At 44.8% G+C, this 121,896-nt stretch overlaps 1 protein-coding gene, 1 long non-coding RNA gene and 1 pseudogene across 2 annotated transcripts; 2 read left to right on the top strand and 1 right to left on the bottom strand.

Moving 5' to 3' along the window:
• Positions 1–14,222: 14,222 nt before the first annotated feature.
• Enthd1 (ENTH domain containing 1) lies at positions 14,223–121,097 on the bottom strand. Its single transcript, XM_041672517.1, has 6 exons — positions 120,749–121,097; positions 97,363–97,605; positions 78,214–78,332; positions 70,650–70,773; positions 32,857–33,288; positions 14,223–14,815 (listed from the first exon to the last, which is right to left on the bottom strand). The coding sequence occupies exons 1-6, from the start codon at positions 121,095–121,097 to the stop codon at positions 14,223–14,225; spliced, it is 1,860 nt and encodes a 619-aa protein (XP_041528451.1).
• Positions 34,312–36,405, top strand: LOC121461137 (annotated as a pseudogene).
• Positions 89,097–102,756, top strand: LOC121461431. Its single transcript, XR_005976181.1, has 3 exons — positions 89,097–89,216; positions 101,913–102,095; positions 102,664–102,756. It is a non-coding gene; the product is annotated as an uncharacterized LOC121461431 (long non-coding RNA).
• Positions 121,098–121,896: the final 799 nt, after the last annotated feature.

A 121,896-nucleotide genomic window follows, 5' to 3' on the forward strand; every position in this document is an offset into this window, starting at 1 on the left:
CTGGGTTTTCTGGCTGATCAGGCTTCTCCAGGCTTAGGGTCAGTTGGCTTCTTTGTACAGCCTTATCTCCCTCTAGTTTATCCTCCGCTCATTGCCACCCCTGTGCTCTGCCCACCAGAGAAGCAGGCACATCGGAAAACCATGCCAATCTTTCTAGCCTGGGATTAAAGAATGAACCCTACCAGGGCTGATAAAACTGGAGTTCCAGAGCCTGCAAAATTGAGGCGGTCGGAATCCAGTGAGGAGCAGTCTCACAGGAGTGTCCTTTTGAAGTGGACTGCAATCTTGCCTGGCCACAGCCAGGGGTCGAGGAGTGATAACCCGCTCTCCCCACAAGCAGAGTGACACCTGCTCTGGTGTGTCTGTCCCTGCTGAATGCCGCTCCTTGGGACAGAGGCTCTCAGGCACAATGTGATTGATTTCTGGAGGACAGACACAAAGGCCTGCACACGGTGGAACCTGGAGACACTGTACCTGTCAATCAATTCTAGCCATGGCATTTGGCTTGCATCCTTTTCAAAGGAGGAGCCCGGCAGTTGGCTTGGTACCCCTCTGTGGCCTCTGAAAGCTCAGGCACTGAGCAGTGTTTTACCTTGTTAACTCAGTGAAGCACAGACCCAGCTGAGGAGAAACGGGCAGAGGAGCGTGATCTAAACAACAAGGTCAGGTCAGCAACAAATCCCAGGACCGTGCAAGGCGTGAGGGAGATTCCAGGACGGAGCGAGGGTTTCCCAGGTGTCTGCTGCATCCAGCCACGTACACATGATATCATTTGAGTCTCACGATTAGGAGGGGAAGCTGATGTAAGGACCTCCCAACGTTCAAAAAGAAAGGAAGGTTTAGAAAGAGTGAGTTCAGACTGAGGGTTAGAGTCAGGGATGGGTGGAGCCAGATTCAAATCTGCATTGGCCGATTCTATCTCCGGGGCTCCAGCTCTGCCTACACACAATGAAAAGGGATGGAAGAAGTTCTGCTAGAGTTCAGGACTGGAGAGAGCCAGGTGACGGCTTTTACGCAGGTGGGAACTGGGAACCACTATGGGTGGTTTCATTTCTATTGCGGTGACAGAATGCCCTGACCAAAAGTAGTTTACAGGAGATAGGGTTTATTTGGTCCATCACCGTGGGACGGTCAAGGCAGGAACTCAGACAGCTAGTCACGTTCCTTCCTCAGTGAGCTGGATAAGGCAGACTGGTGAGCTGCGTTTCTCCATAGTCTCAGATGCAGTTCTCACTTCAAGTTCCTGCCCCAACTTCCCCCAGTGACAGACTGATCTGGGAGCAGTGAGGTGAAATAAACCCTTTCATCTCCAACTTGGTTTTGGCCATGTTGTTTAACACAGCAACAGAAGGCACATTAGGACAGGTGCCGCTCACTTCCTGGTGAGTATTGCCTCCATTAAAGCAATCACGTTCTCTCCACCCCAGCCGTGCCCACCGGCAGACCTGATCGAGAAAACTGGAGCTGTGGGAAGAAGCTGAGCTGCGTTTCTAGACTTTTTCCATTGCAAAGTGTGCTGCCAATGGTCTGGAGTAGGGCCCTGGAGACAGTGTGCTGCCAATGGTCTGGAGTAGGGCCCTGGGGACAGTGTGCTGCCAATGGTCTGGAGTAGGGCCCTGGGGACAGTGTGCTGCCAATGGTCTGGAGTAGGGCCCTGGGGACAGTGTGGATTGAGCAGGGGACAGCTTCTGAGAGAAGCATGTCGGCACAGCTAACCCAAGAGCTTCCTTCCAAAGAGACCTTTGCAACCCTGGGGTGAGATGTTATCTCTCATCTCCACAGCAGGTTAAACAGCCTTGGGACTCTTTCTTCTCAAGCTGCATGCCATTGCTGTCCCTTATGGGGGACCATGACCTATGAGATATTTTCCTAGATAGAGCAATGACAATTCAGAAAGAAGTCGGTGCACTCAGTAGGAAAACGCGTTCAGTCCACAGACGCTTCTGAAATGGAGAAGCTGTCCCAAGGGCCACACTACGGGACTCTGGATGGATACTGTCTCTGTAAGACGCCTGTCCCTCCTGGACGAGCTGGTGCCAGAGACTTTGGCTTTATCCTTTCTGACAGTCACATGGAGACTGTGTTCCTCCGTAGTAGCCTTCAAGATGGGGAGGGCCCTGTGTTTCTGTCACAGTGTGGGTCCTGCGTACCCCCTGGAGATCCCAGTTGCTCACCCCCTGCCTTCAAGCCCTGCTACCTGTCTACTCGGAGCCAGATGGCTCCTTCCCTGAGGGATTCCGGATGGCAGCAGAGGCCGAATGCAGTGGTGTCATTTACTTGCTGTAACTAGAAACGGACAGAGCGGTGCCGCCTGCCTTGCCTGGATGTGCCCCCCCCCCCCACCCCCGTGAGAACGGCGGAAGCGGCGCCTCTCATCCCTCCCAGCCCTGGTTTATTTTCTGCGCTCTGTGAGTCCTCTCTCTCCTTTACGGCTGTGCTTTTCAAGCCGTGTCTTTGTTCTACACGTGCTTCCAGTTCGTCTCTGTGAGTTGCTTGGGATGTGAGGGGAAGGGATACAGGAGCGGCAGAATAAAAGGCAGCTTTGGAGTGGGTGGCCCTCCTTGGGACTCCTGTAGTTTGGGGGTGTGGAGGGAAAGCAAACACCCCTTTCAGCCGTGTAGAGCTGGGGAGCCAGCCTCTCGGGGGTCAGGCCTAAGGGCCACTGCTTTGTTTTCAGAAATAAGAAAGGACACACCGTGGCTTTGTGGAACTGGCTCCAAACCATTTTCCCTTTGCTCTGTTGGCTATTTCTGGGTTGTTCCGTGTGGTTTTTCAAGAGTTCATCATCACACGCTCAGGAGCAGAGACCCATCAGAGCGAGCCGGCGTTCTCTGCAGCTAGGGCGAGCCCTGCGCACAGGCCCCAATTAAAATCAAACTGTGTGTGTGTGGCTACATGACATTCCCGAGGCTTAATTAGGTGGAACAGAGAGAGGCTGGGCCAGCCCCTTCATTTCCGAGACCGCTCTTAAAGCACCCCCACGTCTGCCCAGGCATCTCTAATTTGGGTCTTGATAAGAAAGGGCCAAGGGAGGCGGTGGGGGTGCTGGGGTGAATGGGTGGGGACAGAAAGCTCCTTAGAACCGGAGGTGGGGGGACTGTGACTGAAGATCTTGAGGGTGTAGCAGGACGGCGTGGGAGGCCCTGCCTGCCAGCCCTGTTCAACGTGAGGCTTGGAGAGGCCGCACTGAAAGGCTGGCCAAGGTCAAGAGCTGGTCACGTGAGACCGTGAAAGCATCCTTCAGCTCTTCTTAACTTTGCCAGATGGACACGGGGACACCCACCCCTTCCTGGCATGACCGCCGAGGATAGTTGAAAGGACTCAGGGCTCTGCTGGTCATTCTCAATTGTCAGCGTGCTCACTAAGCAAGCACGCCAGAGCCCAACCTCAGCCAAGCCTCCCCCAGTCTCCAGTTTCAATTAATCAGTTACACTTGGTGTAAAAAGTCTCTCTCTTTACATTTCCTACGTCTTCCCAGCAGGCGAGTCTGGCTGCTGAGCGCTCAGATCACAAAGGTTCCGACCTAGTCAATAGTTATCCACTGATAAGATTCACAATGGATGACATTCCGGTAGTTAGGAGGTGATGGGAACTGTTGGGAGTGGGGTCTCCTGGAGGAAATAGGTCACTGGGGGGGCTACTTCTCGACCCAGGGACCTCCATCCACCATGATATTCTGTTTCACTGCACATAAAGCCAGAAACAAGTGTATGAAGTGACTGTGGATGGAAAATTCCGGAACACCTTCCCGCACTTACGTTGTTCCTCTCAGGGTGGAATTCTAGACCGCGGGCCTTGCAAGTTTCCCTCCCTCCTGGCGACGTCTTCCTGCCTCTCCTCTCTACTCCTGATGCTTCTGACTTGGCCTTGGCTGCTGGGGGAGGTCCAGAGTGTCACCTAGGATTCTGATCAGTGTCTTGGAAAGGTCTAGAGGTATTCAGGGAGTTAGAAGTGGGAGGGAGGGGATGCCAAGTGTGTACAAAAGAGAGGACAAAGGACCATGGAGGCAGGGAACAATCCGACTCTGTTGAGAGAAGAGGGGAGCCCACAGCCAGCTCTGGAGCTTCCATGCTGTGGCCAAAACCAGGGAGTGAGAGAGGTGGAGGAAGAGGACAAAGCCCTGATCTAATGCAGGTCAAGATACCTAATAGTAGCCATACCTTAAGTTAAATATCCTGTCAATAGCTTTGCAGGAGCAAGACTAGGTCTGAGCTCTCTGACCTTTAGTCAAGGTGAAGTGGATCCACTTCTGTGGGCTCCCACGTCACAGAAGCAATGTCCCAGTGCACATGTGGACCTGTATACACACACACACACACACACACACACACACACACACACACACACACACACTGTACTGTTCAAGAGTTTCCTAGCTGCTGTCTTTGCCCTTCCACTGTTCTTAATGACATCTAAAGGGTTCTTTTGAACCCTGTATCAGTTACTTTCCTCACTGATGTGCCAAAATAAATGGTGGAGGTTTGCTTTGGCCTGTGATTTCAGCTCATCACGGGAGGAGGCCTGGAGCATCTTGGTCTGAGATGGTGGTAATGTGGAGTGCTACCTGTCACATTGTGGTTGGCCAAGAAGCAAAGGGCTAGACCCGAATGGAGGTGGGACTAGACTTCAAAAGGCCTGCCCTTCCTGGCCTGTACCCACCAGCTCAACTCCATGTTCCAAATGTTCTGTAACCTTCAGACATAACATCACCATCTGGAAACAAGTGTTCCAGCACAGGGGCCCATGGGGACATTGCAGAGTCAACCCAAGTCAGAGCTGCTTCTCTGCTCAAGCTCCCATGAACCTCTTCCTCTTCAAAATGAGGCAGTAGTGTTCTCGTGGCCTCCAGGACTCCTGCTGGCCCCTGCTCCATCGTCTTTTCCACATACACCAGTGGTAGCCAGGACTTGGTGCCGGCTGAACCTGACACCAGGAAGGCATGTCCCAGAGGCTCTGCTGGGGGTCCCCATGCTTCCTTTAAGTCAAATCTTTGCCCAAATGTCATCAAACTGAAACCTTTGCTAGTCTTCCAGGGGAAGGAAATTCTCTGTGCCCCAATTTTGCTGATCTTTACAGTGCATGTGCTCCTGTCTAGACTGCAGCAGCTTTCATCTCCATTGTGGAACGCTTCTGCTCTTCCTACGATAACACAAGCTGCCCAGAGCAGGACTGGCACATCTATCTATTTATTAAGCATGCATGGTGTCTGTGTGTGTCTGTGTGGATGTGAGTGTGTACAGAGGCCAGAGGTCCATGTCAAGTGTCCTTCTCTATTGCTCTCCACCTTAATTTCCCTCTCAATGAACCTGGAGCTCACTGACTGGCCATTGAGCTTCCGATCCTGCCACTGGGATCCAAGCATGAGACATCACACTTGACATTCTACATGGCTGCTGGGGATTTGAACTTATGTCCTCATGCTTGAGTGACAAGCATTTTATCCACTGAGCCATCTCCCCAGCCCCTTGGTGGTGGTGTTTAAATGTATTTGCTGATGTGTGTTGTCCATCAACACCGACAGACAGGTCATATCTGTACATGTTCAGTACCTGCCCCATTTGTTCTTTTCTTTTGAGACAGAATCCCATTGTGTAGCCCTGTCTGGTTTTGAACTTACAGAGATCTGCCTTTGTCTACTTCCTGGATGCTAGGACTGAAGGTGGGAGCCACCATGCCTGGTACCACTTGTTCATTTTAAGGAGTTGAGATGCAAGCCTTTGATTCAAAGCTCCCTGAGACAGCATCCCCCGAGGCAGTTGTGACAGGTACACTTTCCCCTTTTCCAGGCCTGCTGTCATTCCACCTGTAACTGCATGGGGTTTCCCTTTGGGAAAGGACAGTTCTTCTTCCGCAGCCAGGTGTTAGGGATTGTGCTCTGGTCTTGCGCATACGCATTCCTCTCGGGCACCTTGCATTCCGCTTCTCTTCCTCTGAAGGTTCCCATTGTCCCAGCGCCAGTGTGATCTAGAAAAGGCACTTCCTGCCTCCTTCACAAAACTTACTAACTCCAGCTTCCCTGCATGGGACCGGTCCTGAGAGTTCAGAGCAGTTCTTTAGGAAGACCACACCTTTGAAAACAGCTTTCCCCCAAGTCTTCACCTCTGTGCTCATGCCTACTGATGGCGTTCTAAGTCTACTATGGCGATGACGGATCCAGGGACAGTCACTAGAAGATGCTTGTCATACCCACAGACCAGCTGAGCCTTCCCTCTGCTAATCATGGCTTTAACCACTTTGGGATGTGCTAAAAGCTTTTCAGCTAGTAAAGCGACTATTAGATACATGACCGTTAAGAGTATAATTTATTAGATTTCTGGCCATGTAATTAATTTGAGAACTTCAAGTGGATCCAATACATAATATATAATATGTAATATATAACACATAATATATAATCACATAAATATATCCAGTGCGTGTGTATAACCTAATGTCTTTGATTCCCCAGGGGATGTGTGTCACTTCTGATATTCCTGTCTTCCTGGTAGGCTGAGGTTGAGGGTCAGGGCTATCTCCTCCTCCAGGCTGTAGAGTTCAGGCTATAAAAGCTATAGGAGAGCCTAATTCAGTCCCCAGAACCGTGGAAAAGAAGCATGAGAATACTGGGGGTGGAAGGGTTTAACTGAGGACAGGACAGATGTGACGAGGGGCTGGGGGTGGGGAGTAACTGAAAGGAAGGAGGTGTGGAAAAGCCATATGGGGACTTACTCTCTTGGAACTAAATTTAAAAAAAATATGATTTATTAGAACATTTTTAAAGTCTGAAGGAAGACACACTTCAGTGTGTGTCTGGAAAAAACTGCTCTAAGAAGCCATGTATTATCAGCTTTCATTGTTCCAAAAGGTGCTACCCAGGCTGTTGGAAGAGAAAGGGCATCAATTATGTTACCCAGCTGTGACCCCTATGAACTATAATACCAGGCAAGTGTGTTCATTGGTGATAGAGGCACTTTGATTATAGGGATAACCTACTACTCTCTGATTGGATTTGAGACCTGTTCCATACGAATGGATCCATAACATTAACTGACCAAAAACCCAAGGATGGGGAAATCATAGGCCCCAGGGGGGAACTGAACAATGTTGTTTATCTAAATTGGTACACTGTCAAATTGCCTGCTGAATGTTTGTGTTTATACCCACAAATGCTACCCTCAGCCTTACCTAGAGAAGCCTCTCTGTAGTGAGCAAGTGTGAATGCCATGTGAATTATTACATCTTGGCTGTATGAGATGCCGAGAACAGGTGGCCAATGAGCGCTGATCTCTGAATAAGATAGTCTCACCATCTCCTGGAAAGCCCAGGGAGCTTCGCAAAGGTGGAGTGGGAAGAATGTAGGAGCCAGAGCTTAGAAGAAGGTTATTAAATGCCATCTCCTGGGCTAGACAGCCATTGCAACCAGGAACTCAGCAGCTGGGGTTGCCTGCACTGGGTCTGAACAGAGGGGCTGGTCAACAGTCATGCAGGCAAGGAGACCCTACAGCTCCCTGCTGAACTATTGTCTATTATAGGTTCTGGGGGTGGGCGATGTCTTAGTTACTTTTCTACTGATAAAACACCATGACCAAGGCAACCTATAGAAGGGAAAATTTACTTGGGCTCCGGGTTGTTGAGGGTTCGAGTCCATCACTGTGGAGCTTCAGGCATGGCAACAGAAGGGAGAAGGGGAAAGCTGAGAGATCAGTTTTTTCCACAAGCAGGAAGGAGGGAGAGAGGGAGGGAGGGAGAGAGAGGGGGAAGAGGGAGGGACAGAGACAGAGGGAAAGAGAGAGGGGGAGAGAGAGGAAGAGAGGGAGGTAGGGAGAGAGGGAGGTAGAGAGAGGGGAGAGAGAAGGGAGAGAGAGAGAGAGAGAGAGAGAGAGAGAGAGAGAGAGAGAGGAGAGGAGAGACCTGGAAGAAGTGTGGCTAGGCTATCAAATTTCAAATCCCGCTGCCAATAACAATAGGCCAGACCTCCTAACTCCTTCATATGTCATCACCAAGTGGGGACCAAGTGTTCAAATAATGAGCCTCTGGGAGACATTTCTCATTCAAACCACTACAGGGAGTCATTATCTTCAGTTGTGTACCCACTGATGACCCCAAGAGACTCCAATGATGTGCTCCTATCCAATGGTCACATAGACGGTCCTGGTTAAACTAAATGGGCCACAAGACAAAACTGAAAGTCATGAATCTGGGTAGGGATGGTGTGGGAGGGTTAACGGGAATAGGAGAGAGAGAAGAGGAGAGGGTATATGGAGAACAGGCAGGACGTATTATATATTTGTATAAAACTGTCAAATAACATCAGAGCTAGGTGTGACAGTGTGTACCTCGGGGAGGCAGGAGGATGCCTGGGGTTTACTGGCCAGAAATTCTATCTTAAAAAACAAGATGGAGGGTGTTCTGAGGAACATCTGGGGATGATCTTTGGCATATGTACATGTGCATATGTACACCCACCCCGACACACCCATGCATGCACAAACAGATAAATCTATAAGAAATGGTATAGGGAACACATGCTGAACTGCAGCAGCATCGAACACATAGATTGTGGTATTTTATAATGGAATTTTACTGTTTGAATAGCTGCAAATGCTGGCAGCCGTATTTCTGCAGTAATTACCATATCTTTGGGAACTTTCTGCACCATCAGTGAGAAAACAGAATTCGAAATTACCAAACAAAATCATGTTGAAAACCCAGCCTCTTCGGAACCAATTTACTCTTCCCGGGCCTGCCTGCTGATAAGAGGTGGCACATATGTCTGCCCTGACATCAATGCGCTTGGCCTCGTCAAATTCCGTGGTATTTGCAAGAAATAAAAACCTCTCAATTCCACACCTCTAAACCCATTTTATCACATCTCAGAATCCACTTTATTGAAAATACAGTACGACCTTGACAAGCGTACCCAGAATACTAAACACATTATGGAGTCTCCAAGACGTTCCCCATGATCCCTGGGTTTCTCAACTGAAGTCCCACAGAGGGACTCCTGGCCTTGGGCATAGCACAGTCACGGTGAGTTCATTTGGTGGGAAGGCACTCAGCAAGGACTCTGCAAACATTCAGAGCCATTTGTCAGTGAGAAGGGGTCTTAGGAACCCACTTGTCCCCGAGTTTCTGTGACATCTTCACTATGACCCCTTCACAGGTTACTTGGTCCTTTTCTGAGTGTGTAAAGGTCAAATCAACTTTGGTGTCACCAACAGTGCTGCCACCGTGAAAGTGCTCAAACTCCTGACCTTCCTATTGGTACATTCTCCATACAGGCTCGTATCATGTGTTGTGCCCACCCAGATAAAATGTCAGAAAGTTGTCTCCCCCACACCCTCTGCTTGTTGCCTTCCTGCTTCCATGTGGACTACAGGTCTTCCAGGTAACATTCCCAAACTCCCTCATGCTGCCTGTGCCCTGTGCCCTGTGCCAAGCCCTACCTCACCACTCTGTGCCTTGCAAGTCCACAGGTGCCATGCATTGTACGGCAACTACCAACTCTCCCATTTGCGTGGCCACAGAGCTGAAACTCTGACAGGGACTCATCCGTCTTGTTCGCTATTGTGTCCTGACGTCTGGCAAACTGCCTACGCCTAACGGTGCTTTATAAATATTTAAAGAATGAACACATGAGTAATTTGACAGTAAGCAAACTGTAAAATATGTTTATAACCGCTTTGTAATACCGTCCTCAGTTCAGACTAAAACAGTATGAGAATAACATCTCAAGTATTTTTAATATGAGATAATTGCAAAGTCAATCAGAATAGACCCTCTCTTGATTTAAGCCAAGTTTTTTCTACTGGTTTAATAGAGTTGTTGGCTAAATAGAAAATCACGTAAGTGCTTATTAATTATACGAATTAGCAAATGGTTGTAATAAATATATGAGCTATGTAGAACCTAGTTATGATCGGAAGTGTCAACATGCATGTAGTAAGCATGTGATAAGCGTGGAAACTTCACATAGAGGCGGTTTTTGTTGTAGTTAAATTCCAGTTACTTGTGGGGTCCCATGGTCAACATCCTGATGCAGCAGCAGCTTTTGGGGATATGAATGGGGAAGAGGGGAATGATGTGTCTTGGAAAGATTTTTTATTGTCTACTATTTTAAAAAATATTTATTTCATTTTTATTTTATGTGTATGAGTGTTTGCCTGCATGCATGTATGTGCACTGTGTGTTTGCAGTGCCTGCAGAGTCCAGGAGGGGGTGCCAGATCCTCTGAAGCTGAAGTTGTGGATGATCAAGTGGGTGCTGGGAACAAAATCTGGGTCCTCTGCAAGAGCAGCAAGTCCTTTTAACCACTGAGCCATCTCTCCAGCCCTATTCTCCCCCTCTTAACAGTATATAACTGAGAAGTGTTTGAGCTACCACAAATAGGAGCAGTGTCCTTACTAAAGTCTAATGGTGGAGCTCCCAGATGAAGAAAGCCAGGTTTTCTGATGACTTCTTGGCAACCTATTTTAATGTACAAAGAACTCGATGTGCTCAACATGTTTTTAGAGCATTTGTTTTAATAGCCCTGGAGTTTCATATTTCAGCTCCGAGGTTACTTCCATAAGTAAAATTTCTCCAAATTTCTCAGAATCTGTAATGTCCTATTACATTTGGGAAGAGACCTTGATGAATCTGGCAAACTCCTTCCAATCTTTAGAACTCAAACTGAGGACAGGTGTTATATCTGGTCTTCCTGAGTATTCCCAGGGTCTGGTAAACAGGTTCTTAAAGGCAACTCAGTGCCAGGCAAATGTTCACTCTTCCCTTTCCTTTGTGTGTGCTCATAGGGGTGTGCATGTATGTGTGTGTGCATGTGTGTGTGTGTGTGCGTGTGCGTTTGAGATTGGGTTTCATTATGGAGCAATGACTAGCCTGGAACTCACTTATGTAGACCAGGTCGGCCTCCATAATTTGAGATTCTCCTGCCTCGGTCTTCTAAGCACCGGGACTACTGGCCAGAAGCCACTCCTCCTTAAGGGAAGCTGTAGAGTCTAGCAACTTCCTGCTTCCACCGGATGACTGTCAGAGTGGGTAGTCTAGCGTGGCTGGTCCTTCCAATAAAGTGACACCCAGTAGGTATACAGTCAGGGTGGGAAATGACCATCCCCAGTGAGGAAGCTAAGTCTGAGATTAACCTGGGTGTTTCTGGAGACTTCAATTTGATTTACCCAACCAGTGTGATGGTGTCTTCTGACCCAGCAATTATACTCAGTGGTATAAGAGAATCTGCGATGGCTCGTTTTGTCAATTTGATTTAACCTAGAATCAGCTGGGAAGGGATTCTTGATGAGGGACTAATCAGGTTGGCTCAGAAGCAAGCCTTTGGGGGAGCCACCCTCATTATCTTAATTAATGTGGGAAGACCCAGCCTCAAAATTTCCTGGGTTTGGATCCCGGACTGGATAAGTGTAGAGAGAAGGTGAGCACATGCCTGCATTCTCTCTCTGCTCTTGTCTGGGATGTGACCAGCCACTTCAAATTCCTGCCTTGACTTCCCTACACTGATGGACTGGTATGAGCCAAAGAAACCTTTATCTCTTCATGTTAAAGCATTTCATCACAGTAGCAGAAAGGAAGCCATGACAAGACCTGAATCTTATGTTTACAAAGCATGGGCAGTGGCACCATTCACAGCAGCAAGAAAAGTGTAAGCAACACAAACCAGATGATTAATGGCCAGGCAACATGTGGTATCTACATCTGATACTTTATCATACAAATAAATGAGGTATTGACCTGGGTTCCGACGTGGATGAATGCCCAAATAGTGCTGTATGATGGAAATCACAGACTCTCATGTTTTATGATTCCTCCCTAAGCTGGGGATGCAGTGCAGCTGGCTGAGTAGATGCCTGTATGATTCTGTTGATATAAAATATCATTTATATGAAATATCATGGAGGTAGACAATACATTTTGGTTGCCAAGAATTTGGAAGAGTAGGTGTTGTGTGATGTTATTCCTGGGGAGACCTGAGGAAACATATGCTTACCTCAGACAAGTACCTAACAACAGACCGAACTAAGAATGCCACTAAAGTCTATCTCGGTGAACCATGAGTTTTATTGGATTACTTACAGAGGCAGACATGACTCAAAGGCAGCTGCATGACCAAGGCCCACTGCAGCATGAGTGACAACTCACAAAACTTGGACCTGGAATACACTGCACAGTCTGCCGGTAGCTTGTGTAGTCAGGGTGTCCTTTCCAACCGTCCCTGCTGGTCTGTGTCTGTTTCAGGCCACTCAGCATGTGACGTTTCAGGGACTTCCTGAGCTTAGTGAACTTCCTTGAGGATGGAAGGTTTTACTGCTCCCTAAAACATTCTGGGTGATAAGAAGCTTCCCTACAAGGTGAAGATTTACCTAGGAGGAAGCTGCTATGCAATAGAAGGGTGTTAGGGTTTGAACACCTGGTCCATGGTGGGGCCATTTGGGAAGGTTGGAACCTTCAGGAGGTGGAGCCTTGCTGAAGGAAGTGGGCCACTGGGGGTAAGGTGGGGGGTGCACCTTGAGGCTTTCTAGCTGGACTCCATTTCCTGTTTGCACTGACACAATGTGAATAGCCGTCCCACCACCCCCAAACTGAACCCCTTGAACCGTAAGCCAGAATAAGCCCTCCCTTTCCTTAAATGGCTTCTCTTCCAAAGAGTGTGGAAAGTGAAGGGCACAGGCAAGCAGAGCATCTGCCGCGAGCCCCGCATGGGGTTCGGCTGTGAGGAAAATGTTCTAGAAGTAGGTGATACCCGTTTAGCCTTGTTAAGTTGTAGCCCTTAAACGGCAAAATCTGTGTTTTTTTATTCAGATGTAAACCACGTATCTCAATGCTTTAAACTTCGTGGGATGCAGACATACTGGCTCATTAGCATATGTCCCAGTTAACTTGTTATTCTTACAGTAACGGCAAAAATGCTGTACTTGTTAGTGAGGAGATCTGCTTACTGCTCTTCTTAGTGAAGGAAAAGCTTGAAGATACCTGCAAGAGGGCCAGTGAGCTGGTTCAGTGGGGAGAGGGGCTTGCAGCCAAGCCTGACAATGCAAGTTCAATTCCTGGAACCCATATAGTGGGAGGAGATAAGTAAGTTGTCCTCTGACCTTTGCAAGCGCTATGCACACCCCCCATGCAAATAAATAAAAATGTAAAAAAATCTTCAAGAAGCATTTCATTAACAATGAAGAAAACTCTGAAGCAGAGTTTCCATGAGCCGTCTCCCCGGTCCCTTTAAAAGCCTCTTTTCCTGTGTCTGTGAGTGAGTGCACACCACAATGGGCACGGAGTGGTTGAAGGACAGTTCCAAGTTTCCCTTCCCCCCCTTTGAGGCACCCCACTGCTGGTACCCCTGCATTCCATAGTGAGATGGGAGGTAGAGAGGGGAGAGTCACCCAGAATCCTTCAGACCAGCTAACCTGGGCACTGCAGACCCTGCCTTAAACAAGGTGGCAGAGCACTGGCCTGGCGTGGGTGAGCCTCCGGGTTCAATGACAAAGTAAACTGTGCTGATCCAGCATGCATCTGGGTGGGAAGCACTGGTCTGTAATAGTCAAACGAGGTCACTCTTGTCTACAAAGTAAAGGTGGCAATTTTTTTTTTTTTGCTTGAAAAGTTAATGGAATTAGAAAAAGATACAGTGAGTTGAAAATATTGAATTTATTTATGAACTACAAGAGAAGGGAATGCACCTGAATTCTCTGAAAAAAAAATGAACATAAAAACATGTGCTCCACATCCTGCCTCCCTCCTCTTCACCCTGACCCTGTGGCAGCAGAGAGACTTCCGGTTCCTGATCTGTGGGACCTCAGCTTGAAAGAGTATGCGCAGGCAGAGGTCTGTGAGCAGCCCTGGGGGTGGGGCACCCAGGGTTTCTCCGGGCTCCCTTGCTTACTCAAAAGCCCTCCGACAGCTATTTGCACTTTAAAGGCTCTCACAACTCTCACTAAGGCTCACCCCTCTGGGGATAAGGTACTGAAATGCAAAAAAATGGGAGAAATACTCCCCAGTTTCAAAGCAACTACTATCTAAACCTGAAATGATCAAAAGTGACTTTCTCTTGAAAAAGAAAAAAAAAAAGCACAGCACCCAAATGACTTTGTTGGTTTGAAAGATGCGCTCATAAACTTGAAAATGAAAAATTAAGTCATTGCCTTTCTGTCCCCACAGCACTGGGGACCTCTGAAGTGTTGAACCTCCAGGTGTGTGGGCAGCAGAACCACTGTGCTCCAGAAAAATGGCTATGCTAGCTAGATAGGATCTGAGCTCCCCATGGAAGACTGGGGGTCCTGCAGAGTCTCGCTGGCTGCTTGGCTGCTGCCACTCAGGTTGCCTAGGTGATTGTTGATGACACCAAGTTCCTGGATCACCAGGCTCAGGTCCTCATGGAGTCTGAGCACAGCACCCCTCACCTCGCCTAGAAGCCCATGGAGAGAGCTCGCCTCGGGGGATTCCCTGGGCAAGCCTTCCCTTGTCTGAAAACTAGCCTGGGATAGGCTAACCGAGGGGAAGCAGGTTCTAGCTGGAGAGGAAAATGCTACCTGATTACTGCTAGGAGTGTGAGCTGGCTTCTCCGTAGCTGAGCCGGAGTTATCTTGGCCATTGGGGTATTCTTTGTCTTCTGAAGATGCTGTACCCCTGGGAGCAAAGGGGTGGCAAACCCTGGCTGCCTCATCTTTGTATGTGAAGGGGGCAGACGATGACTGTGGACGGGGCTGAATCAAGAAGGAAGGGCTGGTGAAAACCAGGGGAAAGTGATGGGCTGACTTCTCTGGATGGGCCGAGTCAGGAGACGACACAGACAAAGTAGAAAAAGAAGATGTGACCTCAGAGGCAGTGGAAACTAAAATAGAAGGAAGAGAGAGAGAGAGATTTATATAACATACAAGCAAGAGTAATGGCTACAATAATTGTGTCATGTAAACACCTATCTGGAAGGTCTCAATATAAACCAGTCTGAATTTTAAAAGTTTAAAAATTCACAAACCTGAAAAAACCCAAAGCCGGAAACAGACAAATCTACAGATGTATTATATACCAATAATGCCGTGGAAATGAACCTAAAATAGAATGATCAATATTCACCATGACATCTAAACCCTACCCAGCGTATTTTTACGCTACTGTAGGCCTCATCCCTGAGAGGAAGGTATTAAATCTTCTGCCTGCTGGGGTTTTATGTAGGCGTTTCAAGTAGGAAGGCCGAGAAAGTCCTAACTTAGCCTTTCACCTTTTCCCCCATACGGATATTATTATAACAGAATAAACTCCAGTGACTCCAGGATAATGAATCTTTTCCTCTCTGTGGTCAAACATAATTAAGACTAAGCCCAGCCCAGCTCAGATCCAGAGCACTGTAGCACGCGGACCCACTTTTCTTACCAAGGATCTGTAAGCGGCATAAAAACGTACTTGAAATCCATTTCATAAAATTAAAGACTTGAGAACAATTTCATTTCCTTTCATGTAAAAGCATACTAAATGTCTTCTATCTATTCCATTCTAGTTCCCCAAACTGTTATGAGTGTGTTCCTTAAGTGTTGCCTTTCCTGGGTGGAAACGGAAGAGGAGGGCACTGGGAGTTGGAGGGGGGAATGGGGGAGAGGGGCTGGGAGGGGAAGATGGGGGGGGGTGGAGGCTGCAGCTAGGATGTAAAATAAATAGATGAGTAAAAATAAAATAAGACAAAAGATAGCAGATGCTGGGGCTGGAGAGATGGCTCAGAGGTTAAGAGCCCTTGCTGCTCTTGCAGAGGACCTGGGTTCGGTCCCCAGCACCTACATGGCATCTCACAGTCATTAGTAACTTTGGTTCCAAGGTATCTGACACCCTCTTCTGACCTCTGTGGACACCAGGCATGCATGGGGTGCACATACATATATTGAGGCAACACACCTACACAAATAAAATAAATAAATCTTAAAAAAATAAAATGAAACAACTGGTGTTTTGTAAAAACGGCTCTTGGGTCACTGCACACTGCCCCTCCCATTAGAACTGACTGCATCATCGCATTTAAAATGATGAGGGAACTACAGTACTTTCCTTTACAGGGTCGCATGAAGCCCAGGATGGCCCCAAACTCACTATGGAGCAGAGGATGACCTTGAACTCGTGATCCTCTTGCCTCTGTTTCTCAAGTGCTAGGGTCACAAGTGTGTCACGACACTAGGTTCATGTGCTGGACAAAACCAAGAGCTTCATGAGTGCTCGGCGAGCCCTCTGTCCACTGAGCTAGACCCCCAGCCCTAAAGCATCTTATCCGACTGTTCCCCAAACTTCTTTGGACATAGGGCTTTTTTTTCCTCTTGGAATACCTACGTGGATTTATTTTTGGATATACGGCATAAACTGGTGAAATCTATCCTTGGGTGTGTGTGATGCGCTCTGAACTTGTTACTTTAAAGATTTACTCGGCCAGGCACACAGCAGGGAAGCTGAAGCCTGCCACTCAGCACTCGGGGATTTTGCTTTGTTGGTAGATTCTACTACATATTCATGTCCCTTCTGAACTAAACTGGAACTCATAAAAATGGTCAGGGCAGGTGGCCACTCTCTATTTTTTGCTCTAAGCTCTTCAGGGCCTATCTACAGTTCTCAGGGAAGGGTCCAGTCACAAAACTTGTTTTTGGATGCCAAGAGTATTCTCAGCTGATGTGGCAACAGGGATGGAAGGAAAGGGGGACTCAGCTGTGCATGGCCAAGGCCAGCCGAGCTCCCTGGGAGAATCTGGGTCAGGCTAATCCAGTCACTCTTTCCTGGCGCTGGGAGGGTGGTGCCATGCTAGTGGGCACGTGGATGATGAAAGCCACGTGTTCACATGCTCCATGTTGCATCCCAACTGTCGTCTGCTGCATCCTTCACCTCCTGGGCTGGCTCTCTGTTCTTCAGCCTCCATGTCCCCCTTTCTTATTTTGCTGTCATTTGTGAGTAGTGCAATCACCAGCGGGCCAAGGACAAGGAGGCCCGAGAGGCACTGGAATATGCATGTCTGAAAATGCTCTTTCTACCCTCAGGCTTAGAGATAGTTTTCATGAAGAATTCTAGGCAGAAAGTCTTTTCCTTTGGACTTTGAAAAATGTCTGAGAGTGTGTGTACACACACACACACACGTAAGAGCATCATGCTGCAGGCGGAAGTCAGAGGGCAATGTGGGACACTGGTTCTCACCTTTCCATCTTGTTTGAGGCAGATTCTCTTGTTTACAGCTGCGCACACCAGGCTAGCTGGCCTGAGAGAGTCTGGGATTCTCCCGTGTCTGTCCCCTATCTCTTCCTAGGAGCACGAAGACTGCAGTGCTCACTGCCACGCATGACCTATGTGAGTTCTGTGGATCCAAACACAGGTCTCCAGGAGAGCATGACACTTGCTGGACCACTGACTCTTGAAGGCCATCTTCCACCACCTTCTTATTTCCAGTATTTTAAGTGCTAAGTCACAGCCATTCTACTTTAAAAAAAAGATTTATTTACTTTCATTTTGGGTGTGGAGGTGGTTTACCTGTATGCTGGTCTATGTAACAGGTACATACCTGTTATCTGTGGAGCCCAGAAGAGAGCACTGATCCCTTGGAACTGCAGTTATGGTTGGTTGTGAGCCACCATGTGGGTGCTGGGAATTAAGCCCAGGCCCTTGGGAAGAGCAGCCATTGCCCTTAACTGATGAGTCCCTCTCCAGACCTGCTGTTCTAACTCTTACTCATGGCACAGAGCCTGCTGCACCTCTGAGGTATTAGCAGTTTTCCTCTTCATCCCCAGTACTCTGGAATCCTCGATGCTGTTCGCTGAAGCGGGGCTATCTTCATTGACTGAGGTTTGAATCAGGGAACTTGTTTCCTTCGGAATCAAATGTTTTCTCAAGGCTTCGATCAGGGAGCGTATGGCTCATGGTGTCTCTGCTCTCTCTCTGAACTCCTGGTTTGCACGTAAGAGTGTCTGAACTATCTTCTGACTCCTCGCTTTCTAATGTGTGCAGTGTGTGTGTGCACACACTCATGTGTATAGGTGCACGTGTGCCACAACAGTCATGTGGAGGTCAGAGGACATTCTTGGTTGTGGGTCCTCTCCTTCCACTGCAACACAGGGCCTCTTGCTGACGACCGTGTTCAGCCTGGCTGGTCTGTGAGCTTGCCAGGGTGTCCTTCTGCACCTCCCTCTCAATAGGACACACCAGGAGCACAGATGTGGGCTACCACATCCCCGTTCTGGGGCCCGAACTCCGGTCCTCAGGCTTGAGCAGCACTTTACTGAGCCTCTCTCCAGCCCTAATTTTCAAGTATGATTAGTGTGTGTGAGCGCAGCACAGCACACGTGTGGAGGTCAGAGGGCAATTGGCAGAATTGGTTCTCTCCTACTTTCACGTGGGTTCAGGGAATTGGCCTCTGGCTGTCAGGTTTGCTCGGTAAGCGTCTACCCGCTAAGCCACCTTATGAGTCCCCTTCCTACTTTCTCCTCCCCTTCTCTCTCTCTGACATTGTCTCTTTGCCCTACTTCTTGGAGGTTTCATCAGTCTTAGCTTGCAATCCTTCTGGTGAATTTCTTGTTTCTGCTGGCTGATTTTAATTTTGAAGAGGTTTTTTGTTATTCTCAGAAATTCTCCAGCCTGTTCTTGTTTTATAGACACGTCATATTTTCTTGTCTTTTGGAGAGTTTTTAAAGTGTTTTCTTCTCCCTTCACGGTGTAATGTCCTCCACTGTGTTCCCACACTGTTCCTTACGAGAGGCTCTTCCAGAAGGCTCCGGCTCCGTGTCTGCTTGAGGCTCAGAACAGAGGGTGAGAGCTGGCAGAAGCTTCAAACATGAGCACGAGGCGCCAACTCTGGGGCCCAGTGAAGAGTCGCCCCGGCGGGTTGTTTGACTGATGCGGCAGACGTCAGTGAAGCAGTTCCTCCTTCTGAGGCAGGTTAGCATCTCAGCACCGTCTCCTGTTTGCTGCCCGGAGAGGAAAGGGTTGGCTACCAGCCTTCCTGCAGCCATCAGGGGAAGGGTGCCCGCAGGCTCTGTTCACTCACTCCTGACAGCTGCTCTGGTTACAGTCCACACAAGCTGACCACTTTTTGGAGCTCTCATTTCAGAGACTCACCAAGTGCTCCTCCTGATTTCCAGGACCTCTCCCCACCCCCGGGAGTTATAGGGGTGGGTTATTCAAGGTAAACGGATCACTTCAAGGTGAAGTCCAAGGATAGAACTCATTTTTAATTTATTCTTTTTTTTTAAAAAAAAACTTTATTTAATTTTATGTATGAGTGTTCTGCATGTACACCTGTGTGCTGGACGAGGGCATCAGATCCCGTTGTAGATGGTCGTGAGCCACCATGTGGGTGCTGGGAATTGAACTCAGGACCTCTGGAAGAGCAGCCATTGCTCTTAACCACTGAGCCATCTCTCCAGCCCTTATTTTATTCTTTTATATGATGATGGTAGTGGTGTTTTTTGTTTGTTTGTATTTTTCTTAGAAAGAATCTCTATGTATCCCTGGCTGTCCTGGAAATCATTATGTACATCAGACTGGCCTCAAACTCAGATACCTACCTGCCTCTGTGCCCTGGGTGCTGGGACTATAGAACCCATTTTTAAAATAGCTGCTTCCTGGTTCGCTTTAGCACGTGCCTTGGTTTTACATGTGGTCTGCCCCCACACGATCATGCTTCCCAATGTGGCCATGACGGGTGGTGGACGCTTTAAGGCTTGGATCTGGTAGGAGGTCACAAGGTCATCGGGGATACTGCCCTTGGACAGGATTGTTGAATTTCTTACAGAACTCAGGTTAGTTCCTGTGAAAGTGACTTATTATAAAAACGCAAGCCTGACCCTCACATCCTTCTCTGGCTTCTTATCAGGTGACCTTTCTCTCACATGATGCTTTCACTCACCAGAGCTGAGCAGATGCTCTTAGACATTCAAAACTTTAAGCAGAGTAAATCTCCTTTTATTGACAAAGTATCTAGCCTCCAGTGTTGTGTTACAGTAACAGAACACTGACTAATACATCCCTCAATGTGGAATAGGTTTGATAACCTCATTTTAAACATGATGCAAAGGAATTCAGTGGCTAGAAATCTCTCCCAGATCAGAAAGTTACAAAGAGATGGGATGGGACTCAAATTCAAGAACCTCCTACGTCCCAGACTGTGAGCTCAGCAGGCACACTGCAGTCCACACCGCTCCGCTGTGCTGGAACGACTGCAGAAGTTCACTCTATTACAGAATTACGTTAACTTGTGGTTAAAATCATCAGGATGGTGAGGTGACATGGCAGCCATAGGAGCAGCTGACAGAGATACTGATCCTTACCCAGAGGATAATAAAGAAAGAAAGAAACTATATTTCATTATTTGAAGATTCCACTTCTCTTACTATGCATGAGTTAGAACTGTGGTCGGTATGTGGAAGTTATAGGAGAACCCAGTAAATAGCTCAGTAAATGAAAAAGGCTAGCATGGTTTGGAGGGGAAAGGTCCCCCAGGCTCACATTCTGAATGCTTACACCCCAGGTTGCAGTGCTATTTTAGAAGGTAGGGCATCTTTTGGAGGTGGGGCCTCACTAGGATAGGGTCCTGGGGGAGGGGAGGTGTTATCCCTGCCTGCTTCCTGTTTTACTATTTGTTGGTAGTCATAGATTGAGCCTCCTCCACAGGTCTGCACTCTGCCAATCCGCCCTGCCATGCTTCCCCCCCTCCATGGCTGAATCCTCGGAAACCGTGAGCCAGAATAAAGGTCTTCTCCCATGAGATGGTTCTGGCAGGTCTCGTGGTTGTGGCAATACAACAGTACCACTTGTTAACTTACTAATATTAATGGAGTTCCATACGAGCTGTGCATTCCCGAGGAAATGGCAGGCTTCCTGCCATTCAGGGAGCTTGCTACTGATTCCCTGTCAGAGGCCATGCATCCGATGGTAGAAAAATATGTTCTTGATGAAATTTGGAGATTCTGGAGCCCACAGTGTATTTACTGGAGAACCAAGGAACTGTTTCAGAAACAGTATTTGGCAGGAGGAGTGGAAGGGCCAGAGGTGGCAGACGACTCCAGGAAACAGTGTCTCTGGACACATGGACAGCTTTGCAAATATGAACCCACAGTGGCTGTGCCAGCCCAAGTCAGACCAGACCCCAGTGTGGGGAGGGGAGCTGGCATGAAGTCCCACCCCCAAGGGTAATTCTTAACTGCTGGGAGAGGGAGAGTCAGTTTTCTCTAAGAGTGGAGACCAATAAGTCAACCATGCCCCAGTGGAGGGTCACACAACACATTCAAGAATATTTGGGCAGCATAAACTGCCCTTGAGGAGGGCGGGGGTAGGGAAGTACACAAAATTAGGTGGGAAGGAAAGGGGGACTTAAGGTGAATATGGGCAAAAAGGGACTAGGAGACTTGGAGCCTGCAGCATTTAGAAAGAAGGTGCTCAGAGGAAACCCCCAAGGAGCCGAGAGGAAAATGAACTCAGGAATCAACTATTAGTGTGGAGCCATCCCCACACTAGGACATGGGTAGGTGCACACATACAGGAGGCCACTAAAGCCCCTCCCCCATACTTAGCAACAACATTGGGGACTTGCTAGAGTGTGGGTCTTGGGCCTTCCCGGGACCTGGTGAACCAGAGGCAAGGCTGGGTCCAGAAAAGCTGAGCTTCCAGGTTATAGGTGTTTCTAAAGTAGGAACCAGAAAATCTTCCCCTGGCCACCCTCCTTTGGCTCTGTGCCACCACTGCTGAGTGACAGCGTGGTGTGGGCTCCAGCTCTGATCTGCAGGCTCAGCGCTGAGAAAAGCCACTCGGCACTAATTGCTGCGCGCCAATTTCCTTTTGTTTCCAAACACTGTGCAGCTGCGCTGCACCCTTCAATCTGCTCCGGGGGCATCCTGCACTGCCCTTCTCTTCCCCTGTGCTGGCTCCCCGCAGAAGCGATGTGGGCATCCTGTTGGCACCGAGCCCCTTGGTGCGGGTACTACCGCAGTAAGATAGAGGAAGTAGCTGTGTTTTAAATGCTCGTCGTGTGGTACAGGCCAGTTGTCAGCTGCTCAAGGACAGCACTGACAAACTCATTCCAAACGCTGATGAGTTATCTTTAACATTTCTACTGCAAACGCAGAAGGCCTGCTAATTAAGATACAATAGCTTTCTATTTAAATCGCATTTAGAACTATGTGGCAAAGATGAAAAAGGTACATTTCCAGGGATATTGCAATCTTTCTCTGGTGTCCATGTGTTTTATCTGGAGCAGCAGACCCCCGGACGGCTAAACACAGATTTCTCACTTTCTCTCCCTAATTCATCTCTTTCAATGCTCCCAGATGACATACAGTGACTTCCAAATGAGCAACACACACAAACTAAAGTACTGTCACCCCTCCAATGTATCGTTTTATCTAAATGGTTGTAAAGGGCTTATTTAGAATGTTAAAAGTAGAAACAGCTAAAATGTCCACTGATGGCTGTGTCAGCAGCCTGCGTCTGCACCACGGAACACCATTTGGTCACGAAGAGGGACAGACTGACGCATGGCACAACTCTGAGAGTACGCTGGGAGGACGAAGCTGACAAGGGGTCTCATCCGGGATGAAATGTCCAGGAAAGGCAGAACTCAGGCAGAGAGGCTTAGTGGCAGCCAGCAGCGATGGAGAGGTTGGGTCTAGGGCTTGCCCAAGCAATGAAAGTACTGTGGAACTCTGGGAGGACGTAAAATGCACTGTGCATGCGGCTCATGCGTCAGTGGACGCGCACACGCTCCTTCTCAGCCGCTCTGTCTTACATCTGAGACCGGATCTCTCACTGAGCCTGAAGGGCACCAGCCAGCCTAGACTGGCTGGTCAGGGAGCCCAGACATCCCTGTCTCTGCTGCTCCAGGGCTGGGGTTATAAATGAATGTGGCCACACCTAGCTGTTTACACAGGCATGAGGGACTTGAACTCAGGTCCTTATGCCTGTGTAGCAAGCTCTTACCCACAGAATCATCTCCCTAGATCCACATTTCCTAGGTTTTTAAAGGGAAAATTTCAAATTTTTTGTTGGCTCTGAGGGTTTTTCCAGTGTTCCTAGTGTTGTAACCATTTAACATAGTTCCTCTTGTGGCAAACCCCCCCAACCATAAAATTATTTTGTTGCTCATTCATAACTGTAATTTTGCTTCAGTTATGAATTGTAATGTAAATATCTGATATGCAGGATATCTGATATTCTTCCCTTGGAGGGGTGGAGACCCAGAGGTTGGGAACCACTGGCTTCTACAGTTCACCGTCTGCTGTGCTGGTCTTGGAGGGTGGAGACCCAGAAGTTGGGAACCACTGGCTTTTACAGTTCATGTCTTCTGTGCTCGTCTGGTTATTTCGCCAGCAGAGATGAAGCAGCAAAGAACTGCACAGAACAGTTGTGGACCAAGGACAGAAACAGGCAGGGGCCAGAGCATGCACCGCTGCTGTTTCTCAGCAGGCTGTTCAGCTCTAAAAAGACGACACAGCAGGCAGCTGGGACCTGAGAGCAGGAGTGAATACTGCCTGTGGGGTCCTGGCACCTACAGTTCTCCGTCTGTCCCGTGTGATGAGGAAACAGATAATGATGGGAAACAACAGTCTGAGCTACAGATGGTAACAAAATCAAGTGGAGGAGAGGCAATGGGCTGCCACAGGGTCATTCTTCAGTATCAAAGGTCATAAGGAGCTGGCATTCAGGAGGGCGTTGAAGCACGGAGGTGGCCCCTCCACCCCATTTGAGGTCACGGAGACACACAGTGCAAGTGCTTCTGAACTCGCTCAGCTCGTTACTCCAGGGAGTTCATGATGTCGGATGAGGACTCTTTGTGTAAACACTTCTTGAAAGCGGAAGCTGAGAGCGTATGCATTCTCCATCATCCCCAGTGTCGGGCTATGGAGATCAGATGCCCACTTCAGTCTTGCACCTGCAACAAGTAGGTGCTCAGGATGGCCCCACTCTCAAGCTCTGGTTCCCAAAGTGCTTTACTTCGCACTCACACCCAGCCGTCCCGTCACTCCTAGGCATCCGCAGGACCTGTTGAGACTACGAGACCAGCGGCCCTTCTCTGCTCCCTCCACTATCAGCTGTCTCCTTTCTCGTCAGATTCCCGCCACCTTGCCATTCCCATGCCACGCCACTGTGACTTCTGTCTCATCTGCTGAACTGCACTCCTCTGCTGTAAGGACCGGATGTTAAGTACTGTGGTCACCAGCGCTGTGTGGCCTGGGTTATTGTTGTTCTCCTTGACTGCCACTGGGGTACAAAGGTTTCTGAAATCTGCCCGTAAGGCAGCCAGGCGGGCTGTGTGCCAGGTACGCTCTTCCTGCCACAGGCAGTGGCCAGAGGCTGTCTCCTGTTGGTCTCATCTTGACTCCATAAGAGTTACATCTCCTTCCTTCTCGTCCTGCACCCACGCCTAAGTTCTTCATGTCTGGTCCCTGCAGACCCTCCAGGCTACTCAGGAGTCTTTAGTCACTTTTCTGGTGCTGAGACAGCTCAAGAAGAGAAGGGTTCGTCTTGGCCCACAGTTCAGTGGCACACCGTGGTGGGGCAGGAGTGTGAGGCAGCTGCTCAGGCTGCATTTCTAGTCAGGAAGTAGAACAGAAGCAAGCTTTCCCCTTTGTAGTCATTCAGGAGCCACACCCACAAAATGGCGCTACTCACAATTAGGGTGGGTCTTTGCACTTCAGTTAACCCATTCTGGAGACTCTCTCACAGATATGCCCAGAGCTTTGTCTCCTGGTGATCCTAGATCCTGTCCAGTTGTGAGTCACTAATAACCACCACAGGTGCCGTCCCCCTGCAAGAAGCAACCGAGGCTGTGACTTGGGATGAGAGGTGCAGAGGCTTGCTGCTTCAAGACGGCAAGCAGCCCTGTGAAACAGCCTTTCTCCTCCAAAAAGGTTCTTCCCTTTATTTCTGGGTTCCAGACTCAGGTCCACTTTCCCAGGGTCATGCCCCACGAGGACCTCTGGTTACCTCCCTGCACTTCTGTGACCTCTAGCCGCCCTGGATCTCTGAGTGGGTGTGGGGAACTGAGCCGAGGTCCTCTGTAATGGCAGTACAGACTCTGAACTGCTGAGCCATCTCTCCAGCCCTGAAGTTCAAACTTCTTAATCTGCTCCTCAGGCTCCACATCCTCCATCTGGCTCCATGCTCCAGCATCCCCCTTCTATGTTTCTCATGGACCTGCTCCATTTCTGCCACTTCTAAGCTGGCTTTAGTTCACTAACAAAACACTAACAACTACGACGTGCACGGTACTGTGCCTGGTGCGGGGAGACAATCATAAACAGGGCAGGCAGGGTTGCTACTAATAGTCGAGGAGGAATGCGCTCAGCTATTAAGTCTACGTGTAGCTATTGTTTAGCGAAAACAACAGACGGCCTCGTGGAAGGCGGAGGAAAGATGAGTGAGAGTTTCTACACCCCAAGTTCACTCTAGGAAGGGTGGAGGGGGGGGATGCGGCAGGGAGGGGCGGGAGAGTGCCAGTGAGATCCTGGGAACTGTACCAGAGTGATAAAAAGAACCTGGGCTGCTGAAAGGAAGAAGCCAGGCTGCTCGAGGCTTGGAAGGCTGTTTGTTCTTTACAAGAAAATGGCGATCAATCCACAGCTGAGTGGCTGCTTTCTGAGGGATGAGTTGGAGCTCTCCAGAACCTCTGTGTTCAGTGACAGTATTTCACAGTGGGAATGCCTTTTCTGCGAGGAAGGTGTTGTCCTGGCTAGTTTTATGTCAACTTGATACATGGGAGAGTTATCTGAAAGGAGGGACCCTCAAGAAAATGCCTCCATAAATTCTGGCTGTAAGACATTTTCTTAATTAGTGATTCACAGGGGAGAAGCCAGCCCATTGTGGGTAGTGTCATCCCTGGGTTGGTGGTCCTAGGTTCTGTAAGAAAGCAGGCTGAGGAAGCCAGTAAGCAGCACTTCTCCAAGGCTTCTGCATCAGCTCCTGCTCTATTTGAGTTCCTGCTCTGACTTCCCACAGTGATGGAGTGTTACCTGAAAGTATAAACTGAAATAAACCCTTTCTTCCTCAGCTTGTTTTTGGTCATGGCGTTTCATCACCGCAACAGTAACCCCCACAGGCGTGTACCTGTTGCTGAGAAGGCATGAGAAGGACGCTGACAGAGAGACTCCGAGGTTAGCGATGGGCTAACACTCATGCATCTAAGTAGTGCAGCAGTGACTGTATGTGCTGAGTCCCAAGTTCCACTCGGAGGGCTTTGCTTCTGTGACCCCCACGCGGCAGAGCCATCCTCATCTGCCTCACAAACCAGGCACCTACATGCAGAGGCCAGGTACCTCTCCCGTTGCCACGCTGTGAGTGGCAGAGGAGCTGGGATCCTAAAACCCGCCTTTCTGACTCTAGAGCCTGTGCTGTCACAGGAACGCTGTTCAGCCAATTACGGGGCCCTAAGAAGGCTTCATGATGAGGTCTCCAGTCTCTCTCCAGCACGGGGAACTCCGCCATCACGTTCTGTCAGATTCACAGTGTTGCTTCTATTGGGTTGATATTGAGATAGCTCAGTGGGTCAGGCAGTTGCTGCCAAGCCTGATGAGCTGAGAATCATTCCTGGGACCCACACAGTGCAAGAAGAGAACAGACTCCTGCCATTGGCCCTCTGACCTCCAGACTTGAGCTGTGGCACACACACCCCTATACACACACACACACACACACACACACACACACACACACACACCAAATAAGTAAATAGATAAATGTATGCAATAACTTGGAAGTAGTAACCCACACAAACGTAATTTAGTGCTTAGTAACAGAAGTTTTAACAATTTGCAATAAGTGTAAAATCTATCAATGTCACATAAATTTATTATCTATCTCTCCATCTATCATCTACCTACCTACCCATCTCTCCCTTCTATTAACAAAATTGGAAAGAGAAATTAAGATCCAAATGAATTTTTAAAGAAATCAAATATAGATTACAGCTAAGAATGGGGTAAGAAACGGAGTAGGCTGATTAAGTACTGCAGTGTCGACTGGAGGGAAAGATTAACCTCGTTATTCTGCCAGTCATCCTGACTGACAGCCCAGGGATTCCCACCCAGGGCCAGACTCCAACAGCTGGAAACGTTCCCCACTATAAAATCAAGGCTCTTGTTCTCTCGAATATATGCACTATGGTGTCTTGCTTTATGATGCATCTTGAATAGTTCTGCTTTCAAGATTTAGGCTGTTTTACATACTTTACATTTCCCGTGGAGATTAATGTAAGGCTCAACTTGTCAATTTCCTATGGCCCCCTTCTGGGGCCGCACTGAGTCAACGGAACGACAGGGGAAAGCATCCTGAGCCGCATCCTGAGCCGCATCTCTATACTGAAGCGGTAGAGCCTCTCCACTGTCAGGCCCTCGGTGGTTCTCAGAAACCGTTCATAGGTCTCAGGGCAGGCTGTTTTAGTTCTTCTGAGATATGGTCTCGTGTATTCCAGGGTAGCCTCCATCCTGAACGTCTGATCTGTCTACACCCCCCCAAGGGCTGGGCTTGCAGCTATGTGCCCCCACGCCTGGCTTATGCAGGCCTCAGGATGGCACCCAGGGCTTCAGCGTCCTATATGCTAGTTGAGCACGCTACCAGCGGAGCCACATCCCAGTCCTCAGTGTGAGATTTTTTTCCCCCAAAGACAGGGTTTCTCTGTGTAGTCTTGGTTGTCCTGGAACTTACTCTGTAGACCAGACCTCAAACTCACAGAGATCTGTCTGCCTCTCCTGAGTGCTCAGACTAAATCCATGCGCCACCACTGCCCAGTTTTTTTAAATTAATTTTTTTAAAGATTTTATGCCTGTGTATGTATGTGCAGTGTGTGTGCACCGTATGTGTGTGTGTGAATTTCCTACATAAAGAATCATGTTATCACTGAACAAAGGCAATACTATGTTTTCCTTTCCAGTATCCACGTCTTCGATCTCTTCCTATGGTCTATTTTGCCCGGCTGGGCCCTCTAACCCACTGCTGAAGAAAACCGATTCAGAAGACACGCGCCCTGCTCCTTGCCGACGCAGTCTGGACGGCCCTCGCTCTTTCATCATTAATTATGTCTGCGGTGCAATTTTAAAAGACACTCGTTATCAGCTTGAGGGAAGCTCCTTTTTATTCCTAATTTGCTTACATTTTTTATAATCATAATTGAATGTAGAATTGTATCAATTTTCTACATGAATCAAGATAATTATATCATTTTAAATCTTATTCTATTAATGTGGTGGATCGCAGAGATTCATTTTCAAACATCAAGCCAACGCTACAGCTCTGGGAAGAATCCCACTGGGTTGTGGGACATTGTCACTTCTTGATCTTGCTGGATGTGATTTGCTAACATCTTATTAAGACTTTCTGCATCTGATGTTAATCCATGTTGCTCTCTAATTTACTTTTCTTGCACTGTATGTCAGACACGGGTAGCAGATTAGCCATCTTCATGAGATGATGGGGTAATGCCCTGGGAGTATTCGGAAAGAACAAGGAAGCCTGATGCTTTGCCTTCCTTACAATGTGCCAGCAAAACTCCATGGGATCGAGGCATTGTTTGTAAGATGGTCCTGGTAATATACTCAGGTATATATGTTTGTAAATGTATGCACTCCCATATTATATATACACACGCCCTTAACATAGGTATATATGCACATATTATAACATATACCTTTAACATGGGAACACACACGCACACAGATCTATCTATGACCTATGACAAGCACAAAGGTTATCTCAGGTCAGTTTCAGTCATTTACTAGCTTACCCATTTCAATCGAGGGCCAAACCCACTGATCACATAATAGTCTCTTATACTACTTTGATGTTGGTATTTATAGTGTCCGTAGCTATCCCATCTTTCTCTTCCCTGGTGAGGCAGGGACTTGAACCTGGGGCTCATGCAGGCAGAGCAGCGCCCTCCCACTGTCTTTCTTACAATCAGTCACTGTTGGAAATATTTCCTTATTTAACTTGTGGTTTCATCTTTGTCTTATAGGTTATCTAGAAGGGTACCAGTAAGGGCCCCAAATTTAGGGTTCTTCTGAGTATTTTACTAGCATTTTCTAACTTGATCCTCATGTGGCTGGTGAACAGACACTTAGTTTAAAAATGTATTGCTAGTTTTTATATTTGCAGATTAGATTATTCCTGTTAATTTATCTTCAGATTCCCTTACTTATCCTTCCTTCGTCTCCAGTCCACTGCTAAATACCTCCAGGGAAGTTGCCATTCCCGTTAGTTTTCCCCTCTGCAGTGTCCATTTTGTTCCTTTGTGGTATTGTCTTCAGAGACTGTCCTCTCTGTTCACTCATTGTGAATAATGAGGTCCTGGGGTATATTTTTTGTTGTTTGCTGAGTAGTATCCTTCTGTGTAGCCAAGGCTAGCCTCAAACTCACTATGTAGTGTAGACTAGCCTTGAACTCATCATCCTCTTGCCCTAGCTTCATGAGTGCTGCATACACAAGTGTTCACCATGTCAGGCCAACTTCTTGAATACATTTTTAGGGGTTTCTTCATGAACTCACGTGCTAACCACAATATGTTTGTCATCTAGCTGTCAGCTTCTAGCAACTTCTTCCATGTCTTCACTATGGGTCACAGCTTCTTATTAATTTCAAAGTCTGGCAACTTATTTATTTCTTCTTAATTATGTGTCTGTATGGGTTTATGCATGTGAGTGAAGGTATCTGTGAGGCCAAAGGGAGCACAGGAGCTGGAGCTGCAGGCTACTATGAGGTACCCAGTGCGGTTGCTGGAAACTGGCCTTGGATCCTCTGCACTGAGCCATATCTCCAGCTCCATGTTGGACATTTAATAAATATCGTAGTACATGTTGGTAGAGCCCCTTGATTCTGTGACAGTCCCCTGCAAATGCTGTAGCATATGTTTGTGGAGCCCCTTGATCCTGGTAGTCCCCTGAAGACTGGTTTCCATTCCTGTGGGCCTGACTCTTCCAACTGTCACCCATTCAGTGCACAGAAGCTGAAGGCTTTTTCCTTTGGTTTCCAGCACGGATTAGGGGGTCTCCCTACAAGTTTAGTTAGTGATCAGTCAAGGATTTGGGTAGAATTTATACACAATTTATATTGTGCACCCTTCTCAGTCTCCCTTGAGACTTCTGCCATCCCCCCCCCCCCATGTCTCTGTACAACTGTTCTTTGTTGCTCAACTGGGGATGTAAGACATCTGATCTAAGCTGCATGTGACCACGCACAGTTAACAACATCTATGAATCCTGCCCAACATAAACCATAAACTTAACATGAGAGGTTTTGAGGGTTTTGTTTGTTTGGTCTTGGCTTTGGGAGCTCGACCTTGGCTTTTACATGTACACTTTGCAGACAGCAGTGTCGCTTGAATGCCTGCTAGGCTGTGTAGATCAGAGTAGCCACGGGTCTTCATTTCAGGACGGTATTTTTTTTTTTTGAGCTTTAAAATGCCTACTTGACCTTTTCACAACACAGAGGGTAGCAGTCTAATGAAAGTCTATCTTCTATTTGAAAGTCCCTGCCTTATATGCCTGGTGACTCTAGATTCTAGACATCTGTGACTCTGTTCCTGTGGGCTTTCTGTGTACTTGTTCATTCCATCTTATACCTAGAAATTTTTGGTTAAATGCCTAAGTTTTTCTGTGAGAAATCATAGTAGCTTTTGCAAAAGGTCTGTTTTCTGGGTGCCAAATGGAGCCCGAGGCAGGCACTCTGTCTAGACTCTACACGGATGTTCTGCATATAAGGATGCTGCTGTTTTTGTCATGTCCTTCCCGTAGTGTGGCTGAATGACAGAGCCTGTCAGGTCCCCTGGCCCAGCCGAATGAGAGGAGCATCTTCATGGAATGCTCCCTCTTTTTTGACATCTTACGGGTATCAGAGGCTCTGCTTAGCGTGCTGGTGTCTCAGAAGCTCCCTGCTTTAGCTTTCTTTCTGAGAACATTCAGCTTTGCAGCATGCAGCTGCAGACAAAAAACTGTCTCCCTGTGGCTCCTCATCCTCTCACTGGAACCCCCAAACTCAACCTCCAAAGCCCAGCGAGACTGGGAACCCACTTCTGATCCAAGAAGGAGATGACTGAGATCAACTGGGACTTGTCAAAATACTCTTCTCCCTGGGGTCCAGATCCACTGTGTTTCTCCCTTGGTGGTCTTCTGATAACTTAAACCAGCTTCTAGTAATTTTTCAGCTTTAATATTATTGGAGGTGTGTCAGAAAATGCTCCAAGAATGGAGTCGTATGAGGAGACTTCTGAATGCTTGTGAGAAAACACCAAGAAAGCAAGATAAGAGTCTTATGACCTCAGTTTCTTCAAAACACAGAATTGTCCTTGGAATGCTTTTTCGTGCTCCTCCCAGGTGTAGCAGGTAGTTTACTTAGGATTACTTATTATTGCTTGCTGTTGCTTTCAAGTAAATGCCTCTATGGAAAAACATGTTTTTGCCACATGCTGCTTGTCCTTGTGATTGCCTACTTTACACGTGTGATTCTCTTTAGCCCTCAGAATATAATTTGCCTGTGCTCTAAATAAAGTAGCTACTGCAGAGGTTTTAGTCCACTTTACTCATCAGCTCTGTTCTCCAGGTCCCACTGCTTCTAGATTGGTAAAAAGAGGTGGTATTAGATGGTTGTCAACTTCATTATAACCATAGCAACTTCCCAGAGCACAGCCATGCCTAGAGGCCACCACAGCACAGCAGGAGGTGTCTTCCTTGGCAGGTAGTCTCAGCAAGAAAGTTAATTTGATGACAAAAAGAAGATTCATTTAAAAATGTACATTTATTTATCTATTATCCGTCCGTCTGTCCGTCCGTCCGTCCGTGTGTGTGTGTGTGTGTGTGTGTGCGCATGCATACTTGTGTCACAGTGTGCCAGAAAGTCAAAAGAAAGCGCGTAGTAGTAGATGCTCTCTTTCCAGTGTGTGGGTCCTGGGGATTGAACTCAGGCCATCAGGTTTGGTAGAAAGTGTCTTTACCTGCTGAGCCACCTTGGCAACCCTAAGATTCAGTTCTACTACCTTCAGGCTATTCAATACCGAAATGTTTTAAACAGAGTTATCTTTGAAACCCCTTTTTAAAAGAGGCTCTCTTACTATTTACTGCCTGAGACCAAGGTCAGTTCATTTACACCCCCCCCCCAACTGCCCCATTGTTCTTAATTCTATGTATTTTTACATGCTGGCTTCCATTACTTTTGTTTATATGCAGTTTTGATTTGCATTTGAGGCAGTTTAAGAGATTTATGTTGAAATCTTTGAACTCATACAAGTTGGTGAGCATTATTACCCAGAAGCACCTACAAAGTCACCACTTAGTTTTTTAAAAATTCATGTGCAAGCAAACTAGTCTTTTACTAATTAACTTTGAAAAGGAAAGCCTAATTGCATAATGCAAGATTTACTAGGTGACAGTCAACAGCCAGACTTGATTCTCTGTCGCAGTCTAAATAATACCGCAGCTCATTTCATTCTGCTTCGTTTCACACAGGGACTCATTATACAGCCCTGCTCACCTTGCCCTCAATCCTCTTCCTCGGTTGCTGCTATAGACAGAGAAAGGACATGGTTCCTTAACCCTTTGGTGCACATACGTTAGAGCCTTAGAGAATGCATACACAGCTGTGTATGTATATGTGTCTGCACACAGTCTCTTCATGAGTTACCTACATGTTTAACTGGAAGCTTCAGTGAATGTCAGTAACATCTAATTTGGTTTGCATAACAGTTATTCAGAATTGATGTTAATATATTCGATCAAGTACTTGCTTGAAGTGTCTGCTACTCATTTAATAAAAGGACACATGACCTCCCAAGAAGCCCTTCAGTGGTGGCTACATCCTGATAGGATTGAGGAAGAGTGAGTGGAGGAGACAAGGAAAGGACAGAAGGCAGAGAGGTCACAGAAGGCCTCTGCAGAACATTTTCACTAGCATTTTTGGCTTGTTTGGGGGTACACTCACCCCGCATGGCTAAGGGCTTGAGGCTCACATCTTCTTCCATCCAGCAGATTTTGGACTGCACAGGGGTCTGGACGTCCTCGCTGGCTCTGGTCTCCTTCTCTGGGCTGACAGTTTTGAACGAGGGTGAGACGTAGAGTGTCTCCACAGAGGACTGGTTGTGGAACATGAACTCTGCCTTGGACATCCTCAGACCCAGGCTGACAAACTCATCTTTACCAGACGGCCTACATGCCTGTGAAGGTGCCAGTGTTTCAAAGCTTTCTACAGCCATCTGCTTTTCCTGAGGAGTTTGTGGGGTACTTCCTGTGGTAGTATTTGTGATGGTTTCCTCCAATCTCTTGACTAAACCCATATTTGTCTGCATTGATGGTCTTTTTTCTGAGGGAATAGACATGGCATCTGTAAAATAGCAAGTAGCCCCAAATTAAAACTGAAACGTTCCATTTAAAATCCACTTTAATAAACAGGATCTTTCTTATTTGGTCTTCTGCTTTCCTACAAGGCTGGTGTGTTCTATTTCAAGTACCCCTGAGCTATAACTGATGCCTTAGTCATTTGGGGGCTGCTTCTCCCTCTCTCAGCAGCACTGAAACTCAAGGCACAGATTTCCAATAACTTCCCTTTAAATCTTTCTCCCTTCACCCACTCATCTGTCTCTGAGCTACTATATTGTCAGTACCTTCAAGCCTTCATCCTTTACATGATAAACTAGACAAAATATACATCATTCTATCCTTATGGAGCCCTTCATCTCTCCTGGAATGAAGGTTGTCTCTTCCCAGGAGGCACATTCAGAAACTCCTCAGGGGCAGCATCATTTTATTGAATCTTTTGTCTATGCAGAAGACAACACATTCTTTTACAGAATTGTTTTGATTGTTACTACAATGTAAACTTTCTGTTCATCTTGTCACTAAATAGCCACAAATACATCGAAGCACCAGGAGAGCCTGGAACAGAAGGGGCTGATGCATTGTAAGAAACCAAAACCTCAGGTGAACCTGGGTTGGGACCACTGCCTGAAACCACACATCTTGACTGAATTTCTAGATGGACTGGATCCCAACCCTCAGTATGAGGGACTGTTCTCAGATAGTTTCATCCTAACCTGGAAATGGACAGAAAAAATGTTTCTTAAGAGATTGGGTTCTTACAATTAGAATCACAACACAGTGAGAGGGGGTATGCTTACTCCCCAGCACTTCCACCAGGGAGGAGGTCACTGCCAGGCGATTAAAAACATCCCAAAGTACACTGTATGATCCTTCAGAGTGCACACATGCAGGCTCTCAGCACCTCCAGAGGTTGCAGAAAACTTCTGGTGTTTGTTTACCCAGGAGTAGAAAGTTCAAGAAACTTATATGAGTCGCTTTAGTGTCGTGGTGCAGCTAGTCTCGGTTTGTGTGTAGTCACTTAGCAAAGATGCCTGAAGAAATTCAGATCCAAGACCAACCAGTGGAGGAGGAAGAGGTTAGGACTTTTGCCTTTAAGGCAAAAAATTTCCAATTAACGTCCTTGATCATCAATAGTTTCTATTTGAATGAAGAAATCTTCCTGAGGGCGCTCATTTCAAATTCATTAGACCTTCTGGGTAAGATCAGAGACGAGAGTTTGACAGATCCTAGTAAACTACTCAGGGAAGGAGCTGCACATTAATCTCTTTACCAACAAACAAGATCAAACCAGCACTAGAACTGGAATGGCCAAGACTGACTTGATCAACAGCCTTGGCACTGCTGCCCAGACTGGCACCAAAGCCTTCATGGAGACCTTGCAGACTGGTGCAGATATCTCTGCGACTGGCCAGTCTGGTGTTGCTTTCCACTCTGTGTATTTGGTTGCAGAGAAAGTGACTGTGGTCACCAAGAATGATGATGAGCAGCGTGCCTGAGTCCTCAGCAGGGGCGTCTTTCTAGTGAAGACTGACTCAGGGAACCAAAGGTTTTCATCTGAATGAAAGAAGGCCGAGCTGAGTATTCGGAGGAAATGAGAATAAAGGAAGTTGGGAAGAAACATTCTCAGCTTATTGGCTACTCCATCACTCTCTCTGTGGAGAAGGAGACATGATAAGGAAGCCCGTGATGATGAGGCTGAAGAAAAACGAGATAAAGAGGAGGAGAAAGAAAAAGAAGAACAGGAGTCTGATGACAAGCCTGAAACAGAAGATATTGGTTCCCATGACAAAGAGAAGGACAGTAACAAGAAGGAGGTTTTAATGGAGCGCAAGGGTCAGGAAGAATTAAACAGCAGAGCCACTTGGCCCAGAGATCCTGAAGACATTGCTAATGGAGACTGCGGAGGGTCCCAAGAGCCTAACCAACAAGTGGGAAGGGAACTGGCAGCAAAGCGGTTTTTTATGTTGAAGGACAATTGGAATTCTGAGCTCTTCTTTTTGTCCCAAGATTTGCTCCTTTTGATCTGTTTGGAAACAGAAAGAAAAAAAAAAGAAAAAGAAGATTGAGTTGTACATACACTGAGTTTTCAGTATGGGTAACTGTGAGGAGTTAATCTCTGAGTATCTGAAGTTCACTAGAGGGGCGGCGGAGTCCAAGGCTCTCCCTCTAAGTATTTGCCACGAAATGTCACAGCAAAGCAGAAACTTGAAAGTTATCAGAAAAAAAAATTGGTCAAAAAATGCTTGAGCCACCCGCTGACCTGGAAGAAGATGCAGCGAACTACAGAAAGTTTTATGAATGCTTCTCAAAAAATATAAAGCTCGGAATTCATGAAGCCTCTCAAAATTAGAAGCAGCTTCCAGAGTGGCTGTGCTTCTGCACACCTGCTTCTGGGGATGAGGTGGCTCCTCTCAGGGAGGACGGCCCAGAGTGAATGAGAACCAGGAGCACATCCATTTTATCCCAGCTGAGACCAACAACCAAGTAGCTAACTCGGAACATCTCTGACAGCATGACTGAGCAGCAATCTGTACAACTGAGCCCATAGATGATACAGTGAAGGACTTCACAGCTGAAGGACCTGAGGGCGAGACTGTAGTGTCCGTTATCAAAGAAGGACTGGGACTTCCAGAAGATGAAGAGGAGAAAAGGAAGACAGCAAGAGAAAAACAATGTTTGAAAACTTTTACAAAATTATAAAAGACATCTTAAAGGGAAAGGTTGAAAGGTCAAAGCGATTGGTGAAACCCTCATGGAATCGCCACAGAACATATGGGTGGACAGCCACCCATGGAGAGAGCCATGTGAGCCCAAGCCCTCAGGGACAACTCAATGACAGGTTACATGGCAGCAGAGAAACCCGGAGATAAACCCTGACCACTCCAGTACTGAAACCTGCAGGCGAAAGGTAGAGACTGACAAGAACGGCAAGTGTGTGAAGGGTCAGGTCATCCTGTCTTCCGGCTTCAGTCTGGAAGATCCCCAGACACATGTTAACAGGATCCAAGGGGTGATCAAGCTTGGTCTAGGAACTGATGAAGAGGATCCCACCTCAGATGACACCAGTGCTGCTCTAGCTGGAGTAATGCCCCCCCCCACGAAGGAGATGGTTAACACATGACCCACAGAAGGAGCAGACTAAGCTTCACCTGAAGAACCACGTGCTCAATGTTTCCTTTATTCCTTCTGATAATACAGTTTCAAGGAGTTGGGCAAGATTTAAAGTATCTGTGCGGCATGAAAACTAAGGGGAAGATAAAATTGCTTTCTGATTCTTAGACTGTGGCACTGCAGGCTTGTTTCAGCAGGTTGGAAGAACATTTGTTGAATGACATAAGGTAAGCAATCTGAACTGTTTAAGCTGTCGAGCTGGATTCCTTAGTAGACCAAATCACCTGTCACTGAAATGTCCTGAGATAGAGCTTCATGTCTAAATGGGGGAAAAAACTGTTAAGATGCCTTAAGTATCAACTTCTAGAATCTACTTTTGAAAATTTTTTATCCCTGTAGTGAATTCTGCATGTACTAACTAATCTTAGTTAAGGACTAATCTAAGAGGTAAGAACTCAAGCTGAAACAACTTAATAAGAAGTCCCCATGAAAACCCTAAGCTCCTAGCGGTCTTGTAACTCAGCGAGGCTTGCGAATGAAAGTACCCAGTCACATCTTGCTTTAAAAGGTAAATACAGAATGTGTGTGTGTGTGTGTGTGTGTGTGGAGAGAGAGAGAGAGAGAGAGAGAGAGAGAGAGAGAGAGGGAGAGAGAAGAGGGTGAGAAAGAGGGGAATTTATTTTGCTTTACACCAGAAATCATGCTTTTTCTAGTTGTCACATCTTTTCATTTTTAATTTTTTATTTTTTGGGGTTTTAAGACAATGTGTGACTCTGTAGTTGAGGTTAGCCTGGAATTCAGGTCCTGTGCCTTGCTCTTGAGTCCTGGGATTCCAGCTTTCTACTGTGCTATCTTTGGAAACTCAACTCACGTACTGCTTCCTCTTCAAAGCCTGCCCTGACCCTTCTGTCTATCCCTTCTGTCTTATTATGGCCTCCATGACCAAAGACTGGAGCCTGACGAGCAGCCATAACACTTCATTAGGTCAAGCCTTGTCCCAGGGTGATACAGCCACCCTGAGCTTTCTCTGTGTCCCAATGGTGCCAGTCCTGAAGGATGTACTCAATCAATGTCTTTTCAATGGAAGGAAAAATCCAGACACAAGAACCAAAGAGAAAGTAATGCTTTTGTTTTTCTAAATTTAACATAGTTTAACAACTTAATAACAATAAGAGGAAACAGAAAATTGGTAGATGAAAATAACCTCTTCTGAAATATTACTAATTTGCATATGACCCAGTTATATTTAGTTGGTAAAAGGCTTTGTTAGAAGCACTAATATATCCTAGTAGGAAACTGAAATCTTGGTATTTCAGAATTCATGTGTATGTTACTATATTTGCTTTAAAGCACTCCTTAAAGGGAATTTTAGTTAAATATTTCTCTTGATTCTCCATTATATTTGAGAGAAATGTTTTGCTTTTTATGTAACGAAATTTACTTTAAAATTCAGTGATATGTAAAATAGGACAGCCCAGGATGACCACGGCTTCGCCACGAAAATATCCTAACAACACTCAACCCAAATATCAGCATTGTCACGGGTGAAGACTTGAGATGCCATGTTAATACAAAAGCTTACAACTGAAGACAAGCTTAAGAGTTCAATGAGATGGCAGGGTCTAGTGAGAGGCATTCAGTGAGGGGCTCATGATGCAAGCTCTGCCATTATGGGAGGTGGAGGCAGGAAAACCAAGAGTTCAGGGCTTAGCTACAGGGAGAGTTCAAGGTCAGACTGAGCTATGTGAAACCCTACAGCAAAGAACCTAAATAAATAAGTAAATATCTTAAAATTTAACAAGACAAGTTTGACTAAAGTCCCTCTATTTCTATCAGTCCTTTCCTGACAACCTGACAGTCTAGGAAGAATAAACTGCAAACTGGTTGCCTGGACTTTTATTAAAACTAGGTTGTTTTTTTTTTTTTTTTAAACTGTGTCAGGGATTAAATCAACCTATCTCCAGTCCTGATGACAGAGGCTGAGGATACAGCTCAGATGGTAGAATGCTTGGGAAAAATGATTTCAAATGCATAGCACATTTTATCTTAAAAAGAAAAATCTTTACTTGAACAGAAAATGAAGGCGTTCTGAAGGTTCTGGAACAAAGCTGCCTTGGGCTTCTCTGCTGTCAGCCCAGTTCCACACACTCCCCATTCTGTACAACATGCCAAACTAACTCTCTGTAATCACTACTTTAGTTATTTATAGTTTGTATGTGGAAGTCCCCTCCTATGCCAGTGACCAACTCTGCACTCCATGGGTTCTGAAGGCTCTCCACAGCTTACTTGCTACTTACCAGGAAATGACCCACAGCCAGGCTGGGCTGCATTCTCAGGCAGACCCAGGGCTCCTGATACCTGCATCTTGTCCACCAGGCAACATCTTCCTGCTTCACTTGTATAAATCCTACCAACCCCATAAGATCCATATCAATCAATTATAGCTTCTAGAAGCTATTTCCAATAGATAACACTCCACCCGAATCCATGCCTTTTCTGAAATGATAAAACATACTTCCACATGAACTCATTATTTGACTTAATTAGATACAATATAACACTGATCATATATGAAGTCCCTGCACGCTGACCTTACAGCCTACAGGATGCTTTTGCATAGGGAAGGAATGCACGTGTCTGCTAAATTTAACGAGTCCCTAATGTGCCTCTCCCTGACATCAGCTTTCTCTGCTGGTCCTGGGCACTAAAGCATGCTGTATGTGAAACCTAAAATCAAGAATGCTCAATTCAGCAGCTGTTGGGGCTGGGCTTCAGCTCAGCAGTCGAGTGTTTGCCTAGTATAAGCAAAGTTCTGTGTTTGATACTGAGTACCATAAAAATAATAAGGAAGGAACAGAGGAAAGTTAGGAGTGAGCAATGAAGGAGAGAAAGGGCTGGCTAACTGATAACTACTATTTACTCTGGGCTGTGTAAAGGCTCTGGAGAGAGAGTAATTAGGCCAATCATCTAGTAGTACCACTACAGTAAAAAGTCAGAGCAGAGGAGAAAGATGGAAAGTGTCTAAGTAAATGGAACTTCAGCAAAGAAAGAAGGCTGGAACCGGCATCCGTGTTGCATCATCAGGGCAGGCATGAGCCAATCAGCATTATTAGTTTTTAGTGTGTGGCAGAGAGAGGAGGCGCTCTAGAAGAAAGAAAGGAAAAATCCAGGGCTGTGGACCTCTTGACTGACAGGCAGGAGTTGGGAGGAAGGAAACAGAGTGTAGGACACTTTTGGAAGATTGTTACTTTGTCACCTTGATGGAACTTTGCGCTCCTGTTCCCCTGACAACCACCTTGTCTTCTTCTCCAGCCTCTTTTTCTCTGAAAGGAAGGCAATATATCCTCAACACTTCACTTTTCTGATCTATAATAAAGTATCCTTTACTGCCAGACTTCAGCTAGAACTAGGATGGTCTGTGTGCAGTCCATTCACACATTTTTAACCCTGGTCTCTGCTGAGTTCTGCTGCTCCTTTGGGGAGATCTGACCTCCTATTCTTGACCTCTACTTTTCCTCTATTGACATGGCCTTCAACTTCCCCAGCACTTGGGGTATTTTGGAAGCCTCCACCACAGTCCCTGAATCTTCCCATTTGCCCCCTTGGTCCACTCCACACAGCCTGCCAGAATGACTGGTCCTCAAACTACCTAACACAGTTTACGGCTCTGCATGAATTTACCCCTCTTGCCGTATCTCCATCACTACCCTTGTGAAACTTTGACCCAGCAATGCTTTCCTGTCTTCACCTTCCACACTCCTCCCAGTGCTAAGCCTCCACTCAGCTGTTCCTTCTTCCTGAAATTTTCTTTCTCTCCTTACATCTGGCCAAGGACTGCCACCTTCCGGGTTGGCGCCCCTCAAATGGGGCTATGTTTTGCTCATGGACAAGCCACAGCTTGCAGAATCCTTTCCCACTCTGACAAAGATGATTTTATTCTTCAAGACCCAATCTAATTTCTTGATGAAAAAATTTTAACCTTCCAAGTTAAAATGAATCTGTTTTCCTTACTCATTATTGCATAATGAATTCCATATGAATACTGACTTTTCTTTAGCCAATCTCATTATTTCAAATGTATCCCTTTACTTGACAAACACGTATTAAGTATGAGAATGTGTCCAGCAGTATCTTAAGCTCTTGGATCACAGCACTAAACAAATGTGTTGTTTCTAACTCAGTCTAATTTCTTGTCACCTCTAGTATAGTGACATCCTGCAGAGCACAAATCCTACTGAAGCTGTTCAGCCCACAGGCAACGGGCAGAGTATCTGATAGTCATTGCTGTCCCAAAGAACTGGACACTAAAATAAAGTCATCTGTAGAGCCAGAAGAAGGAAGAGAGGATATCCTGATGCAATCCTTTGAGACACAGGGCACTGAGATACCCAGAGGTCCAGGGGCTTATTCAGGGATCACACAGGATTCAAGGGCAGAGGAATAGACGCCAGACTCATGAGTTCAACATTCTTCTGCCTTGGGGAACCGAAGAAGGGACTAAGGAAGCTGGCAGATCCAGATGTACCCATAGGGTTGTTCTTTACTAACAAACCTATGCCCGGGATGTGTGTTTGTGTCTGCAATTGCCAAGTGACGCAGTCTTATCTCAGGCTTATGTTGTTCATTTGTGGGATGCAGGGCACGTGAGCAGAATGAAACTGGTCCATGTGTGTGAGCCTGCTTATTATCTCCTTGAGGAGGTTTTTGGGAAGATGGCTCCTAAACACATGAGGAAAAGAAGCGTTCACGGACATTTTTCTAAAGCTCTCAGGAGTGTGAGGACTCTGATGGGGTGTAACACTGGCGCTGCCTTTCTGAGTTGGAAGATAAATACATCGTTGCATACACGGCAAACACCAATGTGATTGTTCCAGAAGGCTTCCCAACCTTTTCCAAGAAAGAATTTCTGTGAATTCCACTGAAAGAGCAGGGAGGAGTTCTGAGTGAATTAATTTGGTTGGCTAGCTTTATCTGATTTCTCATTTTCTTTCCATTTAAATCTGAATGTCAGAGCTTTCTCTCAAGCATCTATCCAGCCGACTCCTCAACAGGAGGCTCAGTATTAAATCATGAGACGGCACCAGCTCGCCTTAGTCACCTGCCAATATACCTGATTAATGCAAAATGGGACCCTGGAAGGTGGGTTGTCCTAGGCTTGATAGCTATCCTTCAGGAAGCAGCATATTCTCTGTGGAAGAAAGCAGGCTGAGATTTCCACACAGACCAACATGAACACACCCGAGGCCAGAAAACAGCAAACAACCTCCAGGCCAAAGAGACCAGCCCACTCAGTGGGTCAGGAGTGGCCCAGCTAGTGCACAAGGGAACATTCTGACAGAGACTTCAGTTGGGTTCGGAGTGAAGAGACTTTGTCGACAGACAGGAACACCCCACATGACTCCTCTTTCTCATTTTTCAGCAATTCTGTGGGCTTGTTCTAGGGACTATAATTGTTGCGTGTTATTATGTATTTGTTATTATAAATCTAATAATGGGCGTTCTAGTCCAACAGAGCCGACACTGTGCTCCATTCTCCTGTGGGTCTGATGCATAGGATCCAATTACGGCTACAAAGGAGAGAGCTGGCAGACATGGCTGAAGATGGATGCCAAGATACAGCTTTCTGTAGTTTAAAAAGGCGTAACTGGAGGTTTTTTCCCTTTCAGTAATTAAGCTAATCAGAGGAAATAGGATGTGAAGATTATAATGAGGTCATTTTGCTAAGAGGCCACAGTTACAAATTATTAACATAGGAATGATTTAAATTGCTTACTAATATATTGGTTTAAAACAGGCAGGTCATTAGCCTAAAATGGATATTGAATATAAAAGTTAAATCATATGCATGACACAAAAAAAAATCGAGGTTTTTTTTCTTGTGGTGCACACACAAAATCCTAAATAATTATAAGTCTGAACAGCTACCAGTCCTTTAGGGTCTGTGCTAGGGTGGAATAGGTGCGTGATTGCATCCACTGTGCTGCAAACAAGCCAAGTGTGGAGAAGAAACACATTCAGAACTGCAGCCCCAAGATCCACAAATATGTGGACTGCTTCCTTCAGAATGAGTTGGCATGGTTGTTCCATTCTAACAGGAGGACAAAAAGAGGCCTACAGAAAAGGACTTTGAAAAGGCATCTTCAATAGAGCAGCTAACAGCTTTCACGCCATGAAAATGGGTTGTAATGAATGGATTATGAAATCGACACGGAGAGCTCATTACTAAGTTTTATGTCATAGCTAAGGTTCCACCAGTAGTACAAATCACACTTTCCTTCACTAGGCTGCAGCTTTAGAAAGGGAGAATGAATGCCTGCCCATCTCAGAAGCTGTGTCTCTAAGGCTCTGGGAGCTGACATCTGCCATGTAAAGGCCATCCTGTACGGTGAGCACGCACCAGGCTCTGGGAGATAAGCAGGGGCTCAAAGGCGTAAGTGGTGGTGACCCGCGGGTGTACAAGGACAATGACTCCAGAAGAGGAAAAAGTTAAACTCAACCTGGGAGGGGTTTAATTCTAGCCAGAATTCAAATATTTTAAACTGCAAAATATCTCAAACTGTGCCGGGCCCATGGGTCTCACTATCGGGTATGGAGAACTGTCATTAGGAGCCAGCCAGGGCAGAGAACTACAGCAGCTCTGGCCACGGCTCTGCCTGAAGTGATCAGAACCTGAGCAAGCCCTACCCTTGTAGACCTCAGGCATGGTGCAAGCCCGTGCCCACTGGTCCTCAGCAGGTGGTATCTGAGACGCAGAGGTAGGATACAGAAGAATAGCTTCCCAATATTTTCTCAAGCATGCACACCAATAATTAATTTTTTTACTTCAACAGCAGATCTTGGGTAGGTCCACAGCACAACAACCAGCCTTTAAATACCATTTACATTGTGAATGAAGAAGAAATGCTACTTCTTATGAAGCATGGTTGTGTATTTATTAAAAATAAGCCAACAAGATTCCCAATAAAACCAGCAACATTATCCCTAGATCATGTCCTTCTATGATCACCAGAGACTTCCAGAGACAATGCAGACCGGTCCCTTCCCCTAGACAGGAACTGTCCTTGATCTTACAGCTCTCTGCTCTGTTTCCGTTTTGTTGCATGGTCTGCAGCACTAGTCTGTGACTTATTTGTGTTTTGCTTACTCTGTCTCATCCCAGCACCCTCTACATGTTTTCATTCACGGAATATCACTTTTCGGATAGACTCTGTAATGAGGAGGCAAAAGCCAGGAAAGACTTCAGTCACTGGAATTGTTAAGCATGGAAATAAAATGCCAGATACACTGGTTAAGAAGAAAAAAATTTTCTGAGAGATGAGTGAAAAGTGAGGGATTATAAAACCCAAGCTAAGCAGATTTCATTAAAAAAAAAAAAACAACCCAAATATAGTATCTAAAATTCGTTCAAAACTGGAAGAAATGTTAATGAATCTGTGGGTGGCAGGAAATAGAGAGCTGGAAGATGACTGGAGTCAACAGGAGAGAAATCTAGCAGCAAGTCTGAGTCTGAGAGAGATGGCAGGCCGAGTGTGACGCTGGCATCACGGATTGGTGCCTGACTCCTCCAGCCTCATGGGCCTGGCCACTGCAGGCTGGCCTCTCTGAGATCCCTACATGCACCTGGGCCCTCACCACTGTTCCCTCCCTTCCCTCCTCATCCTCAGGTCTGTCTTGATCTCTTCTTGTCCCTGAGTTCTGCCCTGTGGGTGTCAGAACATAGAGAAAGCACAGAAGAGATGGTGCCTGTCCTTTCTCGCCTGGTCACTGTTTTTGTCCCTCTGCTAGAGGTGGCTGCTTTGGCTTTCATGGCCCTTTGGGGGCTCCTCCCCAAGTCTCCCTCTATTGGAGTGAATCTGAGAGTTCTTTAAGGGTTCCTTGCGAGTCTGCTAATTTCATCAGGGAGGAAATGATGTATTTGGCTTACACTTCTGCATCACAGTCCATCCCTGAGGGAAGTCAAAGCAGGAATTCCAGCTGAAACCTGAAGCAGGACCCAGGGAGGAAGACTGCTGACTGGCTCACTGTAGAGTCCCGCTCAGGGGACTTTCTTATAGGATGATGTCTATCTGCCCATGGTGGGCAGGGCCCGTCTACATCAATTAACAGTCAAGACAAGACCCCACAGACATGCCCACAGGTCAGTCTGATCCTGGCAACTCCTTAACTAATAGTTTCTTCTTAGGTGGCTCCAGGCTGTGTCAAGTTGGCAGTTAAAGCTCATGAAGCCGCCCTCTGCTATGGTTCCATTGCATGGGACTCCAGGCCTGAGACCTCTTCCTCCAACTCTCTGCAGTGTAACCGTTGAACCCCGACTTGTGCCTGAGCCTGGCTGGAGGAAGCACAGCACTGTAAATTCCTGGTGGTCAGCTGTCTGGAGCCTCGGGAGAGGTCAGCTCTTTGACTGGTCTTTCAGCTCTCATCCTCTCCCACACAATTCCGAACCCTCACTGCTGTCTTCAGGCACCTCCCTCAACCCAGCCTTTCCCACTTGCTTTTTAGCAGTTGATCTTCTGCCCCAAGCACCAGGGAAAGACAGACTTTAAACTGAGCACCCCTCATGCTAAGCAGCTGAGCCACACGCTGGCTATACTCAGCCCTTCAGCTCAGCCTGAAGGGTCAGGAACAATGCTCCCAGCTCACTCCTTGTCGGTGTCTGTCACCGAGACTCATCCTAGCCAGCATGTCTTCCTGTCTTCAGTCTTGTCTTAGGTGCTCCCTGGCTCAGGGAGGTGCTCGGCCCTCTCCATATTTATTAAGCTATGCTCAACATATGAGAACTGTGTATGTCTATGGTATATGATGTAATGTTTTGGTTTAGAGACATAATGTGAAGTTAAAGGAAGCGAATTAACAAACCTACCACCTCACATTCTAATCATTTTGGAAACATTTAAGATTTCCTCCCTTAGAAATCCTCAAGTATAGCACTGTTATTTATCCCGCTCCTCACTGTACAGTGGCCCTTCAGAGCCTATTTCTGGCCAAGATGTTATAACTTTTGACCAACATCTCCACACCCCAGGAAGCATCATTCTATTCTGCTTCTGAGTTCTGTTTTGGAAGATTCCACATGTGTGTGGAATCACGTAAGGTTTATTATATGGTGTCTGCCCTATCCTATGTAACTCAATGCCCTTCAGGTTCGGCCACACTATTTCAGGGGACAAGAGTCCTCTCTTCTGTGAAGCTGAGAGGATTCCATTGTGCGCAGGGGCTACACTTTCTGTATTCATTCCTCCACTGATGGACACTTTGGCTTTAAATACCTCCTAGGAGGGCCCCTTCTGCTGGTGTGCCTTATCTTCCTCTTGTGCCACTCGCCCAAACAAGTGGTAACATACGCACTTGCACTGAGTTCATGTCTTTCTGTGTTGTTTGATTCCTCACAACATGGCCCATTCCTCTCTGATGGAGCTGCCCTGGGGCGACTGTCCTGGCCTGTTCATTGCTGAAGCCAGTGGAAAATTTTCAGTCCTGTCTCAGGACATTTCCGTGGCATTTAAGATTGACGAGCCCCCTCTTCTTTCTGCTCCTTTCATTTCATACACTCATTCATTCAAATGATATTTATTAGGTGGCATGTCACACACTATTCTACGTACTAAAAATACGACAGTGCACAAAAAGATGAAGTCTGTACCCCCTTAGAGCTTATATTACATGGTGGGGGAGGGGAAATGAATAATTAAACAAGGATTTATATTTAGCAGGTCAGACAGTGATAAATCCTATGGAGGAAAATAAAACCATTCAGGGGCAGAGGCAGAGCCAGGGAATGAGCAGGCTGATGGGGACGATCAGAAGGGCCTTGGTGCTGGGGTGACACATGAGTGGCAAAGCAAATGAGGTAAGGAAAGCAATCATGAGCTCTAGAGAAGTCTGGAACGTTCCAGTGAGAGGGAAGGCCCTACAGATGCTTGCCACATTCCAGGGATATCAGTGGTCTGAGATGGCTGTGGCAGAGTGACCAAGAAGGAAAGAGGATAGAAGAAAGGGCACAGGGGAAGCCAAGTCAAAAGGAAAGAGAGGCTTCCACAGTAACCACAGGGACCTTGGTGGGACAGGAGCAGATGCCAGTGTTGGTGTGACTCTAATACATTTTGCACTTTGGAAGCAAGGGTGATATGAGATAACAAGAGTCACAGCTGACTCACAGGCTTGGACTTGACAACTTAATTGTAGGTGGCACCTTCCTCTTTAACCTCTGGTGTCTTTCTCTGTCCTCCAAGACAAGACCCAAGGTAGTCATGATTCCCCGCCCTCCACCCCACAGCTCACATGCTCTGACTCACCCTGGGGCACAGAGCAGTCCCATTCACCATGCCACTGAGGCTCACCACCACAGCTACCAGCCACCTTGCCCCTCACCTGCAGCTGGAGCCTGACTATAACATCTAGCGTGAGTCAGATTCCTAGCACTGGGGCCACCAACCCAAAGAACATCCCTCAAAGCCTCTTATAAGGCTAGGTCAGCCTATGACCATCTGCCCGATGAAATGAGTCTGGGATTATAATGAGGCTTGTGGTAGATGCCACCATTCTAGGCATCTCTTGGAGGAATGTCCTCTGAGACTTCTGGCATCCTTCTGAGTTATCTGCTCTGCAAATAGACCCAACATGACGACAATGACCTAAGGGGGAAGATGAGATCCAGCACCTTCTCAGGAAATCTTACCATGGCCTCCTCATTGGATTCCTCCTCTTCCACCACATTGTACCCCCTGTTATCTCTTTCTCTCTCTCTCTCCATCCACCCTCCCTTCCTCCCTTTGTGTGAAATCTCCATATAAAGACTTGATACCTCGGTGTCTAGTTTATTATTAGATCCTCAAGCAAAATCAGATAGGCTGAAAGGGTCCTGCTTTAACATCCTAACATACATATTAGGGTGTCTAAAGTTTGAATATGAACCCACCTTCTGAGTCTTCAGGGTCCTGAAACAGTTGCATGCTATGGTTACCTGACAGATTGGTTCTCATTCTAAAACCACAAATTAGGTGTTATAATTATTTTTCAACTGATAAATTTTCTTTTTAATTACCTTAAGCCTTTTGATCATGTGATTTACAGATGTATGTTGAGTGTCTTTCTAGCCTTTCTTCTGAGTAGCAGAGACATCACTAGCAAGCTTACACACACAGTTATACAGCCTGTCTCTCTTCCTTCTTCCTAAAACCAGGCAAGATGGTTTCTGCTCCAGGGAGGTACTTCCCCGAGTCTCCAAATGCTCCAGCAGGGTCTCCCCTCCAGAAAGATGCCTTTGCTCTTGTTGGTGTCCATGCTGGAGAATTCAGGGGTCTGGTCCTGGAGATCAGGCCCTATCTTGTTGGCCTTCTTTTCCCACAGTGCTTAGCGAATCTCTCCTTGCCCTTCTCAACACTACTCATTTCTGAAGTCACTTCCAGGCACACAGTGACCTCCTTACTCTGCTCTCTCAAACTCTCATTATTGTAAACAGTGTCTACACTTACCAACTCCTTATCAACTCCTAAGTTCACCACTGCATCCTGCATCTCAGATCTTCCTTTTGGAGTAATCCCCTCCTTCCTGAAATTCGGGGTGACACTGTCCTGAGGTCAATAGGTAACACAGTTTTGTTCATTTCAAAGTCTTCTCTTCGATCCTTAACCTACCCCTCACCAATGACTGCACGTTCTAGGAGAGCAGGGGTCTTCCTCTGTGCCCGGAAGACACCTGTGTCCCAGCCTCTATGGTGCTGCCGAGAAGTCTGCTCCTGGTCTAGCTGATTTCCACAGCTTCCACTTGCCTGTTGGGTCTCCGTCTCTTGTCTCCTGCACCCTGACGTGTGAGTTAGTGGTTTTCCCAATTATTATCGTCCTTGCTGCATATTGCACTTCCTATGTCTTTCACCAATTCTGGAAACATTACCGGCTGCCATCTTACAGTGTAGCCTCTCTCTGGGATTCTCTCCTTGGCTCTGCTGAGAAAAACACGTTTTTCATTGTGTCTACTTTCTCCCACTTCCTCAGCCTCCGCTACATGCTGGCTTCTTCCTGGTCCACAGGTAAATCTGCAGTTCTCACTTGGGTTCCATGCTAACATTGCATAACCTTCGCCAGCCTACCGAGTTTTCCCTTTTCCTTTCTGGAAGTTTCCCTTGGCTACTTTCAAATCTCTCTAGACGGCTCTCACTTACTGACTCCATTCTTTGTGTACATGTGTGTGTGGTACATGCACGTGAGCCGGTGTGAGCTCACCAATGCAGGTGCAGATGGAGGTCAGAGTTGATGCCAGGTGTCCTTTGTATTTTTTATTTCTCAGTGACTCAGAAGTGGGCCACGTTGGGTTGACTAGCTGGCCAGCAAATCCCCAGAATTGTCCTGTCTTACCCATTGCCTTTACCGTTCTCTGCCAGCACTGGGATTGCAGGCATGTGCCACTCACCCTCCTGGCTTTTACATGAGTGCTGGGGCTTCAAAGGCAGGTCTCACTGCCCACACACAAACACTTCCCCGCTGAGCCATCTCCCTAGCCCTTTGCTTCTATCTTTAAAAAACAAACAAAACAAAAACATCCTACACTGAGCTGCTTAGCATCCTACAAGAGGTAACCCATGTCCAGAGAGTCCCTGGAGGTGAACCCTTGGTCTGCCTTTGAAGACTCTCACTTACGTAGTCCTACTCCATTTTCTGGCTGGTGGTCACTGACTATGACATCAGGTTGGGCTCAAGCTAGTCTGTAAGTTCAAAAGCCCTGAGTTATCTTGGGAACTAAGCATATGGATCTACGTCCCCTTGGGTGCTCCAGTGTAAGGTAATTTGAGGTCTGGTGTCTGCCTTTGTTCCCGGCCCAAGGTGTAGTTCTCTGCCTGTGATGCTGGCTTAGGGGAACCTGTCTTTTGATTTATATCCATTTGCAGTTAATGCTTCAACCATGGTTCAGCTCTCGGGTGTGTCTTTCTTCTGGTTTACCCTTAGAATTTTTTTCCTTTAGCCCCTAAATGTGCATGAAGAATCTTTTCTCATCCAGGATCTTGCCTCGCTTTGTTCACCTGCTTGAACAGTGGGAAGACCAGTGGTGTCTGGTCCTCACTGTGAGGAGCCAGGAAGGCTCTGAAGAGTAAGATGATAGGCAGATGAAGGCTCAGGGAGGGAGGGCATGAAAAGAGACATCACAACAGTTCAGGGAGTGGCCAGGCTCCCCAGAGACAGGAAGATGGCATCGAAGATGTGGTCAGCAGAGAACTGAGAATTTATGGATAACTAAGCTTTCCAAGGTTACGGGGGAGGGGACTGGCAACCGGCATTAACTGTGACATACTCCTCTCTGAGTTTCTCTTTTCTAAGTTAAATGACTTGATCGCCGCCGGCCTAGAAGCGAGGCACCTTTCTGATCTGCACTCGCTCAAAGCAGCTGACCTTGGCAAGAGCCACAGTCAAGCTCTGCTGTGGCACCACCTTTGCCTACCAAGGTTTGTAATTACTGCAGCCCTCTGCTTGTCGCTTTTCTACACCACGTGCCCATCCAGCAATGCACAGGAATCTGCTGCAGAACTCTCTGGGGTTATCTAGAGATGCTCTGGAGAGCCACAGCATGCCACTGTATTACTTACACACTTTAGAGAGGAACAAACAAACAAAGCCCACATTTGTGTGAGCCTAGTCAACACTCTAAAGACGAGCTATGTATGTGGCTTAGTTCTTGGCCACAGTGATATGCTAAGTGTCTCCCGAAGGCCCAGATGTTAAAGGCATGTCCTTAAAGTGGAATCTCTAGGAGGTGGAGCCTAGTAGGTGACCCTCATTCCCTGGGGGCATGCTCTTGAAGGGGTCTGTGGGACTCACCCTCCTCTTCCTCTCATTTGCTTCCTGACCAAGAGGGTAAGACATTTCACTCCTCCATGTGACCCCACCATAATGTGCCATCTCACCACAGGCCCTGAAGCCACAGAGCCAACTGACCATGGACTGAAACTGCAAAGTTGTGATCCTAAGTAGCCCTTTCTCTCTGTGAGATCTGCAGGGTCTGGTACAGTGACGGAAGGCTGATTGGACTCTCTGCTGTGATCTTACTCTGCTATGAAGAAGACAGCAATACCACTATGAATAAGCCAAGGATCACATTTGCTAAAACTGCCAGCCTGAAAAAATGAAGCAATAGCTTGAACACCAACTGTAATCAGCAAGGACAGGGTCAACTACTAGAGGTTTTTCTCCCAGAATTTTATTAAAAGGCTAGGCATGTCTGGCGAGGGCCTGCATTCGGTGTAATGGAATGATCAGACTTCTTAAACAAATAGCAGACAGCCATCCAGGGAGCGGACAGTCCCATCCAGGAAACAGAGTTAGAATAAAGAGAACCTGACGACTGCCTTCCTTCTGGTCTGGTTGTTCCAGTGCCTCAATTCTAGTCAGTCCTCCCAGAGAAGAGTGGCCTCTTAGGGCTCCTGGCACAGCTAACACACTGTCCGCAGTTACCCACTTCCCCTGCTGCCTCCTCCTCCACAGTAAAGGGCACCATCATACTCTCCCTTCGCAAAGGCCACAAGGCAAGCTCATTTGTCATCCTTCTGACACCTGCTCATCAGGAAGTCCTGACAGTGCTCAGAACACAGCTCCAGCCCGCCCCCTTCTCCCACAGCCACTGCCTCTGTCCTACCTCAACTGCCAGGGTAGGCACAGGTGCTCCCCTGCTCCCTCCCGCTCCTGCTCTCCCACTACCTCACTCTCCCTCTGCACTCAGCAGCTGGTCCAACCCCACACACCTCACGGGCTGAGGATTAAATCTTGCCACACCACCCGCTTCCTGTGCTACATTGCAGCCACGTGGCTTCTCAAGGAAAAATTAACCTTCTCCACCTGGGCGTCCGTGCTTCCTCAGACAGTGCCTCCCAGGCCTCTCCACCCTTCCACCTCAGCTCCTGAGCTAGCTCGCTCTTCAAGGAAGCGCTCCAGTGCAAGCCATCGCTGATTTCCAAAGCTCTGGTCTGTTTTCCCCATCCCTCGGGCCACAGCTCTAAGTACTTTATTTGTCTATTGCCTGCTACCTCAGCCAGAACAGAAAGTCCTAGAGGACAGACAGGCCCACCACAGCACCGACACAAACACGGCAGGGGCCCAGTAACTATTTGTTGAGTTAAAATACAATTTCTTAATCTTTCCTTCTGGAACTTTATATCTGTTTTGCAACTGGCATCTAGTTGATAGCTATTCTAGTTTATGTTTACAGAAAGGCAACGCTCTCTGGGCTTTGCCTTTAATTTAGTATATTAGCCCGAGGAGAGCTCTTACCATATTGCCCATCGATAAATAGTATCTCAATTAGTAAGTCATGCGGCTTCGCTGAGTAGGATTTAATGAGCCTGAACACTCCTCTCCGAGTCCCAGTCTGTCTTAACTATCGGGTCATCTCAAGCTTCCATTTCTCTCTCTTCTCATCAGCTCTGTACATACCAGACACCCCAACAACACCTGGGTGTGTGTGCTAGGAACTGGGGGTACAAAGGCAGGAGAAGAATGAGCACATGTTACAAGGTGGCCTCTACCCCACAGTGCTACATTCTGCTGAATCCCTAAAGCAGTGTTTCTCAACCTGTGCGTCACCACCCCTTTTGAGGAGGGGGTCAAATTTTCACAGTGGTCAAATATCAGATTCTTACATTACAATACGTAACAGTAATAAAATTACAGTTATGAAGTAGCAATGTAATAATTCATGGCTGGAGTCACCACAACATGAGAACTGTATTAAAGGGTGCAGCATTAGGAAGGTTAAGAAGCATTGGATTCACAGAGCCCTCCCCCACGCACAATCATTTGTATGACATCACACTGCCCAAACAGAAGCATGATGGTAGAAGTCTTCAACTAACAACAAACAGGCTGAAGATTGGCGCTCAGCGAAGGAACACTTGCCTCGCATGTGCAAGGCTCTAGGTTCAACCCCAGCACTGCCACAACAAATGAACAAAACAAACACAAGCCAGCTTAGTAACGGAGAAGGCTCCGAGGAAGCAGACTGACTTGGCTTCTGCCAAGTGTTCCTAACACTAAGCTCCTAACCTATCTTGAGCTGTCCAGAGAAGTCAGGCAGCCTCAGTAGGAGTGGGTGGGGTACGGTAAGCCTATCCAGGGCAAGCCCAGGGAAGCCTCAGAGACTTGAGGACCTGGTCAACCAGCACCTTTCAGTCCATTAGCTAGTTCTCGGCGGGGATCATTCAGCAGTGCACGTAACTGGGAAATTCCTTCCCACGCTGCTTCATTCTGAGGGCAAATAGGATTTCTGCCTGTTTTCCAGGGAATACCTGGACAGTGAGCTGTGCCCACCCTGCTCACCTGACAGCAGAACAGGGCAGGGCAGTAGGGAAGAAATGTCACTGGTGGAAGGGAAGGGAGATGAAGGGACGGTGATATCTGAACCACTCAGAGTCTGCCGTGTGAGATGTAGGAGCAGCTCCGGCAGCTTCTGGGGTTGACAAGTTAGCTGAGGGGGTGGCATAAGTGACAGAGCCTCACGATGGGGGAAAGGGGAAAATGGACCTGCACAGCCTGCCTACCTACACCAGGTCAGTGGATACAGGCAGAGAGAGGCAATACTAGGGCAATGTCAGGAGTTTTGGCTCACCAGAGGCCACACTGAAGAAATGCTCAAACACCAAGGAGCAGGTACCCCCCCTCCGCAAAGCCACAGTGTCAAGCCTCCTTGGGGAGGTAGAGGGAGGTAGGGAGCCCCTAAACTGATCTGAGTTCAACATGGCTATAGATAAACTCCCAGAGTCGAGAAACCAAGGAGATTTAAGGTTATCTTGAAATACAGACAAACACAGCTATCTCTCTTGCATATTAACAGTCCCGCGTGAAAATCCCGCATGAAAACACCATGCCTACCGCTCAAGCGTGAACAAGACATGAGGGCCCGCCTCTGAGGGGCCCCCTGCCTCTGCTAACTCGCTATGGGGACTGTCCTGTCCCTCTGGCTGCTAGAGTGATGTTGTCCCTCCCTCACCTGCAGTCCTTCCAGCCCCGTTGACTTGAGTGACTGCCCAGCATCTGGAAACTGGTATGCTGGGGGTCGTGGGAGAGAGGGACACTGATGAGACATCTCTGGGCACCTGCCACTCAGAGACAGTTCCTGGGTTGCGATGGGACTGGAAGGAAGAGCTCAGTGGATGCTACCTGAGTCTGGCCAAGGCCCAGCACATAACCTCGCTGTGCTCCAGACACTCTCTCCAGCTCACTGTGTTTGTGCATCCCCTCCTGTCACACAGAACCTTAGCTAGCATAACAATCAGGTGTCAGCTGGGGATGGGGGAATTCTCAGGAGCTTTAAAAGGCAACTCTGCAGGCAATGAACCCAGCCGTGAACTCCAAGCACTTCACTGTGCGGCGCAGGCCACCTTCCTTTTAAAGCTGTGACAGATGTTCTTTGAAGATGCTTTTAAAGCATATGCAGAAAGCACAGGATGAAAACCCCAAGGATGGCTGCATTCTACTTAGGGGCATTTCAATGCCACTTACTCACCAGGAAGCATTTAAGGAAGTACTCACTATATGCTAAGCAAAGGGCATAGGTACAGTGTCTTGCTAAGCACGATGTGACCTAGCTCCCAGAATTACAGTCTAGTGTGAGGAAGCAGGGCCTGGTCCCTGGAGCTTGGGGAGGAACAGTAGCAAGCCGTGCCTTCTGCATGCCTGGGAAGGCTTCCTGGGAGGAGGTGCATCCTAGCTGAACCCAGACAAGTAGGAATCAGACAAATGAAGGGGAGTGGCAGGTAGTGACAAGGCCAGAGATTATACTGTCTGGGAAGCAGTGTCCAAGTTGGACCTCCACATAGAACAAGGAGGAAGGCAGTGACAGGTGACTCTCCCAGATGAGCAGAGGCCAGTGCAGGATGCATCCAGGAGCCTATCCCACTGTCTGCCTAACTCACTTAGCTGGACCTTTGCTTTGTAACGCAGGAAGCCTTCTTCCAGCACAAGCTCCAGGCTGTATCCTATCCCAGACTGAAGAACCCGAAAGGCTCCAGAGTGTGGGAAGTCCTCAGTGTGGCTTATCAGGACACGGAGCGTCCAAGCCATGCTGCCCAGGAATATCCAGATTTATGATTATTCTGGCCAACACCAAGGCCAAGATGATTATTCATTGTGTTCTGTCACTGTCTAGAGTGTCCCAGTTTGAACACTAAATATACGGCTCCTTTTTCTAGGGCCCTGCTCAACTCTCTGGCTTTGCCTGGCACCCCTCCTGCCATGCACTTAATCTTTAGGCCTCCCTAAGCTGCTTCCAGTTTCTCAGAGCTGCCAGCTCTCCCTGACCCCTGCCCTTCTGCTCTGGTCTCTCACCTACTATTCCCCTGCCTGAGGCGCTTTCTCCACCAAATCTTCACCCTGACCTTGGTCAGGTTATTTAAATCTTTTGTATGGATTTTCCTCATTAATCTCAGAAAACTGTTGTGCAGAGGAAAAGTAAAGACATTTCAGAGCCTACAGTAAGGCAACGCCTTGGCTGGCCTGTCTTTCAGCCTTCGTCCACCCTTCTAGTTCTAGCCTGGACAGCACCTCCTCCAGAAAGCCTCCCTGATCTCCCATCACAAGACTGGATGCCCTCCTGGCTACTACATGTGTCCCCTCCCATTCTGATGCCCGTTTGTCCACTATGATGACTGTCATCTCCCATTAGCCCCAAAGCTCCTGAAAAGCAAAGACCTTGTTTGTTTTTATTTGATTCTTTGATTGAGACAGGAACCTAACATGTAACACTGGCTGGCCTAGAACTTGCTATGTAGATCAGACCACCCTCCTGTTTCTGCTCCTCAAAGCTAGCTCACAGGTACACAGTGCCATCCAGCAGGGCTTTTGCTAATCACAGGCTATTTAGCAGGTGTACAATACCTGACACACAGCAGGTATTTGTAACTTTTGTGAGGTGGGTAATGTCCTCACTCTTGATAATGAACAGTCACGTGTTTCACTCAAATAAAGTCAGCTTGGGACCTACACACCTGGGAAAACATGGTCAGTTTGATAAAAAGCCTGTCAACTTAGTTTATATTAAACTTGATTCTCCCAATTGGAACTGTTACCGGGGCTTGTATGACATTTTTCTAGTGTACACATTCATCAAAGTGATCTAGGTTGGATCACTTCTTGGCCTAAAAGTTCCTAAGCACTTCAGAAGTCAGCATCATCCAGTGCTTCTTTAGCGGCTGAACACTACATACACGGTAATGAAAACTGCCATTCTAAAATAAATTTGTATTCTACATTCTCTGGTGATTTCACACATGAATGCGGGGTATTTGGATCATATCCACCCCTGCCAGTCCTCTATTTGAAGCAGTTACTGCCTTATCTTGTACTCATGTGGTTGGGCTTTTGTTCTGCCTGTTCACTCATTTCAATGAGAGCCTTTAATCAATTTATATTCATTTTGCAATATAAGTCAACCATTCTCATATTTTTGAAGTAGAAAGGAAAGAAAAGGTAAGTATTAAATGGGTTTAATTGGATTTCTTAATACCAACCACATTGCACAGTTACTATGTCAATAACTTCCCATATTTCTACCTGCAATGGTTTGAATAAAAATGGCCCCCATGAGTCCATGGGGAGTGGCACTATTAGGAGGCATGGCCTTGCTGGAGTAGGTGTGGTGTTGTTGAAGGAAGTGTGTCACTGGGGGAGGGCTGTGAAGTCTCAGATGCTCAGGCCTGGCCAATGTTGCTGTCACTTCCTGCTGCCTTCAGATCCAGATGTAGAACTCTCAGCTCCCTCTCCAGCATCATGTCTGCCTGCATGGTGCTGTGCTTCCTGCCATGATGATAATGGACTAACCCTCTGAGCTGTAAGCCAGCCCCAATTAAATGCTTTCCTTTATAAGAGTTGCCATGGTCATAGAGACAGAAACCCTAACTTCAGGTCATAATCCCAGGATGCTTTACTAGGTTCTGACGATTGGCATAATGGCACTTTCAGGGACGAGATGAAGGAACATAATAACTGTCCTCAAATAAAAGGCAATGGGAAATGCACTGGGTCTTGAGAAACACATGCATGCAAATTTCTTACAGCTGTTTGGAAAAGCAGCATACATACTCAGAGTTGCCTAAGAGCAGAGTCCAAACCTGGTGCTGTACTAGTGGCAGGTTCACAATGATACCTGAGGCCATGTGCTTTTAGATGGGCTCAAAAGCAATCAGTGTGTCAGACATTGAGGTGTGCTACCAAGAACACTCATGGGAGAGAGAAAGGTGCCACTAATGATAGGGAGGTGACTTTTGATTTGTGATATACAGGAAGGCCTCTCTGCCTCTGTAACATTGCAGTGGGAAGAAAGTGTAAGACTATGCTGTGTGAGTAGGAGTAGGTACACACACACACACACACACACACACACACACACACAGCCTTCCCCAGAGACACCAGGAGTCATTTACAGCTGTCCTAAAATCTTATTGTATACTGTCTTTGAAGGGACACTGATTTCTGAAGCCCCAATAGTCTTTTGTACACAAGGGGATTTATGGGTAGCTTAGGAACCTTAGTCTGGGATCCACCTCACCACAAGATCTGTTGCGTGGTCTCAGAACGTAGAGGGAACACACATGCTTCATAATGGACAGACCTCTATGGTGGTCAGAGAGAACAAGAAGAACCTGTAATTACATCATCCATGTTTCTGGTACAGTTGGAGAAATTAGTGCAGACATCAAAGATGTGAAAGTTGTAGTAGCGAGTCTTACATATTACAGTACAATGAGCTTATGCTGGGAAGCCAGTGGACGGGGAAAGGCTGCTGCTCACTGATTGGGTCGTGCTGCCCATTGGAGCTCCAGCTCAGTTCACACCAGAGCAGACCAACCCAGCCTTAGTGTTCAACGCTCAGCTGCTAGCCTCCTATTAAACACAATTATCAGCCTTCATGTGACAGAGACAATGATCATACTATTACTGTTTTGCCTCAGAGCCATGCCAACTCTGCTACCTTCTTTTCTTTGTTTGTTCAACACAAGGTCTCACTCCATATTCCATGCTGGCCTCGATCTCACAGCCGTTTACCTTGTCAACCTCCTGGGAACTAGGGTTATGGGGGCAGAGACACCATGCCAGTTTCTGCTGAGTCTTCTAAGGGCTGCACTTCCTTCCTTCCAATTCATAAAGCATCATGTTGGCCACTCCATTGATAGCATGATGTTACTCAGTGTGATGTTATTCAGTGTGTGCAGCCAGTAGCAGGTACTCCCGGAGCTATACGCACAGGGCCTGTCATGCCTGTGAAAGGTTTAGCGTATTCAGTGGTCTGGACAATGAGAAGACTGCTCTCCCCGAGTGAGAGACAAACTGAGCACCCTCTGTTGCCCAACACAAAGAAAGAATCACACCATCCACAGGCTGTCTGGGTTGTGGGTGGCATGGTGCACTGTTCTGCTGGCCACTGCCTGCTCTGAGTGAAGACCACAGCAAGGCGAGGCTCTGCAGCAAGTCTGGGCTACTAGACAAGCCACACTGATTGCTGACCTGTGGAGCCCAGTGGAACCAGTGGGACTGCAAGTGCTATCTGGAAGCTCTTCCTTCCCCGGTAGGAAATCAGAGTGCTAGCCTGTCTTGCACTGGGCCAAGGACATGCCTTGTGCCTTGATTACAATACACTTGAAAAACAACTCTTGGCTTGTAATGGGGCTCTGATAAGAGACTGACTACAGAACAACAAACAGCTGTGTCCCCTCACATTAGACTTTCATCCAAACTGCAGAGCGTAGAGATGAACACATACAGCAGCACCCCATTGTCAAGTTAGATTGGTTCACAGGACACAAGGTGAAGTCAGGTACTGAAAGCACCACAGGCAGGTGGCAAAGGTGCCATGCTACAGCTTCCATTCCTTCAGCTTACACCCACAGATTCACGGCGAGCTCCTCGCTACAGCTAAGGGAGGGACAAGGACAGGTCTCTAAGTAAGCCTGCAAAGCGCTGCTCAGAAGTGAAGGGGCTAAATTATAGCCCCGCTCAGAGTGCCCTGAGCATCAGTAGAGAGTCCTCTCCTTAGACAGAGCTGCAGACAGTACATCTTCATATGCTACAAGGGGAAAGGTAAGATGCCTAAGAGAAATCAACAGGAACTCATGAGCAGTGACTGCAGGGTCCTCACCAGGGGCTTGGGAAGAAGAAGGGAAGATTAGTGATAAGAAGGTAGGTAGACAGAACTCTGAAGACATGTACTTGAGGCGAATACATCAGAACTCTATGATGCCTGCCAGAATGCATCACTCTGGAGGAGGTACTCAGACATCAGTGAGGAAATTCTCTATTTAGTCAGAGGCAGTGGTCATTCAGTGGGCTACGGATGAGAAACAGGGATGTTATGACCTTGAATTGCCCAGCCGGTAAAGCTTCAACAACAGGAGCTTCCCTCATTGGGGTGACCATGAATGCTGACTGCCCAAACTGTTCAGGGTAGAGGATAACACTGCACCTCAAGAGAGGAAAGCAGTTATCACCTGGTGCCAGGGCTGATTCACCTGGACCCCTCCCGCTCCTTGACTGCTCTCCCTGTCTGCAGTCTTGAGGACAAACCACACTGTCAGCGCGTTTACAGGTCTTTCCATGCCTCTCACAGCACCCCATCTGCAGACTGCACAGCTCCATCCAGGAGATAGAAAGGAGCAAACACCTCCCAAGTCCTGTGCAGCAAAGTTTCAGTATCAAAACATAACAACAAGGATTTGAGAGAAGATCATCAGAACATCATTTGAAACACAAATGTTAAACTCCTGAACAAAACACTGGTATACCAAATCCATAGATGAGCAAAAAAGAGAATATACCAGGCCAATTGAGGTTTTCCCAAGGAATTCAAGGTTGTTTAAATATTTATAAATCAATAAGTTATAGAATGAATAGTCTAGAGGAAAGAAATCTGTAGGTGTCAATACAGATGCTAAGTGTAGAAAATTTGAAATGTGGTCTTGATAAACTGGTAATAAACTAGTGAGGGGGAACTGCAAAAGCCTGCAGTGCATACCTCCTATGAGCTGGGGTTGACATCAACCTCTTGTAGATATGGACAAGGTCTTAGAAGCCCCTGGCCATGCTGTTACCAGTAGTGTGTGAAGGAGGTAGAGCCAAACACAAAGGATATAGAGCTTGCGAGTGAAAATCTAAATCTGCCATTTTTCATAGATGATGTGGTTTTTAATATGAGAAACTCAGAAGAATCCGTACACCATTCAGTAAGGGGCTGGTTATAACAATCAATATACAAAAAAATTAATTCCACTCATCTGTACCATCAACAAACAGAAAACGAAATCTATCAAATGCAGCTTCTTAGAATAACCATGAAAACAAAGGCACGTCTCAAGACTTGAGGCAATTCCTGAGGCGGTAGCCATTGTAAATTGAAACTACAGCAAACTGACAACTCATTAATATGCCTAGCAGACCTGACATCCTGACACATAGTAGAGCACCAGGGAAAGACCCCGCCCCGCCGTGAGATCACAGGGCTCCCTGGGGATGCGGGGTCCCACTGCTGACCAGCACCACCGCAAATAAGTGGCAGATTGCTATCCCAGAAAGACAATTCCACATTGGAAACAAAGTTTTACACTTTCTTAAGTTGAAAAATCATAATTGCATCACCTTACATGGACAACACACGCATGTCAAGCACACAGGACCAAATCTAGTCAAAATTACAAGACACCTGTATGTAAAAAATACAAATGCAGTAGGTAAGAACTAAGTGAATGGAATGATTTGCTGTTGTAAAGTCCTCATTTTTCCAACTTGATTTAAAAATTCAATACTGTGTCAGTTAAAACTACAGTGGGATTTTTAAGGGGCTCGTCAAGCTTTTGTGCAGGAGAGCAGAAGAGTGGGACCAGGGCGAAGGAAAGTCCATAAAGAGCTGCTATAAACATAGTGTCACAAAAGCCGGTCATTGTCAAAGTGCATCCCCACCCCCATGGCTCCTCATAGCCCACGAGCACATCTGTGTGCACATGAACGATGCCGTAGAGCGTGAGGGACACTGCAGGTCGCTGGGGGAAAGGACAGACTTTCCAACTAATGATTCTTGGGCAGCTGTCCATTTATGGAGAAAAGAAGCTGAATTCCTACTTCAATCACACACCAGTTAATGATTTAACTGTGGAAAAAATTTTTAAAAATATCCTTTATAGAGTTATCTTTGTGCTTTCAGGACAAGGAAGACATTTCCCAAATTAGAGGAGACACAAAAGCACAGATCATAAAGAATAAAGTTCTTCCTCATTAAGATTCAGAACTTCTGCTTTGCAAACCCTCCATCTGAAGTGTAAAGAGCACCCGTGAGCTACAAAACCACACATGAGATGGTAGGCTCGGCCTCCCGCCCGGATCCAGACTCCTACAGATCAATTAGGAAACAGACAAACAACCAAGCAGAAAAATGGCCAAGAGAGATGTGTAGATGCCTTACACAAGAAAACACGGGTGAGTCAGACTGTGGAATGTTTCTACACACAAAAATATGCTTAATTTCATTAAAAAAAAACAACTTAGAACAAATGAGAGACTGGCAACTTTTCAAACATGACAAGAGCAGGGGCTGCTGGGGACTTGTAGCAACTACATCTTTGGAAAATAATCTGGCATGCTAGGTGATCTCAAGGAGCTAATATCTTACTGACAAATAATTGGCTTGGAGAACTTGTCCATGAAGTCCAGGAGTCTTGGGGCAATTTATGTGAGTTCATACAAGCCCAGTGTGTAATTAAAAACAAAACAGAAAACAAACAAGCAAACATGACACACAGTGCCAGTGACGGAGTGTACCTGTAAGGGAACACTATGCAGCAATGAAGAGGACGATGACCACACATGCAGATGAATCCTGAGGGCTAATACGAGGCGACAAAAAAAGAAATACCCAGGACAAAAGGCAAGAAGGAAGGAACAGAATGGAAGGCCTGGCCAGAATAGCTTTCTTATTTTATTTTTGCCATGGGCTGAAGTTACCAAAATCAGAACATGGAAATCAGAACCATCTGTTGACAGGATAAGTAAGTGAACTGGACAGAAAGAAACTCAGAATAAAGTGTTTTGAAATCTGCATCAAATCACAGAAACAGAAATAAAAGTCTGCTTTGTTAAAGTGGGGAGAAATGGTGCCACTTCACCATCATTTATATAATAGTTAAGTGCTGATGTCACCCCAAGAACATTAAGGGATTATTAAGGTGACATTGGTTCAGTCTTAACCACTGCACAGAGAGGGGACCAGAAAGAGTGGTTTAACTCTTACAACTACTAAAGGTTACAGAACAATTTCAGAACAAGATCAAGGAGCTGAGAAGATGGATCAGTGAGTAAATGCTTGGTATGCAAGCATGAAGATATGAGTTTAGATCCCAGTACCCACATAAAAGCCAGGTGTCCCCACATCTGTCTGTGACCATAGCATTGTAGGGTAAGACAGGTGTACTGCAAGGGCTCACTGGCCAGCAAGACGAGCCAAAACAGCAAGCTCCAAGTTAAATGAGAGACTTTGTCTTAAAAAAAAAAATAAGGTAGAGAACATGGAGGAATACACCCAATGTGGACATCTGGACTCTTTGTGTGCATGCACAGACAAGTGCATACGAGCATGTTGAGTGTGTGTACACAGACACAGGATGAGTGAAACGGGCTAGTCCACAGCACTGCTAGATAATTGTCTGGACAAGCTGCTGTCTACAAACCGCTCACAAACCCTTGAAATGAAGACGGACTACATAACTCAAGCCATGAAAATATAATGGGGTGAACATATCCTATAAACATGGGGAAAACTGTCTTGTAGTGTGTATATTTAGTATTGTGTATGTGTGTAGTGTGTTGATGTTGAGCTCCTGTCCTCGTGTGTGGAGACTTAAGGTTGATATCTAGTCTTTCCTCAATCTCTTGCCTTCTTTACTTCTATGTTTTTGTGTAAATTTTTAAGTTTAAAAATACAAATGGATGTGAGCATCCTGGCATGTATGTGGAGCTCAGAGGACAACCTGTGTGAGTCTATTCTCTCCTTCTACCATATGGATTCCAGGATCAAACTCCAGGCTGTCAGGCTTGGCAGTAAGCACCTTTACCAGTCTAGGCTGGGTGCCCAATGAGCATTAAGGATCCATCTATCTAAACCCCCTTTCCCTAAGGCTAGGATTATAAGTAATCTATAAGTAATTTCTATTAAGTAATTTAATTTTTGAAATATAACTGTATTTCTTCCTTCCCTCCAAACTGCCGTGTACCATCACCCTACCCCTATTCTCTTTCTAACTCATGGCCTTTTTCTTTCATTGTTTCTCTCTCTCTCTCTCTCTCTCTCTCCCTCCCTCCCTCCCTCCCTCCCCCCCTCCTCCTCCCTCCCTCCCTCTCTCTCTCTCTCTCTCTCTCTCTCTCTCTCTCTCTCTCTGTGTGTGTGTGTGTTCCTAAATACACAATTACTACCTGCTCAGTCTGTATAACGTTACTTGGTATTGGATAGCCGGATAGCCAGTTGGTGTGCTCTTTAACTTTAGTGAAGACTGTGTCTCCTGCTCTAGGCATTCCTTAGTTACTTAGTCTAGGGCTGAGGCCTTATAAGCTTTCTGGCTTCCATATTAGCATGGCTATTGGTATTGTCCATGTTCGAGTCCTGTTTAGGCAGCCATGTTGGTGAGACTTCATTGGTGTAGTTTCTGACATTTTTAGGAGACATAATTTCCCAGCAAACCCCCTGCTCCTCTGTTGTTTTCTTTGTTTGTTTGTGTTTTTTGAGAAAGGGTTTCTCTGTGTAGCTTTGGAGCCTGTCTTGGCACTAGCTCTTGTAGACCAGGCTGGCCTCGAACTCGTGGATATCTGCCTGCCTCTGCCTCCTGAGTGCTGAGATTAAAGGCATGCGTCACCACCACCTGGCTGCTCCTCTGGCTCTTAACAATCTTTCTGACCCTTCTTCTGTTATGATCCCTGAGTCTTAGGTGCAGGAGTTATGTTGTAGTTAGTACTGGGCTTCACAACTCTGCATTTTGATTGGTTGTGGTTTTCTGCAATGGTCTCCCTCAGTTGCAAAGAGAAGTTTCCTTGATGAGGGGTGAGAACACACTTAACTGTAGGTATGAAGATAAATATTTCTAATTTAGTGAGGAATTATGCTGTTCTAGTAAAATGGCAGTTGTAGGTTCTCCTCCAAGATCCATGACTTCAGTAGCCTTAGGAAGTTGGCTAAGTTTCTAGATCCAGGCACAATTTTCTTTTGGTTGAGTGGGCCTTAAGCCCAGGAGGAGAGCAACTGGTTATTGGCAAGACACGCATGCCACTTCTACACCCTTAGTATTGTTCCATGCCGGCTGTTGATGGTTCACAGGCGTCATAGCTGGGCACACTGCTGATTATTTCTCTCCTTTGGAAGATGCACGGCACCTTCTGATGCCATGAAAGTCAGGGCAGAGGCTTTCGGATCAGATCCAGGTGAGGTTCTCTGGACCCTATGTCCAAAATGCATGGCAACTTCAGCAACAGGGATTTACCTTCTACCTCTGCGGGCAATCAAGGGCAGCAGCAATAGGTTGTATGTTTTGGGATTCTCTTGGACAGCCCTAACCAACAACTCGAAAGAGGGCTTCTCATGCCTTGTTGGAGTTCTTGTTAGATAATCTACTCTATGCCAGGCTCTGGGGATCTGAACTCAGGTCTTTGTGTGTGTGTGTGTGTGTGTGTGTGTGTGTGTGTGTGTGAAACACATACTGGCTATGAAAGAAAAAAATAAGATAGAAAACATAAAACTTCTTTGAACACATCACTGAGAGTTGAAAGACAAGCCACAGCCTTGCTGTGTAATTTGCAACACAAATTACAGACATAAATTTTATGTGCATATATATGTAATGCTACAAAATCAATTCAATGAACAACAAACAATACACATGACAAATGGGTTAATTATATAAATAGGCAAGCCACAGAGGAGGAAATAAAAACACCCAATCAATATGTGGAAGTATTCCAATTATACCAGCTATGTAATGCAACTTTCTTACAAGTGATAAAAATGTAAGGCTTGAAAATCTCAAGTGCTAGTGAGGGTGTGAAGGATGGGCTCGTGTGTACTGCAAGCTCGGATTGGCACTGATCTTTGAGGAGCTAACATAGCAATAATGAAAATGGGCAGACAATACAGCGTAGGAAAGCATCTCTAAAACCTCCCTGAAGAACACTCACATATGTATACAAGGTTATTCGCCAAAGCCATAATTATGAGTGAAAAATATAAAACAGCAAAATGCCCACTATCAGGGGAATAATATATATACCCAGATATTATAGAAGATTAAGAAAAACCTCTGGATAGTGACCAACATGGAAGGACAATCAAAGAGTATTCTTGTTTGTCTTTTTAAGATTTATTCTTATATATTTTAAGTGTGTGTGTATACTGAACTCTGATCTTCTAAAAGAATAGCAGTGCTCTGAACAATGAACATTTTTTTCACCACTCCCCCACCAAAAAGGTATTTTTTTTATTGATATTTATTGAGCTCTACATTTTTCTCTGCTCCCCTTCCTGCTTCTCCCCTCCCCACTTCAATCCTCCCCAAGGTCCCCACGCTCCCAATTTACTCAGGCGATCTTGTCTTTTTCTACTTTCTATTTCCCATGTAGATTAGATCTATGTAAGACTCCCTTAGTGTCCGTATTGTTGTCTAAGTTCTCTGGGATTGTGGTTTGTAGGCTGGCTTTCTTTGCTTTATGTTTAAAAACCACATATGAGTGAGTACATGTGATAATTGTCTTTTTGTGTCTGGGTTACCTCACTCAAAATATTATTTTCTAGTTCCATCCATTTTCCTGCAAAATTCAAGCTGTCATTATTTTTTCTGCTGTGTAGTACTCCATTGTGTAAATGTACCACATTTTTCTTATCCATTCTTCGATCAAGGGGCATTTGGGTTGTTTTCAGGTTCTGGCTATGACAAACAAAGCTTCTATGAATGTGGTTGAGCACATGCCCTTGTGGCATGATTGAGCATCCTATGGATATATACCCAAAAGTGGTGTTACTGGGTCTTGCCAAAGTGGTATTCTTACATGCCACATAGTTTCAGAAAAACTAAGAATAATGTTCTAAAACAAAATAAAGCTAGCTGCATATAATTCAAAATATATATGTATAAATACACAGAGAATGGTCTAGAAACATCCCACCAATTTGTTAACTGCTTACCCTTTGGAGCTAGATGACTATGCTGGATAAAGATGGTCAGGATGCAGAGTGGTTTTATTTCCAATGGTTAAATGTCTTTAATGAGTATATCAATTTATTAGCTAGGCAGTTATAAAGCAAGTATAATTTATACCATAAATTTAAACCACAAATTTAAGAATCCTATAATAGAGGTATTAGGAAAGTCATGTGAGACCATACTGAAAGGAGAAATTAGTTAGCACACAGAAGGATTTTATAACAGTCATGACATTTTCTCTGGGCCTTGCTATTTGAATAGGATTTTGTCAAATATTTATAATGTGATAGAAAGCTGACAGACATTTTCCAAACACGCAAACGGGCACATAAATGTATATGCCAACGTGCATTCTACCCAATTTTTTTTCTTTCAGTGTTGTATGAAATCCATGTATCCATGGAGAGGTAGAGGTCTTCTCTCCTGTCTGTTGAGCTTGGGCAGGATTTTGCAACTGCCCGGATGAACAGAACATAATGGTAGCACAATGGTGTGGCTTCTGGGATCGATTATTCAGCTTCTACTGGGCAGAATATGCTCACCCTGGGAACCCGGTCACCATGCTGTGAGGAAGCTCTCGCTAGCCCACGTGGAAAGACCACTTAAATGGGCTCATGTGGAGAGGAACTGAGGCCCCCAGTGGATAGCCAGCAGCAATGGCCAGACACATGAGGGAGCCAGCCTTCAGAAGATTCCTGTCCTGGCCTTTGAGCTCCTCAGCTGAGGCTCTGACATCTATCTATCATGGAAGAGGCAAGCCATTCCCACTGTGCCTTGTCCTAGTTCCTGACCCAGAGAATCCATGAACATAATAAATGGTATTTACACCACAGAACTTAGACCAGCATGTCACCCTGGAACAAAGATGGTCTAAAGAAAAGGGACTACACACGGAATGTCGCAGAGTCCTGAGAGTACTGACTGTTTGGAGTAAAGGGATCAGAAAGATAAGCTGGGATCAAACTATGGAAATTTCATATGACAATATGAAAAAATTAGATTTATCTCACTGGCAGCAGAGAGTTGTTGACAGTTGTGAAGCTGGGAAGTGAAATGCTAGGATCTGCATTTTAGCAAGCCAGGGAAAGGCTGGAGAAAAGAAAGGCTTAAAAATAGGAAAAGGATCTAGGGAGATGGCTCAGTAGATAAAGTGCTTGTTGCACAGAAAAGCAGAGTAGGCGTGGAGCCTGACCACAACCCTAGCACTCAGGAGACAAAGACAGGATTCCAGGACAAGCAGGCTAAAGAAACTAGTAGGAATTGGTGAGCTCTGGATTCAGTGAGAGAGCCTGACTCAGTAAACAAAGTGGAAAGCCACTGGGAATGACACCTGGCATTAACATCAAGTCTCTTCTATATATGGCATGTGCATACACTTGCACATACACATCCATACATGAACACACACACCCCACATACTCACATATTAAAAATAACAAGAAGAGCCCCTCTGGCTTAGATGGGTTCTGGCTAAGAAAAACAGTAGAGGCATTCCCTTGTGTAGCATGTTCTGTGGCTTCTCATCTTTAGGGTGGCCTCTGAAGCTATACTCAACTTCACTTGTGTTAAAGTGTTAGAGGGAAAAAATATATTCATACAAAACCCCATATCTGCAGAACCAAAAGCAACCAAAGTGTCTTATAGTGGCAAATCAATGATCTTATTCTATACTCAGGAGAAAGGAGGGATCCTGCCATGAGGAGAACTTTCCGTCAGGTAAGAACCTCAAAGAAGCCAATCTAAAGTAGGTGCTTATGCATGATTCCAGTGCTGCGGCATTCTAAGAAAGGAAACACTACGCAGACAGTAAAAAGGTCAGTGGCTGACAGGACTGAGGGAGGCAGGGGTGAACAGTGGAGCACAGAGGGAGCGTGGGGCAAGGCTACATTGTATGGTGATAGTGGATGTATGCCATGCTAGTTAAGCTCACAGAATGTCCCGCACCAAGAGTGAACTGGGACAAAGCTACAGACTTAGAATGACCATCGTATCAACGCAAGTCTGACTGTAAAAAACGTGGCGAGCGACAAGCTGGATGTGTTTTGCACAGGAGCAGAGACATGCTGCACTTTCCACTGAGTTCTGCTGTGAATCTAAAACTGCTCTCAAAAAGAAAGTCTATATTTGAAATGCTAGGAGGCAGAAATGTTAGACGATGTTAGAATACAAGAAAGTTTTCCTACTGCTCTGCCTTCAAGCTTTCAGACTTCGGCTGCCTGCTGTAAAGGATGTCACAGGAACACTAAGCAAGGCAGATGTGGTGGCATTCACCTTCAATCCCAGAACCCAGGCAGCAGAGACAGGTGGATCTGAGAGTTATTTCCATGACAGCCTGGTCTACGTGGTGAATTATAGGCCAGCCAAAGCTATACAATGAGACACTGTCTCAAAAATTAATTAATTAAAATTTAAATGTCAAGCAAACTGTCCCTGGATTATAGCCATTTATAGCAATTACCTGTGCAAATGCCATCCCACACACGTATTACCACAACCTCAAGTTTTGTTGCATTTATTATAATATTCCTTAACTTCTCATAAGCATTTAGAAGGAACCATTTATGAAGGTGCCCTTGTGCTTGTAAGGAAAGTGAGCCCACACTAACACACTGGGGGCCATGAGGAGCCACCTCTGTGAGACAGGACAGGACGATTGAGAGCCAGAAAAGCAGAGAGACAAGGTGAAGGGTACTGAGGACATCTAATGAAAGCTTTTGGGTCCAGTCCCAAGACACTCTAGCCCAAGGCCCTCTCAGGATTTACAGAGGAAGTAACAGCCAGCGAAGATCTGAGGGCAAATGAACAAACTCACACATGGTTTTGTTTTTTGTTTTAATCAGCCTTTTAATTCTTCTGCTTCTTTTCTAATACTCCTCTCCTACTTCTAACTTCTCCTCGATTCTTCCTCTAGATTTTTTTCCTCTGGCTTCAAAATTCTTTTCCCCCAGGAACCTTGATGCAATAAAGAAATTACAAGGGGGGGTTGGAGAGATGGCACAGAGGGTAAGAGCACTGATTGCTCTTCCAGAGGTTCTGAGTTCAATTCCCACCAACCACATGGTAGCTCACAACCATCTGTAATGGGATCTGGCATCGTCTCTGGTGCAAGTGTATATATAATAAATAAATAATTTTTTTTAAGAAAAGAAATTACAGGGGCTACTTCTCATTGGTCATAAGCACATTCCTAGGGTAAGTGATAAGGAGTTGAGCCATTGCCATGGCAACACAAGGGTTTCAAGGTTTCAGCAGTAAAACTGTAACCAGATTTGGGCTGGGGGGCACAGTGCCCAATAGCAAACTTTGAGACACGGGTCTACTGTTAGCAGACTGGCAAGTGAAGAACTGGCATGCTTTTCTTAGGGTGCTTTGTATAGCAACCTAGGTTGGACATCTGTGACTCCGACCTTGTGCACAGCTGTAAGGTTTTAAACTTATGATCTATTTACAAAAAGCCTCTAGTCTAGCTTGAACTTGCTTTGAGGTGAAAGTGAGCTGTGTACAGTTAGCCTAAGCAAAAGAACAAGGCAGGCTTTTAAATGTCCACAGCCCTTGTGGGACAAATAGATCTAGTTATAAAGCATGTCCCAGCATATATTCTATACACCAAAATTATGTAACTAAATGAAAAGCCATCTTCCTAAACATCCACAGATATATGTGCCCATAGATTGAGATGCAATCATGAGATTACATATACACATCACATGAAAATGCATGGTAGTAGGGAGATATCATAGCTGTTATTACACAAGGGAAATTACAGAAGAAAGCAACAGTTTTCAGAGTCAGTGGTCTGCAAGCCTTGCTGATAGGGTACCCATCAGGGAATACTTCCTCTGCTGGGTTGACATCTGAATTATCAATTGCTATATGATGTAATTGTGTCACAATAGCTCGTGATAAATGCTCCTGATAGATGTCTCATTCATATCTTGGTGAAGGATGGTCTACCCTACTTGCTGAGCAAACCTAGAGGAAAGCCTATTGCAGCCAGGATGCAGTGTGGTGTAGAGTGTGCACTTAGCATGTATGCCATGAGGCCTGGGCTCCATCTTCAGTCCAAACTGGGACTTCATGTAGAGCAGGGACTGGAGGGAACGGTTCAACCAGAGCCAGAACACAGGGTCCTGACAGCAGCAGAGCCTAGATGAGACCCAATATTGTCATTTATTGGAGGTGACTTTGGTGTCATTTTGTGTATTTATACTGTGCCCTTTCCTCCAGGTTTTTTGAGACAGGGTCTTACACTGCAGTCCAGGTTGGCATGGATGTGGCTGGCTTTAAGTTTGTGGCAATCCTTCTGTCTCACCATGCTGAGTGGCGGGATTGCAAATGTGAGCCACCACACCCAGATCTATACTGTGCCCTTTTCTAATGTCAATTATTCACAAGATGATTAAGTAAGCTGTGGCAATGAGGCTGGCTGTGCATTATGCTTATGCACATTTTCATTTAATGCCTGTTTTAGAAGGCGCTCCCTCATTAAACGTCATCAAAAATAAATTACACTAAAAACATACTAAAATTGGGCTGGAGAGATGGCTCAAGAGTTAAGAGCACTGGCTGCTCTTACAGAGGACACAGGCTCAATACCCAGCACCCACTTGGTGGCTCACAGCTGTCTATAATGCCAGTTCCAGAGGATTTGCTACCCTCTTCTGACCTCCATGGCACAAAGGCACACATGTGGAACACAGACAAATATGCATGCAAAATACTCATACATATTAAAAAGTAATAAAAATAAATCTTTTTTAAGAACAGAAAATTAGTTCTGCTCTCTAAAGCTTTCGAAAAAGTTCAAGGTTTACAGTTAATTTTTAGACAAAATGAAAAAGAAATGAAAGAAACAAAAGTCAGTGAAGCAAGTGACTGACAAACTGGGAGCCTAAGGCCATGGCTGGATAGATTTATCATACAGTCCTGTCCCGATTACCAGCAACAAACCAAGTCAATTGTTGCTATATTTCAAAATCAAATCTTATATTTGTGCAGACTTCCCTTCTAGCACATCTTACACGTGTTTCTGGAGAAACTTCTGTCCATAACCAAATTACCTGCATCCCAGAGGTTGCAGACTTCCGCTTCCCCTTCTGACATCCAGGAAGTAGGAGAGGTGATGGGAGGAGGTATTGCAGGCAAAAGTTGCTTAGGATACTCGTCATGCAATAATGTTAGGTCCTGACACAAACAAGAAAGAATACATGCATTGAAAACCACAACAAAGAGATGGTTCAGCCATTAAGGAAAGGCTGGAGCTGAGTTCCAGCATGTGCATCCAACAGTTTGCAACTGCCTGTCGCTCCAGCTCCAGGAGATCTGATGCCTCTGGCTTTGGAAGGCTCTGCACTCACGTGCACATACCCAGACATATGATCAAAAGAAAATCGGGTGTGTTGGCTAGTTTTATGTCAACTTGATACAAGTTATAGTCACTGGAGAGGAGGGAGCCTCAATTGAGAACATGCTTCCATAAGATCAGGCTGTAGGCAACTCTGTGGGGCATTTTTAAAATCAGTGATTGATGGGGGAGGGCCCAGCCCATTGTGTGTGGAGCCATCCCTGGGCTGGTGGGTCCTGTCATCTCCTCCCCCACTCCCCACCCCCGTTTATAAGAAAGCAGGCTGAGCAAGCCAGGTGGAGCAAGCCAATAAGTAGCATACCCCATAGCCTCTGCCTCAGCTCCTGCCTCCAGGTTCCTGCCCTCAGTGCTTTGGAGATAACTATTACATGGAACTGTGAGTGAAATAAACTCTTTCTTCCCCAAGTGGCTTTAGGTCATGGTGTTTCATCATAGCAACAGTAACCCTAACTGGGACTTGACGTGTTTGGGATCTGACATGATTTCAGCCAGAGACACAGCAAATCTGTTTGGCCTGTCTGTTCTTTTGACATTTAAAGTATGTTATATAAATGGGACCACACACTATGCAACCCTTTAGGACTGGCTCTTTTCATCTAGTGCAGTTCCCTGAGACTCACCCAAGCTGTTGTGTACACCAAAAGTTCCTTCCTCTTCCCTGCTGAGTGCACACCAGACACTTATGTTTAACCCATTCAAATACATCTGGTTCTTTTTAGATTTGGGCTGTTACAGACAAAATTTCTGGGTGCAGGTTTTTATATGCTATAAGTAAATTTCCATGTCTATGAGATATTATGGGTACCATTGTTGGGGTATATGGATGTGTATTCAGGTTTTGTTGTTTTTGAGACAAGATCTCACTATGTAGCCCTGGCGGGCCTAGAACTCACAGAGATCCATCTGCCTCTGCCTCCTGAGTTTGGGATTAACTGTACCCAGCACAGACACCTATTCAGTTGGTTTTAATTTTTTTAAAGATTTATTTATTGGGCTGGAGAGATGGCTCAGTGGTTAAGAGCATTGTCTGCTCTTCCAAAGGTCCTGAGTTCAATTCCCGGCAACCACATGGTGGCTCACAACCATCTGTAATGAGGTCTGGTGCCCTCTTCTGGCCTGCAGGCATACAGACAGACAGAACATTGTATACATAATAAATAAATATATTTTAAAAAGATTTATTTATTTATTGTGTATGAAAGCTTAGCCTGCATATGTATCTATGAACCATTGTATCTCTTGTGCTCAATGAGGCCACGAGAGGGTATTGAATCCCTTGGAACTGGACTTACAGGTGGTTGTGAACTGCCATTTGGGTGCTGAGAACCACACCTGGGTCCTCTACAAAAACAGGAAGTGTTTTTAACCACAAGCCCTATCTCCCCACAATGTATTCCATTTTATAAGATACTACCAGTTGTAGGGTGACTTCACCTTTTTAAATTCCTACCAGCAAAACAGGAGCAGTCTGATCCCTCCACATCCTAATCAGCATGTGGTACTGTCACTGTTTCTGATTCAGCCATTCTGAGAGTTCACTGTGTGTGCCTCCAGGCTAACAATGCTGGCCATCTCTCCCAGCATCCCTTTACTATCCATATTTGCTGAAATAATATTCATTTTATTTGCCCACCATCTGGCTTCGAGTTTGCTAAGTTCTTCCATAAATGGGCGCTGGACTCTATCAAATACATTACTCTATCAAGTGAAATTATCTTATGATTTTTCTTTAGCTTGCTAACAAGACAAATTACAAGAGCTCAGACTGACATGTCACCAGCTCAAGTCAAGCCTATCAGACTATGAGAATCTCTTCTGTTTTGTATCTGTATCTTCTTTTTTTCCATGCAAAGGCTATAAAAGATAATGCAAACAGAGTGTATCCATGGTTACCTGTTGGATTTTGCACACATTAAACTCATCATCATTTCAGAGCAAAAATACTAACATCACAGAAGAAAACCCCCAAATGAATGCAAGGTTCATTAATTTCATTTTATATTTTGGTAATTATGTTTTATAATGATACAGAGCTTTTCAGGTTCTCAACGGCAAAAATCTACACATAGGTTTTTTTTTGTGTGTGTGTGTGTGTGTGTGTGTGTGTGTGTGTTTAAATCTATGTCCTTCATTGATGAGAAAATGTGGTATCTGGTATCTGAATCTGGCTTATTTCACCATGATTTTCATGGCAGTTTTATTCATGATGAACAAAACTTGGAAGCAAGCTTTGGTAGATAAATGGGTGAATCAGTAGAATGTCATTTAGTGCTAAAAAGAAATGCAAACTTCTACATCGTTAACCATTTCCATTGAGGTGTGTGTGTGTGTGTGTGTGTGTGTGTGTGCAAGAACACATGTCTATGCACAAGCATTTGAAGGTTGGAGGATCACTTGGGATGCCCTCTTTTCCTCTATGCCTTATTCTCTTGAGACAAGGTCTCTTCACACTGAACCTTGAGCTCGCTGTGGTTTGTAGTAATAACTCCTGTCTCTGCCCTCCCTGCCCCCGTCCCTCCATTCAGCACTGCAGTCACAGTTGCTCATGGTCACACACACTTTCTTGATGTGGGTCCTCAGGCTCTGAACTCAGGTCCTCATGCCTGCACAGCAAGTGCTCTCACTGACTGGGCCATCTCTTCAGCCCCACAAATAAAATTCTTAGCAGAACAGAGCTTTCAAAAGTAGAGCAGGGCTCACCAGAGTATTACTTTCAAAACTAAGGAAACATTTTATGTTTATAATTGACACTGCTCTGTTTTCTTTCTTCAGACTCTCCATAGTTTTTATCATTAAATTTGATAATAAGGTTATTTGTAGCTTTTATTACCTCAAAAACTAAAACAAAAATAAAACAAAAGCAAAACAAAACCCCCCAAAAAACCTTCTTTGCTGCCCAAGGACACTGGATGAAAAAAAAAAAAAAAAAAAAAACAACCAAGGCTGCAATTGGGGGGGGGGGGTTGCAGCTGTTTCCATAGCAACTGATAGGGATGTTGTGAAGTGGTTCACACAAAATTAAAGCTGACCAAAACCTTCTATGTCGCTGTGAGTTGCTAAATCAATAGTGATGGACGATAAATGTCTGCTCTGCTGCTTCCACGAAGTATTTTGCAAAATGAAAAATATACAGATTTTGCCCTTTGGTTTATTTCTGTGCAATTTGTCCTATTTGCAGAAATTTGAACTTATCAGAGTTGTTAGAGAAGTGGAAATTATGCTTAATCTAATTATGTTTGTTCATCATTCCCATCTCTGCTACATCATTGCTTCTGCTTAAATGTCCATTTAATGGCTATATTTGTGCTTTTATTGTTAATTTTTAGAGAAAATACTCACTGCAAAACACCAAACAACATGAATGGTAAAGAACAGAGAACGAAGTTCCTGCCCATTCTTTCAAAGGCGGTGCCTCTCCTGGGGCAGCTAGTGGAAGCTAAATGGAGTCAATATATATATGTATGTATGTATGTATGTATGTATGTATTACTCTCTAGCCTGCCCAGGAGCAAGCAATCTACCTTGTCCATCTTTCTACATAACAAATATAATAATTCATCGTGTGCTGTCCCCACAAAGGCTTCTTTCATTGAAGTACATATTACAAATGTGCTTCTTTCAAGACAAGCTGAGCTGTGTTCCTGATGTGTAAATTAACTTAATCATCCCCTACTGGTAATCATTTCAAGATTTTTCTTGTTTCTATCTATTAAAATTGCTGCAATAAAAAGCTTAATACAGCCACCTTTTCAAGCTGTATGTTCATAGTGGCATCGCTGAGTACTCACATGGGCTTGTTTTGAGTGTGAACGGTGCCAAATTGTGCTCTCAGAAGTGGCACCTGCTTGGATCCAGCAGCGTGTTGGAGAGACTCTTCCTCTCAGTGCAAATACAGGTTGGTAGCAATTAAACATTTTTTCCATCAGTGGTAAAGGCATACAATTTTGTTTTACCTAATTGCATATGAGACTGAGTAAGATTTTGTGAGGTATTTCACCCTTTCAGGTGCATATGTTTGGTGCTGTAGATTGGATTCAGGGCCTTAAGTACATAAAGCACTCTCTGCCACTTAGCTGCAGCCCCAGCACCCCCCCCCCCGCTTATCAATTTCTTAAAGAAATTTAATGTATTAATTACTCATTTTTGGGGTGTAGGGGAGGGGACACACACGCCACAGTCCATACACAGACATCAGAGCACAACTTGCGGGAGTCGGTTTTCTCTTCTTCCACTACATGGGTCCCAGGGATTGGACTCAGGTCCACAGGATTGGCAGCAAGCACCTTCACCCGCAGAGCCATCCTGACTGTCGTCCTCTTTATCAATTTATAGACCGATGATGCATTTAAAAAGTATATCATTAACAGCTTAGTGTTCATTTTTAGTTTTTAACTTCTTAAGAATTTCTACCTTATCTTTTTACCTTATAGAAGTCTTCACTTTTGTGTAGCTCATCAGCTCACCAATTCCATTATTACTCCTGGAGCTTCATTATTCTCAGAAATACTTGTCTTACTTGAAGACTTTATAAAAAGTCTCCTCTAAGAAAGCAGAATACATTTCAGCGCTATTTTGGCTTTACAGACTAATTGAGCACAGGGTACTGGTTTTCGGTGCACACTGTCCATCTTACTTGCAGCGTTACTGTAGGCATGGTCCCTGAATGACTGCAGACACATGCTCACTCAGGTCTGTAGTTAGCACTGAACATACCCCTGCTGCCCTTCATGCTTTGGGTTCTGGCAAAGGTCTAATGACACATGCTGATCATTATTGTATAGAGAAGTTTCCCCCAAAGCCCTCCCTGAGCTGCCGAGACCCTTCCTGTACCCCAGAGACTCCAATCCTTATACTCTCCGAGTCTGCCCTTCCCAGGCCCCTCTTGCTGGATTCCTGGGGTACACACATTGGCAATGGCCTCTTGCACTTAGTAATGGCATTAAGGTTCCCTCCGCTCCTTTATGGACTACTGGCTCATTTCTTTTTATTTCATTTTAATTTTTTCCACTATTTTTATTAGAAGACTTAAGTTTACATAATGAAAACTAATGAAACATGAACAGAACCAAAAAAATGAAACTTGGGGCTGGAGCAGTGGCTCAGTCAGCAAGAGCACTTGTTGCACAGGTGTGAGGACCTGAGTTCAGATCCCCAGCACCCATGTTAAAAAAAAAAAAGTTGGGTGCGACCATGCGCATCAGCTGTTCTTCCACAGGATGGGAGTTCAGTTCCCAGGATCCACCTCTGTTGGCTTAACAACTGTCTGTAACTCCAGTTCCAGGGATCTAACACCTCTGACCTCCAAGGCACTGCACACAGGAGACATTCACTCATATAGGCATACACAGCCATATAAATAAATCTTTAAAAATAGATTCTAAAATAATTTTGTCTCTTAAGATAATTTACTCTTGACTGTGGAAAGAGAATGGTTAACGAGGTTTCTATTTGAGTTTTTTCAGAGATATTTCAAAGGCACCTCACTCTGCCTGAGCCCTGGACATGGCTCCCTTCTGCATGGGGAAACAAGGGGCTGGCTGGTCTTGTAGATGAGCCCCTCCAGGCAGTTCACCGCAACAGCTAGCTTTACTGTTCAGCGTGCTAGAGTTTGTTTTTTGCTACAGGAACATCTAGAGAAGACATATTGGACTGCACTGAATGTCCTGGTGTAACATGAGGCCATGCTTGTCAGGAAGCTGATGGGATATTGTTAACACACAATCGTGTATTAGAAAGTTAAAGCTCAGCTTCTAGAACACTTCCTGTGTAAACAGCTACCATCTTCTCACTGACACAAAATACGGTACTATATAAACCAGTGAGTGAGGGCACCTCTAAAAGCAGACAAAAGCGTCAGGACCTAAAGGCTGACATAAGAAATCAGGTGGCGTTTGATGTCTCTGGTCCTACTACACAGAGGGGTATTCAAGTCTGTTCTACTGAAAAGCTACCAGCGATCATGAAAGAGTAAAATTTAAAATCATTTCACCTCATGTCTTATCTTTTTAAATTATCTAGTTTTATTTTTTAAAAATCTGTAAGTTGTACATTAAAGGACAGTAAAATTGAACTATATAAATCCCTTTTCAAAGTTGTAGGAAAGCCATTAAATTCAGTACCTAAAAGGGCTGAGGAAAGAGTCAAGATTCCGAACCCCCTTCCCAGGAAATGCAGTAGATGGTCAAGGAGCTGCATTCGTAGGAAAAGAAGAGCAGGCAGCACACTGGATCTCTGTTCATACAGGAAGGAGGCAGGAGCCACCTGAGCAGACAAGGGGACACACACACTTCTCCAGCAGCTGGTCACATGATGGGACACACTGACCTGGCTCTACAGAACAGATGGGCAATATCTCTGACATCAGTGGAAGAGGGGAACCTCAACCTGCTAGTGTAAGTCCTGCAGCGAGCAGGCAAATGAGGACCTGTTAATCAGGGAGGCTAAGAGGGACTCTAGACCTACACACACACACACACACACACACACACACACGCACGCACGCACACATGACCCATGCGAGAAAAGCTTATTTTATAGTCTAAAATCAAAAAGTTCACTCTTGACAAAAGGAAAATAAACAGATCTAAAAACCATCTGAATAAAATACGTGCAGATGCCGCGAAAGGACAATGGAGAGGACAGTCAGTGACGGAGAAGCAGGGGCTGCTGCTGTGTCTGCTATCCCAGCCTTCCCCGCTCTAAATGCTGCATGTTTCTATAGGACTTTTTCACCCAACATCTGTCTCTGTGGTTCCATCAAGTCTGGGGAAACTCTTTAATACTAAAATTACCACTTAGAGAAAAGTGCACAAGAACAGAGCTAAGTAAGGGTGAGTGAACAGAAGTGATCCAAGGTCCTGGGAGAGAAGGCAGACGCTGAAATGGAAACAACTCCCAGGGCAGGGACAGTTCTAGGCACCAACAAATGAAAGGACACATGGACTGGGAGACAGCCTAAAATGCAGCAGGAACGATGGAAGACAAAAAATAATTGACAGATGAAATGGTCCAAATGCATTGTTAATAGATAATAAGCAGAAAGAATTCCAAAGCAATAGAAAAAATAAACAGCACAAACTAAAAAAAAACTCAACATGATTTTGCCTTGTTGATATTTAAAACCCCTAATAACATAAAACGCCGATGTCAAGATGCATCTTTCAGCACATAACCCGCAGAGCTGTAAAGGAACACACTCAGGTTTTAATGCACGTGCTTGGTTACCTAGCACAGTGGCAAAGGGAACTGGAGCATCTCACCTCTGTTGATTTCCATATCTTCATCCTGAGCAGAGGAGAGTCCTTGGACAGGGAGGGCTCAGCAGGTGAGGGGACATCCTGGCACTGCTCCAGCCTCAGTCTTGCCTTGGAGGTGTTTTCTGCCAACAACATAAACTGTCAACAAAGCTTTACTTTGGAAAAAATGTATTATTTTTGTATTTGTATATAACTTTAATTACTTTTGAAGATTAATTCCACCTATTAAATTCACATCACATACCAATATCCACCTCTGAGGATGCACTACTTCACAACACTGGCGAGCCTAGAGGAGTTCAAAATCTACAGTGTGAAGTATGGTCCTGTCTCATCTCAGCAATTATGTTATAGTTTTATTATCTCAAGTATTTTGAAAATAATGTAAAATGTAGTGGTAATTATAGTAGCACATAGTATCATACAACAAACCAGAACTTACAAAGTCTACTCAGTGGGAATCTTAGAATCGTAAGAATGATGACAATAAGTATTATAATATTTAAGTATTCTTAATCCTGAAAGGTGAATCTCATGTGTTTTGTGTAGGAGGAACAGATCATAAATGTATAGATTTTTTGAGGAGGCAAAAAACCTTTAATGTAAAACAAAAAATAAGCATAAAAGAGAAAATACACCAAAGAAGATAAACTGGTATGTCTGTTTATGTTTATTACATTTGGCATATTTTGTCTATGGCCATACCACCCTGAATGCGCCCCATCTCGTCTGATCTTGGAAGCTAAGCAGGGTCGGGCCTGGTTACTACTTGGATGGGAGACATTTGGCATATTTTTCAGTCTTAATATCCTTCATCTTCCTAGATTAGTTACTGTCTATCAGTACCAGCTCTAATGGTAAAACTTTAGGCCAGGACTCAGCTCAGTTGTATAGCATTTACTCAGCATACACGACCTCTAAAAAGTATTAGTCATACTCTATCTTGGGATGCTGTGGTAGACAATAAGAGGTATAAGACCACTGTCCTCATGTTGGTGTCTGTACACTTGTGGGGAATCTAAGTACTCCTGGGGCCTAAGATCACACTGACTTTTTTAAGGGAATCAATTCCCAGCTCTGCAACATCTTCAGACCTTTCTTCCAAAAGCTCATCTGCCTGAGAAGGCTTGGCCAGCTCTTTCCTTTTTGCCATTCATAATTTCCCCTACTCCACAAATCAAAGACTTATCATTTGTCCACTTTGTGAACGGGTCTTCTTCCCCAAACATAAGGTACCAATAGTAGGAACAGAAAACAAGCAAGCCACCTCAAGGAGACCTCATTTAGTCAAGGCAGGGAAGGCCCAGCATCTTGTCTCAGACATAGTCTTTTGAAAAGCAAAATCATGGCAATATGGGATACTTACACTGGTCCATACCAGGACACCTGATATTCAGAAAAACTGTATTACACACAGCATGGAGCAGCAGGACAGATGGCCAATTTCATTTAACATTCATGTGCTTTCCATCCTCAGCTATGATCAACAACACATCACTCCTAAGGAAGAGTCCCCTGAGAGCAGAGCAATGAAAGCCTGCGTATATGGGTGGGGGGCAAGAGGGACATCTTTATGTTATCAGTGCAACAATTCACAAGGCTCCAAGCCTGGGCTAGCCACCTTAGGACAGGGTTTAGGAGTCCTGTGGCAGCAGGGTGGTGCACACCTGAAATCCTAGCGTTGTGGAGGCACAGGCAGGAGGATCCTGAGTTCAGGGTCAGTGTCTGCTACACATAGATTCGAAGGCCAGATTGGGCTCCACAAGAAGCCCCCACTGCAAATAGATGGTAGGCAGGATGACTTAGCGGGGAAAGGCACCACACCTTGTTCTGACCTCACTCACGTGCTATGGCATGCACGGGCACACATACACATGTACTTATGCACCCAAAATAAGTAAATAAAAAAGTAATTGTAAAGGATATAGAGATTTGAATGTTGTCTTAGTTAGGGTTTCTATTGCTGTGTAGATATCATGACTACCGTAACTCTTAAAAGGAAAGCATTTAATTGGGGCTGGCTTACAATTCAGAGGTTTGGTCCATTTTCATCATGGCAGCATGCAGGCAGACATGGTGCTGGAGAAGCAACTGAGAGTTCTATGTCTTGATCCACAGGCAGCAGAAGGAGACGGTGTACCTCACTGGGCATAGCTTAAGCATAGGAGACTTTAAAGCCTTCCTCCACAGGGACATACTTCCTCCAACAGGGTCACACCTACTCTCTCACTCCCTAATAGTGTCATTCTCTATGGGCCAAGCATTCAAACACATGAGTCTATGGGGCACATTCCTATTCAAACTACCACAGAAGAAATTGGAGAAATGCTTATATTTATTAGAATAAATAAGGCATTTTATGGAGAAAAGGCCACTTGAAATCCCATTCAATTTATTGTTTTCACAATGAAGGCTGCATTTTTCAAGTAGATTATATGAGAGCTATTTTTAAAAATTGCATAAACCAAATCTGCTGTTCTGAAGAACTGAAAACACTTCAAGTATAAACTATAAAATCAGTTTCTGAAAAATACATCGTCAGTTTCATTTCCCTGCAATTTTTAATTAGGTTAGACAACAAGTATAATTAATAGTTGATACAATTTAGTACAGTGGATTTTTGTATTATTCACAGAAATTGAAAAAGTAAATTATTGCTAATGAGTGTTTAAAAAAATCTTTCCCCAAACAATGTGTGCCCAACTCTTTGCTTTCAATAGCATGGAAGTAAGACTCCATCAAGTTGCAGTTGACAAGAGATAGGAAATATTTCTATAGTAAGCCACTAGGTAATTGTTGGCACATTAGTTGAAAGGAAATCATAGGACTGATTGACAGTGCTACAATAAAATACCTCTAGTCCTGGCTATGATTTATGTGAACAAGTTTTTACAGCATTTCTATCTATAATAATCATGAAATAAGATGGATGCAGTGTCGTGCTTACAGTGAGCAATGAGTGGTATTCATGTGGGTGAATGGTCCCTCTTCACTCATAAAAGCATATGCTTCTAATTAAGTTGAATCTTTATGTGTGATAAGTACTTATAAGAATGTACTATGAATTCCGTGCTTTTGATAGATTGTGTAGTAGAAGGCAATCCAACCTGGCATGATGGCTGCATGTCTGTAAGCCCGCATGTGGGCAGAGACAGAACGACTAAGTTTGAAGTCAGCCTGGATATCCAGCCTGGGCTCTACGGTGAGATTCTGCTTCAAAACCACAATTTATTCATGTATTTAAAAAGATTTTCAAGCCTGAGAATACATATAAATACATATAAAGATAAGACTCCGTGAGGGTTATGAAATCAAATCTGACTTCCCCGAGAGAAAGGAATGACACAAAGCTTCCACAGTTAAGGACCCCGTGTTTTAAGTGAGTGCCTGCAGGTCTCACTCCTAACGGTGCTTACACTCCTTAAGATGTGGGAGGGAGTGGGAGAGCCAGTGGTAAGAGCACGCACTGTTGTTGCAGAACACTTGAGTTTGATTGTCAGCACTCAGCGCTACACATCAGCCTGTAACTCCAGCTCCAGGGGAACTAAAGCCCTCTTTGGTTTCCACTAGCACTCACTCATGTGCATAAACCTGCACAGAGATACACATACACATAATTAAAAATAAAAAAGTGACAACATACACGTGGTAAAATTTTCCTCTCTCTCTCTCTCTCTCTCTCTCTCTCTCTCTCTCTCTCTCTTTTGTACTTGACAATGAACTACTGGGTACTATGCATACCAGGCATGAGCTCTTTGTATTTTATTTTGAGATAGTCTCACTTATAGGTCAGGTTGCCTTGAATTCATGATGCCTCTGCTTCAGCCTCCTAAGTATAGCTGGGATTACAGGTGTCTCAGTTAGGATTTCTACTGCTGTAAAGAGGCACCTCTACCACAGCAACTCTTATGAAGGAAAACATTTAATTGGAACTAGCTTACAGTTTCAGAGGTTTAGTCCATTATCATCATGGTGGGACATGGCAACATGCAGGCAGACATGGTGCGGGAGAAGAAGCTAAGAGTTCTCCATGATCTCTTGATCTGCAGACAGCAAAAGGAGTCCATGTTCCACACCAGGCATAACATGAGCATCAGAGGCCTCAAAGTCCACCTCCACAGTAACAGACTTCGTCCAACAAGGCCACACCTACTCCAACAAAGCCAGACCTCCTAATAATGCCACTCCCTATGGGAGCGATTTTCTTTCGAACCTCAAGAGGTATATGCCATCATACCAGGTTTGGTTTTCTTTTCTTCTTTTATGTCTACATATAACATGCCAGACTTTAAAGTTATTTATCTTTAAATTTTTTCACATTCAAGCCCCCAAATTTGTGAGAGGTATATAAGTCTGGGATCATATAAGAAAAACACCTTAGAAGCAACAGGTCCGCATGAGACAGGCTCTACCTTCGTGAAGTCCACATCCTGACAGGAAGTTAAGCCTCGCACACAGACAGGCTTACAAGGAAAAACCGGCTTTCCTAAGTAACTACAGAACATCCTCAAGTAAATTTGAAGGGGTTTTGAGGGATGGTATGCATCCCAGAAAACACAGAAGTCAGAAATCCTGTCTGACAGAAGGAACCTCTTGGACAGAAGGCACAGGACAGTAGGTGCCAGATCCTGCAGGAACTATGTTTGTAGCTTTTCATTTTGTTGTAACCTTACGTGAAAATGAGTAATTAAAATGGACTTATTTTTACTTGGACATTTTCTAATTAATCTTGGCAAACAGTGGGACTCAGAGCACCCAAGAAACTATAATGATTTCTCCTTCAGTAGTCAGCAGCAGAATTATTTCTGAAATGACATGGGTCCTGGCTTTCACAGCAGAGCGGTCGGGTAATAAACAGCTCAGAGAGTTCTGAGCAAACTGAGAGAAGTCAAGCCTAGGACGACTCACACAGGGGAACCCTCATGCATGTTTTGAGAGGCACTGGCCCAGAGTCACCCCTCTCGTATCACTTACATCGCTGTAACCTTGAGGAAAAAAGAAGGAGAAAGGGTCATCTGGCTTACAATTCCAGATCACAGTCCGTCATTAAGAGGAAGTCAGGCAGCTAGTCACATCACAGCCAGGGCTGAGAGCGGAGAAATGAAAGCAAGTATTGCTTGCTTGTTGCTTGTACAGAGCACGTGTTCTTTACTCTTTCAGAGTTCAGAACCCAGTCTACTGCCCACACAAGGGTGGGTCTTTCCTCATCAATTAACAAGCAAGACAGCCCTGCACAGGCACGCCCACAGGCCTACCTGCTCTAGACAGTCCCTCACCGAGATTCTTCAGTGAGGCGACTCTGGGTTGTGTCAAGGTGACAGTTAAAACTAGGCAACACAATGGCTCAAGTGTGATGAATCTGTCTGCGGACAAGAAAAGCAGTCAGCTGCAGAGAGCCTGTGGACGTGCATGGTCCTCCCTCCTTGCTTGATATCAGACAGCACACACTGGAAGTGAGGTGTGCTCCATTAGATTAGGTGACTATACATGCACTTCTGGATTTCCACAAGTCAAGACTGAAAATGCCACAGGAAGTAGTGCCAGGGAGGCAGAGAAGATGAGCGGCTCAGGGCTGCAGCTGCAGAACGTGTGGAGACTATCTGGAGAGGCTGGAGATCCTGTTGAGCCTGCAACACTCAGATAATACCTCAAAGCAGAACTGGTGGGTCCCGTGACAGCTCTTAGGCTAGATATGGAACCAACAGGCTACAAGACATTATCAGCGCAACTGTAACCCTGGACTTGAGATGTCCCATAAACCAACAAATCCAGACTGTCTCCTGGTGTTAACAAACGCTGTCATGGTAGATCAATAGGGTCCTCTCAGTGAACTTTTATCAGTCACGCTGAGTCATCCTTCAGAACCAGAATGTGGTATGCACTGCAGTCTAAGGAGGCTGAAAGAGGAGAGCTATGGCCCAGCTCCAGAGGCCATTCTGGGCAATGCAGTAAGACTTGATTAAGAAAAAAAGTTTTCATAAAAGATAATATATTCTACCTTAGAAAACACCCAGGTGCTGAAGCGATGGCTCAGTTGGTAAAGTGCTTGCTATATCCACATGAAGACCTGAGTTGGGATCTCCAGAAGTCACATAAAAAGCCAGGTACAGCGGTGTGCACCTAGGAAGCCCAGCATTAGGGAGGCAGAGATGGGGAGGTCCCTGGAGTTCACGAGTCATCTAGCCTAACTGAATCAGCAAGGTCTACGCTCAGCGAGGACTGCATCTCAAAAACTAAGATAGAGAGTCATTGAGAAAGACACCCCAAATTGACCTCTGGCCTCTATACATGTACATCTTCAAACATATATGCATACACATGAACACACACAAGACAGAAAGAAGGTGAGGCAAAGGCAAGGCAAGCTCAGGGAACTACTGAAGAACCAGGAAGGTATAAAGGTATTATCATGCTGATGGAGTTTGTAATTTTTCAAACTCACACATTTTTGGAATCTTGACTCCAGTTTCTCTCATTGTGTGATCCAGGTTGGCTTCAAACTCACAGTGAATCTTCTGGATTACAGATGAGCCACCACACTGCTCCATTTCATCCTCCTGGAACATTATTATACTTGAGTATTCCCACGCAACTGAACTCGCTTCTACTTTTTAAAACTTCCATTTTCCTCACAATGTTAAACTCACAGAAAAGGCTCACAATGACATGTGCTCGGCCACTTCCCTCTGCTTGCACTCTGGCTTCCGGCTCCTCTTCCAGCAACTAGTTCCCTTCCTGATTGAGCAGACGGCTGTTGTCTGTGACAGTGATCTGTGAGTTTTTCCCCTTTAAATAAATAGCTTCTCTATTGTCCATAATTCCAAAAAAAAAAAAAGAATGACATGCGGCACACACGTGTTCATCACCCAAACTCAGCAGCCATCGCGCTTCTTGCATTTGTTTTCTCTTTTTTCTCTTTCACACCCACCTGCTATTACTGTCTTTTGTTTTCTATCTGGAGAGAAAGCTACTGCTGAGTTCCCTAGAAAACACCCTCTAAGATACATGAGGGGTGCGGGAGGCAGAACTGGACTAGAGCAAGAGAGGACGCAATAGATCCTTCTAGAAGCTGTCAAGCTAGGCTCTCCTCACAGTTACTGTCAAGAAGCAAGAGAGCTGGACCACAGCCCATCAGTACGCACATCCTCAGGAGGGACCATGACGCCAGACAAAGAGACTCTCTCCTGCTATAATGATTTCCCAGAGAAGAACAGGGGTAGGGACCTTAGACACCAACTTTCCAGCAACTGAGGAAATGAAGCACCATGACCTTGGAGGAAACGTTCTAGAAGCCCCACTCCAGAGACACCTCTCTTTTGCTCTGTTGTCCTGCTTCTGGCTATTTCTTGTTACCAGAGACAGGGTGTACAAATATATTTTTTTTCTTGAAAGGTGAATTTTTAGGGTTTGCTGAGGAAAGACAATTTTTAAGAGTGATAAGAATAAAAAAGAAAAACAGGCATTTAGAAAGATTTAAAAAAAAAAACTAAATGAAGCGGGTAGATAAGAAAGGAAGGAAGGGCCTACTTTATTACTGGGGGTCTTTGGAGAGGGAGTTAAGGCAATTTCATTTCAGCCTTTTGTCCATAAACACATGTGACCCAAGTAACAGCTACCAAGTGGTCTCAAGAATAATGGGAGAATTCACAAACTGTTAAGTGCTCAGTTCCAGAACAAAGAGACAGCTGAGTGAGACTGCAGTGGGGGTCCCCAGTACCCAAGCTGGGGAGTAGCTGAGGGGCTGGACGCTTACCTGACATGTGAGAAGCTCAATCCTCAGTAAGCACGTGGGAACACACACAGACATGCATACACATGCACATGCATGCATACACATAGAGACATGTATGTACACACACACACAAGATTTCCATAACTCAACATGCAACACTCAGTGAGATATTTTTAAGACAAAACTAACTTTTAAAAGAAACAAAAGAAAACCCACTGATGCCTAGCCTGTCATCAGAGAGGCTTCCCCCAGCAACTGATGGAAACAGAGGCAGAGACCCACTGCCCAACATTAGGTGAATCTTGAGGAATCATGTGGGAGAGGGGAAGGAAGGATTATAGGACCCAGTGGTATCAAGGACACCACAAGAAAACTCACAGAACCAACTAACCTGGGCTCACAGAGCCTGAACCGATAACCAAGGAGCCTGCATGGGACTGACCTAGGCCCTGTGCATATATATTACAGTTGTGTAACTAGGTGTATAACTCCTAAAAGTGAGAGCAGGGACTGTCACTGATTGTGCTGGCTGTAGTAATAAGGGCTGCGGGGCTGCATCCCCAGCACCCCGGCAGCCTGGCTAGCTTATGCTCCGAAATAACAACACACAAACTGTATTCATTTAAACACTGCTTGGCCCTTTAGCTCTAGCCCTTACTGGCTAATTCTGATATCCCGATCAACCCATCTCTAATAATCTGTGAGAACCGGTCTTACCAGGAAGATTCTAGCCTAGTCCATCCTGGGTCGGAGCTTCATCCCGGGAGCGGGGCATGGCGTCTCTCTCAGGCGTCTGCTCCCCAGAGGAGAGCTGTCGAGACTCTGAGCTCACTTCCTCTTCCTCCCAGTATCCTGTTCTGTTTACTCCTCCCACCTATCCTCTAACCAATAAAATGGGCCAAGGCAGTTCCTTTATTAGCCAATGACCTTCCTCCATCAGCTGGCAGCTTTTGGGGACCATTCCTCCTACCAGATTGCCTCATCCAGCCTTAGTAGAAGAGGAGGTGCCTAGTCTCACTGCAACTTGATATACCATGGCTTATATTTATGGGATGCCTGGTTATATCTGAAGAGAATCAGTGGAGGAGGAGTGGATGGGGATGGGGGACTGGGAAGAGGGCAGTGGGGTGAAACTTTGATTGGAATATAAAAACAAAAACAAGCAAACAAACAAAAAGTAAACAAGAACCTTATATGCAAGTAGACATAATTAAAAGTAACTAACCTTTAAAAGAAAATAAAATGATTGATGGTCAAGAAAAGAAACAAGGCCCAGAATGGCCCTCTTCCCCAAACCCTGTATGGGGAGATGCGGTGCTGGGGTCCTGCAGCATGTGGATGTCTGGAACCTGGAAATTGAAAGGACAGTGTTGCTTTTTCACATTGTCCACCCATTAGAGTGGAAATAGCTAGAGGTGTGTGCAGACGCTGCCACACCGGGAGTAGGAACAACCGGCTTCACGCTGAGGTGGCCAGATTATCTAAAGTATGAGGTTATGTTCCTGCCCTGCGGACCCAGGTCACAAATCCCAAGCTGATAGAATGGCAAAACCCTTCACAAGAGACCAAGAAACAAAGCGGAGTCTGATGTTCTACAGAAAACACATGGCCCCAGCTCAGTCTTCCATCCTTCTTTCTGTAAAAAAAAAGAAACACAGTAAGAAATACCCCAAACTCTAACTTGGTGGAGAAACCAAGCTGGTCTCAGATGTGACGGGAAGAATGAAAAAGATGACAGCCAAGTTCATTGTACTGTAGCCGTGTCAGTTTGTCTACCTCATGCGCCAACTCCTCAACAGTCTACGTCATCGTCACATCAGGAAGGCCAATTTGCAAGGGAAGGACTTAAACAATATAGCCAAGATCACACCAAAACCAGTTCACGTGGCTCCTGAACCATAACTCACAGCCATTAATGTCACTGTCTTCAATAAGCATGTAGCCTATGGGCCACGTGCATCCCAGAAGAGCTAGGAATGTGGGTTAATGCATTCGCAGACGACAGTAGCATGTCAAAATGTCAAGAGTCATCCCTAATGACTGTAGGTAAATAACCAGGCAGGTAAACAAATGCATCCTCACACAGCAGGAAATGAGAAGGAGGGATGGAGAAGAGAGTGGATAAGGACCCCAACTGGAGCCATGAAAGAGGAGTGGCTCCAGGGGTCCTGAAGCTGTCGGAAATTATATTTGCTTACAATTTCCTCTTATAGCTGCTGTTGCTATCATAACGCTGCCAGGCTGACATCATGAGCTCCTTGTTTCCTTACATGTTTCCTCCACTTCGCTACAAAAAGTCCTCCGTGCCTATTTTTCTGTCCATCTTGCCCCGCTTTACACCGATTCGTGGGAATTCTTTATGTACTCTGGACGCTAATCCCTCATCAGTTATATATGTTAGGAAATTTCTCACAGTCTTCTGATCTCTTTCTCCTCTCTATATGGTGGGTTTTGATCTCAAAATCTACGACAGAAAAATCCACAAAAACCGATCAGAACAGTTGGTGCTGGAACAAACCAGACATATAGACCCATGGATCAGAACAGACTGCTCAGAAATGAATCCACACGCTTACGGTCAGCTGAGCATCAACAGTGCCAAGAACACACGGCAGAAAGAGGACAGATGGGTGCTTCAGTAAGAGGAGCTGGGAAAACCAGATATTCACAGGCACAACGAAATAAGACCCTGACTTTACTACGGTGCAAAAATCAACACGAGTAAGACTTAAATACAAAAGCAGCAGGAAGAAAGCAAGGAGACACTTCCTCACACTGAACTGCTTCTGGGTCTGAGGCCAAAATCAAGGTGTCAGAATTCTTGTCTGAGGACTGAGGAAGAATTACTTCCAAGGTTTTGGTGGAATTAAGCTCCTCTTGGCTGAGGGTCCTATTTCCTTGGTCGCTGGTAACTAGGGCCTACTTGCAGCTACTAGAAGCCGCTTACCTTCCTCATCCTCATCTTCAGAACAGCAGCAGCAGTGTGCTATGTCCTGCTCTGACTTGGAACCTCTCACTTTGTCCTCTGAAAGTGGCTGGAGAAGGCGCTATGTTTCTGAGTGCTGCGATTAGATGAAGTCCACCTGAACGACCTGCCACCATGTAATGCAGCAATTACGGGTAATCATCCACAGCTTCTACCCCGGTGGAGGAGGTTAGACACAGGACACTGTGCTGGCAACAGAATATTGCCTACCACACGGCACACTCGCTAGCTCCTTTGTTGTTTATTTACAATCTGCGCTGTCTCCAGGGCTGAGAGCATAGTTCAGAGGTGAGTGCTGTGTAGTATGGATGAGGCCTGGAGTTCAAGGCCAAGAACCACAGAAGAAGAAAAAAAAATAGTTTCTGTCTATCTGGATTGCTCGGTGGGTTAGGGTATATGCCACCAAGCCAGAGAACCTGAGTTCAATCCCTGGGACTCATGTGGTAGAAGTAAGACCCTATTCCCACTTTCTCTATTATGTCTAAAAAGAGTATCTTTCTATCCTAATATTACAGAAAATACATTTTCCAAAATTTTCTTCTAAATACTTTTAAATTTTACTTTTATGCCTTTGTCCTTAATTTATCTATAATTTTTGTGTGCATGCAAGATTTGAGACAGAAACCCAATCTCATTTTTTTTTAGTGTGTGTGTAGGGGGGTGTTCTATTATTTATTGAGCAATTCCTCCTTCCCTCATAAATCCGAAATTATGTCACTGTCACTTTATTAGGATTGCAAAATGCACAGCTGTTTTCTGGGCACAGTATTCTATTGCATTCATACACGCACCTGCCTGCCTCAATAGCATGCTGTGATTGCCATGTTTCTAGCTTTAATTAGGAAAGAAGCCTTCACCTTTCTTGGGGAATGTTCAGTTTTTCTGTTTTGAGACAGGGACTCACTATGGGACTCAAGATCTTCATGCCTCAGTCTCCCAAGCATTGAAATTATAGATGCGATGTGAACTATTGTGGACCACAGTTTGTTTGGACTTTTCTTGGTGTGCATGCGTGTGTGTGTTTGTGTGTGGGTAAATGTGCTCATGTGGCATGTATTATTCTTGACTTTTTGATTTTTTCCAAACACATTTTATTATCAGTCCATCATGTTCAGTTTTAAAAATCCTTCTGGAAATTTTGATTGTAATTGCACTGAATCGGCAGTTCTCCACTGGAGGCAATTCTGTTTTTTTTTTAATTTATTTATTTATTAAGGATTTCTGCCTCCTCCCCACCACTGCCTCCCATTTCCCTCCTCCTCCCCCGATCAAGTCCCCCTCCCTCATCTGCTTGAAGAGCAAACAGGGTTCCCTGATCTGTGGGAAGTCCAAGGACCGCCCACCTCTATCCAGGTCTAGTAAGGCAATTCTGGTTCACAGGGAAATCTGGCCATGTCTGCAGGCTTCTTTGATTCATTCTCACAATGGTAAAGAATGTACCACCGTCACCAGGGGAGAGGGGGCAAAGAGAATACCCACAATGTATGGCAGTCATAAGAGAATCAACCTGGTCAAAACAACAGTGGTACCAAGAAAGAAAAACCCTCACCATCTCTTCAATTTGGAGACAACTGACATACTTGAATTATTCCAATAAACATGGACTATTTTCCCATCTACAGTTCTTCCTTAGTGTATTTCAATTATGCATCATAATCCACAATGTATTGATCTCATACATTCTAAGATTTGTTCCTCAGTAGTTATGATTTTTAAATTTATAAATGGTATCTTTAAAAATATGTGTATTGGGCCATCTATAAAGGCACCTGCCACCAAGACTGACTGTCTGAGTTTAATTCCTGAAACTCACACAGTGAAAGGACAAAAGCTGATCCCCCATAAGCTGTCCTCCCTCTGACCTCTCGATGTACCATGGCAGCTGCATGTCCACACATGCTGGGACTGGAGAGATGGCTGGGGTTTAAGAGTGCTAACTGCTCTACCAGAGGACTGGGGTTCAATTCCCAACACTAACATGGCAGCTCACAACTGACTGTAACAACAGTTCCAGGAGTCTGATGCCCTCCTCTGGCCTCTGTGAGAATTGAAAGGTATGTCTGGAAATTATCTACCATGACAGTAGCTCAGTCTCCTTCTGCAGTCCTACCAAAGCTTGCTTCCCACTCTTTGAAGTTACTTTACTGGGAATATTTATGCTTAAAAGCTTTTTATCTTCTTGGGGAATTGAATATTTTTAATTACCTTTCTTATTCTGTTCGGTCAGATCTTACTATAACTATACTGGTTTGAATTGTTTTACATTTATTTATTATGGCATCTGTGTGTGTGTGCGCGTGTGTGCGCTTGTGTCGGTTGGAGACAACTTTCACGAACTGGTTCTCTCCTTCTGTGTCACCAGATTTAGTGACAGGTACTTTTTCTCATTGAGCCATTATCGATGGCTCCTGCTTTTCGTTATCATTATTGTTTTAGTTAGGTTATGACATCTTTTCCTATCCCCCATTTTCACCCTCAGCATGAACTTAGACTTGCATCATGCATCTGGATCTCTTTGTCCTCATCTGATAAGTCTCTGCCTTCTCATAGGAGTTCCATCTGCTCATGTCTGTCTTGGTTAATAAATCTGGGATTAATCTCATCAGTTTACTTTTTAAATTTCTACTTGATTTAATGTATGCTTCTCATGTTTGTAAAAATTTTAATATTTTCTTATTACATTTTTTCCTTGTGGGAACTTGCTTCTGAAATAATTATTTTTGGGCATATATTCTAACTTGCTAAAGTAGTTTTCTCTATAAATTTTTCTAATTTCTATTTAAAAATTCATCCATTTAGTACTTAAAATTTCTTTAAAACTGGTTGTGTTGATTCCATGCTTTACTTATATACATGTTTAAACACGTGTCTGCACAGCCTTCTGTATCTGACCATTCTTATGGGATGGTGTGTCCCTCACCTATGTCCTCCTGCTGTGGTGATGCTGGCCTATGAACTTGCTGCTTGACTTCACCTGGTGAAAATCCCAGGGACTCACTGGTGACTTGAGGTGGTTTCTCTCTGCAGAGAACTGCAAGACTCACGTCAGCTCCTATTAAGGGTCTGCATTCAGCACTTCTCTCCTCCCTGAGAAGGCATTCAAAACTCCCCTTCCCTTGCTCGAGGCACAGAGAACTCACTGTTTTCACAAGTGATGCCCGTAAGTGAGTCAATCCCTAAAGCACCGCTGGTACCAAATGCCAGTCCTGCCGACTTCAGCTCACACATTCTCTTCTTACTTTATATTAACGTCTGGAAGAAGTAGTCCTTGGGGACAGTGACTTCTCACACATCCTCTATACGCACTGGTGATCATGCAACAGAAGAGCCCTAGGGTTATCACTAGAAGCAGACATTGAAAAAGTTTCATCATAAGTTAGCATATCATATATTGGGTTGGTGCACACCTGTAATTTCAGAACTTGGGGAGCTGAGACAGGAGGGCTGAGTTCAAAGTAAGCCTGAGCTGCACAGTGACACCCTGCTCCTCTCCTTCACAAAGGAAAAGACACTCCTTTAGGCTATCCATAGCTCTTGTTACTGACACCTCTGTGTGTATGTATGCTTAAAATTATGTTCATTATATAATTTAGGATTGTCACTTAGAAGAGACCAGATCTTTACAATGAGCCTGTATCATTTTACAGGAACAGAGTAACTTTTCCAAAACAAAAACCAAAGAAAGGCATACTTGAAGTCAGTACTCTTAAAATCCATTGGTTTGGGAAGGGCAGGGTATAGACTATAGGGTTTTATGCTTACTTTTAAAATGGCAAAGTTCAACGGTAGGCCTCACCAACCTAAGTGTTTCAGTGGCACCCAGTGTGTGTTATGAGCACCCTCATCTGTTGTTATGCGCGCAGAGGCAAGCAAGCCTGACTCTCCATCAAGGTTGCCAGTGCAGACAGTGGCACCCATGCTTCTGGGAGGACGGCGACAGCAGCGCAACTGCTTCCACAGCCGTCATGTATTGTTTGCACAGCAAGGCTCTCAGGGCACACAAAGCTATTGCTTTCCCCGCTGCCCAGAGGAATCCTCCTTGGGCACAGAGGAAACTACTACAAAGACCACACCTCCCTGAGAGAGCCAAGGTGTCAGCGTGGGTAAGCAATGCTTCTGGAGAGAGCCAGGCTGGGTTGCTACTCTCTGTAGCCTGCTGCTCGCCATCACACAGTAATTAGCCTTCAAAATCAAAACCTCCCAAACAAAAACCAGCCAAGCAATTGACGAGAATTAAAACTTAGGGAAACATCCAAGAGTAGGAATGAGAACCAAAGAAGTAGTGATGTACGAAGGCTTCTTCAGAGCGCTCCTTTCCCTTGCAAATTTACCTCGAAGCAGTCAAAGCAGCTGCTTCAGCTCCAGGCTTTCTAGTGATGCTCTCAATTTCACATCTCGCTGTAACTAAATAAGGCAGAGACATCTTTAAACTCCCATGGATGGAAATTTACCTGCACAATGTCATTGCCTACCTCTCTTTCCTCTAACCCAATGTGGAAGTCATTTTTAGTTCTTCCTTTCTTTTCCAGTAGGACATCCACTTAGCCTGTTGCCTCTTTATGTGGTGCTGTCTTCAAACATGACTGTCCCCTCATCTCTCCTGCCCAGAGCAAGTCCTGTGCCCAGACAGAAACAATTGCTCCTCACAGTCTCCCTACAACCCACGCCTCCTTCATTTCCACACAAAGCAGTAAGAATTATCTCCCCAAAACAGCTGTTTTCTGTAATAAGAGAGCGAAGTTCTGTGACTAAGCTAAACATCCCTCCTGTTCAAGTACTGAACTGCTTCCTAGGTGCAAGTTCTAGCAAATTGAAATTTCCAAATACCATTTATTATGCCTTTTGCTAATTGCTCAGGAAGCTTTCAAGCATCTGCCCACATTTCTCTGCATATTCAAAGTCCATTTCTATTCCATTTAGTACACAAGCAGGTCTTACACATTCAATCCGCCTTCTGCTTGTACACTTCCCCATGGTGGTTGAGATTATTCTACTGTCTCCTCTACTTACTCTCCCCTCCTTCTTCTGACTTCTTTCTAAATAAGTGCACACGCAGCTATCCAATCTTCCTTGCAACCAGGAGTGTCCATGTGGCGAAGTGATAAGCAATATGTAAGCCAAAATGTTAAGTGTGACTTAGCAGGATGGAGCATTCATATCTTCAATACCTCTCTCCTCCTTCTAGTTAGAATACAGCTGTGGTGGCTGGCACTCAGGTAGCTATGCATGAGTTTGGTATAGCAAAGAGACAGAACCTGAAGCTCCTGGCATCCCAGGAAACCACATCAGTCCCCAAACACCTACTCTGCATTACTACAGAAGGAAAGAACTGACCCCTACGTTTAAGGCACTAGGATTTCTGTGGCTACATCTATTGCTCAAGACTTGAGACCACCCACTTTAGATGCTTCTCTCCACCCCTGGGGCTTCCATTTGCTACTTCCTTTGTCCTACTGGGAGGCCCCTGCCCAATTAATTTTCCTTTTCTTATTCTTATCCCCAAATGTCTGCTTTACTTCTTCCTTTAAAGCGCAGCTGGAGATCCAACACCTTCGTGGAAATGTGACTATGGCGATGACACGACACTAAACCCACTCGACCCAGTGCTCCTTCTGAACATAAATGCATACATCTATGTATTTGGTACAGACATCTATGTATCTAGTACAGAAACAAAAATAATCTAACCGAGTTTCTATTACCAGGGCTCCAGCAGCGTCAGCATCTAAACACACACTTCAAGCAGTACTCAGCACAGTGTCACTCCTGGAGCCCGTTGTTGTGAAGCTGACTTGAGAGCACAGTATGTCTCTCAATGTCGCTCCCACTACAGCAGAGCACAGGAGTTGCCTACCATGTGCAGTGCAGGCCCTGGAAAATGGCAGGCCGTTCTAGATATGTGTCTACTGAGTGCATTCTAACAAAGCTCCAGGATTTTTTTCCTTTGAGGCCAGGTCACCTGTGTGGCACAGGCTAGCCCCAAACTCTCAGTTCTCCTCACTGGGCTCCTGATACTGGAGGCTCAGCTGTGGGTCGCTGTGCCTTGGGTTCATGATGGAAAAACAAGTCAGGCCATTGAGAGCTCTTCCTGGTGACTGAGATGTGCGGTAGCACCGGATGACTTGGATTTAAAAACAACTTACTCTATGAATATAAAGCAACAGACTGAAATTTCTTGTGTCCCTCAAAAATATGGCTCAGAGATGAGCTACTTTTGCAGTGACTTAGGGACTCACTTCGTTAGCTTGCTGTCACCCAAGCTGTGCCTGGCTCAGGGCAGGAACATGTGACCTTTCTGCTCCTTCCCCAGACCACCTGGTTCAGCACTGCAGCTAGGTCTCTATTTAAATTCCCCTCCTCCAAAACGTTGCCCCACCCCATATCTGTCCCCAAATAAAGTCATCCCTGTCATTCTGTCCCTGACTGCTTTCCCTTTGGGTAAAGGAAGAATTGCCGTCTAATATGGTCTATGCTATTCTGTGTAGGTGTGCCCCTGGGCTGGCCTCTGTTACAAGTTCCATGGTGAAGGGAATTGTGACTCCCACATCGTTGTTCCTCCAAATTTCTTCTGGCCATTCAAATTTCAAGTAAAAACCTCAAGAAGAAAGAAGTTAGGAAGTGGCCGAAAGAGCCTGGGAGATGGCTCCACGGTAAAGGGCCTGCCATGCAAGCATGAGACCTATGTATATATATATTACTTACAAGAATCCACCTCTGCTTCACAGAGCTGGACAGAGGGCCAAATACAAACAGCCCTGAAGCTGGACTCAGCAGTCAGTACCTGGCTACTGAGCGTGAGGAGCCCCAGAAGTCATGGGAAAAGCCAGTTGCCACAGCACAATCTGTAATCCCAACATTGTGGGGGTGGGGGAACAAGGTGACTCTGGGGCTCCCTGGCCAGCCACCCTCTCTGAATCGACAAGTTCCAGACTCAGTGAGCTACCCTGTCTCAAAAATACAAGATGGGATTTGATTCAGGAAGATATCAGTGTTCACCTTGAGCCTCCACATTCACATGTACCCCCAACATGCACACACCTACATACACCATACACACACACACACACACACACACACGCACGCAAGAAAGGTGATAGAAAACAGTAAAAGGGGTGAAGAAACTCTGAACATCAGTCACAGCTGAGTATTGTGCTCTTAGTGTCAGCTATGGAGTACTTCTTCCAAAACAAAAGGGTCCCCTGAAAAAGATGCTCCACTGCCTGTGGAAGCACTTGGGTTTGCTGTTATGTTACAAAGAGCCCTTCTAATGCCTGCCTTCAGCACAGGTACAAACTGAGCGAACATTTAAGACACTGGACAAAGACAGGGAAGGATGACTTAGGACCAGGTTGTGTTAATATTATTGCTGATACTTTAAGCTTTCTGCGTTTCATTGACAACTGAAATTAACTGGTCATGCTGAATTCCTGTAGCTCTTCTGGGGTCTTGTTAAACAGATGTCTTGGTGGGGTTCAGGCTACTGACACCCCACAGAACGGGTGACTCAGAAACAATAGAAATCATTTTCAAACAGCTCTGGAATATGGCAATTCCGTAATCAGGGTGTCTGCAAGGTCAGGTCCTAAAAAGCCACCTCTTCCCATAGTAGCAGGAAGGTAAAGAGAGCTCCTAGGATCTCTGGACTCAAATCCTATCTTGTGGGGGGTCCTACTTCTGTGACTGAATCATCTTTCAGAGGCAACACCTCCAGTTGTCAGCACACTGGGAAATTCCCATGGGGGTGGGTACAAGCCTTCAGTCCATGGCCATAGACACATGCTGTGATGGGGGGGCAAGCTCTGAAAATCCTCGGATGCACTTTCAGCCCTGAGTTTAGTTGCTTTCAAGAAGCAACTAAGTCAGATTGCATCTGTGGTTTTCTTCTCCTAACTGCCCATCTTCATGCACAGCTCATCAGTGGGTGCTGGAGAAGCTACAGAAGATATCATTCTTTGATGATTTAACAAGATTAATAGGAAAGATCGTTCCACTTCCCTGATAACCTTCTATCTCCGCCAACCCTTGTTTTAAAGATCAGTAATCCAGAGTCAAAGTTTTAGGCAAAGGAAAGCCTTACAAAGAATCATGCTAGGAGAATATTTAATTGTGTTAGAATCTCCAAACATTTAAATAAACATGCCCATGTACCCAGGCCCCTACTCTCAGAAAGTAAACCTCCTCATACTCCAGTTAGAAAAAAAATATTAAACTGAGTAAAGATGCCAAATAACATAGCCGCTAGGCTAACAGTTTTAGCTGAAAACCGGTTTATGTGAATATCCCCCTTCATCTTTGGTCCTTGCAGCATGGAGTCTAATAGTGGGTTAGTCCTGCTGACATGGTGTTGATAATTTGGCATGAGCCTAGTGTCTTATGTTTCGAGCTGTTCTCAGTGGACACCTGTCATGTTCTAGGCCACTGCTTATGTACATACTTTTATTACGTAGACTCGCAATCGTCAGGAGCGAATGTTTCTTCTTGGAGGGAAGGTTTTCTGGGATGAGGACAGAAGCGCATGCTGCAGGCGAGTTCCCCGGAGCAGGTAACCTGGTGGGAAACATCATGCAGTATGAGGTCCGCTGTCTTGTCCAGCTTGCCACTTCCCTCTCTTTAAAAAGCAGCTGCTCATCCATCAGCAGAGTTATGACTTGTTTAGACTTCTCCCGGATATAGCGACCTGAAAAACAGCCAAGAATTTGCTTTAAAATGGATTAAAACTGTAATTAATTTTATCCTAAATAAAATTAAGGCAAAGCTGAAATGTAGCAAAGGGGAAGACAAGTAGAGGACTGTTGATGAACACATTCCTCTCTGTGTCAGCTAAGCAAACAAATCATCAATACATGATGAAATTGCATCTTATCTGGCATTATGCTTTTCATTTTAAATGCATTATTGGATTTTTCTTTGGAAAGCCACCCATACTCTGCAATAAATCACTAGCACAGGCACAGAAGGAAGGTTTGAGCATGAGGTCAGGGGATGGCTCAGTGGGTAAAATGCTCGTTCTGGAAGCATGAGTTCCCAAGAGCCTAGGAGTGTCAGGTGTGCCTGCGACCATAGTGCTGGGGACCTAGAAAAGGAGGGCCAGAGACTCACTTGTCAGTCAATCTAACCAAACTAGCAAGCACCAGGTTTAATAAGAGGTGCTATCTCAAGAAAAGTAAAGTGGAGAAGCAAGTGAGGAAGGCCTCCTGACATCAGCCCTGGCCTCCACAAGCACCTACACAGATGAGCAAGAAGCATGTACACAAAGGTTAGTTTCTCTACTCTCATCTTTTTGCCATTTCTTCCTTTCAAATTTCTTTTGTAATACTTCAAACTCTGTTCTAAACACCCTTAATTTATGGTATATACTTAGGCCCTAACTGAAGAGGCCCACTATGTGTTGGACCCATTCAGTGTCATATGAAAGGCAAAAGTGGCTGGAACTTTAATCCTAGGGGTGATGTCAGGCACTATCTTTTCCTGGGAACAGGGCACAGATTTGAAGATGTGGAAATCCCATGTCTTCTTCCCATTGGCATCTTCAGGAGCTAGCCCCTCTCCTTCTCCTCCACCAATACCTCACCCTGCTGTCCCAAGCCTCTTGCCAACAACACCAAACTCGAGGCAGCTGTTGGTTCTTCCAGGAACTCTGCATGGCTGGATCCCTGACTCATTTGGTCTCTCCTCAGACACCACCTCCTCAGAGCGGCTCTCCTCCTGCTGTCCTCTGAAGAAGCCCCACCCCATCAGTCTATTCCTCATCCTGCTTTGCTTCTTCTGTGGCATCTGTCACTACCTACTATCACCGGTGTGTTGCTTGTTTGTTTTGTCACCTAGAATATAAACCCCGTGAGAGAAGTCTCATTGCACACACTGATGGCACATAGCATATATTCAATAAATATTTACTGAGTGAATGAATCAAGAAGGAAACATCATCAAAAAGTTTCAAATGTTCTCCTTGCTATGGTGTAAATGAAGCAGATTGCTGGAAGATGCTGGGAGCCAATTTACAACTTAGCTGCCTCAGAAAGTTGCTTGGCTTAAAATAGCCTCCTGCAATACCCCCAATTAGAAACTAGAAATTATGGGCTAGATTTGGAACATTCTACTTGGAGTCTGTGGGGATTGGTGGGATGTGGGGGCAGCTAACTGGCTCCAAGTGGCACGCAGGCAGAACAAGCAGACAAGCTAGTTGCACTGGTGCAGGCCTCCTCCTCAGAGCATCACACTCCCCCAGGGAACAGAAGTAGCTTCAGGTAGGCCAGGCCACTGAATTTTGGCCAAAATAAGGAAGAAATCACCCAGAAGTGGGCATTTCACTTAACGCTGCCTACTTCCCCCGGCTCCCATTCCTCTGTCTGGCCACTCTACAGCACTTGCAGGGAAAAGAGAGAAAAGCAGGAAGGAGTCTGTTTCAAGGCAGAGACAAACAAACAACAATAGCAGGGCAGCATCCATTCGCTTATAAGCAATATGTTCCCAAGACGACGTGGAGAAGGGCACAACATAAAACCAGAACAGTACAGGAAGGACAAACGGAGGCAGCAACAGCTTCATGTATGAACTATGAAAGGAATGGGCAGGGTAGAAAACATGGGTTTTCTGAAGTAAGATTCACTCCATGCTCTGCAATCAGAGGGCTCCCTCTTCTTCCTCTGTACCAATAGGATCCATGAGAATGACTGATTGATCGAGTTTGAAACAGTCACATGTGTTGTTATGACAGGGTAGCAATGCATATTGTAGTCTCCCCGCCAGCTGGAAAGCACAGCACAGGGCTTAGGAGATTGTTCAGTGGTTAGAAATACTGGTTGTTCTTGTAGAGGACCGGGTTCAGTTCCCAGCATTCAAAACCATGATTAACTCTTGGTCTAGGAATCCGGCCCTCCCACACTGGTCTCTGTGAGCACCAGGCTTGCACATGGTACACATACATACATGCATGTAGCCAAAACACACACTAAAGTAAATAAATATTTTTGAAAATAAAAGTACAACATGTGACAAAAATATTAATAAGTAAACACACAAAGATTTTTTTAAAAAGACTTAGAATGAGGGCAGAATTAATGTGGCAGAAGGAGGATCAAGTAGAAGGTCACCTTGGGGCATCCTCTCAAACACAAGGTAAAAGACAGGAGACAAGATCACTAGGGCAGCCATGCAAGAGACTAGAGTCCAAACCAATGCTTCCTGCAGTCACTTAACCTCTCTCAGACAGGTCAGAAAACATTCTACGAACCGAGGGCAAACAAGGAAAAGAGACAAGTGCACACATGCACTAGGGTTCTCCTGGGTGAAACCTGGGCCTCAGACTTGGCCAAGCCCTCCTTCCGGCCACGCCAAGAGCACCTTACAGGTGTCATTTAGTGTTCTGTCACAGTTTGGAGCTGCTCATTTGACATATGTCCTTTCCTCTGTCAGACTCCAACATCCACAAAGGCCAGAAGGACACTTAAGAAGTGTGTGAGATGGATGAGCATGGCAGGGAAATGTTCCCCAAATGCCAGGGAAGGAGAGACTCAGAGGTCTTGGGCACTAAGGTCTGTTACTAGAAGAATGTGTGATAAGAGCTATAGAAAGACTTGTCAGCCTTAACACCACTTAGAAAACATGCTAGCACTCCTGTCTCCTTCCTGAGCCACTTTCCTACCTAAATTCACACTTCTTCCTGTGAATTTTACTTCCATTCTAAGTGGGGAATATAAACATACAATGCCACACCCCCATGCAGTAATCAGGTCTACCAACCAAATCCACTAAGTCTATCCTTCCTCTCTCTTGGTTCAGATCGTTTGTTGCTTATAGTAGCTTAAATTATGTACCTAGTCATCTTCCTTCCAATTTACCTTCTAACAGGCCTCAAGCAAGCAGGGACAGGAAGGAAATAAGAAGCATCTAAACTTTAGTTTATGACCAAGTTGTTTCTATTAAAAACAAAATCCCCTAGCCGGGCGGTGGTGGCGCACGCCTTTAATCCCAGCACTCGGGAGGCAGAGGCAGGCGGATCTCTGTGAGTTCAAGGCCAGCCTGGTCTACAAGAGCTAGTTCCAGGACAGGAACCAAAAAGCTACGGAGAAACCCTGTCTCGAAAATCAAAAAAAAAAAAAATCCCCTTCAGTCAGGGGCTAGGAGGGTATCTTGAGGAAAGCACCCGCCTAGCATCCTCAAGGTACTGACTTCTGTCCACAGCATTGCAAAAGCAAATAGACAAAACAAAACCCCACCTGTGATGTTGGCACAGTAAGGTCATGCTTCAAAGCATTGTTCTGCTCTGCTCAAAACAGCCAGCAGTAACAGGCACTGCCAGTCTCAAAAATAAAAAAATGAAATAAATAAATAAACTCCACAGAGAACTCCAAGTGAGAAAGCCACATGTGTGGCTCAAGTCACAAGGCTGCAGGGCTCTTGATCTGGCAGATGGGATTTCAGCATTCTTGGGTGAGAGATCTAGACCTGATCTCCCTTTGATAAGAGAGGTCCGTGTTTGCAAAAAGAAAGTGAGAAAAGGACAGATCTCCCTGCTCTCCGGGATACAGCCATTCCTAACTATTTATTTGGACCTAGAAGCAGTCTTAACACATGGAAATAAGGTAAGTTACCTACAGGCTCAAGTTTGGATCTGCAACACATTAATTTTAACTGCAGGGCTCAAACTCCAAGTCACTTCGATAAGGTCTGTACTGGAGGCCAGAAAGGAACACGGTGGATGATATGAGCAGCTAAGATGAAGGCAATATGAGCATGCATAGCTGTAGGAAGAGCCTCCTACTCAATGAGCCGGAAGCCTTCCCTCTACAACACATTAGACAGTCAACAGGACTAATTCTACTCCAGACAAAATATGTCTATAAGATCTTTTACAAAAATCAATATCCTATAGGATTTTAAATTTTTCCTTAAAAGATTTTTAAATAAACCATTGAGAAATTAACACAGGGCAGAGAAGATGATCAGCATGTAAAAGTGTTTTGTCTTATTTTTTTGCCCAAGCCTGACACCTGAGTTTGATCCCTGCAACCCACACAAAAAGCGAATATGGTGGTTCACATCTGTAATCCCAGCACTCCCACAGTGAGATGGGAGGAAGAGTCAGGAGAATCAACGAGAAGCTCATGGTCCAGCTAGCACAGAGTGGCAGAGCGACTGAAACAAGAGAAACCAGCCTCAAACAAGGTAGGAAGAAGGAACTGAATCCCAAAAGTGGTCCTGGCCTCCATACACATGCATGTGCACATACACACATACGCACACACATTAAAAACATGCAAGACTCACAAATATACATAAGAATATGGAGTTATGAAACAAAATAAAAACGAGCATAAATGAGAGCAGGTGATATGATGGAATCAAATAATAAACATCTCAGCTACGAAACTACAATCAAAATTGGGATTAAAAATAAAAACAAAATGCCTTTAACATCTTAGACTCAGACAGCTGAAGAAAGACTTGATGGAGGTAAGCAGCAAAGTATTCAAGGCACAGCAGAGGTCACAAGATAAGAGTAATTAAAAATCACAAAGGACAGATAGAAAGACCCCAATATTCATACAGAAGTTTCAAAGAAGACAGTTTTAGAAAAACCATGTTCAAAAAGACAAGTAAGTGCTGGGATTTACAGGACAGTCCTGATCTGCAAGCCTGGCCAGAACCCCTGACTGGGAGTCACAGGCCCCAGGGGAAGAAACTACTCCTACTATTTTACTAAACTGACAACAGTATCTAAATGCCTTCTCAGTTTGCCTGTGCCATAGACCAGAACAGTTCTCGGGCCTCATCAGAGAAGCTTCTCCGTGCAGAGATGAACAACTCATCAAAGAGCAGAGAATAAGAGACTTTGGAGGGCTCGGCCATAAATGGAACATCTGCATCATACTCTCTCCTCCCAAGGACCATCATAGGAGAGAGGACCCGGAGAACAAAACACTGCCTTCTGGACACAAAAGGTGAACTTTCGAATTCACAATAGTGTGATTGCCTAAACAAGATCTTTGCAAGATCAAGCCAGTCATTCCCGCACGGAGGCAGAAGGAGGGCGTGAAGCCACACCCCTAACTGAGGAGCTAAGCACAGCTGATGGCTTCTCGGGGAAGGAGAGTCAGTTTGCTTTGAGGGTGTGGTCTCTTGTAGGTAGACATTCTAGTGGAAGACCAACATCTAGCACAAACTGGAATCAGTGGACTAGTAAAGAGAAAGAAAAGGAGCTGAGGTTGGGAGGGAAGGAAGGAAGTAACTGGAGGGGATCTAGAAGGAGTTAAGGGAAGGGGAAAGGGTGAATATGATAGAAATAAGTTGTATGTATGTATGAAGGATTCAAAAAATAATAAAATAGTACATTAAAAATTGTTTTCTGCTGGGTAGTGGTGGTGCACTCCTTTAATCCCAGCGCCCGGGAGGTAGAGACAGGTGGATCTCTGTGAGTTCAAGACCAGCCTGGCCTACAAAGCAAGTTCCAGGACAGGTTTCAAAGCTACTGGGAAACCGTGTCTCTAAAAACAAAACAAAAAAAATTGTCTTCTTCTAGGCATATTTGTGTATATCTGGAATCCCAACATGATCAAAAGTTCAGACCAGCCAGGGCGACACAGGAGACTTAGAGCAAATCTGAAAGTGGATTGGTGAGAAGGCTCAATAGGTAAAAGAGTTTGTTGCCAGCCTGATAACCTGAGTTCTAGCCTCAGGATTCACATGGTGGAATAACAAAAATAACAAATTTATTATATGTATTTGGTGTGTGTATGTGCATGCCCAAAGGTAGGAGTCAGTTTGCTCCTTCCACCATGTGGGATCTGGGAGGTGGACCCAGGTGATCAGGCTTGGCAGCAAGTGCTTTAGCTACTCTACTGCCACCACCCAAAATCTTTTTAATTAAAAAATTCCAAGGCTGGAGAGATGGCTCAGCGGTTAAGAGTATTGCCTGCTCTTCCAAAAAGGTCCTGAGTTCAATTCCCAGCAACCACATGGTGGCTCACAACCATCTGAAATGAGGTCTGGTGCCCTCTTCTGGCCTTCAGGCATACACGCAGAAAGAATATTGTATACATAATAAATAAATAAATAAATATTCCAGCCCTGTGGTGGTGGCATGCGCCTTTAATCCCAGCACTCAGGAGGCAGAGGCAGGTGAATCTCTGTAAATTCAAGGCCAGTCTGGTCTACAAAAGCTAGTTCCAGGACAGGTGCCAAAGCTACAGAGAAACCCTGTCTCAAAAAACAAACAAACAAACAAACACCAAAAAACAAAAAAAAAAAAAAAGAGGAAAAAGAAAACTCCAAAGGCTTAGTGATAGTGCTTGCAGCAGGCTTGAAGTCTCGGCTTCCACTCCCTGCACTACAGAAGGAGAGTGGGGGAATTAACCACCATGCAAAGCTTGTAAGAAGAAATCTATACCTATAGCCACTGCACGAAAATAGGAGAAGCACAATGTGAGGTCCCAGATGGTATCGAGAGATCGAGAAAGAAGAAATGATTGAATTAAGCCAAGGTCATTGATGTCCTATATCTGGGCAGCATTTTTCTTATTAAGGAAACTATAAATTACGGGGATGGAAAGATGTCTCCAAAGGTCCAGGCTCGAGTTCTAGCATTCACATGGCGTTCACAACTGTTTATAACTGCAGTTCAAGAGGATCTGATGCCCTCTTCTGGCCTCTGCAGACACTGAACACACATAGTGCACAGATATAATGCAGGCTACACACCCATACACGTTTTCTTAAAAAGGAAAATTACTAGTGACGAATAGTTGTCTAAATAAGATATTTCATAGTTAAACCTACTGTCTGTGGAGTGAGATCCCTTGGACTGTTAAACCAATTACTATAATCCTTAGCTATAGTTTCCTGTTGGTTGACTAAGTCCACGTAGATGACCAAAATTAACCTTTTCGTTCTCTTGTCAAGGCAATTTGAGAACCTGGTGTTTGGGGTCACTTGACTTGGGAAGAGCTTCTGGCTCCTCCAGTCTCTTTCACAACTAGTCAGAGATTTATTTATTATATAGTGTTCTGCCTGCATGTATGCCAGGCCAGAAGAGGGCGCCAGATCTCACTACAGATGGTTGTGAGCCACCATGTGGCTGTTAGGAATTGAACTCAGGACCTCTGGAAGAGCAGCCAGTGCTCTTAACCTCTGAGCCATTCTCCCAGTCAAGGCCTTGCTTCACTGTGGCTTTGTCTGGAAACATGGACAAAGTTATTCCTCTGTGTTGAGCCTCCTTTTTAGAGTGGACACTGGTGAGTAGAGTCTCCATATTTAAGATAAAGATTAGCGTAGAAGCTAACAATCCAGTCACTTCTAGACATGAGGCTTTGGATTTGGCTGTGGGCTAAGAGATGGGATGCCTTCTGCCTCCCCGACTCATCACCCCTTTTGTTGAGTTATAGAAACACCTAGCTCCAATGACACATGAACATTTTCAGAGCTGATCTTCTGGGGTCCAGCGGATGGATACAAAAAATCAAACATGACCTTGTATTGTGTTTTTGTAGAATTAAGAAGGCTCTCCATGAATAGGGAATTAGAATAACATCTCTGGACAACATATCCAGATAATTCTGTGAAGGGATAATAGAAGCATTGTGAATCAGACAACAGCTAGCTCAAAACTATTATCAACCATCAAAACTGTGCTTCTGGGTACAGCAATGGGAGTCCATTAGAACATGTCTTCTTGCTGAGAAAGTACCAAGGCCTCTTCTATAAATGAGGACAGGGAATTATAGGTGACAGATTATAATTCTGTTAATATTGTCTTATAAAAAGAGAGTTGAGGTAAAAAAAAATAAAAATAAAAAAGTAGGCCAAGCCCTGAACTGGCTGATCCTTTATTTACCTGATGGAAACACAACCGAGTAGAACTGAAGACCACAGTGTCTTCTTCATCTTAACCACTCCCTGGCTGTGAGCGAGGGTTAAGAGCAGAGTCAGTGTGGTCTGGCTAACTCCACCTTGAAGAAGGTTCTGGGGAGGAGTTATGCAGGATGCTTCTTGGAGAAGGAAGCAATGAAGGTAAGGAACTGGACTCCTAAAGAGGGGTTCGCTGAGGTCTGCAGGTTCCAATTGTGGAGTTACATATCCATGTGTCCTCATGTGCCCTGTTTGTCCTCCCTCCTGGGCCCAGCTCACCAGTAAGGAGTCAGGGCCTGGGAAACTGCAAAAATTCCCTTCCAAGTCCTTTAGTACCTTGGCTCAAGGTCTTCATGCAGTGCTATGCTAGTAAGCTGGCCTCCCTACCTCTCTAGTGGCCTGGCCTTGGGCCTTCCGCAGCACATGGGAGCACCTAGTGTCAGGAGTATGTCTGAGCCTGCCTACAGAATGCAGGGGACAGGAATGAAGGCACTGAAGGCTCTGAGGTCTCCTGGTTCTCTCTTAGCCATTATGCCCTTTAATTTTTAATGTCAGCCTTCCAAGAGTACTTGGTTTTTGTTGTTTTATTTTTGAGACAGGGTTTCATATAGCCTAGACAGACTTGAAACTTGCTATGTAGCTGAGGCTAGCTTTAAGCTCCTGATCCTTCTGCTTCCACATCTCAATACCTTAGCTTTACAGTGTGTTCTCTGTACCAAGTATATGACTCATGACTATCATTCCTGTACTCTCCACCTCCCCATTTTTTGAGATAAGGTCTTTTACTGAACTTAGAGCTCACTGACTAGGCTAGACTGATTGGCCAGTGAGCCCAGGAATTGTCCTCCTGTCTCTTCAGTGCTAGGATGTACAAGCAGATATCACAGTGTCTGACTTTTTTATGTGGCTACTAAGGACTGAACTCAGGTTCTGATGCTTGCACAACAAATATTCTCTGCAAAACACTATTTGACATTTTTACTGGGACACATACTCATGCTTATTTACTTAAACTTCGGAGAGTGACTTTACTTGATAAATCTTAGCCGTTTAATCTCTAAATCCCAAGAATCTGTCTATGGCATCAATTGACCATGTAAGTATAGGGGAGATGGTTTTATTAGCATTTCTTTCTGTGTACTAGGATCAAATTCAGGGCCTCACGCACACTGACAAATAGTCTACTACCACTGAACCAAATCCCCAGCCCTAGATGCACTTACTAAAGTCCCATACTCTTTCTTTGATTTGTAAGGTCCTTTCTAATTAGAACATTTAAATGTTGACTGCTTGCCACTTAGCTCTTTGTTTTTTATACAATGCTGTTTGTTTTTATATACTAGATCATTTCTCACTATGTATGAGTGAGGTTTTTTTATAAAATTTGCAACTGCTAATTAAATTAGATAAATCTGAATTAAGTGAACCCCTAATATTCTTGGCAGAAACAAAGAGAAAATAATTAAGCAAATTTTTAGAATAAAAGAAAAATTGCCAAACAATAAAATGGCCTCGGTCACTGGCATTAACTGATTGGCAAATGTGGAAAAAAGTCACCATCACCATCAGCTTCTGCCACCCTCTGCTGCAGTTAATACCTGACTGGAGTTGTTCCCTGGGCACTAGTGTGTTGTCTTGGCTTCTTCAGTCTGGCACTACAGATGTGGTGGGATCTCTGAGAGGTATGCCAAGTGGAGGACTCAGGTTAACTTGGGAACGTGTCCTTGTAAGGAACCCAGCAATCTCTGGCTTCCTGCTTTAAGATGGATTTCTCCTTCCCAGTCTTGTGATTCCGGCTTCCATAAAGTTGTCTCTAGGAGTGTTAGTACCTTACTTCCGTATCTCTAGAACTGTGAGAACAATTTTCTTTATAAAATTGCTTGCTCTTGGTATTTCATTGTAATAATAAAAGTGGGATTAATACTCCCCTGTATTTTCCTTTTATTCTTTTTCATATCATCATTTACAATGGTAATTTTAGATTATTATAAATAAGGAAATAATTTTTAAAAGGTAACTTCTCCTGCCCACCCACCATACACACTCTTGTGAGCTACCAGTCCCTTCTTTGGGCCTATAATAAAGAGTATATGGACATGGAGACAGGGCTAGGGCTGGCAGAGGAGAACCTCATCCCTCCAGGACTAGTGCAGGCCTGGAGAACCTCATCCCTCCAGGACCAGTGCAGGCCTGGAGAACCTCATCCCTCCAGGACCAGTGCAGGCCTGGAGAACCGCATCTCTCCAGGACCACAGGCAGGCCTTCCTAGTCAATACATGCACTGAGCTGTTGCAGTGACAGCACAAATCCCAGGGAATGAAATAATAAAAGACTCAGCCCTAACGATATTAGACTGACGGTTTGTCATGTGGCTGGCCCTCAAACACGTCTCTGATCCTAACTACCACTCTCTGAGCTCATTATGAAGTTCACTTTACAAAAGGGAACAGCACGGTTTAAGGTGATTAAGAAAGTTTGCCCAAAGTCAAAGCATCAGCGAGTCAGCAAGTGGAGACAGGCTCTGAAAAATGACAAGCACACACCTCAATTTCTTTGACTGCCCTTGGCATATGATCCACCGCTATTTTACTTGATGAGAACCTAAAGTGAGTAACTCTGTTGACACAGCACTGGCAACATGCGCCTGCTCACTCTCTCTTTTCTGTTTGTTTTCTCTGTCTTTGCTGGGCACAATAAATAAGGAGTACAATAAATATGAGAAGACTAATAAGCAGTTAGGCGAAGGTCACATTTACCTTTAAATGAATTCAAGTCTTGCTTCTTGTTCTTACAATTAGCAATCCAACTATATTGTTGAAAGAAAACAAAGGGCTAAAACATAACACAGTGTTAGGTAAAGGTACTTTGTTTAAGTGCACAGTGATAAACTTAAAGTCACAGATTCATGATGACCTAAAACCTATAATGTGTTTGTTAAGGGAAACTATTTGTTCATAAAAAATTCCTGTTATAGAAACTTGCATAACTGACCTATATATAGTATGAATGTACTCAGGGAGCTTGTGTTAATTAGCGCACTGCACATCTGCAGTGTTAGCCCACCGCACATCTACAGTGTTAGCCCACCGCACATCTGCAGTGTTAATTAGCCCACTGCACATCTGTAGTGTTAATTAGCCCACTGCACATTTACAGTGTTAATTAGCCTACTGCACATCTGTAGTGTTAATTAGCCCACCGCACATCTGCAGTGTTAGCCCACCGCACATCTGCAGTGTTAGCCCACCACACATCTGCAGTGTTAGCCCACCACACATCTGCAGTGTTAATTAGCCCACTGCACATCTGTAGTGTTAATTAGCCCACTGCACATTTACAGTGTTAATTAGCCCACTGCACATCTGTAGTGTTAATTAGTCCACTGCACATCTACAGTGTTAATTATATCACTGCACATCTACAGTGTTAGCCCACCGCACATCTGCAGTGTTAATTATATCACTGCACATCTACAGTGTTAATTAGCCCACCGCACATCTATAGTGTTAATTATATCACTGCACATCTACAGTGTTAATTATATCACTGCACATCTACAGTGTTAATTATATCACTGCACATCTACAGTGTTAATTAGTCCACTGTACATCTACAGTGTTAATTATATAACTGCACATCTACAGCGTTAATTAGCCCATCGCACATCTACAGTGTTAATTAGCCCACTGTACATCTGCAGTGTTAATTACCCACTGCACATCTACAGCCACATTTATTGGTCCACAGCCTCAGGCTGTCAGGTGTACTCTGAGTGAAGTTTTGACTACTGCTGTCTGACAGGGGAAAAAGAAGACATGGAGTCCAATCCACTCTGAAATTAGATAGTCCCCCTCGACTCACACAGTGTTTAGCTGTTGCTTCAAACTGGCTGGGAGCCACACAGGAGCCGTCAGCCTCCTGTAACCCCAAGTCTAGACTCCTCTATACTAGGAGCAACACTCCCAAATTGCAGTTGTTTGATTTTATAGCCTTGATTTGACTAATCACATTTAAAGAAAATATTCCTGCATTTGAAAGGTATTTTTCTTGCCTTTTTGGTAGTGGGCCTAGCCTTTAACAGTCAGGCCAGCTTCCTGCTGTGCATGGCAACACACTCCCTTAATCCCAGCACTCAGGAGGCAGAGGTGAAGGAATCTCTGTGAGTTCAAAACCAGCTGGTTATACACTGTAAGTTCCAGTGAAGTCAGGGCTATGTAGAGAGACCCTGTCTTAAAAGAAAAAAGGGGGCCAGGCAGTGGGTGCAAGCCTTAATTCCTGCACTCAGAAGTCAGTGACAGGTGGATCTCTGTGAATTCACAGCCAGTCTGGTCTACAGAGCCAGTTCCAGGACATTCAGAGCTACACAGAGAAATCCTGTCTCAAATAAACAAACAAAACAACAAAAAACAATAAAAACAACAACAACAAAAATCTTTCCTTGAACCTTGTTGTAAACAGGCCAGGTCTTCTGAGTTACTTAGAGTTGCTCGGAAAGGATGTAATCTTAGCGACGGCTTTCCCTCCTGCCCACGCTGGGTTTCCTCTCTGTTCAAACCCATCAGGAATCAAATACCTGTGTCTTCTTTCTTTCTATGGAATTCTTAAGCCAACCCCACCACAAGATATTTTAGTCACTTATAGCCTATGTGAATATAAATAAATGCATTGTGCTTCTAGAATATTTGCTTCTACATTTTAATACACAGCTGTGATTTGGGGCTTAAAAGGCTTAGTTTGTTTAAAATCTGGTGGGCAAGTAAGTGATTGGTGTGGCCTCATCATTCTGTTAGATGACAGGACAGAGAGGCAGAAGCACCCTGTGCAGAAGCCTGCCATAAATATGGATGTGAGATGCCCTGGAAAGCCAAAATGGCAACGCTACCAAAGGATGCTACTTCCAGGAAAATGGTTTAACATAGTTTTCTAATGACATTGAAATTTTGTTCTTTTAAAATGTATCCCTTTTTGAAAATATGCCTTTTATTTAAATATGTGGACACATGCACAAAATGGCCTATGTAAATAAAAGCAACTGCAATTTCACAATTTACTTAATCCAGAATTAAAAGGCACTTATCAGCCTATAATGAGCACATTTCCTAAAATCTAGCTTTAGAAGAATACCATATTTGTTTAAATATATGTTTAATAATATGACAGTTTCACATTTCATTCAGCATTTTCCAAACAATTTTAATTAAGCTCATTGTAGAAGTTCAGTAACATTTTGTTAAGGTCTTTTACAGGCTCACTTATGAGAGGATGATTAGTGTATTAACAGAATATGACTAAATAGTATCAGGACATATGAGTTCCAATTGTATTCAACTATTTAATTGGTGTGCGGCCTTCCCTAGGTAACTTACATCCCACTGGGTTGAGCTTATTGTCTCTGTAAGAGATAATATTCCCAGCAGCCCCCTTCCCCGTGGAACATCTCTAAGGCGCCCAGAAGCACCTTACTATGGGAGTCCAAACACTGCAGATCCTATGCTTTTCCTACAGACATGCATTACGGTGATGTTCAGTTATAAATCAGGAACAGGAAATCCAGCCCTTTCTGATGGAGAAAGGATGGGGTTAGAACTAGTTTTTTAAATATACCACAGCATCCTACATTTCTTAACAAGCTCTGCCTTCAGAGAAATGTGTTAACTAGAGCTAATCTGATGGGATATGCTGAGTCTCACCACCAATCAGGGAGAAGAGAAGCACCCAGCCTCGATCTACTCTAACCATCCACGCCACTGAAGAGAGGCCAGGGGGGCAAATGAAAAGCACATGCAAAGTTCCCAGAGGCACAGGCTCACTAAAACAGTGAGACCTACCACAAGACTAGTACATTCTGTCTCCTCTCCTTACCTTGACAGCACTGGAGAAAAGCCTATTTTCCACAGTCCTGCCTACCTGTTCCTCAAGCCCAGTGATTGGAGGAAAATTACAAGACAGACTAAAAGGCAACAGGCATGGTCTGAAGGGACAGAGCAGGCATGAAAGGCACAGGCAGATCTGGCAGGGATGTGAGACAGAGATGATTGAGATGCTGAGGGTGCTAATGGCTAACACAGACAGCATGCAAATAATAGATAAGCAACATAGGCAGAGGGATAGAAAAGCTGAGAATACCGACAAGAAAACATGAATATGAAAAACACCAAAGAGAGTCTTTAGTGGGCTGACTTTAGACAGGCCATGGCTGAGAAAACCTTCGAGTTTGGCAACATCTCAGTATAAACCTAAACAGAAATGCATGAAAAACAAATGGGACAGAATATCTGTACCTGAAGGACAGCCATGAGCTAATATGTCCGTGGGATTAAAGGCGAGAGAAAGAAATTAACAGGACAAACACGTGAAGCAATAGGTACTGAGAATTTCCCCTAGGCATATCATTTTAAAACCCCAGAAAGTTAAAGAAAGAGGCCAGAAAGGAAAAGCCTTTCCCTATAAAGGAATAAAGACAAAAATATATTCACCATCTCCTCACAGACCATGCAAGCAAGAAGAGACTGGGGAGAAATAACAAAATTGTTAGAAGAAAAACGACCAGCCTAGAATTTTGTACTCTGTGAAATTGTCCTTCAAATGAGAAGGAGAAATACTTTCTTCATCCAAAACTAAGAGATCTGCTATCAGAATTTCTGCCTTGCAAGGAATGGACAAAGAAATTCTTTAATAAGAGCAAAACAGCAAAGGCCAGAAACAGATATTTGTGGAAGAAGAAAGCACTGGAACTGGTGTAAGGAAAGGTAAAACAAAAAATTTTCTTTCCTTTATTCTTTACAAATAGCATAGCAGTTTGTTCAAAATAGTAACAGTAGGGCTGGGATGTAGCTCAGTAGGTAGAGGGCTTGCCTAGCATGAAGAAACTCTGGGTATGATCCCTAGCACTTGGGAAACCAGGCCTGGTGGCTCATGACTGTAATCCCAGCACTTGGGAGGTGGGGGCAGGAGGATCAGAAGTATGAAGTCATTCTTGGCTACCTGGTGAGTTCAGTGCAGCCGAAGCTATGTGAGGCCCTATTGTAATGATGGTGATAACCAGTGATGTCTTTGGAATGCGTATATTCCAAATGTGTGGCTGCAAGATGAATGATGGCAATAATATAAGGGATGGGAAGTATAAATTAGAATGATTTTGTTATCATAAGATACCAGCACTAGCCATGAGGTTGTGTAGCAGGCATTAGACGGCTCTCCTGAGCTGCAACAGATACCAACTTACAAAGTGGACAGGTTCATTTTGGGTCTCGCTATTAGAAGTTTCAGGCATGATGAATGACTGGCCCTGTTGCTCTGGGGCCTAGAATAAGGCAGTATGAGGACCTCATGGCTAGGACATGAAAGAGATGATGGGACTGGGATCCAATAATATTTATTAAAGTTGTGCCATCAATGACCAGAGACTTACCACTAGGCTCTACCTCTTGAGCGGTCTACTACCTACTCCCCAATAGTGTCACCATTAAGGGACCAAATCATAGCATAGTTGTATTTAATAATGGGCCCAGACTGGCTATAAACATACACTGAAAACCCAAAGATGCACAAAAATGAGGAAAATGATGTATAACTGATATATAACTGATGCATAACTGCAGAAAAGAACAAAAAAATGAGGTCATATAAAACTACCAATTAAACCACAAAGAAACAAGTAGTTGGTGTACATGATGTCATATGTTTAAAGTAGCACCAGTGAAAGAGACAGAGAGGGGGGAGGGAGGGAGAGAGGGAGGAATGAACGAACGAATGAACGAACAAGGCCAACAAATTAAAAACAATGAGAAATATGGCAGCTATTAATCCAACTATCAGAAATCAATCTGAGTAACAGTGAGCTAAATGCATCTATTAAAATATGGAAATAGTTCCAAGAAACCAGACCCAACTAAATGCTGTCTGCAAGAAGTTCATTTTAAATATGAAAATACACTGAGAATTAAAAGTAAACAGAGGGCTGGGCCGTAGTGGCGCATGCCTTTAATCCCAGCACTTGGATCTCTGTAAATCTGAGGACAGCCTGGTCTACAGAGCGAGTTCCAGGACAGCCAGGATATACAGAGAAACCCTGTCTCAAAAGAACAAACAAACAAAAAAGTAAACAGAGAAGCTGGGTAAGGTGGCATGCACTTGTAATTATAGATACTGGGTAGACTAAGACAGGAGGACAAGTTTGAGGCTAGTCTGAGTACCAAAGTGAGACACACCCCTTAGTGTGGGAGGGATGAGCTAGGCTTGATATGGCTGTTCCTGAAGAAATAGCTAGAGAGATGACTCAGTATTTGAAGACCAATTACTGCACAACCATGATGACCTGAGCTTAGATCTCAGTGTCCACAGAACAAGCTGAATGTGGTCTTTCAAGTTATAGTCCAACACTGTGGAGAACAGAGACTAGCTGAAAAAACAAGAACTCCAGGTTCAGAGAGCCATTGCCTCAAAGGAATAAAGCAGAGACTGAGAGAGGAGGTCACTTGACACTGTCCTCAATCCCACCCCTCACCCCGCCTCAGTGTACACACACACACACACACACACACACACACGGGAGGAGGTTAAAAAAAACTATTTTATCTATGAATAGCCTCTTCAAAGACTCATGCCCCATGATTAGAAAAAAAGAGCAAACATATAAATTGTGCCACACTAACACTAATCAAAAGCATGAGTAGCAGCTTTAGAAAGCATAATTAATTAATTATTAATTACACATGAGATCAGACCAAGGAAATTTATCCAAGGTTAAGAAGGGTGCTACATAACAGTATAGGTGGCAGTTCTCCCAGGAGACCAAACAGTCCTTAGTGTCTACACACCAAATAAGAGCGCCAAAATCCACATAGTAAACGCTAATGTAACAGACATTTATAGACGACTTCATTTTCATCAAGCTCACCCAGAACATTACCAGGACAGGCCACATTCCAAGACAGGGCACAGGTCAATAAATTTAGAAGAATATAAAAATCATACAGAATCTATTTTCAGACTACAGCAGAATTAAACTAGACATCAGTAAAACTATAGCTAGAAAGCCCAAAAATATCTTGGAAATTGAACAGCACACCTCTAAATAATACATGGGTTAAGGAATAAAGAGTGAGGAAAGGTCAATTCATTTAATTGAGTGAAATGAAAATATATCTTATTAAACTTTGTGGGGTGCAGCCAAGGTGGTGCTTGGAGGAAGTGAGAGGTTTTCTGAGGAGAGCTGAAGGACGGAGGAGACCTCAAGAAACTACTAGCACCCTACCTTCACCACTGAGCAAAGAGAACAGCAAATTTTAGGGCTAATCAAGGAAGCTAGATGTCTTTGTTTTTTCCCAGCAGAATTCGTGTGTAGGACAAGCTTCCAGTGCAAATGACGTGGATCACTAAAGTGTGTTCTAGTACTTTCTCAGCGAATTTACACTATAGCTCCTTTCTTCTCTAATCGTCTTTATCAGCAGTTTTTTGTGATCACACAGCTTTTTTCAGGTCTCTCTCTCTCTTTCTTCTTTAATATTCCAAGGTCTGACTGTAAAAAGATGACTAACACATCAAAATCTGGCTAAGTAAATTATATATACATGTATATCACATATATACACACACAATATATCATAAAAGGCACCACACTGATATGAATAAAACAGTACAGCAATTACTATTTCTCAGTGAGGGAAAGAAGAGTGGGCACACACAGGAAAAGGTCTCAGAGCTGGGCATTGAAGACTACAGCAAGAAACAAATATTCTAGAGGGGAAAAGAACTTTTTAAGTACAATACAAAGCAATACATTAGCAGTGCTAGTTGAGAGAGCAGCCTACACTGAAGGCTAATGAGATAAAAGTACAAAGACAGGTTGGGAGCCAAACTCTCAGCTAGACATCCCACCATTGACACCCAGAGGCGCATTTCAATAAAACTGAACTGGGCCAAGAGCTACTCTTCCACATTACAACATTCATTGGGAAATAAACATAAAAAGAGAGATATGTAAAAGATAGTAATGCCCACAAGGTAATTATTTTCATTCATTGGTAAATATTCAATTAATAAATGTGACGTGCACCAATGCTATCAATCAATGGCTGGTGCCCCTTCCAAAATGAACAGATCAACGCACTGTGTGGGCATGAGCGCTCTGGTCTGTGCTTTGTTTGCTGTCTTAGTGATAGCCAGTCACTGGGAGAACTCATATTGTTGTGTACGTGGTTTACATATTTGGTCCTGAGCTCAAGTGTTAGAGAATCTGAAAAGCTTTATAAAGGTGGATTTAAACACACTCATACCTTGCTCATGGAAAGGCTATAATGAATGCATAAACAGATCTGTCTGAATATTTGTAATTCTATTCTTTTCAGTTCCCTTCTTCAGGACAGCTCATGAGCGCTTAGAGCAGGGACCAGCCTCTCTCTGCTTTATGGAGTCATGCAAGTTCTTAAGCCAGTGATAAAACAGCTGCTCTGAATTTTCAAGGGAAAACCTGCAAATTTTAATTGTTACCTTGTAACAATAAGTTTATATCAGGACTCAGGAAGCAAAGGCAAGTCGGTTGTAGGGTGGAGGGCAGCCCAGACTACACAATGAGATAGCAAGGCCTCGTCTAATAAACAAATAAGAACTTAATCTTCTTAAAAGTTGATTTATATAAAAATTTCTGAATGAATCAGCACAGCAGGATGAAAACTCATGAAGAGTTTTCCAATTTCATCATTAAGCCTAAAACCTAATCTAAAATAAACACTTAAGAAGTAAGATATGCACCATGATTAAATCTGACTTCTGCAAGCAATGCAGAAAATCAAGGTCTTAGACCATATTCACAAAATGAAAAGATTTTAAAAACACTTAATCATCTCAAAAGATGCATAAAAAGCATTTGACAAAAGTCAACACATTTCTTAGTTACTCAAGGGTGGCTGGTGGGGTGGATGAGAAGGTAATGGAGCCGTCCACCAAGCCTCATGACCTGAGTTTGACCTCCAGAACCTACATGGTGGAAGGGGAGAACTGACTCCTGAGAACTGTCCTCAGACCTCCACATATATGCTGTGGCACACAAGTACCTGTGTTTATGTGAGTGAGCACACACACACATACACACACTATAGTAGTATTAATAATAATAAATTTGAAATACACTTAACACATCAGAATAACAGAATAAAGCCTCTTCGACCTAAGCAAATATAAAAAGCCCACAGTTAACCATTACATTGTCACAAGCCTGTAATCCTAGCATTTGGGAGGCTGAGGCAGGAGGACTGTGAGCTCCAGGTCAGCCTGAGCTACATAGTGAGATCCTGACTCAAAACAAAAAAGAAAGTAAGAAAATTCATACCTAACATCATTTTAATGGCTGAAAACTTTCCTCCTAGAAGCAAGAACAAGGGAGGGCTGCCTACTCTCACCACTATCGCTGGAGAAAATGTCATGACCAAGACAACTTGCAGAAGGAAGGGCTTGTTTGTCTTATGGTTCCAGAGGGTAAGAGTCCACCATGATGGGGAAACATGGCAGCAAGCAGGCACAGTGGTCGGAGCAGGAAGCTGGGAGCTCGCATCCTCAACCACAAGCAGGAAACAGAGTCAATTGGACAAAGAATGAGGCCTTAAGCTCTTAAAGCCTTCCCTCAGTCCTCCAGCAAGGCCACACCTCCTAAGCTCCCCCCACCAACAGCACCACCACCCAGTACTCCGTCTCCTCTTGCTGCCTGTGGATCAAGATGTAGAACTCTCAGCCCCTTCTCCAGCACCATGATGTCTGCATGATGTCTGTCTGCATGCCACCATGATGATAATGGACTAAACTTCTGAAACAGTAAGCCAGACCCAGTTAAATGTTTCCTTTTATATGAGTTGCCATGGTCAGCTCTTATTGCTGTGGTGTCTGTCCAAAGCAACAGAAACCCTAAGACAGCTCCTATTTCATATACAGAAATATTAACTAAACAAAAATCTAAGATTTGAATAAGAGAATTTTTGGCTAGTTTTATGTCAATCTGACACAAGCTAGAGTTATCTGAAAGAGGGACCCTAAATTGAGAAAAGAGTTCCAGAAGATCCAGGTGTAGGGCAGTTTCTTAATTAGTGACTGATGGAGAACGCCCAGTCCATTGTGGGTGGTGCCATCCCTGGGCTGGTGGCCCTGGGTTCTATAAGAAAGCAGACTGAGCAAGCCAGTAAGCAGCATTCCTCCATGGCCTCTGCATCAGTTCCCACCTCCAGGTTCCTGCCCTGTTTGAGTTCCTGTCCTGATTCCCTTCAATGATGAGCAGTGAGATGGAAGCATAAGCGAAATAAACCCTTCCTTCACCAACTTGCTTTTTGGTCATGGTGTTTAATTGCAGCAATAGAAACCCTAACTAAGACAGAGAGTTAAAACTACAAACTTGTAGAAGAAAATATAGGTATAAACCTTCATGGCCTTGTATTTGACAATAATGTGTTTTATATATGATATGTAAAGCAAAGCAGGCAAATATAAATCAGAAGCACAGCAAGGTCCAACTTTATATCCAGCAGGATTAACCATAATTTTAAGATGGACAAAGTAACAAGTGTTAACAAAGATACAGGAAAAATGAAGCCCTCTTGCATTGCTGATGGGAATGTACGACGGAGGGTTCAGTCCTTCTAGAAGGTTCAGCAGTTCCTCAAAGGGCTAAACACTGGCATTAGCACATGCTGTAGTGATTCCCCTGTTCTGTACACGCCCCAGAGAACTGAAAGCAGAGACCCAGCCTGACACACACTGATGTTCACTGCAGCGTTATGCACAAGAGCTCACAGGCGGAATATTCCACAACTCTATCAACAGATGAATAGATGTGTTTAAATGTGGTGAGCATGGAAAAGAAAATGGTATCCAGCCACCAAAGAATGGAGTTCTGATTCCCCCTACCACCTGGATGAGCCTCAAGGATCGTAAGGTGAGAGAAATAAGCCTGATGAAAAAGAACAGTAAAATTCCACTTACACATAGTGGACTTAAAGGCCAAGTTCATCCAAACAGAAAGCAGAAGCTTAATGGAATGGGAATGAGGAGTTATTACTTAATGTTGACAGTGTGACTTTTAAAAAAGGTTTAAGCTGGGCGATGGTGGCGCACGCCTTTAATCTCAGCACTCGGGAGGCAGAGGCAGGCGGATCTCTGTGAGTTCGAGAACAGCCTGGTCTACAGAGCTGGTTCCAGGACAGGCTCCAAAGCCACAGAGAAACCCTGTCTCGAAAAACCAAAAAAAAATAAAAAAATAAAATAAATAAATAAATAAGGTTTAAACAAGAGTGGTGGTGGCTTCACAACACAGTAAATGTAATTAACGCCACCAAACTTCACACTTACAAATGTAAATATGAGCTGGCATGGTAGCACACACCACTATTCCCAGTGCCTGTGAGGTGGAGGGAAGAAGACCAGGAGTTCAAGGTCAGCTCAACTCAGTTACTTCATGAACTCAAGTCCACATGAGGTTCTGACTCAAAAATCAATACAAATGAACATAAAAGCCAAATGACATAAATATGCATATATCTTTTAAGCAATCTTTATAATGTTCTAAAACAACTTTTATTTTAAAATAATCTAATAAACAACCTTATAATTATGTATTATATATACCTATATAAAACATTTATTATACATATATGTATATATCCAAGTGTGCAATTTGTATGGTATGTGATTTATATTCCAAAAAAATTTTATAAAGAAGAAAGGAAAAGGAACAAGTTCTCAAGGTATGGAAGGATATGGAGGAACTTTGGAGTATATTGCCCATGAAAGAAACCAACCTAAAGAAGCTTTATGGGTCTAAGCTCGTGACATCTAGAGAAGGAAGAATTATAAAGCCCAGTGGTACCCAGGACCAAGAGGGTGAGGGTGGGTGGTAAGACACACTTAAGTAAGTGGAAGGACCCTGTTTAATATTGAGTGGTAGACACGGGACATTATGTCTTTCCAAAATCTACAGAACTGTGTGACACATATGATCTATGAACATTATCAACACTGGCTGCCACCTGCAGCAAATGAACTTTCACTGATGTTAGTAATAGAAAGACTGTGTAGATGCAGAAGGATTCAGAGAAATTTTTTGTATAATTTTTGTACTTTAAAAAATGTAGTTTTAGGACAGGTAGTGGTAGTGCATGCCTTTACTCCCAGCACTTGGGAGGAAGAGGCAGGCAGATCTCTGTGAGTTTGAGAGTTTGAGGCCAGCCTGGTCTACAGACCAAGTTCCAGGACAGGCTCAAAAAAATGTAGTTTTAAAATGCAGTAACCATAGAGTACAGTGAACTTTATTCTCTCTTCATGATTTAAAGTCTATCACTTTAAACACAAATTATAGCTTCGCATTTCTAATGCAAAGGAAAGGCATGCTGGCTCGTCACCTTTGCAAATACTTTGGTGCCAATCTACTTCAATATCCTGTATAGCCCTTTGTCATCTCCTCTCCACACCCTGAATTATTTCATGACCTGAATTTCTGCACGTTTGTTAAGTATGTCCACCTCAGTAGCCTTTGAAGATTCCAAATCCCCTAGAAACACTTCTCTAAATTATGAATAAATTCCAATCTAATTATAATTATGAGTTATAGTGCCATCATTATACAAACCGTCATGCTACCTCCTTTCATTTGCTGTGTCTGCTTTTCTATGAGGTGCCACTGGATCGGGGTGTTACTGCTCTCCCAGTGCCACATTCAACACAGAGGATGGAAATGAGGGCTAGACTATCAAGAAAAGAGGTGGCAAGGACATTTAAGAACAACTGTTCAAGCCCAATGTCATGGTGTGCACCCGTTATCCTAGCACGTGGGAGGTTAGAGGTTAAGACAGGAGAAGCTCAGGACAACCTAGACTACATAGCAAGACACTGTGAAAATCAAGAATCACCTTGCTCCAGTTCAGGGTTTAAAACCGTATGCCCTGCACTCATGTCTTCATGGCGCCCTGTCTAATTTTTTACAAACTGTTGGTTACCTTGGTCTTTTCCAGCTTCGTCTATGTGTTGGAAATCTTTTAGCATTTGAAGGTTGCACAACCCCTCTCTGCAACACTGAATAACTTTCTTGGAGCCATTCTTGATGAGGTAGTCCATCAGGGAGAGGCATTTGTACACATGGCGCCAGTTCTTCCCATGATCACCCAGTCGTTGCCACATCATGTGCATGATCTCAGAGAGGGAGGCCGTGTTGAAAGTCATGTCACTGATGGCTAGCATTAGCGAGCTGGAGGGACCCCAGGGGTCATTGGAAGTCGCTTCCCTGACTTTTATTTCAGCCTCTGAGTAATTTTTCACGAAGTTTTTCACTTGCCTCCTGAAAGCCATAGCTAGAGTTGAGTCTGAAGGTAAAGCGGGGTGAGAGGGATGGGACCAGAATGAGTGGTTTACAGGGCTCCTGACAGGACATCTGTCCCGGGTCCTAAGGCTCTCAAGCACAAATGATTCATCTCCAAGCGATACAGTATCGATTTCCTGCAAGGGAAGTGCGAAAAAATATGTAAGTTCCTTTTAAAAAAAAATCTACAGGAGACCAAGTCAGTCTTAAAAAATAATCTAGATTTAGTTTTCAAGTCAGCCTGTCCAGGAGGAGGGGACTATATAAGGGTTCTTAGGGTGAGCACGGCAAAATCCCTCACAGGGTTGACCTCCTTTATCCAAAGAATTGTAGGTAGTCTATCTGTTTCCAAAAGTCCCTGCAGAAATAAACATACAGTGAGTATAAAGGCTTACATGGAGAGTAGGCAAGCTAGTATTGAAGGGGACTTCGCACTCTGGCATCTTCACATATTCTGCCATGATACCAACACTGTGTCCTGAAATCATTTAAATGGGGATGACAACACTGTGAGATGCTCCTAGTGCCCTAATCATGCTCCCTCTAAAAGGCACTAAATCAAACCTACACAGATTCTACTTTCTTGTCCATCTAGGGAGCGAGCACTAAGACAAACACTTCTACCTCCTCAGATCTACAACTAATGCACAGTACTGAAAGCCAGTATATTAGCCTAGACAAGTCTAGCAAACTAGAGAGAAAGGTTCGATTACTTTCTTTACTCACTTTCAGGAAAAAAAATAAGGGACTTAAATTCAACAGTGTCAAAGTGATGGAATTTCCTAAAAC

Source organism: Microtus oregoni, unplaced genomic scaffold (assembly GCF_018167655.1).
Source record: "Microtus oregoni isolate MIOR12 unplaced genomic scaffold, Mior012 000022F_ref0000154, whole genome shotgun sequence".
NCBI lineage: Eukaryota > Metazoa > Chordata > Mammalia > Rodentia > Cricetidae > Microtus > Microtus oregoni.

Coding starts and splice junctions, on each gene's coding strand:
- Enthd1 (XM_041672517.1), bottom strand. CDS start 121,097: ATGGCTTTCAGGAGGCAAGTGAAAAACTTCGTGAAAAATTACTCAGAG. Junction 97,606..120,748: donor CGAAGCTGGAAAAGACCAAG/GTAACCAACAGT, acceptor GCTGTTTTTCAG/GTCGCTATATCCGGGAGAAG. Junction 33,289..70,649: donor CTGCAACCTCTGGGATGCAG/GTAATTTGGTTA, acceptor GCTATTTTACAG/ATGCCATGTCTATTCCCTCA.